General features: G+C 35.6%; 1 protein-coding gene across 2 annotated transcripts; it reads right to left on the bottom strand.

The window, feature by feature from the left end:
- Window positions 1–1,536: 1,536 nt before the first annotated feature.
- DNTT (DNA nucleotidylexotransferase) lies at window positions 1,537–116,183 on the bottom strand. 2 transcript variants are annotated; one of them, XM_083844008.1, is made up of 13 exons: window positions 114,481–116,183; window positions 110,819–110,993; window positions 104,732–104,860; window positions 94,094–94,264; window positions 92,763–92,834; window positions 89,603–89,726; window positions 88,201–88,333; window positions 59,960–60,062; window positions 50,648–50,911; window positions 49,096–49,179; window positions 21,937–26,591; window positions 19,303–19,401; window positions 1,542–6,951 (listed from the first exon to the last, which is right to left on the bottom strand). In XM_083844008.1, exons 1-11 carry the CDS (start codon window positions 114,675–114,677, stop codon window positions 26,505–26,507), a joined length of 1,539 nt encoding a protein of 512 aa, XP_083700134.1. In that variant the 5' UTR covers window positions 114,678–116,183; the 3' UTR covers window positions 1,542–6,951; window positions 19,303–19,401; window positions 21,937–26,504. The 2 variants fall into 2 exon arrangements, with proteins under 2 accessions (XP_083700133.1, XP_083700134.1); XM_083844007.1 differs by having other exon boundaries at window positions 1,537–6,951; window positions 19,303–26,591.
- Between the last annotated feature and the right edge of the window lie 6,983 nt (window positions 116,184–123,166).

Here is a 123,166-nt window from a genome sequence, read left to right as displayed (position 1 = left end):
TACAATACACTTCTGAATGTAAGGGTAGGTACAAGCATGCAAAGTAAATTATTCTATTAGTCATTTCACTGGGGGAGGAGACACCAGAAATATTGTTGTTCTACTTTCTTCAATGAGAACTCTTAAATCTTAATTCCCTTTTTAACAGATCAGTTCACACAGTTTTTATGGATTCCTTCTGCCTGAAAGTAAATGCCCATTAGAATTACTTATCAGCATGTATGACTCCAAATGCAGGACCAAGGCATGGAGAACAAAGTCACTTGGAAGATCAGACAGCCAGAAAGGGAGCTCTCACTGTGCTTATTAAATCACCTCAAGCACACACCAGTAGATTTCCCAATATTGGTTGCCATTGAAAGTTAGATAGCTATTAACTGTTGTTCAATACTTCTGTTTGGTACCTATGGTAACTGTGAGTCTCAACAGTCGAATAGATGGAATCCCTTTCGAAGCCTGCATGAATACTTATTTAAATTTAACTAGCAATCCTATGTATAATATACACTTATATATGACATCTGGGGACATAAATGTGTAAGTTGCTGACTACTTAGCAGCAACTGGGAAATCCAACCCCAGTGGCTCAACACCTTACTGGGCTCCATCCAGGCCATGACATCCCAAAAAGAAGGACTTTTTTTAGAGGGTGACCTGTCACAAGAAACCTTTGAACCTCTTTTAGCATAATGTGGAGCCATTTGGCACTCACAGATGGGCACAGTTTCTCTGGAAGGGCTAAGAGATGAGCTGCTTCCCCAGAAAGTATCAGACAGGGCTGCGCCCAGTCTGGCATTCAGTCACAGCCATGGCAGGTCCACACACAGGTCTGAGCTGCTGAACATTGTAAAGGCACCTACTCTGCCCCAGGACTGCAGTGCAGGGCATTCATTTCTCAAATCCTCATTTCTGAGGGTATAAAAAAAAAAAAAAAAAAAAAAAAAAAAAAAAAGAAGAAAAGTGCCATCTGTGTAGGCTGCTCCACTCCCAGTGCGTAGGGGTGGCAGCAGACCGTGGGGGCCTAAGTGGCATAGAAAGGCATTTCTCCACAGTGGCAAACGCAGGAGGCCCAGACAGGCCTGCGTGGACACCAGCTGCCTGGGCCGACCAGCTAGGCCTGGAAGCAGCCCCCAGGTGGCCAAGAGAGCCTTGCTAGCAGGACACCAAGGAGCCTTTGCTGCAGGCAGACATTTGAGAGCAGGGCTCTCCCCAAGCCCCTGAGAGAAGAATGAGTTCAGGGGCTGATGCTGGCTGATATAAAGCTTAAGGAAAATGTCTGAAGGCTAAAAGGCCTTAGAGTGAGAGTAGTGTGGAAACACTAGGTCAATAATAATAAAAGTTAAAACTCATCACCACAGGTTGTATAAAATACACTTATATTTGCCATCTGGGGACATAACTGTGTAAGTTGCTGACTACTTAGCAGCAACTGGGAAATCCAACCCCAGAGGCTCAACACCTTACTGGGCTCCATCCAGGCCATGACATCCCCAAGAGAGGGACTTTTTTTAGTGGGTGACTTGTCACAAGAGACCTTTGAACCTCTTTTAGCATAATGTGGAGCCACTTGGCTCTCACAGATGGGCACAGATTCTCTGGAAGGGCTGAGGGAGGAGCTGCTTCCCCAGGAAGTGTTAGACTGGGCTGTGCCCATTCAGGCATTCAGTCACAGCCATGGCAGGTCCACGCACAGGTCTGAGCTGCTAAACATTGTAAAGGCACCTACTCTGCCCCAGGACTGCAGTGCGGAGCGGTCATTTTTCAAATCCTCATTTCTGAGGGTATATTAAAAAAAAAAAAAAAAGTACCATCTGTGTAGGCTGCTCCACTCCCAGTGTGTAGGGGTGGCAGCAGACTGTGGGAGGGAGGCATTTCTCCACAGTGGCAAACGCAGGAGGCCCAGACAGGCCTGCGTGGACACCAGCTGCCTGGGCCGACCAGCTAGGCCTGGAAGCAGCCGCCAGGTGGCCAAGAGAGCCTTGCCAGCGGGACACCAAGGAGGCTTTGCTGCAGGCAGACATTTGAGAGCAGGGGTCTCCCCAGGCCCCTGAAAGGAAAATGAGTTCAGGGGCCGATGCTGGCTGATACAAAGCTTAAGATAAGGAAAATGTCTGAAGGCTAACTTAGCCCTTACAGTGAGAGTAGTGTGGAAACACTGGGTCAATAGTAATAAGGGTTACAACTCATCACCATAGTTTGTACAACAAAAGCAGATACCTGGCTGAAAAGACTTGTTCTTGGAAGGGGGATTTATTCAGCAAAGTTCTCTGGCCCCTACTGGAAACGAGGTCAGCCTGGGCAATCCCAATATCTCCCTTTTGGCTTTATAATCCATCAGTCTACAAAGTCTAATTAAACTTAAACGTGTGATGAAGTGAATATGGGCAGCTGGCCAAAACAGCTCTGCTCTGCAGAGAGCCATATGAATTAGTTATCTAGTGAACAATTTCTCATCGCTGATCAGAGTCTCTTAGAGTCTGTGTACAACTGACTTCATATCTTAAAATCATTTATATTATAGTTTAAATAATGTCTGCTATAAACATTGTCAAGCAGAGTTAGTATCTCTGTGGTTGTTCTTTAATGGAAAGTAAAAACGTGATCTCTGGTTACAGAAAAACTCAAAAAACCTGCCATATTAAAACACCGCTTTAGAGAAAGAATTAATCTCTTTTTAAAAATACTGAACCCTTGGAGATTTCTCTTCTAGGTCTCCTAAGGTTTTTAAAGTTTGAGTATAATAAGGAATTTTTATTTCTTTGCCGAGTTTCAAACCAAAGAGGAAAACGTGTTTTTGAAAATTAAACTCTGATTCCAGTGTAAGATTTAAAGTTCACTAAAGATAAACAAACAAACAAACAAACAAACAAAAAACATTTAAACAAAAAGACAATGTAAAGGAAGGAAAATCCAATATATATTAAAAAAAAAAAAAGACGACGACTAGTAGAAGAGATGAGCACAGAGCACGTGAAGGGAGAACTGAGGCTCAGAAAAAGTAGGAGACAAGCAGATAAATTAAGTGTTGCATATGCAGGCTACCTAGCAGTGTGTTGGAGGTATTTGTCTGCGTTTGGAATGGTATAATTTCTTATTTTGCTAGAAAACTGCTCACTTGCTGTTGACCTCTAGAAGAACATGAACATTTTAGCAACAAAAGTAAATGGTTCATCAATTTGAATTAGTTTAATGAACCCCCAAAATAACAACCAGCTCTGAACTCAGGATAATTAGGTATTTTTCTGGCTTCAGATGGTAGTTTCTTTTGTGAAGCCAATTTTGATACAATGAGCCAGCATACCAATGGCAGAGACAGGCTGGTTGCAAAAATTATATTCACAAATAACATGTTGGATGTATTAAAAGATATCTGTTCAGATTTCATAATAAATGATTTGAGGACCAATTAACGGTCTGCTGAAAGTCATTATAAGTTGTCCTGTGGATTTGAGTGAGTTTGGCTCCAGTCCTAAGGCTCCACCACTTACTGTTGTGCTTGGACCTACCATGTCCTGGCTTAGCCCTGTGAAGTAAATGAGACTTTGCATATGCCAATACATTTTAAGATGAAGTATTAGCACCTAATTTATGTGTCTTATTGATTGATATATGTGCTGTTTGACACCTGCCTGGTTTGTCTGCTGTTCTAAGCAATACATCACTGCAGATAGGTTCACAACTAACAGAAATACTAGCATTATGGCTGAGTGTGTCATGTATCCACCTAGGGATTTATCAGGGTTTTTAAGCTTCCTTATGTTTAATGTTTGTTTTTTAACAATCCATTATACATTTATTTTACCTCCAAGCAAATATATGGTAAGCTTACATTTTTTTTTTACATAGTAGTACAAGAAAAAATATTATTTGTTGATGTTAAAAAGTCTCGTGAGGAAATTACCATGCATTATTTCCTGGCAAAGCCATGCTACTACTCTATCCAGACTGCATTGCTAATACATAGGAAATCCTTGCAAAGTCAATGCAAATATTTTAAAATATTTATAAAAATACTCAGACATGCTACAGATTGTGTTGTTCCACCACATTCCATCTTTCAATCCCTTCAGATCCAGTGGAATCATATGCAAGGAAAGTATGTGGCAGGCTGTCTAAATTACCTGTCAGAAAGAGGAAAGACGACATTACAGAAAGAGCAAAAGAGATGACAGGACATGACTGGGGTGTGTACTGTAGTTCTCAGAAGAAGATTGAGGCCAACTGCAGAAGTAATGATCTGAATTAAATGTACATTAATGTCATGAAGAACTCTGTCTCCTTATCTGCTTAAATCACGCAACAAAGTTAACAATACAGAAGATTTGTTTGGGAGGAAGTAAGCTAAAAATTGAGAACCACAGAAACTAGAGTGTAATTCTAATAGGTTGAGTAATGCTAAAAAGATAAACATGAAATTTTCTTCTGCTTACTTTTAAGCATCTTTCAAAACAGATTTGATCACAAATACTTTCTATCATCCATTCAGACAAATACATTCTTGTACATTGTGTTTTATGGACACAGTTAGGACACACTAAGTGGGGCAAAATGTACATACTTTAAGCATATTATTACAGAAAAGATTCTGCAGAAACAGTGGAAAAGAAAGTGCAGTTAGTATTAGGTACATATTCAGACATGTGAACCCTGAGGGAACCTACAAATTTACTAGATCTTTGTAGAAGCCCCTTCAAATTTCTATTTCATCCTGCCTGAGCAAGCTCTCATCAAGACAGACTTTGGGTTGGAGTATCATTTTCCACCAGTTGTAGTGAATTCCCTAGAACCTGTTAGCTTTAAGGAAATTAAGTATTTTAAAAGCTACACTGTGCTTCATGTTTTACTATTAATTGAAATCTGTGAACTCATTTCACATTTCCTATTTATGGCAACACAAGTTTTTTTTTTCCCCACTTATTATGTAACTTCACTGTTTCCTAACTGCCTTACCATACAGTGGTTTTTTTCTATTTTACCAGCGCCCAAGTCAAGTTGAACTTAATCTTAGCATGTAATAGAAATGAAATTCATTTTAGTATCTTTGAAAGTAATAAAAGCACCTGGATCACATACCAAAACAAAGCACCAAGATTTCAATTCATAACAATGTGCAGATAACGTAATGCCATGCAAAAGGTTATATGCAGAATGTGAGATGCTATTTAAGCGAGCAAATACTTCCTTGCTCTTTATTTATTGTAAGAGTTCCCAAGTAGGTCCTTATGTTCTGAAGTACTGCAAGAGAGCAGGTTGGTCCAACTTGTTCAAAGAATTGGAGCATGCACACTTGATGTTTGACAGTATTTGTAACTCTCTGGTATTCTCCCTCCATCCATCATTATCATCAGTCCATTGCCTCCCCCCAATGTGAAAGAATACATCTCTTGTCTGTTTGCCAAGAAAAAGTCACTGTATGATGTGTTTGGAGTGATTTATGAGTTAAAAAGGAAAATAGAGGAACTGAATAATCAAACACACATACACATAGCAATATCATTTAATCAATTGCATTATCCACTTTTATGATACACTTGTGAATTATGTTCTTTCTGCATTTATAATTGGAAGGTAGAACAGATGGTGAAAGCTTAGTTTACAGAGCTTAGATAAAGTTTTAAAATAACCAAAGCTGCCAAGTGATCATTCACTGTAACAGGATATATTTTTTATTAATCTCTGTTTTTGCCATGGTCTAATACACTAGATGGTAATGAAACTGTAAAAACATTACTCTCCAGGGTCTTGCTCTACCAGAGTTCTTTGTAATGGAATGTGAACATGGAATGGAAGATTGGGGGTGGCTCCACGGTACATTGTCATCTCTCATTTAAGAGTACTCTAAGGAATCATCACTCTGAATAATCAAGAGGATCATCTCTGAGAAAAAGCCAGCACTGCTTTTAGAGAAAAGAAAAAGATATTCCAATATATAAGTATATAATCAGTAATAATGGTGTAGGCATGTTCAATGCTCAAATAGAGACATTTGGCAGAATAGGGCAAAAGAAGAGCGGTGTAAAATGAACTGTAAACATCCAGTTCTTTAGTGGCTGGAATGACTAAGGGCAGAGTGTACTGCTAGCTCATCTTTCTGTAACCCTGATCATATTTACTTCTCTTGAACAGAATATCCCATATGTTGTGAAACACAAATATCAAGATTGAAAATACATTCTTAAAGCAAAACAACATTCTGGCAATTGTTTATGTGGAGTTTTTTTGTTTTGTTTTTCTTATTTATGCATTTTTGCTAAAACAGCAGTATCAAATTGAATCATTTTAACTTATTTTCTCTTTTTGGCTGCTCTTCACTAGCTTCGATTGGAAAGCTTTAGTTTGGGGGCTTGTTTATATCAGAAAGCATTTGTAAAACAAGTTTGACGTGAAATCAAAGTATATCACCTCTTTTTTATTGGTTTCATTTAAAAACAAACCTGTGCTTCTGTACATTTGTCTTTTTGTGTTTGAGTGTTATACACTTCCAAAATGGGTTAAAGCAGAATACTTTCTTTGTTAGGAATAAGTGGGTCCAATGAGGAATCCATGTGAAATAGCTGCATGGGATGTTTCTTCACATACAGAATGCCTTGGACAACTCCTGGCTGCTTGGAAAAGCATCTCATAGGAAGCAGAATCTCTGCAAACTCGTCCATTCCCATACAGAGCAGTGAAACATTGATGGACACACGTCTTGCTGGAGGAGTAAACAGCAGTTCGTTTACTGGCTTGCTTTTAGGTCAGGATGGAGATGTGTGACCTTGACAAAGATGCAGCCACACTCTTGGAAAGTTCATCTATCAGTGCTGATGCTGACTACCTGATCAATGTGCTGGTCCAAGCTGGTGGGGGATGGTGGGAGGGAGGATATGTACTGATTTTCAAGAATTATTAGCTTCCAAGCCAAAAAGTTTACCAAAACAAAACCATGCTTATTTAACTCCAATGGCATGTCTGGGAAAAAAAAAAAAAAAAAAATCCCTTACAAACACTTTAGAAAGCACCCAATCGATGTCTTAAAAAACCATGAAAACTAACACAATACACTTGGGTGAATCCTCTTTTAAAATAAAGTTCATTATATCTTTCCATTGACTATAGAACTGAGAAAGCAGCACATTTGGAACAGTAATACTTGCTAGCTTGTACTACTTATTGTACAAAACTAGAAAGGTTATTTCAATGTTTGTTTAAATATTTACAAAGATGTCTCATTTATGCAGCTGGCAATGATTTTCTTTTTGCTGTTTTGTGACAAGAAAAAAAAAAAAGCCAAAAAACAGCAGATGCTGATTCTGTCAGTTTTGTTATTTTTAGGTTTATACTAATGATGCATTCATTTTAATGCTCCTTGGTGCAGTCTAAGTGCAGTCTGTAAGAAGGCTAAGAAGTAACCAATCCTATTATTTTTTTTGTTAATTTTACTGAAACTACGATGTGGTGGTTGTTCACTAAGAGCCCAGTAGTTTCATAGCTGAGAATAATCCAACGTCTTTCCAGGCTCTGACATTTCTTATACCTTTTAAACCACATGCCTTGTCAACAATCTAACATATATCTTGATGCCATGTCCTCAACATGTTTCTCACACTTGTATTTCTCATGTGATAGGAATGGTGAAATGACAGATGGTCCAGGTATTCTTAAAAAGCAATCTTCTTTTATAAAGGTTTTAAATGCTAACAAGCATTAACTGAAACATTCTTATTGCCATTCTTGTTATGAGTGCTGTATATTGAAGACGCAGCTGGTAGCTATCCTATACTCTATTATCTAAATATCAATCAAAGAAAGCTGCCCACTGATGGATGAAAAATAATTCCTTAACCCATTACTAGAAATCTAGATTGTTAATTTCACAGACCAAACACAATTAAAACCCTTTGAAATTGCCGAACTAAATTATCTCTGTCAATAAGAAAATTTCTTCAGGAAGACCAGACAGCAACTGTGGGAGGAAATAAAGTTGTGTCTGGGGCAAGGATGCAGAGGATGAACAAATGCTGCAGGAAATCACTGACTTATTCAAGAACTCTTTAAACTTGATAGGATCGTTCCAGTTCCTTCTACCCTAACTGTGTACATCAATTTATTTGTATCCTTTGTATTCCTGATCCAAGAATGAATTAAAAAGCAGTAGAAATAGTTAAGTGGTTATGATTAGTTGTCAGAAAGAACTCCAAAATAGCTAGAATAGATCATGTACCTGCCAAAATATGAACTAAAAGTACCATTTTTCAGTATTCTGTGGAAAACTCCAAATTTGTGTAACTTCAAATTCATGGAATTTGTGATAGAAATGGCAAGTATAATAATACATTGACAAAGAGACTCTGGAAAAAAAAATTCTAGAACTGTGAAATGAGAAAGTCATAAATCTAGTATAGTCAAACATATCTTGGGCAATTATTTTGAGTAAACTCTCCTAAGAGCTGTTGTACAGATTTTTGAAAACTTTTCTTTAACTATTGTTCAAAAGATCATTCTTTTTTTTTTTTTCGACACCTTCACCTGCAAAAGCAATGTTCTGTTTGTTCTGTAAGTCTGAACATTCTTAAATAAAAATGCTAAATAGAGTTAAAGATTACAAAATCTTTTCTCTATCTGGGACCATTTTCATGTTTTATTAAAAACCTTGCTGTGGATCAGAAAGAGAAACAAAAGCTGTTTACCACTGGTAATGGGACTTCCAAGAATCTTGCAGTCATCCATTTCTAATCCTGATAGTCCACAAGCTTTTAGTCTTCAAGGTTGTCTCAGACCTTAAAACCACTTCAAGTTTAAATATTCACTGTTCAATCAGTTCTCATCCCAGAGGATATGGATCATGAGCATACAGCATGGATGAAGTTCGTTTCATTGCTTGGATATCTTTCTCATGGATGACCTGATTTTTTGAGAGTGAGATGTAGATATTTGTCTCTCAGAAAATTTTGGTGTAGGATTTAATTCATGGCAATTCAGTTGTCTGAGACATGATTCACTGAGACCGCTCATATTTTTAGAATAATTTATTAATTAGTATTCTCCACATGTGATGGTCACACAAAATCCCGGTTAAGAGTTCCATCCTGCCTTCCATAAGTTGCAGCTAGTTACCTCTCAGGAGGCCTTACTACAGGAACAAAACAGATACTTCAGGATTAAAGAAAAAAAGAAAAAAAAAAAGCTAAAAAGGTTATTGCTTGCTCTTTGATCGTTTAACCCAATGAAAATCTTAGGGAACAAATCTCTCAATCTTGCAGTAAAAGGAAGGGAGAATTTGGAACTTTTCACAAGGGCAACCATTGGCTTTTAGGTCCTACCATAGTTGTTATGGAGCACAGATAGAAAAGTCCTTTGAAACAGCAAATATGACAGATTTTAAGTACTCAAAAGCTGTGTAACAGAGGTGCCTCTTGGAACTAAAATCTCTACTACTGACCTTAGTAGAATTTACCTAACAGAGAAATCAGTTCTGCATTTTTTAAGTTCTAATTTGTAGTTATAATGTCAGTGAACAAAAATGTCATCATCAACATCATTTCAAACATTTTCAAAATAATAGCTTCCTAGACAAAGTCTCAGTTAAATGTTACAGATAATATTTAGCCCAGCCAGGATTAATATTTTCTTGGTGTTGCCTAATGTGTCAATGACAGGACTAACTTTCAAGACTTTTTCTCTGCTTTGCTGCCAGGTACCTTGAGCAACAGGTTATATTACTTTGGCTCAATTTCTTAATCTATGCAATGAAAATAATCATACCAGTCTACACTGTAATGAGGTATATAATGAAGTATCAGTCAGCTTTGAGATGTCACGTTATCTTATAATGCCCTGGAGAATAGTCCACTTGTTTAATGAGTTGAATTTTGATAAGTGTCATTTTAAAGTTTCACATATTGCTACAAATGAAATGTTTAAAAGTACACAGCACCTAACCTCAAGACACATATCAACAAGAAGCTTAGTTTGATCACATCATTATGAAATACATATAACTGATGGAACAACAGAGGAGATTGAAGGACAAGAGTATTGAGGGATGAAGGATGAGGGCTACTGACACAGGAGAAACAGAAAGCTCCTAGTAATGGGCCAAGGGACAAAAAAAATGTAGAAGAGAAGATAAAGAAAAAAAAGAAAGAAAGAAATCTGGAACATAGAAGGAGAGAGCAGCGGAACCATTAGGAACACAAAACTATCGCGATAGTAAAGCCTTCAAATAGGTGAAACAGAGACCAACAACACAGAACAAGGAGCTGGTTAGTGTAAACCATTAAAAAAGATCTAATGGCTGATAAGACCACAAAGGTTTTTAGGGAGTCATTAAGGAGCAGGCAAAAGCAACAGTATTAGTATGAGAATACAGGAGACAGGCCTGGGGGAGAGTGGCTCAAAAGCTGTGCAGAGGAAAAGGATCCGGCGGTGCTAATCGATGCTCACCTGAACATGAGCCAGCAGTATACCGAGGTGGCCAAGAAGGCCAACGGCATCCTGGAATATCAGGAATATCAGGAATAACTATCAGGAATAGTGTAGCCAGCAGGACTAGGGAGGTGATCATCCCCCTGTACTCTGCTCTGGTGAGGCCTCAAGTACTGTGTTCAGCTTTGGGCCCCCTACAAGAAGGACTTCGAGGCCCTGGATCATGTCCAGAGAAAGGCTATGAAGCTGGCGAAGGGCCTGGAACACAAGTCCTGTGAGGAGCAGCTGAGGGAACTGGGGTTGTTTAGTCTGGAGAAGAGGAGGCTCAGGGGAAACCTTATTGCTCTCTACAACTACCTGAAAGGAAGTTGTGGGGAGCTGGGGGTCGGCCTCTTCTCACAGGTAGCTAGTGATAGGACTAGAGGGAATGGCCTCAGGTTGCGTCAGGGGAGGTTTAGGTTGGAAATGAGACATTTCTTCTCAGAAAAAGCAGTCAGGCATTGGAACAGGTTGCCCGGGGAAGTGGTGGTGTCACCATCCCTGGGGGTGTTCAAGGAAAAGTTGGACCTGGCACTTTGGGACATGGTTTAGTGGGAGACATTGGTAGTAGGGTGATGGTTGGATCAGATGATCTTGAAGGTCTCTTCCAACTTAATGATTCTATGGTTCTAAGTGAAGAAACAGTACATTTTCCAATGTCACCCCTCTTTCTCTCAGCTTCCTTTTTTAAAAATTTTAAAATCTTTAATTCTTCTTCCCAGACCCCTGCTTCAGCCATTTTCAGGCAGACTTTTTGATCTCATTGGGAACTGCCTTCTGTCATCATCACAGCTTGCAATTCTCCTCCTTGCATTAGACCCCACTCCAGGATCATCAGAGCATATGGCACTGAAGAATATTCTGCAGGTTTTTGAGATACTACTGGGGACTATAAACAGCATCTAATCCACGAGCTGGCTGTCAATGAGTTCTAGCAATAAGGAAATGAAACAGATGCTTTGTATTACATACTACGTATTCATATTGCATTTGTATTTTATTGCTTCTTTGAAAATGCCAGTGTATAAGAAAATAAAATGAGAATGACCTGACCATGTGTATAATTGATAAATGAGTAGTAAGAAGAAGAAAATAAGCACAGTGAAAACAAGAGCAGGTATCTAAGTTATAGTAGGGCCAAAAACACATCTAGTGGACAACAGCTGAAAATGGCAGTTTACCATACTGCAAGATCTGTCTTTATTAGAAACACAGTCTACTTGATAGTTAAAGCCGTAAACCATAGTATTTCCCAATGACAAATTAAAATGCCAAATAGCTCATAGTATTGTAAATTTAACCACTGCTTATATGAAATGCAGTTAGAATTTGTATTTAATATTCTTAGCACAGTAGCACAGTTTCTCCAGAATGCTGTGGTGGTAAATAGGAACTGCTGTTCTGCTGTAACTGCTACTATTCAGTCTCTTAAACAGTTGAAAATAACATACTGTATTATTTATGTTATATTCTTAGCTTTAAAAGTTTTACAAACAAAAACTAATCATCCTGTTGTCTTTCACATTTTAAATATCCAACAGTCTATTAAAACCATGATCCTTAAAAAAAAAAAAAAAACACTTTAAATTTTAAATGATACAAATCAAGATAGGTAGCAACCCTCATGACTTCAGTGTTTGCTGTTGGTGTGGTATCAAGAAACAGAACATGCTGCCACATCTGCTTAATAAAAAAAGCTCTTCACAGGCTTTAGAGAATCGGGTTTTATGCATACTATAAATAATGCAGCATTTCAACTGCAGAATATAACTACCGTGAAAGCTACAGAAAATGTTGCTCCATAACTAGAGGTAAATTGTGTAATGCTCATTAATTTCTCCGATCCCATTTTAACCACTATACCTCATATTTGCAATGGAAGCTTTCTATGAGCCTTAGATCTATTTTCATTTTGCTATATTACATTTTTATCTAAAAGAGATTCAGAAAAGAGGATTTTTGTGATCACACAGGGGGAGCTCAGCTATGAGACATAGCAATCTGCACCATATTTAAATCTCTCCTGCAATGGAAGAGAATTCCCTCCCTGTCCTGTCTATTGCAACCCTGCCAAAAATACAGTCTGTTTACTTGGTGAACTGAAATCTGGAGAATCACAGCCACTGCTTTGATTCCTTTTGAGTCTTTAATTTACTTAGCATTTTTATTTCTATTTAACTTCATAGCAACTTGCTTTCTTCAGGCCTTATTTGCTAAAGATTTATTTTTAAAACTTACATTCCTCCAGCTTTTCTATTCCATTTTCTGCTGTTGTCAGGCATATAAAATAACCATACATCTTGGCCTGTCAATGCCGGCACCTCTGCTCCCTCCCAGGGGAGGGCATCTTCCTGTGAATCCTATTACTGACTCGCTCCCCAAATCCCCTTTGCTTCTTGGATTTCACTCCCTTGACTTCCCCTCCTACCCTCCCCCCACTTTCATCCTTCATTTTAAAGCCTGTCAAACAAGATTTCTGACAAATTCACAGCAATCGAATTCTGTTTTGCATTTCCACAGCCATCAACACATACTGTTCTACACACTCTTCCCTGTTTTCCTGCCAAATGTAAACACTTGTTTAAGAAGGTCCACAGATTCAGAGGGCAGCTTAATAGACGTAGTATAAAACCCACTGATCTTTATACCTGTTTTGTTTCCCCAAGCTAAAATACTGCAGTAATCATTTACAAAATATTGGAGCCGATCTTTTTTTTTTTTTTTTTTCAATATGTATATATATGCCTTTTTGTTTTTTAGTCTATTTGGATTTTGTTTACTGCCATTTTGCTTTGGTTTGTTGTTATCACAATTGCTGAACTAAGAAATCTCGTGTATTGTGTAAGCTTTCAACTAATTGTCTTTGCCTCCAATGGCCGTATCTCCTTTAAATCTGCTATGAATTATTTCAGAATTATGTAACAGCAGATACAAAAATTTTTAAATTCTTCCAATTCTTTACACACTTCTTTGTCTTCTTTCAGTCATTACTGCACTGCAGGACTCTAATGAGCATATTTAAAGTACTGTAGTACTGTGGTTTTGTGGTTTTTTTTTGTTTGTTTGTTTGTTTTTTTTCCCTACAGTGCCTATATTAGTCTTGTCTAGCTGCAATTTGGAGACTAGTGGTCAGTTTCTGACCTTGGCCAGTTTTGAGATTTTTTAATATCCTACAAAGCATAAGCTCAGCTCTGATGTCCCTCAGAGCACTCCAGTCTTGGCCCAGCACTGCTCCTAATCTACGTGCTGGCACTTAGAGGCCAAATTCTTTGGCAATGTCTGCGTGATCCTGCATGGATGCTGATACTCAATTACATCTTTCTTCAACACCTTCTGTCCGTCAGGCATTTTTATTGCCCTTACGTCATTTGTCTGATCTCCACTACTGGATGGGTTGTAACATTTTCCATCTAAATTCAACAACAACAAAAAGAGAGGGAAAAAATAGTAAAAAGAAAATAATAATAAACAAAAGCAGGCTGTTCTTACTGGCAAAGGTTGTTTGGCTGCTATATTTCTCTTTAGTACACAGCCATTCCTATGTCTAACATTCAGTCCAAATATGAGAGAGAGATGAGAGCTGCTAGTCTGGTGATTGATATTTAAGACTTATATCCATTCTATCAGCTTATCTTTATTTCATCTAAGAAAGATAGACCACTCATATTACCTCAATATTGATATCTTGGTCTGTGCTTTTATTTCTTCTAGCAAGATAGCCGTGAACCGGACCATATTTCCAAATCTATTTGTTGACAAATTGGAATTTATCAAAAATGCTGTTGTCTGTGTCTGCTCTGGAATTTTCTAAACCATTTGTGTTCAACAGTAAAGTTTCTCACTGTTTGTACAGAAGAGGCCTGAAAAACTTCTCGGCCCCATTTTTTATTATTATTTTTTTTTAATATCACAGAGTAAACCACACATCCCAGAAAAGATTCACAGAAAGCAAAACTTTAAGCTGCAACAACAAAGAGAAGACGTGTGGCTCAATTATGTCACAGATAATGGACTAAAAGTAGGTCTTTTTGTTGGAGCACTGGTAGCACAGCTGGGCAAACCAGATGTAGCAAAGAGTTTAGCCCATAGACAGATCCCTTTTAGTACTGTGAATATCAATCCATTAATTATATTTCTTACAGAATCACAGAATTGTAGAGATTGGAAGGGACCTCAAGAGATCATCAGGTGCAACCCCCCAAAGTAGCAAAGTTTGGAAGCAATCTAACATACAGTTTTTAAGAACTATTCACTGCATTTTCAGAATCTACTCTTTTATAAAGTACTTACAGTCAGAAAGGTTTTTCATCTTGTACTTGGGCAGTCAATTCCATTGCAGGTGACTAAACCTGCTGCCTGACTAGCACTCACAACTCATGATTGCGCAAGGATTTGTGAGACACTTCAATTGACATCCTTAAGGATAAAAATATCCCTCACATAATGAATGCATGGAATCAGGAGTACCAAAGTACAGCACTACAAAGATAGACAGCAAATGAGTTTGCTGTAAACAAATAGTTTAAAAATAAAGGAAAGGTTTCACAGACATTTCTGAAGTACTGCCGGTGCCACCCTTTTCTACAAGATATGAATGCAGAACAGTGATGTTCCCCAAGACTTTCACTTCTGCCTCAGCTCTCCCAATAAGTTGTAAAAAAAAATAAATAAATAAAATTATTTGTCTAAGCACTTAAAATCAATTGAAAAAATGAACCTGAAAACAGGATACTCTGAATCAAGAGAAAAAAAATGACTGAAAGCATTAAATTTTACAGACTAGCATGGCCCATATAATTCTAAAACTACTGCCATTTTCCAAAAGCATTGCCTATGTTTTTATATTAGTACAGTACATTGGCGATATACGATATTATATTAATTTATTGATGCTATTTATCATTATTAAAGATACAATAGCTTTATCATTGATACAGATGAAAATAGGTGTGTCATAATCATGATTTTCATCCTATAAACCAGAAAATTCAGCCAGATCCAACAATATCAGAAATTGCAGCGTCATCACCACAATGAAAATTCATGCACAGGAACTTCTGCTGTAGAGGAGCATATTCATCTATGTCCATGCTATATTAAAGCAACTTATAACTGCAGATGATGATTACAGCAGTCTGTCAGTAACTGGCTTTAGCAAAAGCCATCTGGATGGGACATGGTGCAGTAATTTCCTCCACCATCTCAAAAATACTTGCAGCTGAGTTTTTCCTGTTTTCAACATAAGAATGTAGTTGAATGCCTCTAACACAATAGACTGTCAATGTCCAATTTATTTATTCCATACAGTATCTGAACATATTGCATACCACGTAAGCTCTGCAGTTTATATTTACCAACAGATGTTTTTCTTTCTGGAGCAGATGGTATATTGACTATACCGTGACATAACTCACATTTGCATTATCAGTCATGAATGTTAATACTTTCCATAAACTGAGTTTTGTGTTTTGCTAAGATATTTCTAATAGCCATAACATCTTTGTAAAAATTAGTTTGATAACAAAATTGATGAACTTTTTTTTTTTTCTGTTGCAGAAGCACACCCAAGGGTAAGATTTATCAAAACAAAACAAAATAACAACAAAACTACAGCACAAGAATAAATAAGGGGCAGGAGTTAACATTTTGTTATTTCCTTTGTTTGTCTGCTCATACTTGTTCTGTTTGTGGTTGTTAAAAATTCAATTTCAAAGTTGAAATTACGTAAAAAATTCTAATTTCTTAATTTATGAGCTAAGTAATATCTTTTCAGGAAGAAAACTTGATCAATTTACTTCATGAAGTCCTTACAGTCATAAATAAAGTGAAATAATTGTAAGTTGAACAAGATGATTGCCACATAAAGGTAGCAGCTTCACTATTCTTGGGCATGGTGATAGTCCTGCGAAATAATATATATGTATATAAATATATATGTGGGGAAGTATTCTCAATTTACATTTTTTTTGCAATTATTTTGGGAATAATGCCACTAAGACGTATCTGGAATGTCCTGATAAGTAACTTTCTAAAAGGGTCATGTCAAATAACATGCAGGTCCCAGAAGTATTCTGTTTTTATGGCATCTTAATGTGCCCTTGTGTACAAATTATTGAACAAATTTCTCTGTTGATACAGATCCAATGTCTTCTAAAGTAAATTTACCATTTTCTTGCTCTGTTATTTCAAAGTCATCCCAGACCTAATAGTTTTCAACAACTCCTAACTCTTGCTGATACTGTAGTTTAGGTGTTAGTATCAATACTTGGGGAGATTCTGGTGGAGAGTAGGGAGTCTTGTAACAGAGTTACATATAACAGTGATCCTTTTCAGATTGTAAATAGATTTCTGGCTATAGAAAATTGTTTTCTCTGCTTTTTTTCTTAGCAAATTCATGTGCATTTTAAATATATTTTAGTTCACAATATAAACAGTCAAGTTCACCTGTTGCAATATTAAACAAGCAAATAGCATTGACAGTTATTCATATGAAATTACAGAAATTACAAAATCTGGAAGGTGGATAACTTTGAAGAAAGCATTCCCCTTTCCTACCATAAAATAATTACCCATAATAGCGATTTGTCACAACTAGCCCGTGGAGATAGCTGTTTATCATATTATGAGATTTAATGTAATTTTTCTTTAACTCTGTTAATATAATGTAATTTACTTCAGCTCTCAGGTGGGCCTCAATTATTGTTTTACAAATATTACAACCTTATTTTAAAATTTGTATGTCATAATAGCTCATCTTCACTCATTTTCTCTATTTTTGCCTATTTGTCTGTGGCTGATTTGTCCCACTTTATACATCAAAGTTTGGTTTTGCAGGGTTTAGTCTGCCCCTACATTATTGGGCATGAGAAGTGCTTGCTTCCAGTGGGATTTGTCGCATCTCACTGTGGTTGCTTTGATTTCTCAGGGGCTGGAATCACTGCAATATTAAAGTCATCTTTGACAGCTTTGATTATTCTTCATACCTGTCCATCCCTCCCCTGTGTTAGAAGACTTTATTCTATGTTTAGTCTTCCTTCTTTTTAGTAGTTTGTAATTCTTGATTTGCTGATAATTTTGTATGATCATTAAACTTCAGTTCAAATGTTTCTTGGAGGCACTTTTTTATGTTTATTTGTGGTTTGTAGGCATTAAAGTATAGTCATTTATCACCTAGTCAGGATTGTCATAGCAGCCATCTGTCACTAACACAGCAGAGCAGCCCACTCATCTATGCTTTCATTCTCACTTGGGTGCTTTTGAAACTCTTTCCCTATATACACACATATACCAGAGTAGCTTGCAGCAGCATTTTTAAAATATCTATTTAATTAGGCCCCAGTTATTTGCATTGGACAGAAATTTCCTCAGTGATGCTCCTTATCCCTCTTTCTGGTTATATGCAGTCAAAGGGAACCTCTGGGTCCTTTGGGTGAGTAGGTGAAGAAGGGCATTATGAGTCCCCTTCAGCAAGGGGCAGGAGAAGGACAGGACCTGTTTTGTAGTTGCCAGTGGAGTTCATTATATATATGTCCTGCTCCCCTAATGAAGTCAGGTCTAACTGAGGTCAAGTGGCAAGACAGAATGGGAAAGAAATGTCTGTATTCCCTCTGTAGTCCTGACATTTTGTCCAGTACAGTTAAATACTGATATTTGTGGTATAAGGATTCTTTTTTAGTATTGTTATCATGAAAGATTCAAACTACATCATCCATCATTTGTAAAGTGCCCTGCAGCAGCTACAGCCATGCAACTAGACCAGGTTTCCAGAGAAACTACTTCCCACTCACATACCACCAACAAATAATTTCTAGCAGCCTTTAACCCACTTAAAATTATAGTGTAAAGGTCAAAAGGCACAGGACAGTTTAAACCAACAACACAAGGATTTCAGGATCACTAGGAGCAGAAGATTCTAGCTACCCTGCTCAGCATTAATTTTGCTTTTATGTGCCTTGGAGGAATGCAAAAGCAGTGTTTCCTAGCCACTGCATAGTGAAGTGTGGGGTTCATAGAGTACAATTATGGAAGCCACAGGACCATATGGTCTTTCAAAGAATCCTTAGGCTACCAAAAAAAAGATCAATTTTGGACTTGTATCATCAGTTTCTAACTGCAGAAACACTCCTACCTAGTCACACAATTGCATAACCTTGTTAAACTTCATTTTTGAAGTTATATAAACTCCTCAGATGCTCTACCCAGCTGTGAAGACAATTTCAAACCATCCCTCTATTGTAGCTAGAAATATACAAAGATTACAATTTTATCTTCAAAGTGCTAGGATGAGGTTTTTATTATTTGCTCTTCTTTTTTTTTAGGATGTTACAACCATCAATTTCTGGAAATTATCTACACTTCCCCTAGCAGAGACATCACCCACTCTTTAAAAATTGAGACCTTCCTTGTTATTTTCTTTTATGTGGTAATGCATAGTTTCCTGAAGAGAAAAAGACATCGAAGCTGACAGGAAACATAGAACAATTTGTGTATGATGTGTGTACATATAGCAACAAATAAATGAAATAATGTTACTCCTGCTAAAAAGGCTTTTCTTATTTAGTAGAAATACTTCTGAGTTAGTTTTATATAAATATTTTTCCCTTATAACTTCAAAAGTAACAACAAATGAATTGGGAAGCTTAGTCATTTCCAAAATTAATTTTGAACTAACATGTTGATTTTGGAGAGGACAGAAGAAAAAGGTAGTATGTGGCACTAAATTTTTATTATTTTTATTTTGCACAGGCACAAAGGGACTAGAATCTAATGTCCACAACAGCAAAAAAAAAAAGGTAGTTCATTTTTCAAGTGTATTCACTTATTAAAATACAACAAACTAGGAGCCTTAATACTTACCCAGTACGTGACCTCCCTCCTCATGGTCAATCACCAGGTGCAGTCCTCAGCCATGCTGATCAGCCAAGTGATAAAATGTTTACCCCAGCACCTGGAATTCTGAGATATGTAGTTCAGTTGCCCCCACAATGCAAATCATATACCTTGTCTGTACTACCAGTAGTATTTGAGAATATTAGTTATTTGTAGGTATTAGGTGGAAAAATATGGTTAGATTTTATGGGTTACCTATAATATGCAATTATTGAGGATGTTACAAAATATATTTTAGAATTAAGGATCCTGAAGAGGTTTGAACAGCATTGATGGAGAGGAGCCTTCCCTGGTTAGAATTTGACATTGTACAAGGTGATACTAGAACAGAGAACATTTGAATTTAGCAGAATACTTTAGGCCAGGATAGTGCACAGTACATTTTCACTGTATTCCATACAACCTTTAGATAATGAAATGACCATGTGAACTGAAAGAAGCTGACCTGTGAGAAGAAGAGGGACAAATACAAGTTGAGATTTGTGTTTTTAATATTCAGCACTTAGTATGGCATTTGTTTTGGCCATCACAGAATTACATTCTAGCTACAAATCATTGTAATGTCAAAAAGCATACCTGAAATGGCAGAGTGAAGTGGGACTGTGGAATAAGCAACCCATGTAGACAGATTTGGGAAGCTAAGCATCAGGATCAGGAGCTCCTAGAGCAAACTATTTTGTAGATAACTGAGCAAGATATGAGGCCACACATGCATACACGTGGCAGAAATATGGGACATTTAAAGGCATTTCATTTCTACATTCAAAGATTCAAATTTTCAGGTAAAAATAAATAGATTCAATCCAGAGTTAGAATTTGACAGACCTAATGCAGAATACAACAAAATAAGTAAAAGAAGCTGTAAAAAAAATAATAAAATAAAATAAAATAAAATAAAATAAAATAAAACAATTCAGCTTAAGTAAATTAGACCCTAAAAGGGGAATACTAGCCATGACTATGAACTGATCTATTTTTCTTTGTAGCACCATCAGCTAAAACCTGTCCATCATGATTAAAATAAAAGGCACCTAATATAGATACACAGCAGGGGTAAAGATTTCTTGTTCCTTTTTGTAATGTGAAACACAGGGGGTGGGGAAGCTTGAAGTGTATACAAAGACAGATGAGCTAACTAGCTGAAGCTAGAATTGGAAAGCTCTGAAGCTGTGATTCATCTACAGCTATATACATGACACTTTTTTGGATATGGCCCCTATTGGGTTCCTAAAGGAACACCAGCAGCATGATCAGCTATAGATTGACAGCCATTCTGGCAGAAGTTTAGCCTCTGTGGAAGGTTTTCATTTTTTCTTGTGGTTTCATCTAAAATTTCAGACCTGGGACTTGATTATTTTAACTGCAATTGCTGATAGAGACTGTATCCTAAAAGAAACAGTTGTTCAACAAGTGAAAGAACACATTTTACACTAAGGAATATAATGGCCTTACATGAGAAGCCTAAACAATTCTGGCCATAAACTGCAGAAAACACATTTCATTTGGAGATTATATTGTTGTAACATTTGACACTGGAAAATGTTATTTGGGATATCTGATGATCACAAATTACCACAAATCATCAAAGAAATAAATACATATGATTTTGTTAGTTTATTAGTTTGTTTTAACTTTTGCCTTTTTTTTCAGAGAGGCGGAGTCACTGATCACCTTTTAGCAATTTAGTATGTAGATACTTACAAACACTATGAACCTTATCCTCTTACTTCTTGCCAAATTGCCATGTTATAGAAGCAGGGGAGGAGGGACAAGCATTTTAAAAATCAGCCTCCAGGGACTTTAGAAATTCAATAAGTTTGATATAATTTGTTTCTGATGAACACATCACTAATTTCTTTTTGTTTGTTTTTAAGCATCTAAAGTAAAATAAAATCTATTAATCCTTCTAGCAATTTAAGAGCTATTAAGTTCACTGATCTGAAATTCTCTCTTACCTTCTATTCTCCTTCCTCCTATCTTAAACATAAGTCTGTTCCTTTTACAAGAGTTTGACCTTTTCCAGGCCCCCAGGCCTTACCCGTCCTTCATGAGTTCAACAGCATTATTATCCCACTGATTCCAACAGTTCTACCGCTCTGTAGGGAGATTTCACTATTCTCATGGATTCAGATACGCTCAGCTGGTAAGGTTTTATTTCCTTTAAGCTGTTCCATCCCAGTTTTTGAATATGTCTTCTGTCTTTTTTAATATAGCCCCAGGTGACCAGCACCATCAAGAACCATTGAAATCATTACAGGCCTGAGCCTGGTCAGAATTTATTTAATTGTTGCAAGAAACATCATGTTATCATTTAGAATCTATTTACTAAAAAGAAAGAAGTTTATGTTTTCCAAATTTTGTTGTCAGTTTATTTTACCTCTCTAGTGAATAAGGTACATGTATGTACATTCGTCTCTTTTCTCAAGTGACAAGTGATAAGATGTGAAGAAACAGTCTCAAGTTGCACCAAGGGAGGTTTAGATTGAATATTAGGAAGAATTTCTTCACAAAGAGGGTGGAACATTGGAACAGGCCCAGGGAAGTAAGGAGGCCACAGGGCCGTAAGGAGGACCTGGGGAACTACAGGCCTGTCAGACTGACCTCAGTTCCAGGGAAGGTTATGGAGCAAATTGTCTTGGGTGAGATCACACGGCACTTGCGATGCATCCAGGGGATCAGGCCCAGCTAGCACGGGTTCACGAAAGGCAGGTCACGCTTGTTCAACCTCATCTCCTTCTATGATCGTGTGACCAGACTGGTAGATGAGGGAAGGGCTGTTGATGCAGTCTACATAGACTTCAGCAAAGCCTTTGACACGGTGTCCCACAGTATTCTTCTCGGGAAACTGGCTGCCCATGGCCTGAACAAGTATACTCTTCTCTGGGTGAAGAACTGGCTGGAGGGCCGTGCCCAGCGGGTAGTGGTTAATGAAGTCCAGCTGGCATCCCATTACAAGTGGTGTCCCCCAGGGGTCAGTAGTGGGGCCTGTTTTGTATAATATCTTTATTGATGACCTAGATGAGGGGATTGAGCGTGTACCCTCAGTAAGTTTGCAGACGACACCAAATTGGGAGGTAGTGTCAATCAGTGGGATCTGGATAGGCCGGACTGCTGGGCTGAGGCAAATGGGATGAGGTTTAACAAGGCCAAGTGCCAGGTCCTGCACTTTGGCCACAATAACCCCACGCAACACGATAAGCTTGGGGCAGAGTGGCTAGAAGAGGAAAGGGACCTGGGAGTGTTGATCGATGCTCGGCTGAACATGAGCCAGCAGTGTGCTCAGGTGGGCAAGAAGGCCAACGGCATCCTGGCCTGTATTAGAAATAGTGTAGCCAGCAGGAGCAGGGAGGTGATCGTCCCCCCTCAGCTTTGGTGAGGCCGCACCTTGAGTGCTGTGTTTGGTTTTGGGCTCCTCACTACAAGAAAGACATCGAGGCCCTGGAGCATGTCCAGAGAAGGGCAACAAAACTGGTGAGGGGTCTGGAACACAAGTCCTATAAGGAGCAGCTGAGAGAGCTGGGATTGCTTAGTCTGGAGAAGAGGAGGCGCAGGGGAGACCTCATTGCACTCTACAACTTCCTGAAGGGAGGTTATGATGAGGAGGGGGTCAGTCTCTTTTCTCAGATAGCTAATGATAGGACTTGAGGAAATGGCCACAAGTTGCACCTGGGGAGTTTTAGATTTTATATTAGGAAAAACTTTTCCTCTCAAAGAGTGGTCAGGCACTGGAACGGCCTGCCCAGGGAGGTGGTGGAGTCACCGTCCCTCACAGTGTTCAAGAGGTGCCTAGACAAGGTGCTATGAGATATGATTTAGTAGCTTAGTGGGTAGTATTGGTGATAGGAGGATAGTTGGACTAGATGATCTTGTAGGTCCTTTCCAACCTTGTGTTTCTATGATTCTATGAAGTGGTGAATCCACATCCCTGGACATATTTAACAGATGTGTGAACGTGTTACTAAGGGACGTGGTTTAGTAATGAATCCAGGTAGGTCAGGTTTATGGTTGGACATGATGATCTTGAAGGTCTTTTCCAAACTAAATGATTCTATGTTCTTCTTGACCCTTAAAATTTTACTTTTTCCTGTGTATAACTGTTGCTAATGACATCTGCTGTGCCTCTTGGCTCTGTCATTGCATGCACAATGAATTTGGTGAGCGCTATCAGAGATGATCATGCATACAGTATCTATGATAGTAACAGGGGTAGCAGCTTCTTCAGTGGAGGAATTCATAACAGATGCTATATTCTTCATAGCCAGACCATCCTGGTCATCTAACATGACATTCTGTTTAATCCCATCACTCAGTAAACAATACTGTAATTTTTGGTAATTTATGATCCAGGTAGCAATCACGTTTTTCATTCTCTGTCAAATGTATTCTAAAGAAAGCTCATGGAAATTGAGGGGAAAAAAAAAAATAAAGTAGTGTGCTGTTTGTTTTTTTCCAGTCTTCAAGGAGCTGACAGAACTTGTGTTTGGTATCTTCTCCCCCACAGGTGGCATAATTATAAGTGATGCATAGGCAGTCAGGATGGGAGTTATGAATTTCAAACATTTCTTTATGTGAAAAATTGAATGTTTCATATTTCCTCTCTGGCATGAAGTATGCAGAAACAGCACAACTGGAATGTATAATTTCTGATAAATATCGGTCAAGTAAAAAGTATATTTAGATAAGGTACTGTAGCTTTTGTTCTCTTCCACTAGGACTGAAAAATTTCATTGCTACTTAAGTGTCAGAATCCTGATGCAAAACACAGAACGTGTTTCATATGTCAGTACGATAAAGCAGGAAGTGAAGCCAGTGCTTTCTAGTTAGAGCAATTCAGAAAGTGGCATTGTATTTTCAGCTCAGTTAGCGAAACTACACTTTAAAGGGATGGTTTTATTGGTACAGTCAAGAATAAAATTCCATGCTGTTATCACATTTTTCTACTTCCCCATTTTAGGTTTTAGAATGGTTTACAATGCAGTCCTTTTAAAAACCATTCCTCAGTTGAATGGAACCAGTAAACAAGGTCAGCATACTTTTTCTAACTGTCACATAACTACATCTGGAAAAAAAAAAAAAGTTTTCCTACAACTCTACTAAAGACATAATACTAATGACAAATATCATGGGTTTAAATTACAGAATTTAAATTGATTGTACCATATAATTCAGATTATCTCAAATTATAGAATGGATTCACAGCATGGCATTAATTTCTTGCAGTAGACCTTTCCTGTTCATCTGTTATTTCATGTTGTTTGCTAAAGCTTGAGAAATCTCCCAATGACCTGTGAGCCATATGGTTGTGTTTATTGAATAGCATGAGATCATTATAGAAAAAAAAAACTGATCCTTTTTTAAGAAATAGTTTTCATTTTCCTACAGTCACTTCTGGGCCTGATTCTGTAACATATTACCCTGATGAATACCTGTATTAAACTGAAGGAGAGTATTGTTCATGAATACAGCAGTGGAGATGGAGAGTGTGATGAATGAACTGTAACTAAAAGAACTGGGCATCAAATAAATAGAATTGAATAAGCACTGATATATTCAAAGTGTTTTTATAGTTCTAATTCCAGCTATGAAAATGAATACATTTCACAAAAAAACAGAGCTATTACCTATTTTAACAATCAGAAATATATTGCATATAAAACTGCACATAGGAACTTTTGTTAATATTTGTACTATACTGTCTACTATACTAACAAAACATCTCTTGAGGAGTCAGCTTCTTAGAAGTTGATTTTTAATTACCAGCAATAGCTTTGGCACTTGCACTTTAAGTCATTCATCTTGTAATTAAGCACTATAATACTAAGTCTTGGTATATTTTATGCACGTGTAGAACCTTGACATCTATGCTGCCATGGGATATTGTCATTGTTTGAATATGGGACACCATTACTGTCAGTAAGAATGGTTGTGAATGGTTTTGTCATGCCAAGATATGAAATCACCCTTAGCAGGGGAAAAAAAAGTTCAGTCCTAATTAAGAAAAAATTTTGACCAGTCATGGTGCTGTAGATCACCTTTATTCTAAATATGATAAAGGAATTGTCAGTAAGTAACTTCACATATTAAACTACTAAATACCCTTGTTCATTAAAGGATAAATGCATTGCAAATCCATAACAATCACAAGAGCCACTGGGAATTTCCTGAAAACAAAATATCTCAAAGGATTACTTTCATTAGAAAGTCTCTCACATACAAAATGAATTTCTGACCAAAAGGATGGAATAACAGTCTAGAGCAACCAATAGCTCAGGTAAACTTCTCATTCGAGTGCATATATAGCTACTGATGAAAACTAAATTTCCAGATATATAAAACGAGTACCGATAAATAAAAGCTTTCACACCAGAGCAGCCACCAGTCTGACAGTTAAAGCAATTGGTGTCGTAGAGGTTACAATTCAAATTCCTGATCAAGGATCATCACATCACATCCTGGATCTTCTGAAGTCCAAATCGGTACTCCAAATTTATAGTATTTTTCCTCACTGTTGAAGATTGCTACTGAGTTATTCTGCTTTTCCTTTCCAAAATCTCTTCCTGTGTAATGTTGTCTAAGCTGAGTTCTCAACTTGATTATAGTTTTTATAGAGTGGTGCTGCAACTAGATAAATATTATAGCTGAAGCCTCATCTAGCTGAGACTGCCAGACTAATTTCTGCCTAGGTCTTTGGCCTTTATATACTGTAGAAAAACTGTATATGAATGCAGCAAAATACTTAAGAAATTTAGCTAAAGCTAAGCATGTACTTCAGTGATTTTTGGACTCATATGAAAGGTTTTGTATTATTTAGGTACTGTCATAACTGACAATATTTTAAAAAGCATTATTCACAGAAGTTTGAAGTTTCTGTTACAAACAAAAATCTCACCAGTTAGAAGTTTTCACTTGAAAAAAAAAAAAAATCCACAAGCTCTACCCCCTCTTTGTCATCGTATGAAGAAAAATCAAAGACTAAAACTGTGAAGACTGGAAAGGATTCTGACAAACTTAAACTGTTCTTTTCTAGGAACATAAGCATGTATAAGGGCTTCTAATATTTTTTAAAGTTTTGTCTTAGAGACATGTAATATATATGTATCTAAGTCAGACTGCAAGATAGGCAGAAGGACCATCGCTGTCAACTGATGAATGCACACTGGCAAATCACTTTAAGCATTCCTTTCCCATGGTTCGACGTAATCCAAGCCAAGATGTGCAAAGATTTCTTCCTCACTTCCAGCTTTGAGAAAGATCCTCTGTGAAATAATAAAATTAAAAAAAAAAAAAGACAATAAAATTGTTAGAAGCAAATTTCAGTTGATGTTCTCACTGTTTAAAAGGAGTTAATTTTTGACAGTTCTACCCATTGTATTCCTTACAGAATACATTCTCTTCATCACTTTGTTCAGGGGTGACCTTGCAGTGTGAAAGCAAGTTAGAAAATAATTCTAATGCTTCTTGATGCCTTCAATTCTAATGATTAGTTTACAACTCTTTGTTTTGATATGCTTTTTCAAATCTCTGTGTGCAAGTGTTAGAACTCAAATAAAACCTACATTTCCCTTCAGCAAGGGTCAGTAACTTGACTTTATTAATAAAATAATGTTATATTATAAATTAATATAGTAATGTTCTCTATAAGTGCATTCAAGCTGATTCACTAACTATGTATAACAAACCTTCCAGATTTCTAATATTTACAGAAGGCTTTTCTGAAAAAGAAAAAAAAAAAAAAAAACTGTCTGGAAAAACAAGCTGAAACTGAGCTGAAAATCAACAACTGCAACTGGGTTTTTACATGCACACTCAATGAATAATTTACAGTAAAAATCAATTTTTATTTATTTTTTCAGATCTGCTCTTCTGACATCACAGGAGAGTATTTTGCAGAGGAACAACCCACTAACTCTACCTTCCTTAAGAAGACCGATAGAGTAATATACATAGCTTTATGCATTCTTTTAAACACTGAAGTACAATATTAATTACAAAACTGCCAAGGTAGATGAATATTAAAGCCGGGCAAACCTCACTGTTTGGAGGAGTTTGGAAGCAAGAACAAACTCATTCCTATTGAAAAAGAATACATAATATTTCAGCAATTCCTGAATCTTTTGTTCTTAAGTCTCAATCAATGTTAAGCTCTGAACAGTCTCAAACTCCACCACCATGAAAACTTTAGGGTTAGGGTTTTATAATCTTCTAGATTTAATTTCTACTGTGAAAGAGGCAAAGCTGAGTGGAAAACTACCCATTAATGAATTCCTCTTAGGAAAATCTCTGATTATACTAAAATTTAGAAACATCTGTGCCAGCATCTTTGCTTTCTCAGCTGCCAAGCACTGCCTCCAGGAAGGCTATGCTGTCCAGCATACCCATGGCAATGGGTAAGCATGAGTCCATAACTAGATTGGAGCAGACTCACAATATGGTGGAACGACTGACACCAGAGATTCCCAAGTTTACCCTCTGTGTTCTCTCCTTCACACCCTCTTTCATTCCCTGATCTGGATGGTGCTTCGCTGTCTCTTACTCCCATAGTGATCATGAAACACAAGGGCCTCAGAAAGCATCAGGCAAGCAGGTTACTGAAATAATAAATCTTGCTTCTGGTTACTGCCTATTCTCTCTTTACCCTTTCAACTGCCCTCTCATGACAACGTTAAGCACATAGTTGACCAAGGGAAGCCCGCTGATGTAATCCTTTTGGATTTCAACAGAGCTGTTGATACTGTTCCTCACAGTATCCTTCTGGACAAAATGTCCAGCATACAACTAGACAAATACATAATATGATAGGTGAACAATTGGCTGAAGGGTCAGGCTCAAAGGGTTCTAGTAAATGGGGTTACATCACTGGCAGCGAGACACTAAATGATGAGCCAGAAAGAGTAAGCAAAACCACTGAGTCCATGCCAGCTTCATGCTGCCCCTGAAACATGCCTGTGCATCATCAGTAAAATTTATCTCACTAGTTGGAACTCAGTGACTTACTGTTATTAACCATCAGTTCACTTCTTTCCAGTGCCTGATCCATCTCTCACTCCCATCAGCAGCCACAGTTTTGCCAAGGCATAATGAAGAATTGAACACCCAAAGTAAAATGTAACTTTAATTTTCTCAAAACTCAGTTTGTAAACTCAAACTTTATCAGGGTTTCAACCAAATCAGAAAACTGTTCCCATTTCATCATAGGAGTATTTGAAATTTGAAGTTCTAAATCTAACTCTATCTACAGCAAAGGCCCATCTTTCTCTGACGTTGTTCAGCTTGGACAGCCAGAGTAGTCACGCTGCCAGCTTTCCTAACAGCTATTTTCCAATGCCACAAAGTAGAATGAAAGTCGGTTTAACTGTGCTAGAAAGGTTACAAACACTAAATTGAATAGTAGAGATCAGATGCTCCTGAGTGAATTGAGTCAGAGGCCTTTGGTGTTCCTTTGAGTTTGGGAGGACAGAAAGAACAGAATATGAGGCTCTGATTTGCTCATCCAGAGTTCCCAAACAGCAAAGTAGATATTTAAGAATAGTTCCGGCTAATATTGTCTTGAATCCATTTATCTTTCTTATCAAATAATTGCTATTCAATGAATGAATATGGAACATTTTAATTATTTTAATTTCAGAGAGTTCATCTTCAATTAGACAAAAACAATCTTAATAGGCAAATACTTAGAGTCAATGGTAATGATGGCAACAAGAAATAATAAGTATTGTGTTACTAATAAAAAATATATTATAAAAATCAGCAACTTTTAAAATTGCATCATTTTCTGTCCTGTCCCATGTAAATACATACAGTGCAGCCTTAACAAATAGTTCCTTGCAATGCTCAGAAGCTACTTGTTTATGTCAATAAATCTTTGGCATTCATATTCCACACGTTTGCACTTGCAGAACTGCCACATATCAATTGCACACAAAAACACAACCAAACCAAACCCACTGAAAAAATAAAAATAATAAAAAAAATCTTTCCCAACGAGTTAAATAGACATTCTACAAAGGCATTGATTTCAAGCAATAAAACGTTCCATATGGATTAGATCTGTTACAATAATGCACAGTAAAAGTACTTAACAAGGTATAGAAAGTTGTTTTCACTTTCCTGTAATGAATTCTATTTATATAAGATAAATTTCATATGCAAACACTCTGTATCAGTAATTTGAGGGAATAATTTTGCCCATTATTTCAAGAATTTTATTTTATTTTTTAAAACAAATCAGGACAAATGTTTTTTTCTTTTACCTCTAGTGTAAAAACAGTTTCCTATTTTCTAAAGTATTTTACCTTCCAGCATGAAATTCTCAGCATATGAATATTTAGACTCTGGGACAGTGCCCACAACTACAGAACACTGATGGAGCATGAAAAGCTGAAAAAATAATCACATATACATAACAAACTGACAGTTCAAAGTTGTGTCTGTAATAGGAAACATTGCTTATAAAGCATAGACAATGTTTTTTTCTAGGAAATTCAGATGTCAGGTTCTGGAATAAAAGTAAGATACAAAAAACACTAACTAGGAGAATGTCGGTCCTTTTTCCATCTGGAGAGGACTAGAAAAAAATGGTAGAACACGGAGTAAAAGAAAAGGAAATAAAAGATTGAAAACTACCCATCAGGTAACAATACCAGAAATATTTCTTTCCTAGAGCTTGACTTGCGAGGACAGGATGTTAGGATTTTTTGTTGTTGTTGTCATTTTTTTTCTTTGTTTTGTTTTTAATTCTTATTGTGAACAAGAGAGGGCAAGCCATACATATAAATTACTGGGGGGGGGGGGGGGGGGGGGGGGGGAAGTAAAATGAGAAAAAAAAAAGATCTTACTCCTGTAGACAGATGTTACAGATACTCTTTAATAGAAGCTCTTCATATCTCTGCGACCCCAAATTGCATCCCATTTCTTTTGTTCTGTCACTTCATGTTTTTCTGCAAGCAAAACTCATTTCATTTGCTTGACAGGGAAAATTTCTAATGCAAAGTATCTGATGCTGAATACCATTCTCAGTAGCTACAAGCCATGTTTCTAAATGAATCTCTAGTTGATATCTGCCAACTGCTTTAGCAATGTAAGTGTTACTAATGTTAATCATAACCTATTATTTTCCCTCTTTGTCAATCTATGCAGAGCTTATACAGTGATGAAAATTTGATTAGTGTATTCAGTACTGTTCTTTCTTCCTTTTTCCTTTCCTTTTTGCTCAAGAGATGTAACTAATGAACTGCTTGCCCAGTTATTGGGGTTTGTTGTTGTTGTCTGGGGATTTCTTTTCAGCTTCCTACTGGTATTCCACAGATCCAGGGCATGCCCAATCAACATCAATCAAGCTTACAAAAAAACGATGTTCTGGAGCAGCTGGTATCATTCTGCTCTTATCCCATTTAATCATTGCTGTTATTTCAATGGACGTAAATATTACGTTTGTGGTTGCAAACATGACTATTAACTACACCTAATGTAAAACAGCTGCCATCCAAATGTTTTCTTATGTGAACTGCTACCTCTTATTTTCATTTTGGCATTAGTGATCAATGCTACTTTTGATGACAGAGAAGGAGAGAGCGAAGGCGCAGAGCTAGTACTACTTGGTGATTTCATAACTAGCGCTGTCGAAGTTCAGGTAGATGTTACACTATTATTGTCACTTGGTTTCAACTCACATCCAGTGAGATCACAAAATAAAACCATTAACCAATGAAGTAGAATTCTAGTTTTAGCTATATAGCTCAGCATATGCCAACAGTACTTCTTCCTTTTGGGGGCCGAATACTGATTCTACTGATTTTGCATATATGTTACTTAAATAATCAGAAAAGCTGAAAGCACCAGAAAGCACCTCCAAACCATTTTTCTTGTCCATTTTCAGAGTACCTCCATGTGTCTAACCTACTTCTTGAGTAGCTCAGCCTAGGTAGGCTGACTCTACACACCAAGACAGGAAACTTTAAAATATGGTTAGCAATTTATCCAGTAACAACAAAGAAGAGAAGATATCCCAAGAAATCAGAGATTACTGAAATTAACATGCAGAAATTCTTGATTTTCATGAGAAGCACAAAGGACGTGAACATTTAGGCCAGTGGATATGCACAGTTACTGTTTATTGAGCAACTTGTACTTTCAGTCAGCCTGGATAATTCCTTTAGGTTGTTGAAATTAAATTCTACTGCTTAGACACCCAGTACACACCCAGCTCTACAGTACTCATCTGTCTTTTTTCCACTGTTTGGTCACGAAGGAAAAATGCTGCAATGACAGCAACCTCCTGACACTGCACTTAACGAAGCAATGCTCCGCTGAGATTGCTTCATCAGGAGACACAGAAGCTGCTTCTCTGCCAGCTTTGCATACACCTCTGAAACCAGGTCTACTCATGCTCTGCATCAATATTAACTCATTCTTCTTGGAAAGCACACATTTAATCAGATTCCAAGTAGACTGATATCCTACTATTTATTAGCAAAAATCTTGGTAGTAATAGTATATTGCAAAATACCAAATCAAATATTATAACTAATACTATAAATAACCATCAGCTTGTTACTGTGGCATTTTATTGCAATTTTCCCATCTCAAGATGAACTTAGGAAGTTAGTCTGAATGCAGATATCTCAAAATAAAAACCAGTAAGACCACGCAGGCAGTATCACTGATGAACTGATAATCAATGCTTCTGAACCAGCAGAATCCTCTGGAAAGCAAAGTACTTTAGGTTGGTATGTATACAGTATGTATGTGTGCAAACCTCAGTCATAAAGATGAGACACTTGGCAGAAATTTCATTGATTCGTTTCTCTGTTTAAATCCTTATCATCCTTGGTAGTAGCTGAGAAACTAAGGTATGAAATTTCCTAGTTCGTTACTGGCCCAACTCTACTTTCTACATTATTTGAGCATTAATTCTTGAATAAGTCATAGCATAATCATGCCCTTTCAAAGACCAATTTTTTTATATATTATGTCCCATTTTCCCTGCTCTTTTTTCATAGTGCTGGCTTTGGTTGCTGTACAACTGCAATTCAGAAAGAATGCAGTCATCCTCCAGTGGATTTCATTATCCTTTGGAAAACTATGACATTGTGTAGGATGCAAACCCCCTCCAGAGCAAAAGACCTCAAGGGACAATGATCATTATAGTCTGTCAGGACTTCTGACATACTCTTTCACCAAATAAAATGAGGGGATGGAGGAGTGAGGGGGACAGAATATTACCAACAATTGTTAACAAATTACAAAACTGTTTGATGCAACTGCTTCTAGGCAAGCATTTGGGAATTTTAATAACTTATGCATTTATTCTAACCTTTTCTTTGTATCCTGATAATGTTGCATGCTATAAAATGGCAAACTCTTCAGTAGGTTAGTTAGTGATTTCCTCATTTAAATTTGGTCTGCTTTCACTAACTTCTGTATGGTTTTTGACATGTGACTTGTGTCCATGTCAATTTAATTACTTTAATATTTACTTTCCTTTTTAAAATTATTTAAATGGAGATATAATGGCAGTATGATCATTTTTAACTTCATAATGTTTCCAGTAGGCAGAATGATAAATACCAAGCAGGCTAAACCCCCATTGTTTTACATGTCTAGAATCGTTACAGTGGCAGTAAGCATGACAATGATAAATGAACAACAGAAAAGAAGAGGATAGACTGTCATTTGAAAAGCTAGAACTTAACTCTTCATTGTGCTTGGATAGAGTCCCTTCTAAAAATATTTTTGTGGGATAACATCAATTGTAGATGAATGATAGTAACAGCATAAAAAAAACTATAGAAGAAAATATACTATGCACCTTATATTTCTCTTACAAATATATTTGTCATTTCAATGCTGGGGTTATCTTCATATGTCATCAGTTATGTCAAGTCAGTTAAATATATATATATATATATATATACAAATAATTATTTGGATCTAATGGTTATGCTAGGTTATGTTAGTTACGTTGCTTGCAGCATCTTCCAAGATGTGAAACCAATTCTCTAGATACCAAAGGCCACTGCATTCAGTGGAGCAGCACACTCTTAACACTGAAGACGTGCAACTTAAGCTCTCAGTGTGCTGAGAGCTAAAGGTGCAAAGCTATTAAATTGCTCATATTCCCCTTTTCTCTGATCCTTCTTGCTCAAATAACATTTGTAGCCTGTAAAAAATATAGATAGCTGTAAAGGAATGTATCACAATTCTTGCATGAAAGCAGTGCTGCTATTTGAATAAAAGCACAGTCTGTGTGTAGAATAAGACCTTGTTCAAGAAGAAAAAAAAATAGTTGGGCATGTCAACAATCCCATTAGGTGGGAAGAACAACTACAGCACTGTCATTCTGCTAAACAACTCTAATTACATCTGTCCGTCCAGGGTAGCCTTTATGCTGTATCAAGAGAGCTACAACAGCCATTTCACAAGTCATCTTATAAAGAGGAAATAAGGTTACAGTTTATTCCATGACTCGACAAATCAAGCCTTCCACTGATTTTAAATTTAAATAAAATTAAATAAAAAGACTTCCGCATTTCTTTAAATGACTACATTGAAATGTATTACTGGTTAAGTAAATCTATATATTTTCCACAGAATTGTGCTCTTTCCTGCTGAAGCACTCTGGGATGTAGGAACCTTCAGATGTCCCAAACCACATGTTGTCAGCTTGGTGTCTATCTCTGCCAAACACTCAACCGACAACAGGTCAGAGGAAACAAAGGCTGGACTGTGAGAAGTTAATAAAATGAACAAAATGAGTTTACAGGGAAAAAAATTGTGAAGGCAGAAACATAATTAATCCATCCAAGCAAATGTTTTCCACGTGATTAACAGGAGGAATGTTCACATATGTTTACCTGACCTCAGTTTTACCTTATCTGCTCTATGTCACCGGACCACTTTTGCTAGAAAAAGTATTTGTGGATCACCACTGTTTGCGCAAGTACTGCAGAACTGCAGAAACTTTTAGATAGATGCTAGTCTTAATAAATCAATGTATACCTCACAACGTAGGTATAAATTTCATTATTTTCTGACTTTCGTATTATACCAACCTAAAGCACAACATACCTTGCCAGAGGTATTCAGCTAATGACAGAGCCTGGTCTTTCCATCAAAAATATCTGCAAAATCATGTGTCCACAAAATGCACACACATTACATTGCTCTCCTGTAAATTCTCCATCCAAAATTACAGTCCCATGTTAGAGGCTTTTTCACGTGGCCTACAGTGAGCCACATGGGTTTCTGGTGAAGCTTTGCAGACAAGCCTTTGGAAATTATGTAAACTTACTGCTGCTTTGCACCTGGGAAGCCTTCCCTGCATTCCTAGTCTGAATATCTGCATTAGCTCACAATGAATGGAAGACATGAGACATAAATATAGAAAACATTCCACAGTTTTCTTACTTAACTCAAAACTGTCACAAATACTGTTGTATACTAGCATGTTTTTTTAGCTGTACCAGCTGAGCAGTTTGAAGAATTGAAGTTACATCAGGATGCTGAATACATCTGGAGAAAACAGAATGCACGCTACCCAAGACGCAAAAGAGTCACTGTATATCTCCGGTGAGCAGAGGTTTCCTTAACAAAGACACAAACTGCACAGAATACAGCACCCTGACAAAACGTGCCCTGCAACAACCCAGTCCCATCGCTGGGGAGCACACACACAGATGAAGGTGTGGGGGAAATCAGTTAAAAAAATTCAAAGTTCACAGAGAAGTCAATCGCTGGCAAGGAAAGTATATATTTCAAACAAAAAAATGAGTTCTAGAGCCAACCACTGAATGCACTGAATGCAGATGTCTGGGAAGTCTTGGATGTGACAAGCAGAAGACAAGCAGCACTGTCAAAGAAACCGAGTCAGGAAAGCTTGAGAGAAGACAGGACAAGGAGAATGTATGATTCAGCTATGCATTTGCATCTTCTCTTCTCTCCTCTCAGAAAGGTCATTCAGAAGAGAGGCAATTAGATTACACAGGCTGACTAATGAAAAATTATCCTAACTCACTCCATGGCACAACTAGTTGGACATTCTGTTTATTGACAATTAAGTTATTACAAGACCCAAAATAAACACTTTGTGTCATTTATATCCTTGCTCCCCATCAACTTCAATGAGGTTTATCTTGGAAACACAAATACAGAAAAGCTAGCAGCATTTTTTCAAAAAGTAACAAAAAATAAAGGAGGAGTGAAGGGCAAAAGGGAGGATATCAGACTAACAAAAGACAACAACAAAAAAATACAGGATGGAGGAGAGTTACTGAATGACTGACTTTACATGACCTCGTAATGATACCTGTGGTGCTAACATGTCTTACATTACCAGACATGCCAATGAGCTTCCACAGTTTGACACTTTCATATAGAGGACAGGTGTAACACATACAAGAAGTCGGGGAGGTAAAACTGAAAGAAAGAGTGAAAAAAATAGTTCAGTGGAATTTTGGTACACACCTTGGAATTTTAGTTCAGACACTTATTGATTTGTTTTTTTGTTTTCTGTTTTTTTTTTTTTTTCAGGTAGATGTAAACTCTAATATCTCTAACCTCACTGACTCAGAGCATTTTACTCCATACAAATTTACAGAACAGCACAACAAATTTACTCCAACCATCAGCCAGCCAAAAAGCAAGAATGAAAGGGCACCTAGAATAGAAAGTAATAGAAAGAGAAAACGGGGGAAGAGTAATAGTCTAGATAAATTTCTTTGGGTCTTACGAAAGCCCCATAACAGACTTGGTATAAAACCATTAACCTGTTTTTGTTTTGTTTTAGTGTATTTCTGAGAGAGTGGGCTTCTAAGGGGAAGGTGCGGGTGGTGCCTGCAAAGTAACTCAGCAAATATAGGAGCTGTGGGAAACACGAGGAAGTATGTTGCAGATTTACAGTATTTCCATCACTTTCCATTCAAAACTTGTTAACTCACAAAAAGTTATTCCCTATGCAATCCTGCCTTCCCCACTGCAAAAAGCAATTGCTTGCTGGAGTGATTTCTTGCGCTCGGAGCTTGTGCATTAACCAAGCCAGCTAATAGCTCTGAATGCTATAATCCACAAGGTCTAAAGAAACTTGTGAGAAGATAAATGAAAACTCTCCATAGCAGTAGAAAGGAACAGATTTCCATCTTTGGTGAAAAACATAAATCCACTCTGAGCTTCAGTGCAGCAAATAGCTTTACAGTTTTACACCAATTAGAGACCCAGAATTATGAAAAGCAACTGTAGAGAAAGCGTTACAGCAGATCCATAAATTCCTGCAGTACACCGAGCAATATGAAGTTGAGTGCCTTCAATCTACAAGGAAAGTATGGGAATACAATGCAACATCAATCTGTAAAATGGTGGCTACTTCTCTGAAATCATTAGCTGACTCATTAGGGCAGACAAAGTGGTGGCAAGAATCACTGCAATCAGTAACATTCACAGCCAGCTAAATGATTTTGCTCACAGAGAAAGAAGGGAGGGAAGAGAGGAAGGGGAAAAAAAAAATCTAAGTAAAGCAATTTCCAAAGAAAAAAAAACACATTAAATTATGTCATTTTGTAAGAGGTTTCAAGTCATTGTATTCAATGGCTATCTCGTGTAGTATGAACTCTTGTCAGAAAGTAACATGGAAAAATTAAACTTCTTCCTTGTCCTGATATTTACACTGTTATATATCTCAAGCTGGCCTGAGAGGGACAATATCTTACTTCATCGGTAGTCAGTAAGACAATATTCTCAAAATAATAATACATTTGATAAATAAAATGTGAAAGAATCAAGCCCCAAATAATACCCATTGGTATTTTTAACTCTCAATAGTATTTAACATAATTATGGTTAACACAAGTTTTTATATTTTGTTGATTAGTGTAATATTAAGTACCTATCTACCAGTACTCTCCTAAGCAATGCAACTAACAACTGTGAAGTGATTTTCCTTACATATTTTTCCCTGAGTTTTCTTTTTTTCTTTTTTTTCTTCTTCAAGAGAGGCTTCTTTTTAAGACAAGGTGTTGGTGATTTTTTGTTTTGCCCATAATTAGATATTTTTCTAAATATTTTTGCTACAAATAATGAATGAGACTCTCAACAGTAGAAACAACTTCATGATAATTATACAGCATAAAAGTTGAAGTACTAATTGTGCTGGAAATGTGAAGTGTTTCACAAAGTTCAATAATAATATTCCACAACAATGCGTAGACACTGTGCACTTTGCCTTTGATGAAATCATAATGTTTTTCAATCACAAATAACCTGTCCCTCTGACATTATATTATCTCCAAATGTAATTTTCATGTTTCACTGGTGTTTGCTGTAGTAATATTACATCACCATGCCTGCTTTAAAATAAAAACTAATCTGTTTCTAATCTAGCTACAAATAAGATGATAAGAGAGGGGAAGAAAAAAAAGACTCCTTGAAATGGCATTATAACAATCCATGATTGAAAAAAAGCAGTATTACAAGAATTACATTGATTCAATACCCTCCAGCAAAATCTTGTGTAATAGTATTGATGCAAAATAGTGCAGTGGAATTTATTCTAATAATTCTGGGCATGAATAATGTTTGAATGTAATAGAAGCCAGAATTATAAATTATCATTTTATTTTACGACTGGACATGTCCTGTGTTTTTAATCAGAAATATCATACTTGAATATTTCTCTTACAACTGTTCTAGTTGTAGATTTGCTCTAGTTGTAGATTTATTCATATTAAATTTCTGAACAATAATAAGTAGATTTACTGAGAAAAAAAAGGATTATTCAGGCTAATATTAGTACATCTTAGACATTTATACAGTTAATTATTTCATAACACAGAGTGACATGTCTTCAGGCTTTCTACATGCAAAGTGGTGACACTGAGTAGCTTTGATGAAGAAGAATCAAAAAGACTAGTGCTGAAGAACTGACACTTTAAAAAATAAGATATTTAAAAACATTATCTGTTGACTTAACTGAATGAGCACTTCTTTATTTGACAAAGCTTATGACCATGTTATTTGACAAGTCTATGGTGTGCATAAAATGGAACTATTCTCTGTTTAAAATGACAGGCACATTACTACTTAGTTGCAAGACACTACATAGTTAAGCATCCGTTCTGTCATTACAATTTTAATAATTAAAATCATTCCACAATAAATAAAGAGTACTATACATGACCATCCAGACTACAACAATACATTTTCAATTCTGGGCACACAAAGGGAATAAAAACTTGGAACCTACTGTCTTACAATCCAGTCAAAATTTTTTAACATGTTAAATAGCATGCCATTGTACCCAAAACAGGATCTTCCTTGAAAATAAGAGGAACACTGTTCCTATTGCCCCGTGTAGCTCTCTGACAACCTGCATATTATCACAAAGCGATTAAAATGATTAGTGGGGATTATTTCCTCTTCTGCCTTAGCTATACTTCTTTTTTGCTTTGAGACTATGATATTCATAGTAGCTTTACCTCGTCAAATGTTCTTGTCTTACTGTATTTGTCTTTATAAAGCTTCATATGAATAAATGAAACAAGAAAAATGCACAGGATCCTGGATTTTATGAAATGCAGTTGAGTGGAATTCATATAGGATTATTACAAACTATTTCAAAAGAATATTATTGAGATCAAAAAAGTCTTGAGATTTGAGAAATCCTGAGACCTGCAGTCTGAGAAATCCTGGAATGTGGTTGATTGCATTTTAACCGTAGTTCAGTTTTCCTCAGCGTATGCATAGAGATATTTTTTCTCCAAAGAAATACTGATTCATTCAATTCCTGTAACATATGTAGGTATCTTTCACTAGGCAGGAAATATGCTGTGCCACAGAACTAACAGATGCGGACAGCATTGAAAAAATCTTGTGTTGCAGACTAACGTGAGATCAATCTATCTTTTCTCTGCAAGTTGAGCTTCTCCAATATGTACCTGTTCCAGCTCCATCTCTTCCCTACTTCCCCATACTAAGTTATAGCCTTGGTCTCTCCCCTCAGATTTCGAATATAACTTCAGGTTCCACCCATGCCATATCCAGAATAAAAGTGAGATAGAGTTTACTCAGTTTATTTGAGCCAAGTGAATACCCATTTCTTGTTGCCAAGTTAGAGCATTAGCCTGATGATTTTTATTTTATCTTTACTCCATCAAACTTTCACACAGCTCTCTCCCTAAAGATTCTTTTTTGTGCCTCTTTTCCCCTCAGCTTTATAAACCAACCCAGGCTCTTTTCCACAACGATTGCTGATAATCAAATATACCATCTTCTTTCCCCTTTTCTGGGAACTCTCATTCCTGATCTGTTTGTCCAGACTCCTATTCTCACTCCTGCTGCATTTTCCCATGTCCCATTTTCCTCTTTGACCCCATCTCTTTCCTTTTCTAGCTTCCTGTCTTCCCAGATTCTTCTGGGAAGATTTCTGATTTCTTTTTCTTTTAAGAGTAAATTTGAGATTATGCTACCTGCTCCATAATCTATAATTTACCCAAGCATTTTGATTTAATAACTGAATTAAAACACTTGAAAATGGTTGGCTCTGTACTGTCCTTGAATTTAAAATAAGAAAGTATAGTCAAAATGTTTTGAATCTGTACCTATTTATGCATCTCTCATTTCATTAGCAATCCAGGTTTCACTGGTTCAGAAAACACATCAAGTAAAGGAAGCACAGATACGTTTACCTGTGTTGGATGTACAACTTGCTATTACAAAGAGTTTAAACTTTGCTAAACATGTACAAAAATTACATGCTCACTTTGTAAAAGTGAGCTGTCATATGCTATACATGAAACATTTCAACTGCTAAGAACACTGGGGAGAAGCACACTTTGGAGGAAAATGCATAATCATTTTTAATTTTTCCAGAGGGTAAAAGAAGTTTGTTATTTTAATTCTTAATTTTTAAAAACAGAGCAGGTGCAAAAAGAACATATCCCCCAAACCACATATGCAATTGCCACTTTTCCTCAGAGAGACAGAAGAATTGTAACATAAATGTATGTACATCTGTTTACAATGACTCAGTATTTAATTGTAGCATAATTATGTGAACAACTGATCACATTGGAAATTAATATTATAAAATTTGGATCTCTATGTTTACTTTAGCTTTAATAGTCATTATTGCAAACATCTAAAGCAAACTCTGCAGCTGCAGCATGTTTAATTCATTGAGATGTTCTCAAGGCTCTCTCACTGGTATAACTTCATAATTTTAGAGCAGCATCTGCCAAAATATGACTATAACATCCAATTTTTAAGGAATCCTAAAAATGTCTCTTTAACTGTGCATGTAAACTTCTGCAGGAACCTTCTTTAAGTGAAAGACACTGTGGAGTAAACACTCAAATGACACAAGAAAACTGATTTTGAGACTATGACTGTTGAATAAGTCTTAAACACATGTGAATATTATGTCTATGTAATTAAATTAAAGTTATAAAATCATAGCCAGCTCTTCTTCCCAGTTGTGTATAGGATAGTCACAGAAAAGAATCAATGCTCAGAAAACCAAACTGTCTTTGTATTAGGATAACTGTTTATAAAAATGTGGGAAGCACAGAGAACAGTCCAGCCGTCTGCAATCAGTCTGGCTTCCTCAAAGCTGTTTCCATCCTCTACTGTCGCAACTTCTACATGGTGATAGTTTTCCTTGTAACTATTATTATTGGGCTGCAGTCTCACCTTCATTTGGCTCTACAGATATGCGCAAAGAAAGCCAGAGCAAGCCCTGCTTGAAGATTTAATTAAGGATTTCCCTAAATAGGAACACTTTCTGCAGGCAAATGATTAAAGACTGGAATACCAATGATAACTATTGCATACACGTGATCTTCACAGTCTGGAAGTAAGAAATCCCAGGATAAATTTCCCCTTTTGTGTTTGTACCAGTTTCCTAAGGAAAATTGAACATTCTCTTTAAAAATTTTGGGAGCATAGAGTTCTACCGTTTTCATTGTAGCTGCACAGCACTTGATGTTTTGCAAAGCCGGGTCCCATTATGAATGGTGTCTTGTGAATTCACCATTCAGAGCAGTTATATAAACCTCCTGTCTAGTTATTCAAAAATTAAGTAACATTTAGCGTCATTCAAATACACGAAATGGTTTTCAAATGCTAGATTGTCATCAGTCATATCCAGTCTCCTGCATAGTGTCATACTTTCTCTAATATTTCTTTAACAATAGAAAACATTAAGGCAGGTATTTCCTGTCTTAAATTTTCATAGGACATAAAACTAATAACTGCTTTCTGCCCCAATGACTCTTCAAAATAACACTGAGCTTGTGACTCTCTTCTTACAAAAGTCAAGCAACCTACAAGTTAGTGCAATAACTTTCATATGCTAATAATTTAATCAATCTATTATACCCTAGGAACCTTAAGGAACCTCTTTCTTATTAAAAAAAAAAAAAAAAAAAAAAAAAAGGTCATGTTCCACACGACATCCCTAGAAATCTCTGACCATGAAGCAGTTATAGAGAAAAGTACCCGCAACAGCTTCTTAGCCTGCCTCTGATTCAGACCAATTTCCCCATGCTCACTCACATACTCGAAAGTTACTGCTTTGGGAAAATACATCATTGAGAACTTCTTGCATGAACCAGTTGAAACTAGTTCCCGTTTTACTCAGATTCTTCTCTTACGAAATGGGAAATGACTACAACTCAGATGCTGAGTGCAAAAGACTTCTGCCAGGCTCTTTGGCTCTTATTAACTATTGAACAGGAAATGACATCAAGAACAACTCATATACCTTGAAAGAAAGGAAAAAGCAATAAAGAATCCCACCACAGCTGAAACTGTGTAAACAGTGGAAAAGTTCTAGACATCTTTCTTTACTGTAGCAACAAGCAATAGTTCCCATTAAAATGCAAAAACAATGCAAAAACAACCCCAAAGTACCTTATTTTCTGATAATGGCTTCTTAATTATTTGGTAATAGTATTAGTTTTCAGTTAATTTAGATAAAGGAACTTAGTTAGGAAGTAATAGTAAAAGAAAGGTTGAGCAATTTTACATTTCCTAAAACTTAAGTTTATCCACAATAAAAGTGGTTGGGCTGGGCTTTGCATAGCACAGTATATCTTTCAGAAGTATATTCTGCACTTCAGAAGTTTGGGGCATCCTCACACCTATTTCTGTAGAGAAACAAGATATATGGTTTCAGCTGACTAAGAAATGGAATATGTTCCACAAAAATGGTGTAATCATCAAAACATTCCTCTGGAATAAATAAAAATAAATTAACATTAAAAAAATAATAATACAGTAGAATATAACTTCCCAGGCACTTTTAAAAAGGTAAGTCTATTTGATTACCTGCCAGTTTGCCCATCTTCTCAACAACCTACCTGACAGGGTACTGGGAGCCTGAGTTCAAAAAAGAGTCATTTTAATTACATCAAAGCCGGGGTCCAAGAACCTCGAGCAACCAGCCAAGCTGAGTGCCTCAGAGCTTGTGGCCCCAAAATCTGTCTGATCTATGGAGGTTTGGACTATTTTCAAAGCTGAGATTCTCTTTGCAGAAAGCGTCAACATTTTGATTTACCCTCTGATTAAGAGAAAAAGCAAATTCTGAATGATCAAAATCCTTCATTAAACATTTGCTCTTTCTCATAGTTAGAGGGAAAGAGCAAAATACCGATTGATCAAACTCTTTCGTTAAACTGAACCAGTTTTTACCATAGTGGTTAACTACTTATCCTTACTGTACTTCTGCATCTGAGCCAAAATACCAGCAATAGGTACAAAATTTCACACATACTTTTCAGATTGGCTTGGCTGTGCATTTATGGCATTTCCAAGTTCAGGCCTTGGACAGTGTGCAGCCCTGGAAATTCAAACTGATAAAACACCACATCATTTTCAGCCTACTCATGCAACCTTTCCTTCAAATGCTAAAGGTTATCTGTGCTGTCTTCCCTCAAAAGGGACAGAAGTTTGTGGGACAACTGTCTTCACAGTCATCAACGTAGACACATCAAATACCAATGACAGGCATAGTATCGAAACAACTGTGTGTGTCAAGTTTTTTGGAAGCTGGAGGACCTTTTCTAACCAGTGACTACACATAGAAAAGCAAAGGGAGCAGAAAGACCAGCAAATAGCTGTAGATTTATTGCAGTCTAGCTGTATATAACAAAGATTGGGCATCTGAATTTGATCTTCAAATGGATGAGCCACGAGGAATAACAGGATCAAAACATTTTACTATTTATGAACTGCAAGCTGCAACTTCAGATAACATCCAAGGGCGTAGAGACAGGGAAGAAAAGAATCCAACGTATTTATGTTGCTATGGAATTTTAAGAGTAACAATAACAAAAAGGGTTTTCAGCAACACCACAGCTATCAGCAAGTGTCAGAATAACACAAGTTAAAAAAAAAACAAACAACAACAAACAACTTTCATTGATGATGATTCATTTTTTTTTAATTTTAATTTCAGTTTACTGCTTACAGTATGGAATCTTAGCTATATGTAAAAGTGGTTGATTTTGAATTCAGCAGGAAGACAACTTACATCTTCTAGAGCTACAGCAGCTTTCTAGGTAACTCACAAAGAATGTCACGTTTTTCTAATATAGGGGCAAGGAAAACATCTCAAACAAATCTTTTACACATCTGCTAATTTGTAGACACCATTTTTACCACCATTCCCTGGATTTAGCAATGGTATTAATAGTAAATACAGGAAATTTGATGGCACTGGAATCTACAAAAGTGGATGATATGGAGTGAAATTAAGGAGAAATGGAGACTTGGATGAGATTAATCATAGAGAAGAGGTGTGCAGGTAATGACCAGATTACAAGACAGTATATATTTGGTGGAACAAACTTCAAAGTTAAAGATGATGCTAAGTTTAAAAGCAGAGTGGTAGTATTTCATACTGCAGAGAATAAAGAAGTTTTTCCTTAATGAATATTCTTTTTGAAGAAAAGCACAGACTCCAAGACAAGAGCAATTTAATGGGAGAACAGTCATTCCAATACCACATTAAGTCTTGACCACATTGAAGAGTTAAAAAATCCCATATCTTAAAGCCTAGCTTCAGACACTCTCCTCAGCGCCCCTCTGCATGACAAAAATACTGTAGCTAACATCACCTGAGGTTGGTAAAGAAGCAACCAATAAAGTTTGCCATTCCTGAATCCTATTCCAGGTTGCTGAAACTATAAAAGTGGAGAAGCATTCATACTTCAATGACAGCTACTCCTTCGAGAACAGAAAGCCTGTGACCTGCCAGCTACTTTAAAAATCACTGTAAAAATAAGTAAACATTGTATGTGACAGTAAGTCATACATTTATTACACTATCATGAAAGCAGATGATATTCAGCTTAAGTGTTTAGAAATAAAACAGATCTTCCTTAGTTTGATCCACTAGGATCTCTCTCCATTTTACCCAACTAAAATGTTGTCAGGATGCTGTCAGAACTTGCTAATGACTGCCATACTACATCACAATTTTTTTATTCATTGCAAAGAAATGTCTTTCAAATCTCAGTATGTAGCAAACTGTAAAACATATACGCATATAAAAACTACAGTTCAGACAGTGATCTGATGATCACATTACATAAATATATAAATAAGAGTTTAAGCACTGGTTTCTGTTGCTCCAGATTAGATCCAGATGCAATGCATGTTCTAACCAAAAATTCTTTGTGCTGGGTTAAGGGGTTAATGACCCTGGGCCCAAGACTTAGGGGTATAAAGACAACAAGTGATGCCATGGTTTTCAGCTTTAAAAAAAATGATTTTATTTTTTTTTTAAGGAAAAGCCTTCAGCTTCAACTTCTATTCAGCTGAATTGACTTCAATCTGACTTACGGTTTACTCAGAAAAATAAATTTCCGTTTATGATCAAAATGGCTTAGTAGCAAAAGGACATCTCCTTTACCTACAGAGCAAATGACTCATTCATAAATCAGGAAAGTTTTACATTGAGAATTTTATTGGACTTTTTCATAAATGCATCATGCCATTTATAATCAGTGCAACAGCAATAATAATATCATAAGATGCTTGGAATATACAAGTTCTCTTTCTTACTGATTGCTGATCAATGAATTCCTTCATTCCCTGAGTGTGGGAATCATCATAAGGTTTAATATCCAGCTGGTGTAAATCACAGCAACTTCATGCTTTGTTGGTATATACAAATGCTGATTTGCATAACTTTAGGATACAATTCTACAGAGGCACAGATCTGAACATCCATTCACCTTGTTATGAAAATGAGGGCTGTCAGATAACTGGTCATAAATTTTCAATTTTTTGCATCTCAGTTTTCCTACCAAAAGAAAATCCATGAAATGTCTTTTCATTTTGGAAGTGGGGAAAAATAAATAAATAAATAAATAAAAATAAAAAGCATTAGTTTGATAGTTGCACAGTATGTTCAAAAACCTACAAATATATGAAAGTTATTCACACTGCTGGGAAGACTAAATAAATAAATAAAATCAAGGCTGAGGAACAATTTCATCATGTAACTTTGTAATAAGTCCCTGGAGGAAATATCCATTCCTTTTGTTCCCCTCTTGGAAGCTATGTAATTGATTCCTAACTGCTGTGTTAATGTTCTCTATTCCTGTCAGAATCCCTCTGGAAACACATTAAAGCAAGCAGGGTTCTCTCCTGGTGCTACCCTGTGAGCACTGGAATATGGGATTCTCCAAAGTGCATCATAGTTCAGGCAGTAGGCCACAGTGCAAGCTCCAGTGCCAAAGGGCTAATAACTATTAATATAGAAGAGTAAAATATATCAATTTATTTTTCAGAATGTAGAGCAAACAAGGAAAATGTTGCCTTTTATAATGAAAGACTATCTTATTGGTACTGTTGCATTCTGTATTTTAGCGTTGTGAAAGCTTTCCTTTACGAAAGTAAGACTTATTACCACAAAGAAAAGTATACGTTCATGTACCTTATGAAATGCATATGTTCATGTACCAATCTAAATTTAAGAGAAGGTACAGATAAAACATGTTTCCAAGTGCCTAACTAAATGTTTTTTGAAACAAAAGCACTTGAATTACTGAAAGGAAGATTTTCTAGTTTTCATAACTAAATTTAAAAAATTTTATCACAATTTTATCACAATTCCCTGAAGTGGGAATCAAGTCACTAATTATTTGTCATCACTGATTCTAAGATCACCTTTGACTTGCTGACTTGATTACCCTAAAAATAAATCAACTTTGGCAGCCATACATCCCAGACATATAATTACAGCAAACTTCTCCTCTTCTATGGGTCATCACCTCAAGTTTCACAGCTATAAACACTGTTGCTGTATTATTCAGACTGCTGACTTTATAACACACTGGGTGGCAGTGTGGAAGTCGTTTTGTTCAAAATGTCCTCTATGAGCATCTCTTCATGCAAAATTGCAAAGTTAAAAATGCGGGGGGGAAAAAGTAATCTATGAATATAAAACATTTGATATTAATAGTAGAATACTTAGGCAGGGAGGGAGTTTCTCTCTTCCTGTTTATTGTTTCATATTTCATAATGTGTATCTGCCTTAGGCATGGTTTTCTTTCTTTGTGGAAAAATTAGGTTATTTCTGAGAGTGCAGCAGAGAAAAGAACAATGTTCTGCTGTGTCAAGACATTGTCAGGACTTCTTGTTGGAAAAATTGTAGTATGTCTGTTCCTCGCAGTAGGAAATAAGATTTGGATGTAAATTGTGTCTGGGATTAAATGGGAAAAGGGAGGCTTAGGTATTGTTTTGCTTGGGAAAAATAAAAAACCTCCAAAGTAAACAGAGCCCACACAGAAAGGAACATTTGATTCATTCATATCATTCAGTTGATATATGGATATCTTAGATTAAGGACTTTGTGGTCAAGACAGTTGAAATTTGCCTTGTAGGCCTGGATTTTTTTTTTTCCTTTGTCCTTGACAGATAATTCTTATAAGGAAAACATTCTAAATCTAGCATCTCAGTTCTACCACTAATTCTGCTCATTTTTGGGCAGTGCAGTGAAGAAATATAACTTGAGAGTCAGACATGCAGAAATGGTTGCGACTCAGTTACAGCTGACAGCTTTTGGAAACACGTCATGGATGTACTCAGTTCTATGTATTTTGTGAAGTTCTGAGGCGGATATCCAATAGGATGAAACTGAGGCCAGATGCTGCATGCAGGGAGCCCTTCCAATCATTGGGTTTTTAGGGCCTTAAATCTCTCTCTGCCTCAGAATTCACTTGGGAATACAAAAGCACCTTTCTTCCCAGAGGGCATTGTGAATATAAACTCATCATTTTTCTGTGAAACATCCTTATTAGCCCACTGAAATTCACATGGAACTCACATTTTCTTTCCCCGAGGGATTTGAATGGTAAGTCAGATATAAGTCAGATATAAAGCCTAAACACAATAAGGAAAAAAAAATACTGATTGATGCTGCTCATGAATGAATAGAATGACATTTTGCATCACTGAATGTATCAGTGTTCTGGGTAAAGCAGCATGTAATAATACATATTTGTATCCCATGTAAGCAATTTTTGCTACACACAAAAAAAAAAAAACCTGACGTTTCTTAACTGCTTTGTATTTCACTAGTGCAGTTATCTGTTACACAGCATGATATATTTAATACATATTAAACTGCAGATAAGAACATTTGATATATTATATTTAGTTTCTTTTATATTTAAATGCTTTCAAAATATAAAGACAAGCAGACAGTGACATCATCCCTGAGTTCACGAAGAAAGTTCTGCCTTGAACATGTAATTGTATATTTATCTATTATGTGATTTAATATTTTCTTCTGAAGCATCTAGTATTGACAATTGTTGGAGACAGGATATTTGACTAAATGGATCATTAGTCTGATCATTTCCCTAGGTTTCTATGTGAACTGAGGATTCTCTAGCATCTGTGCCTGACAAGTGCAGATGGAGACATCTGAAATGGGGTGAGGGCTTAGATCACTGCTGCATCTCACAAACAATGAGAAAATACTGTATTTAAGTAGAGATGTTAAAAGCAGCCTCCATTCTATAAGGAATACACAGGATAGATTAATGTAAAAATTGGCATGGTACTTTTGTCTTCCCCTATAATGACATCAATAAGTATCTTCAATATTGATTTTGCTTCTTATTAAAATGTTCTGTTACAAATACAGACATTAAGCCAGATAAATACAGAGGTCAGAATATTTGCAGCCAAAAGCATTTAGACTAGAATTACTACCATTTAACCAAGACTAACAAGCCTAGCGAAACAACTCCACACAAACTTCTGAATGCAGAGCTTTAAAAGCACAATGATCGCTGATCCCCATTTAGTATCATATCCACAGAAACTTCCTCAGAGCTGGTACCAGTTAATATTGCTTTTTTCCTTCAAAATGTCAGTACAATGCCCATTGAAATTGTGACTGTGACACAGAAATGACCTTCCATTCTGAAACAGGACAATAAAATACCTTTTTCAAATGCTTGCAGATGAGTTGTTCTCCATTTTGTGAATGTTGCACAATTCCTTCCAAACACCAGTGTCCAACATATGTTAATTCTTAAATTTCAGAAATTACCTCAGCCATGGCAAAGATTTCCAGACATACTTGTTGAGATTGAATCAGGTTGTAGCAGGGAAACTAAATCTTGTGAAGATGGGACTGTTTTACAGATAGGGACTCAAGCTAAAATATTTTAGATACCTTAACATCAAAAATAAACTGAAAATACATACTGAGAAATAAAAATGTGGTAACTTAATTCTGAGAACAAACAGTACCTTTCTTTTGTCATATAAGGCATGGTTATCCAACATCATCTTCCTTTCATGAGTAGCATATCTTCGCAAATCACGTCCAAATTGCTGTAAGAGACACAACAGATAAGAGCAATTCTGTCCAACCAAAATTGTTATCCTTTATACTAGAGTCCCAACAGCAAACCAAATAATAAACGAATATATGAAAATTATCTCTACCAAAAGACTATAGTCTGAACAGATGGATCATCTGAAAGAACAACATTTTGACAGTCAATGGTCCATCATTTCAGTTGGCTAGTCTGAGAAAAGTTGGGTACTATAAGAGAAACCAAGGCTATGTACAGTTTACTGTGGGCTCCCACAGGCTCTAGGTGAATTATCTCAATAGGTAGCAGGAATTGAGTGAAGTAGAGAAAGATAAGAGTCCTTTCCTACAAAGGGCCTCACAAAGTACATTTTTAGAACAGACAACCACCTGCAGAGAAGAGAAAAGAGCTTTTAAGTAGCCAAACACTTTCTGGATAAGATGAACCCCCAAATTCTACAGGAGTTGATCCAAAATCCAAGTAAATACATTTTATTATCTCAAAACTGAAAAATGGCTGAAGTAACTCATCAGCTCAGCAGGAGAATACATCAGCTGCAGCATTTTGGCTGGTCTAAAACACCCTGCTTCCAATTAACCTAGGTAGAACAGAGTGGCAATGCACCTGTACTTCTAGCACATCAAAAAGCTAATTCAGAGAAGGCTTAGGAGCTCTTCGTTATACCGCATAATCATTCCCTAACAAAATGGACATCAGAGGGCAAGCATGTAGAACAGATCACAAACTAATTCTATGTGGAGACAGATTAATCATTTGAGTTTTGAGTTTGCAATTATATTGAATTTATTTTGAAAATATTGTGCTATTTTATATTATACCCACTAAAAAAGCAATTACACACTAAAATGTCTATTATGGAAAGTAGCTATCATTTGAAGCTTTCCTTCCATATTAGAATACCACCTGAAACATTTTATTTCAGTTCAAAGCTAATGAGTAAATTTTAATGTTTTATCATTTTTAATAATTTTTAAATGCTCAAAATAGAAACAAAAGTTTCCTTAATCCAAAATGAAAAATATCAAACTGTTTTCAATTTTCTATGAAAAAAATAAGTTCCAAATAACAGCATTTCTTCCTCGAATGTTAAATGTCCTGTAAAATCTTTATAATTCTGTGACACTTTCCAAATCATCTCTTTACTCCGTAACTGCTGAAGTCACTTGTTAACACCACTGTCATATAAAAAGACAATGCAAAAGACTGAAAATATAGCTGTTCATTCCATGAATCTAAACACTAAGCTTCAAGGAAAACAAATGTTAACTGTTTTAGAGAGAAATCCATAGATGTCAGTGAAGAGTTCATCAGCTTCAATCTAAGATCTCTGGTTATGAAAAGTGATGTGTGGAGAGAAGGAATATTTTATAAAATTCCATGAATTCTGAATAGTCCTGCCAGTGTAACAATAGGTTAGCGATGCTTAGAGAAAAAAAAAAAAAAGACTGTTGTGGGTTACTTACCCTGGAGCCTGTCCAGCCTAACAAAGCATATGCATATTGCTCAAAGGGGGTTATGACCAGATCCACACGGATTGCCTTCCAGTCTTTGACTTCTGCCATATCAATTTTTTTTGACGTATTGTAACTGCTGTTGTCTACTCTTGGCTTGTATAATTTTAAAATTGCAAAACATTTTTGAAAATGATCCATGGCATCAACTTCTCTGCTTGGTATCTGTTCCTTTACAAATGTTGATTCAATGATATCACAATACAGAAGTAACCCCTAAAGAGAAGACATTGCTCACATTGAATTGCTGGATTGGCTTTACTGAAATTCCAGACTTTCTAGACAGTTATCTTAAAATATCTTGTAAAATGCAGTTTCAGTAAACACATAACTGTGAATGGCAAAATCTGGTCTAAGAAGAGACATAAAACAGCCATATGTAACTTTTGGAAAAACACCGGCCAATTCTTAGAGAGAAATCTTCAGTGGTAGCTGTCTGATAATGACAATATCCTACCCTGTACTAAGGAAACAATATTTGCAATTCTTCCTCTCTATCATTTCCCCCTAAGACTTTATGGTTGATGTCAACAGAAATTTTGGAGTAGAAACTGATGCTTTCTCACAAGGCAGACTTCTAGAAATACACATTAGTCCAGAGAACAGTCTTGCTGACAGCTTCCAAAGAGAGCATTTGCACTGTCTGTTATGTGAGATTTCCTTGTGACAAGGTCTGGAGTCACCAGAGCGTTGGAATGGCCTTGCTTTTGTTTGAAGGGACCGCACCAAAAAAAATGCTGAACCTCAGTAGCCAAATTTTATTAAAATATAAATGTGATTTTCTTTTAAAATATTTTTTCCTTGCAGTTCAGAGTGAGAATAAAAATAGAAGTAATAGAGTGTTGTAAATTAATTCATTCTAATCCAGAACTGCAAGAAGAGCTGGGTGGAAGGGGCAGTGCTTTCCTCCAGCCTTGCTCTGTAGCCAGCAAACTTTCAACAACTCCTGTGGTTCCAGTAAACTATGCATTATCTCCCCCTAAGGTCCTTAGGAAAAGCATCTTTCTGTAATTCCTCGTACCTGTCTCTGTGCTTGTTCTTTGTGTTTATAAGCACCTTCCAAGGCTACTGATTTCCTGGGCATTTCAGATTTACTTTACACTCACAAAGCTTCTTAGATCTTTGGGATCTAAGGGCACACCTTCCATTGCTCTCATGTGAATCTCCCCCCACCAGTCAGAAAACTTCTCACCCAAAACACAGTACCTGGGACAAGATAAGGACCAGCCTCCCTCTCTCTCGCCCAGCATGTCCTTTTTAAAGAATGCAAAATATCAAATACACAACAACAACAAAATAAATAAGGGAAATATTATCAATCACACTGCTTCCTTCAGTAATCCTTTCAGAGTAGAAATGGAGCTTGATACAATGCTCTGTATCACTGAAACCGTCTCTAGCAGGAAGACTTAGCTGGCAAAAAGATTTCACTTTCTGAGAGTGGTTGCACATGATGAAAACACTCAGATGGGTACCTGACTCCTGGTACTCTCAACCTTAATTTAGATTTTATAGATTCATAAAATATAGGAGATCACAGTGACTGCCTCCTCTGAGCACCAGATTACACAGACAGCAGAGATTTCTGAGATTTGCCTTTGCAAATGAAATCCAGCTTTGTTATAAAGGTTAGCAACAATAATGCATACCACTTCCTCCATAGGTTATCAAGTGTTTAATCATTATTACTAGAAGGAAAAGTACTAAGTTGAATTTATTAACCATGCTTGGGCAGATCAGCTTTTTAGTTTTCTCTTCAAGACCAGCAGGCCAATCAACAATTGTCAGGTTGTCAGCATGTCATATGTGCTTATATATTTAAACCCACACATAGATCAAACTCAATTGATCAGAGAACTTCTCTCTGATAAGATGAATAGTGTGTTTCTTAAAACTTCCATCATCAGGATTGTTTTATGTCCTTGGATCAAGGTTTGTCTCACCTCTGAAGTCCCTCAAATGTTTACACATCCTCCTTCCTCTTGTCTAGTATTTTTTATTTCAATCTCACCTTAAAAAAAAAATGGCCAAGAATACTTCCCGAGTTTTAGTTAACATATCACTTAATATAGGATAAAGAATAATGATATTAGCTTCTTTTTGTTGTTGTTTTGTTTTTCCTTTTTAAATATGCAATATTGAACTGGGATCATGTAGTAGTTTTCTTTCATGGTTATCAATAGCTAATTATAATGTTCTCCATGTCAGGCCTCTTCAAACACAGGTAACAATAAACTGATTTTTGGAAGGATATCTCCATATTAAACACCGAATTTAAAAATGTTATTTTGATTTTTTTTTTGATAATATATTGCAAGTTGTTAACTTTATGTGGTAACGTTAAATATCTTAGAAAATAGTTTACAGCAATAACATTACTATTATTACTATTATATTACTATATCAGAGGTACAATTCTGACAAAAAAATAACAAAAACAGTTAACAAGATATAATTTCCATGAGGAGACACTGATAGGTGTTGTTCTATTTTCAGCTTCCAGTTTTGTTTCTTTTTTTTTTTTTTTTTTGATGATATTTCCACATTAACAGTCCCATAATTTTGGTAGGGATCACTCACAAGCTGTTTTATTGGTCACTGTGCCAGCCCTTTTAATGATAACTATTTGTTTTTCATTGACATTTCTTCTCTTCTTTGGAATTTTTCCTCAGATGAAGACTGTTATAAACTAATCTAAGAAAATTCCTTACGTAGCTCCTTCTCGGATTACTCGTTTCCTAGTCTGCTGATTTGAAAATGCTTAATTTTAGCAGGTGTTCTCTCACATCCGTCATTAAAACAGCTAGTAATTTTTTCTTGATTTTACCCCAACGTCACAAGGCACTGATGCTTACAATTTCCAAATATAAACTCAAAACAGCTGTTGAATGTTAATGCATAACTGCTTCTAATCTCACCCACTCTTACTGACAAACTATGCCTGACTTCAGGTTAATTCTTTTTTTAATCTTTTGTTGGTTTGTTTTTAATGCTAAAAAATTAATTTGATCTCATTGATCACTGACACTTAATTGATGACTTCAAACCTTTATTGAGCACTGACATTCTTCCCATTCTCTGTAAAAGCTTTTGGCCTCTTCATCAGTATTTTCACATCTCCTACTTATTTTTCATTTCTTGTCTTTGAGATTTGGGACATTGCATAGCACATCCCAGAAGAAATCCAAATAATTTATTTCCTAACAACTAGAGTAGGCTTTGCTAAAGTGGCCTTTTTATTGTTCCAGGTACCTACATTTCCCACACCCGTATGCTGATTGTAGGTAGTGTGTTCAGATCACTAGTTTTGCACATTTACCTCAGTCTATATCAATGCTTCTTTGCTCTAATGAAATTGAATTCTCTTGGTGCAAAGAATTAGGAATTAAAGCCCATCTTCCTTAGATGAACTACAAAAGGAATGGAATTCCTACTGTAGGTGGGTGTTCTTAGCAGGATTTTTGTTCCTGACCACCTGATAAATCTAGGAAAACACAGACTGCAGTGGCTTCTCCCTTCACAGACAAGCACCTAGCTAGTGTCTTATCTCAGCGAGATCTGTGGACATGCTTACTTGGCCATCAGTAATTATTCCTTGGATTTTAAACCTGCAAGCTCTTGAGGAGATATGATTATGTATTACTACCTGTGTGTCTGCAATAGATAAAATGACATTGATATAAAATGCTCAGGCTTTTTAAGACATCTTTTGGGTGATCTCTTCTGCATCAGCTTTGCTTAGTTTTCAGAGTCATTTTTTTCAGCTTGCTACTCATTACAGAAATATACAGTTGTAAATGTAAACAGAGTCAATTTGATGTGAGTCTTTGCAGTACTACACACACTAAAAATGTTCCCTTTACCTAAAAATCATCCTGGATACCAGACCTACCAAAGGTCCTGCCTTTGAGTTCTCCCAGCTGCTTTAGAAGTACAAATTCCATCTATTAAATCACAGCATATAAAGAGAGTTTTTAAAGAGTTTTCTTTTAAAACTATTCCTATTGCCATGTTTAGGAACTTCAAGGCAATGCTCCTTGGGGCACCTGAGATTTAACATCAAGCAAATTATGAAGCATTTACAACAAATCAGTACTGGAGACTTCCTATTGCTGTTTTCCCTTGTTGACTAGGCCACATCTTCTACTTGAATACATTTTAAGTATTTGCAGATGGTCATGGTTAGCAAATGTGAAAGATATTTAGGAAAGATATTTTAGAACTATATATCTCTGGGTTATCTTGTAGTGTTTTTTTTTTCAGTGTTTATTGGCTGGGCAGCTTCTAAAGCTGATAGAAAGAGCATAAGATGAAATACCCTGCTGTAAATATGTATTTCAATCTTTAAAAAAATTGCAGTTAGGCAACAATTACACAAGTGCTGAGTCCAACAAACGGTTGAAACCAAAAACAGATTCAAAGTCAGGGTAGTTTTTAAATAGCAGCCAAAGCCTAGGTCATGTTCATTGTGATAATGTTTCCAATTAATGTGATTTGATAGAGCACTGGATATCACTGTCACCCCATAAAGTACAGTTGAAACAGCACTTCTATACATTTTGAAAAAGTATGACTTGAAGGGGCAGTCAGCTATGAAGTTTGCATGAAGTGTTGTCTACTGCTAGCTGAAAAATGCAGCCTTCACTTTAGTCTGTCAGGGAATCTGCAGCTGTTTGCAAATTTCTGTTTGATCTACACAACATAAACTGCTGTAGACCTTGTTTACGCAATCAAGTTTTAAAATGTGGGCATTTTCATGTCTCAAATTTACAACATCATCAAAATCAAATGTACTTTTTTAGTTATGTCAATACCCAAAGAATATCTTCCTTTTAAAATGATAATGCACGTTTACTTAAATAGACTGAATGCTGGCACATCAAAAGTATTGATATTGGAGTAAATGTTTGATCAAATTGAGGAAGTGTGAATTTTGAGAAGAATATGTAAACAATAGCTGAAGAATCAAATATGGTCTTTAGCATTCTTTGCTATTTTTAATTAAATGAAATGCTATCCCATTTTTAATGTTACAGTCATTATTCCTAAGTATTGGTAGCTGGGTTAATTCTGTTAAAGCAGAATAAGACTATTATATATCAACGGCAAATATAATACAATACGTTCTTCTGAAATATATATATGCTGTTGTTCTTAATTTCCTTCTAAGATGGTTTACTGAAGTGGAACAGTATTATTTTCACTGAAATACCTATAGCTAAACTGAAATAGGATGTAGGCATGTTAGTTCAAGGTTGCAACCCAGAAAAATCCCTACCTAGGTGAGACAAATGGAATTCTATAAAGTTGAACAGCTCAAGTAACTGATGCCTGGGAGCAGTCAATGCTGTTAGAGTGAGGAATCGTTAGGAAATGGCATCAAAGGCTTGATCAGCAATATAAAACTTTACAGCTGCTGCCTAATCATACAGCTGCCTTGGTCCCTTTGATGACAATTTTTTCAGCCTGAAGTTCCCCTTACAGCAGAATGATCTAATTCTGGGCATGCCCTGAACAGCCTGGTTTTGACAGGAATGTACAGTCCAGCACCAGAGTTCAGGAATGATGTTTCCCTCTTTCCATGCCATGAGCATTTGCACTGGTGAGTGACAAGAACTGATGGATAGGTTGGGACATATACATACACATGCATACATACTTACCCACATGTAGATAGACAGTACACACCAGACAAATCAGACTTCATGAGAACTGCCACTGCTGCCAGGATCCTTACTTAAAACATACGAGGCAGTGGAACCCGTCTGCCTACTTTATGCAATAACCCCAGAGCCAGGACAATCATATTCAGCCCCATTCTCTGCTTAAGAGGTTTAAGCCAAGTTCTCTCAAGTCCCACCAAAGTATTCGAGCCAGCATGCACTAGTTTATTTTAGGTAAGAATGTCCTCAGCTCCTGCTGAAACTGAGCCAAAATGCAACAAATAAAATAAAATAAAATAAAATAAAATAAAATAAAATAAAAATTAAAATTAAAATTAAAATGTAAAAGGTGAGGCAACATTTGCTTACAAAGGAATGAATACAGGCCTGCATCTTTATAAGCAGAGAGAGCATTCATCTGAAAGAAATAAGCTATTTGCTCCAGCCTCACAACTATTTCTGTATCTAGTCTTAGAAACAGGTTTTGTTGCTACTAAAATCCAGCTGTCACTCAATAATGAAAGTGCGGCTGTTCTGTGAACCCTGTTTACAAAAAGCTACTTCCAGCAATGAAAAAGCCAGACTAGTTGCTTGTTCATCACCAGTTGCTTCAAGACTTCCTTTTCCTGACACGTTCACCTCAGCAAGGGTGAATGATAGAGTCTAACCCAGACCACTAAACCAGACCACAGAACGTTAAAATAAGTAAGCATAAGAAGGCACCGATGTTCCCATTTTCCTAAAAGCTGAAAGAAAAATGAAATGGCAATGTGGGCTAATGCAACATTATACTTTCATGAATATGAAAGAAAAAAAAAATGGAGTACAGGAATGCCTGCAGTAATGGCATCTCTTCCTCTGTCGATGGTACATATCTAACAGGAACAGTGCTAAATACAGCTATATAGGTTTTTATCAAAAAATAAATCGCCCTTTATACAGCATGTGAATGAAACTGCACTGACACAGATGGCTCAGCCTGTTTGCCCATGGACTTCCAAGCACTAACCCACAGAGGAAGTAATTTCTTACTTTATGAAGTTTCTTGGAATCATTAAAACCATAACCTGTGTACTGCATTGCAGCTTTTCCATTTAGCCATTCTTCTTTGAAGTTCAGGGGAGACTTTGTGTTCTCTATTCCTCAGTCCATTTATCCCCGATGCTGCTGCATCAAAGAGCACAATGGTGTTGATTTAACCACTTAATTTTTCAACAGCTTTCAATGGAAGGATCTTGTTACATTAAATTTTTTGGCTAAGAAAAAGACCCTTTTAAACTATTTAAATAAGGATGGGGTTCATAGTTTAGAAGTTAAACATTGCAGAATCCTTCACTAAGAGTTGTTGAAAGGAAGTCAACATCACGACCTCAGTGACATTCTTTGATGAATCTGGACTTTGAAGCAGTAGCACAAAAGTGGAAAGCTGTGAAACAACCACCAGGTGTACCGTCAAAAATATAAAAGTGCTTTAGGTTCTTTTTTCTTTTTTTTTCCTTTGCCCTTAGAAATCAAAGATAAAAAAGCAAGAGGAGTATAATTCCTCTCTTTCTTTTTGTATTTTCATTTTGCTGGCAGCTAATTTTTTTAGTAGTGACAGTAAAAGCCTGCATATTACAATGACCACAGCAGAGAGGCTGTATAAGAAGTGTTATAAGCCCCCAAAATTCTGGAGAAATAACAAAACACAGAAAATCTGTGTTCGTAGCTTTAAACAATTCCCAGTTTGTTTGGATTTGGTTCCACTACTTCCACTGTGCATCTCCCCTTCTGACATTTTCTTCATGCTGGGAGATCTCTAGAGGAATCTTAATCTTTTCATCAGACCCTTGGCCACCCTTGACCTGCACTCTTCCCTGCACTCAGTTCTGCCAAATTTTATTCCTTGGAAAAAAAAAAAAATCAACAAGAATGATTTATTTTCTCTTTCTTTCCTTTCAGTTCCATTTAATGAAAACAACTCAGGGTGACCTGAAAAGCTTCTGCAGTTGCCAGACTTCTCAGATCACAGCCATTGTTCTCATTAATGTAAGTGAAGTGTGATGGAATGGGAGAAGGAATGAAAGGCTGCACCCAGGGACAGGCTCTAGACTCACCCTGTTGTCACTTTTACTTTCTGCTGTGTGGTAATAAACAGTTTTGGAGGATGTGCACATGCCTTCCCAGAGGTTCAAATCTGCTTAAGAAAGCAAAAGGACAGCTTCCAAGAAGAAATGCAGCTTTGCTCAGAATAAAGGGAGTGGGATGACTGAGAAAGAAGCTTTACATAAATAATAAAAAGATAAAAATAGAATTGCTCCTCATTAATTGCCACAGCTTCATTGCTTTTCAGTGGAGTATGATAAAGTATACCTTCTAGCAGTCTGCTTCAATATGTACACTTTCCATGCACAATTATGACAGAAATCAGAGAAATCTTTAAAATTAATAATAATCTGTTAACATTTTGGATAACAAGTCAGCCAAAAGAAGAGAAATTCCTCTAGGGTTGTATTTTACCAGGAAAGAACAAGTTTGAGCCAGTAGAAAGATTAAGCCAGTAGAAAGATTTTGACCACCTCTAAAATAGATCAGTTCTTCATAAAATCAGATGAGTTTTCGCTTGTTTGGAGAATATTTTTAGTATCTCTCACATGTTAACACATTATATGTTAATTAAAGTACATCAGTCAAGAATAAATTTGAAAGCATTCTCTCCAGGCTATCTGCACTGAAAGCTGACTTTGCTTAGCAGTGGGGCATGATGATCCATCTCAGACAGAGTGCTGGTCTTTTTTACATGTTGAAATGTACTCAAATCCTTTGAACACTACAGGAAGTAAACATTGAAAAATATCTTAGCTGGCCTGACAGGTAGGAAAAAAAAAAAAAAAGGCTTACCTTTCCCAACACACCATATTTCTGAGCCAGGAATATTTTGAGGTACCTGCACCTATTATAATTCAAGATCTTCTAACTTTAATGTTGCTTGGAACTGAAGAATGTTGAATGCAACAACAAACCTTAAATGAACAATTCTTCTGTGAAATGTGTGCATACATAAAAACCCAAACATCAAAGAGGACTACATCTATTTTTACCGTATTCCAATGAAAACCAGGAAAAGTGTTAATCTATGGGCTGAAAGGAAGACATAATTCCAGATGTTTTGTACCCAAGCTTTCAAACTTGCTAACATCGCATCATGGGGTTACAGAAGTTCACTATACCTAAAGCTGGAGCTCCCCAAAATAAAAGCAGTAACTTGGGGGAAACTACTCCCATCTCAAGGAGAAATTAAACAAATACTGTTTTGTTTCAAAGTATAACAGCTTTTCTGTGTCACCCAAAACTCCATTTAGCCTAACTTCTTACCTCTGATCAGTTGCAAATTCTTAGGGGAGGATATAATAGCGTGTGCAGAGCACCCCTGACATTCCCTTCAGCGCTGGAGGATACACTTAGTTCATCATGACTAATAATGAAATACAACAGCATGCAATTTCAAAATAGTGAAATCTTCTGTGAAAAGGAGTCAACATTCTTTAAGCACTACATAGGCTTAATTCCATGCTGTTAGAATGTTTTTTTTTTTTTAAGCCAAATATTATTAAGTTCATACCTGCTTTTTCCACGAGTCAACAACTTTATGCAGAAGTTCATCATCTTCTCTTGGTCCTGGATTGGTGATCAAAAAATCAATATCATGTCCAATCTTCTTACCCCTAGAAGTAATAAATAACAAGAAGAAAAAGAGCTAAGTTCTTGCTGAATTTCATGCTATTTTCAAAGATAATATTTTTTTCCTGCATTATAAAAAGAGTTTGCAGCATAAAGTGATAGCAATATTTCTTGAAATACAATCAAAATAGAATCTTCTATTTCTTTTATCGGGTCTGTCAGTGTTCTTTGTTAAGTAATAAAGTTTTGATGTATTTCCTCTGTTGTTCAGCTAGATACCGCAGATCAATTCAGTGATGTTAAATCTCTTTCTTCTCCTTAAGTCTCAGAAAATAAGGTTTCAGACATTGGATAAAAAAAAATTTAATCTAAATACTATAGAACATATTAGAAATGCAGTGCGGTAATAGCAGATAAACTTGCCAGTCTAACTACTACAGTCTTAAATATTTTTCTTTAGCTTTTGATTGACACTTTAATGAACAAAAGTGTGATGATGTGAAGTTTCATTATTTCTTTTTATGACAGAAATAAAATCTCCAAATATCTTACATTTCTTCTTTATTTTTAAAACGTAACAGTGATTTTTGCTATTGTTTTTTGGTTGGTTGGTTGTTTTTCTAGAATTTTTTGTTTGCTTCATTTTTTGAGAACAGTTCAGCCTTAATGTGACTAAAGCTTGTTTATTACATTTACTAAGGATTTCAGAATTAAATCTATATGCACAGAGTTTAATCGTAAATATTCCTAGGGAAAAATCATGTCATAACCTCTTGCTTTCCTTCATTTAGAGCACTCAGCTTGCCTTCATCCAGTTACCAAATATGTTATGCATAAATCAGATTAAGATGCAGCTATCATTAGAAAACAGGTGAAAGCAAGCTATCTGGAATGTTTCCCTTCAGAATCATAAAATGTTTGAGAAAGTCTGAAAATGTGTTCTGGAGTGCAATTCACCTGAGGACTGCAGAACCAATACAAGGCATTCATTTTGGTCTAAATGTTGCGTCAGGGACTGCATACGCATCTATTTATTGGCTTTAATCAGGCCAGGCTGAGAAGAAAGGGAAGATATTTATGCAAAGAAGATATTTCTGCAACTAGGTGCAGTATATAAAAGGTGGAGTAATCACCCAGAATCTGAAGCAGTGGCACCTGAGTGTAGCATATTTCCAAAATCTTCTCCATTAGAGGGAAAGTTTGCTCTTGCAGATGTTCACAAGGGTATGCAATGTTACAGTTCAGGTGTGTTTCAGTTCAATGCTATGTCCAGTATTCAGAGAAATTGTGAATTGTTACAAGAGTAGTGAAAATTGGAACTGTCTAAAACAAAAGATTTCCTTTTTTTTTTTTGTTTAATGAAATTGTACTTTCTCTTAAAATAATGCATAAAACTGAATCTGATTTGTTAGACTTGGAAATTTGTAGGGATAGAACTCATTGGCAAACATCTACTACCATTTGTATAACAGGAAATCATCTAGATGGACAGTAGAACTGCATTAGCAGCAAGATATAAAGAAACGAAAACCTAGGTTTTACATTTGACAAGCTGTCTAACTTGCTATAATGCAACTATTGTGCCATGTCTGCAGCGAAGTCAAAATTGCTTAAACAGGTGGAAATGATTTCAAAGACATTTCAAACAAAGCATCAGTCTAGGCTTAGAATCTGAAAAGCAATTCAAATTCAAGAAGTTAGTATTTCATGTAAGACTTTTTTTTTTTGAGGATGACATTTATTATCTCATAAATTACCATAATAATTTGAAGTTCTTACAAAGCAGTTTTTACTTACATGTTTCAAAATGTTTAATGTTTTTTTTTCAAAGGGAAGGAATTTGCTATTCCTATCTTGGAGATGCAGAATGTGGCATAAGAAAACTTGCCTAAAATTATTAAAATGAAAATAATCAAAAGAACTTAGAAGCTGATAGAATCAGGAGCTGATTCCTGCTTTTTCCTCTGGTACTCAACACATACTCAATATATGCATATTTTAGGTTAACCATGTCTACAACCTCCTGCCTCAGGCTAGCCATAAAACCTCAAGAAATCTAAGGTGTTTCACTGGTCGTCTATTTCCCAAGACAGAGAGCATTTATTGAAATACTTCTGTCTGAAGTGATAGCATTTAGAACTGACATAAAAGCACACAATATAAAATCATTGTTATTATCAAATACATTTCGTATTCTCTTTGAACTAATTCTCATCGGGTTAATTTCTGACTGAAGTTGTCAGGCCATTACTGGAACGTTTAGTCACATTTCCACTAGTGCCACTTGCCAAATAATTTTTTTCATTCTAGATAAATGTACTACCTTCCTTAAAATATAAAAACAATCTAGTAAGCTCAAAAGCTGCATAATTTTACTTCTCATGGCTGTAAACCATGCAAAAAATGCAGTAAATTGTATGTTGGTTCAGATCATCATTCTATTGAAGTTGACAGGAGCATGGTCATTGATTACAGCAGGGTAGGGATTTTCTTCACATAGATATATACATAATATATATGTTTATATATAATGTTTATATATTTTTTGTGTATATGCATACAAGCATACAACCATTGGTATTCATAAACTCATGTAAAGGTCATATGGGATCAAAGAGTGCCAAGATGCTCTGTTCCAATCTCAGGAAGTAAGATCAACAATTATCTCTATATACATACCAACAGTTTCTCTGAAGATGAAGCTAACTGTATAACTTGATATGATTAAGTACCTGAGTATATACAAGTTAAACACCATGGTAACTGATATCTGATCCTCAAAACAGATTTGGAAACCCAGAATTCATCACCTGATTAAGTGCATCAGAGATGAAACCTCAATCTCTTGTTCATTCCCAAAGCTCGAGGGGAATGCTGCAGGCTTCAGTCTTTTCCGAACCTCACCACATTCAGGAAAGTGGGTTCCTTCAACAGGGTTAGAGATTGGCTCCACCATGATCTAGACGCTGAAGGGTGTTAACTAGGCATCATTTACTTAGAAATGAAAACAAACACTTTGAAAAATGAACTCCAAATTGCTGGGAGTGCCTGTCCTAGTTTATCTTAGCCCAATGACTCGTACACTGATCGCTCATCTTTTTATTGCCATATTTATCTCAGGAATACTGGCAATGTTCCTGCTTCACAAGAGGCAGCTCCTCAATCTTCTCTCCTGCCTTCCACAGCGGTGCAGTTCCAGGACCAGAGTTCAGAATTAGCCCTTGAGTGTCCACAGGTCATTTACTTACCTGTTAGCTCTTGGATTAAAAGCACTCAACCAAGAAGGAGAACACTTAGTCTGATGCTTTCACATCCAGGTTTTTTGTTAGTTTTCTTTCTTTTTTTTTTTTTTTTCCTGTTAAATAGGAAATGCAGAGCCAGTGCTTGGTGCAGGGAGGAGGGTCCTAAGAGTTCTCCTCTCTAAATGGTTATCCTCATGAGTACAGTGTATGACACTATTTCTGTCTCTACAAGTCTATTTTATACTGCAAAATAACATAAATCCACACAGGCTAGTGTGTTTAGTACACTAATAGATGGTCAGAGATGTAGGGATATGATTCTGGCATGCCACTGCCTCAGAACTCTAATTGCAAGGCTTTTATATAAAAGTTGAGTACTATTTTAAAAATAAAACTAATCAAATCCCTTTACATCATCTTTTTCATTCCTTTAAATCTAAACCTAAATCCTTTTTGGGCTGGGCTAATAAGAAAAACAGCACCTTGCAGAACTGAGATTGCAGCGTAGCTTTTGTCCTAATAATCTATTCAAGCTTGAGGACTACAAAAGACAGAACACTGTTAATTAACTGTGTTCAATTCTTGGCTGACTAAACTTGTATAAAGCTGATAATTAATTTACTGTTAAGGAACAGGTTGTTGGAATTTGCTTTTTGCTATTATTGTTTTAATACAAAATCTAAATTCCAAGTCATTAAGTATTGTTACTAAACTTAAATAAATGGATGAAATGATAATATAGTAAAGGATAATTACATTGTCCTATTCTATAAAGGAAATTTACAGAAGATTAGATATTGTTGAGTATTATGTATGCAGAGTATTTTGAAGCCTCAGGATGTTCTACAGCAGCTAAGCCATATCAGTGGCAATTCTCATGAAATGATTTTAGTTGAGAAAAGATGTACTGATATTTCTCTACCACTCACAAAGCTTCACTAATGGAGGAGCTAAGCCACCTTTTTGCAGTAGTGAGTTACGTGTCAAAGCCCTGAAAACCATTCAGCAAGCTTTGTGCTTATACAGAGTTCAAGTGGATACAGCAGAAAATGCTGTATTTCCATGTATGTGCTTGCATTAGATATCACTGCAAGTCTTTCTTAACGTTGCAAGACCTTGAAGTGGGTGAAACACAAAATGATCAAAAGCCTATGTTCATAAGAGTAAGTGTATTTAATGCTTAGCATTTTCTAGAAAATATAAGCAACAAAGTAGCTCACAGGCAGCACAATGCCTTTGGATGGACCTGCCATAACACTGATATATTATTACCTTTACTATTGACACCATGTGGTTCATAGAAATATTACTTCTCAGTGTTGCCACAATATGCTGGGCTTTGTCTGCAAACTAAGTAAAGGAGTTTCTTCTTTGACATGCTGCTGTTTAAGTCCTAGATTTGTTCATCAGCATATTCTCTATCAGCTCCCTTCAGCCGTGAAGACGTTCTCCAAGAGCAGTGCATTACTACAGTCAGATGGTATCAATATCTGCTCTGTGTATGTAATCACTCACAGTACATACAAACAACCCTGCATTTTCCACCTAAGCTTTCTATACTATGGTTGTTCTTCACTGGTTTACTCTATCCCTGATTTTCTGTCAGGTCTTCATCATTTTGGTCCACGGTATGATTTCTTTTTTTTTTTTTTTCCCCCACACTACAGATCACGTTTTTAAAATATTTTATGTTCTACTGCTGTGATGTTCTCACTCTTGTCTGTTTGTTTGGCATTCAGAGACTATGGGAATGCTAAGGAGGAATACTCAGATCTAGGTATTTTCTGTTACCTTGGAATTCTCTCCTAACTTGATTTTATAGTCTCTGTGTTCTTGGATTTTTCTTCTTGGGTGCACCTCACTCATTATTTCTCCATGACAGCTCTTTAAAATGTACCTGTTTTCTAGAAGTTCCAAGAAGCATATTCTGATAGACATAAAGTTTTCTCTCATTTGACAATCCAACAGTTACCCTGCTGTGGAATAAACCAGAATGAATGGGATAAATCCTTGAATAAAATTCTTCCCCCCCCCCAAGGAAAACTGATTTTAATTCTATATGAAATCAGTTCTGAGATGAAAGATTTACCTCAAATCTGTCCTTACTTGCTAAATAACAAATTATTTGTCTGACTTCTGATTAGAAGTCTGGCTACAAGTTTTTGACCAGGAATCCACTTTAGTATCAGGCTTTCCAAGGTAGTCTAAAATACACTTTTTTCTCTACCTTTGACCCTTCGCTACCTAATTTAATCAACTCTTAAAATCGTCTTAGAAAGAGGACACTTGAAAATCCTTTTGGGGGGAAGAAGACACTTAAGATTCAGAAGACAATAAAGGTTTTCAAAATCTGCTCAGAAAAATCACCAGAGATGACTTTGGCACACTGGCAGGGCGCTCTCAGAGCTTGGACTGGAGACAAGCTGGCCAACTTGTATTTCTGTGCTAAATCCTTCAGTGTTTGCACATAGCACACCACCATTGATATCAGAGGCAGTAACCACATGCATGAAGCCAAACATTTGTGTAAGAGCCTGGAGGACTGAAAACTAGCACGTGCTCATTTTCAATATCTGATCAACTATATTAACTAAGGAAGAAATATAAATTGAAGTGGGCAGGATTCATGGAATTAATCAAATTATTTATGTATAATTAATTACATAACAAATCTTCAAATCATACACTCAAGTGACTACCACAAACTATAACAATGAAGTTGTTATATTTTGCAAATAATGGAGAACAGAAAGGGATTTGGAATAGACATTTCAGGTGTCCTTCTATTTGACTAAAACTTTTATTCCTGCTAAAACTGTAGGGAAAAAAATGGCTTGTGTAGGAAAGAAGATAAATTCTTAAACATTTGGGTATTAGATAATATTCTGAGTTAGTCTGTTTGATGAAACTGTATTGTGTTTACTAAGACAATACACTTAAAGCAATATTAATATTCAGATTCAGCAGATTGAAGAGGTATTAAAAATGCTAATGGATATATTACCTGTATCATTTGCAAAATTTACACTGAATTAGAAAAAAAGCTACAGCTATGAAATAGCTGTCTGAGAATAATTGCTATTAGGAAATACAGGAAGAAAAAAAAAAAAACAGGCCATCAGGAATTTCTGTGCAACCAATATTCATAATAAATGTGTTAAGATTTTTAAACTCTTATTTCTCTGACCATTTTAATGGTTAATCACGTTTTGATTCAGAAAGATAGGAAAATCTGTTAAGGAAACCTCAGACCAGAACTACATAGAGCAGATAGCATATGGAGAATGTGAACAAAATACCACAGAATACAAATCTCCCTTCCCTCCAAAGAGCTCAGATTAAAAGGAATGCAGCTGAAAGTCATCTGCAAAGCAAGCTGGACACTAGCTAAGATGCTGAAAGCCAATTTAAAAAGTGACAAGTCCTTGTCATTTTCCTTTCCACCATTTCTGGAAAGAAACATTAGAACTCGTTACATGTTAAGTGCCATCTTCTCTGCATTCTTCTTTTGGGAAATGGAAAGAGGACAGCTTCTAGACAGACATCCCCAAGTGATTTGAACATATGCGAGGCCATTTGAATATTTCCTTGAATACAGATGAGCAACATGCAAAAATATCTAGGAAGATCAAATGTAATTGCTAAAGTGATGATTGTGTGTCAATGGAAAAGGGATTAAATGTTGCAGAACATTACACAAAGCTGAAGAAATGGACAAATTGTGATACAGCACAATGAACTTTTGTTTAGGCAGCAATGACAGAGCTTGGATAAGTAGTAGCACAATCACCCCTTTTAGATATAGCAAACAAATTGTTTATAAGTGCCATAACATACATGTTCCTGAGGGAAAACTCTAGTAGCTTCAGCATGCAGACATAGTCAAACATTACAATTACAGCTACATTCAAACATGCACACACATGTATACAGAGTTCAAAGATTTTTCTGTCTATTCTGATATTGATGCCATAATTTTACTCTAGGGGGGTATCCTTTTGCTCTTGCTTATCCTCTTGCTCTGCTACCCACTGTACTGGCAACGTACAGCTATTATTTGACATCACCCGAGTTCAACCAAATAGAAGTACCATAGTAATTCTGTCTCTAGTAACTGCAGACCTGATTAAGGTACATCTACTACTTGTCTTCCACCAGTATGTGCCTTCTCAGAAAAAGAGGGACAGAAATTTTTATTCCAAATCCCAGGTACTTTGAACACTTGTGGGTTTGCTTACTAAGCAGTCTTTGATGAAACCCTGAAGTAGAGATGCATGATTTCTAACAGCCAGATATGAAAATAATTCTGAGTTACTGTCATTCAAATGATGAAGACCTACATTTCTTTAGTAAACCCTACTACAAAGAAAAAAAAATATCTTTAAGCTGAAAGTACTGAAGGGTGACATTGCTACCGCTCTTACACAGAAGGTAAAATCCTGGACTGCTTAATATCCAGAAGGGAAAAATTTCATTGATTACAAAGTAATCAGAGATGTCATTCTTGATTTCTCCTCAACTGTAACACTACAGATTTTAAAGCCTTCTTGAATAGCTATACTAAGGTTTCCATATTCAGGTGAAAGTTACTAGCAGTTTAATAAAATACAAATGCACAGTAGACCAATAAGTAAAATTCTCAGAACATTTTGCCTAAGTGGCTTTACTGAATACAGTATTTAATTAGAAAATGATTATTTCAGCATAGTGTCTTTTGTGATTTTTTTCAGGTCTGAAATTTAGACCTATAGTAGGTGGCTTTATTGACTCGAAAGGGCATTGACTTTTGCTAGGTATATAATTAATACAGTGACAGGTAAGAACAAGTCACTTTCTAAGGAAAGGAACAGAACCTGATCTGTAAAAGGACTTCTGCAATGCTGATTTCAGGATGAAGGATTTTGTTGAATGGAAGAAATTAGAATGTTTCTAAGCATCTGCAACAATAGCTAGGAAAAAAAATTGTTTAAAAAAATATTGTTTGTGACAGAAATGTTCTTCCAAATTACAATAGTATGCTGTGTAACATTTATTTGAGGTTGTTTCCTCAGAAACTCTCTGTTATGTATTTGATCAATACCACACAAAGTATTAACAGCCTGAGTAGTAACATAAATATCATACCAGCCCATTGCTATCATAAATGACCAGCTAAACCCCATATACCACACACAAGCTGTTCTTCAAATCACTGTCAGCTTTTGCTGAGCAGCTGTCCTTAATATTCAAGTCAGCTCCACATTTTCAAAAGAACATTTAGATTCAACAGTGCCAATGTAATGTTGATTCACATACATTTCGAATAGATAGTGTGAAAATAAATGCTCACTGAAGTGCAAAAGCAGCTCAACTAAAGTTAACAGTCCAAAAACACTGACACAGAGAAAACAGAGAGAGCAGAATGCAGAGAGCAACTGTTCACGAGTCTGACTTGTGCCATGTTCTGATTACTTTGTCAGCAGAGGGAGAGTGGAAGAGGAGCATTCAGTCAGAATAAACTAGGGGCACTTGACCATGCAAAACTCTACTACCAACTTCACTTGCTCTTTAGGTGCATGGACTTCATACTTCCATCTTAAACATGACAGAGACGCAAGACCAATGAGGACACCAGTGGCAAGATTTCATTTTATAGTTCATCAAATTGGATAGTCAGGAGGCTCATCTGTACCATTTATCACAGTGGAGAGAGAATAAACTTACCAAAGATTGTAGTACATATATTTTGTAGCTGGACTCTGATTTTAGTGCCTGGTGTTTCAGTCACCCTCCTGGACTTGATTTGCACAAGCATGGGACAGGTGATGAAAAATTGGAGTTAAATTTTTTTAGAAATCTAAACCCAAACTGATCCAAGTTGTGTATTCCATATCAAAAGAAATTCTGGAATCCCTGTCCTCAATGATAATTCTTCCCTGACTGTAAAGCACAGGGCTCTTTGGGGGCATAATTAATAGCTGTGAGATGGTTTAATAGGATGCTGATTAATGGCTGAAATGGCAATAATCAAATCAAATTAACTGAAATAAATTCTGCTACCAGCAAAGACAATTAAATGTAAAATTGACTTCATGATACATCTAACTGAAAAGATAACGTACAGTTATGAGATATACTCTGACTCCTTTTGAGGCATTTTGTGGGTAAAAAAGAATGCTGTTGTAGCTTTGTCTGCAGAACTACTTTTTGTATTGATCTAAAAATAAAATAATTATAGATTAGAATGTCTCCAAAATAGTGAAAACTGAGCCAGTGTTCTCCTGGGCAGCTATAAATCAGGTTTCTGTTCAAAGGTTTAAATTGCCAAAGACAGCATTTAGCAGTTTCTTCACACAGCTAAGTTATTCGACATAAACTCAGCTGAGCTACATAAGTATTTGGCAAAGGTTCACAGGTGTCTTCTTAGGAGACATGCTTGAGGGTGGACACTTCATTAAAATGCTACTTTTCTTGCCCAGTGTAACACTAATTCTAATTCACCAGAGGCAGAATTCATTCTCCATAGCTGTGGAAGCCATTTATTTTATTTTTGAAGTTAATCCAGCTCTGCGCTGAAGAAGCAATGGAAAAATCCCTTCCCCTTTAGGAGCAGAAAGTTTACTTACAAAACATTAGGGAATATAACTTTAATACTCCATACACAAAACAAGCTCTTTTGTTTTTATTTATTCAGCAGGATATCAATTATCAACACTGTGGAGCATGAGTAGTTGTTGTTCAAAGAGGAACTTCAAGAATATACCTAACAATGTAGAGAATGCATTAATTAAGAGATTCTCTTGTATTAACTTGGGATAAAGAAGTGTCACCTACTGTAGCAAAAGGGATCACATCTACAGATATTTATGTGAGTTGTGCTGTGTGGGTGAAAACCACTGAAGTTAGGAGAACCAGTGTGAAACTTGTGAAATACCAGTTAAATCTTACTTAAAACCTAATTTCACCTTCAGTGACTGTATTGCCTCAAAGAGTGTAGCAATGAGTGCCATTGCCTTGGTTCTCGTTAAATGAATTTTCAAAGACCAAGTGTATGCTATGCTTTACTGTCTTTCTTTTCTGATCCAAATGAAACTATTTCTCAGCGTACAAGATACCTGCCTACTTCTCTTCATGTCATGCTGATGTCTTTTTTCAAGCTTTGCTTTAGCAGTTATTTGACATTACTTTCACACAGCAAGAAAAAAAAAAAGGGATAAAACGGAATGATTATTCACTGAAAGACTTAAATGGCTGGTTGTATTGGTAATTTAAATTATCTGCTGAACTTGTACAACTGTATCAGATTATCTGCACTAAAAATTATTTAATGGGTTAAAAATATTATAATGCAAAAACTCTGAAAAGATTTATTTCCCTGTCTTGTGAAATGAACTATTGATGAATGGTGGGTTTATGTACTGACTTCTGTAGACTCAGCCAAATGGTCATTTCATAGCATACTCTGTTTAAAATAAACCTGTTTAAGTTTTCTCTTATACATGGATGTACAAGAAAAATATTATGTTATGGTGCATCATGAAAAATGTAATAGTAGTATAATAGTCAAAATCTGAAGACCTGACCAAAAAAAAAAAGACCTGAAAGCATTCCACAAATAAAATTACATACAATCCAGTTGACCTATTTTTGTATGCATTACTCACACTATAAAATTAATTCCTTTCTACTTTAGCTCAACTTCAGAGCTGTTAGAAAACAGAAAATTAAATTGCATGAAAAATAGTCATCAAAAATAAATTCCAATTAATTTTATTATGTAATTTAAAAATCGATTATAAAACTTGTCCTCTACCAGACTACTTTCTACTGAGAGACTCAAAAATAGGTTAACGGCCATGTAAGAATTTAACCACCTACTTCTTAATTAGAAAGTAGAGCTATCTCTAGATATTATAACAGTTGCACTGCCTGGATGGCATTATTGTCTTCCAGCTTCCAGCAAAACTGCTTGAATGTGGCTGTCATCAGTTATACCCTGATGTTGTATATTTATCTCTGGCTTGTGCACAAGACTTTTTCCTACTAACAGCTCTAGACTGCCTGAATTCTTTATCTGAAGTAAATTCACTATTCCACCAACCAAAACAAAACTATGCTTAAGCTTTGAATCACCATGAGTGCTGTCTCAATTTCATGTAAATAATGCAACTGTACCTGGAAGCTGTCCATATAATTTCAAGCTTTTAAAGCTTATGAAATGTACCATACCAATCTGTCACAGTTTTATTTAAAGTCATAAAATACATTACTGAAGTTTTACTTCTGCTGTCTTGGCAAATCCTTTAAATTATACCCCATTCCAATCAAGCATTTCAAATGACATCATAGAAACTTCCTGCATACATAAATTCTCCTGAGTGCCAATCAATGCTGAAGCAAAGCCTCTTCAACACTGTTTGAAAAAAAAAAAAATATCCACTCCAATGAGTTCTGATGTGGATTTGAGATCTCATGTATTCTGCTGAAATGGAAGAGTATGCAGATGATAATTTAATCTTAAATTGTCTATCCAGTTTTGCATGTGCAAACTCTACTGTCAGCATATTGTATGACAATATGCAGCAAAATCTCACTCTTAAGAAAAACTCTATGACACTGGTACAATATCTGCAGTTACCAAAAACTGTAAAATTTTAATTCTGAAATCTGCAGGGAGGAGGAAAAAAAAAAAAAAGAACGCATTCCAATACATATGAAGTATTGAAGAATTGGGGTAGACTAGAAATAAGATGCATTGTTATTTGTAAGAGACATCTCAGATAACTCAGATAACTAATCTCAGATAAGAGACAGCTCAGATAACTTGAAATGCCTAGCCTCTTCTGGCTTAATTCAAAGGCTTAAAAACCTTAGACCGAGAACCAAGGAAATTCAACTACCTCTACTTATAAAGAATGAAACAAAGACATCAGTGTATTCAAAAATGCCAGGTGTTTTGGGTACCTCTGAGATGATGAACTTATTTAAAAAGAAAAAATATATATATATATATATAAGATAAAGGAAATGGCCTCTCACTCTCTCCAAGAAGAAATCAATCTGAAATAATTAAAGGAGAGGGCTAAGAATTTTAGGACTTTAGGATTTTAGGTAGCTGGTGACCAGCACTACTCAACACACACTGTTCTGCCACAGAATGAAATTTACCATTATGAGGTATTTAGATGTGGGTAATCGAGAGCTGGCTGTAAATACTACATGTACTCCAGCTCCCTAAAGGTAGAACTAAACAAGTGACATTCTGGATTTGTAAATCATAGAAACAAAGTGAAAAAAAGAGAACTGGGGGAGGAGCTCTATCTGAACTGGCACATAATCTACTGAAGTGTCACATTTTAAACAACATTAGCTGTAAACCCAAACCTCAGCTAAGCAAAATACATATTGCTAAAACAATAACCCAGTGATCTCTTCAGCATTATTAATAATGCAGCAGAGAAAACAAAAAGGTCAGCTGCATTCAAATTATTTACTGAAATAAGTAGACAACAGCCTGCATTATTAATTATGAAAGCTGCATATTTTTAAAAATGCTTTTATGAAGCTATTAGTCACACTTTTTTTTTTAAGTGGAAAAAATGATTTTGCAACTAAGGCAGTTTCCATTTACTAGTTTAGATTTTTGTCCAAAATATGTACATATATACTTTTCCAGAATTATATTTATATTCTACTTATACACATTAATGAAATTATGAATAAGATAATATTTAAGATATATTTTATTTTGAAAGAAGAAAAAAATGTATACTGACACTGTAGCTAAATTAACAAATCACTTCATAGCAACAGTTTTTTCTGTTTTGAAGCTTTCTGGTGGTGGAGTTAAAATGTGCTTTCAATCCCAGCTCATTTTAATTCTCTCTAGCTAACTCCCTTGAGAGTTTCAAATGGATTATTTACCTTTGCCGTATCCCTTTGTTACGGAACTTCCATCAAAACGTTCTTTTCCATGCGTGTCTAATTTGGCATTTCCAAAAATCAAAACATGCACTTTAAATGATTTAAAAGACAATATTAATGCTCACGCAAGGAAGGAAAAAAGTGCATTTTCAGAATGTCTGAATGATATTAGATGCTCAGCCTGGGTTTCACTTGGCAGTGACGGGACAATCTGTAGAATCAACCTACCATAAAAAGAAAAGTTCCTATGTGCTTCCTGCTGAGCTGTACTGGTATTTATACAAACATGACAGATTTTCTATTAAAATTCCTTGAACTGAGAAATAGATTACGTGCATCACGGGGGGGGGGGGGGGGGGGGGGTGGGAGACAACACCCTCCCCCCAACCTCACTTTCCCCAACTTCTAACATAAAATAGAATTGAGACTTCTGTTTGAGCTGGTGGTGCGATGTCTGAGGGGCACAAGGCACAAGGAATTGTTTGTGCATGTGGGTCAGTCACAAAGACATTAAAAAACTGATTTATAAAGTTGAACTTTCTGGCATCTTCTGGCAATATGTCTAACTCTATTTGCGGTTATTTTAAGGTATTTTATTCATCTATTCTGTATAATGGAATATAATATCTACTCATTTCAAATGTAAACTACTGTGTGGTTGCTAGCATACAGTTGCAGGCTAGTGATTCTGAGTCTAGGTTTCCTGTCTGTCAAGAAACTAAAGGTTTGCTAAAGTACTTCTGAAAAAATATTATGCGTAGTTTAAACTTGAAGCATATATACAATCCCTTACCTATGCATACAATATATATCCAATTCCATGACTATACTCATATAGCCCTATTGCAAGTAAGGTAGCTGGGAATTTTACGGAAGCCATAATCTGGAGATCAGATAGCTTTTGTCTGAGATGTATTTTGGACTGTGTAATCTACTAATTCTGTCTGATGGAAGAGGAGTTTACTCTTATGGGACATATTTAGAAAACTAAGCATTTATAGAAAAAATAATATTTACTATTAAAGTGGACATATTTTACACCAGAATTATGGGATAAAATTACACCCATTTTGCAATCAGTTTTCAAACTTAAATTGAAATTCAGAAGTTGTCAACTTGGCCAGCATCAGTGTTTTGCAAAGATAGCCATGCTGTGTGAAATCCCACTATTAGCCAGCAGTTCCCTGGAGCAGAAACAGTTATACCTTTTGGGCCAATGTAGGTTATTCCATTTGAGAAAATCATTTAAAGTGTATTGGCAAAGGAACACCGCATCTCCACAGAGAAACATTACTAATGTACTCTACAAGTATAAGCATAACAGAAAACCCTTCTAAAGTGTAAACAACCCTGTCATTAAATCCACCTTCTTCCTTAAGTTAAATCTCACCACAGTGAAATCTTTTACCCTCCTTTAAAAAATTCCCTTGCTTTGCTTCAAGACATGATCCTCCATTAATCTAAGGAGGTTATGAAGTTGCCTTAGTTGATTTAATCTTAAATTGAAATTTTCTGTGATTGTTCTTAGCCAACTTCTTTAATTCCTAAACCATGGCATGGAGATATTCTGTCTGAGAACAAAATTTTGAGTGTTCTCTCCATGGCATTTTTCCTGATCCAGACATTATAGAGTTCTTCCCGTGTACTTTTAAAGACACACTCAGTGAGTCAGTCATAATTCTCTAAACTCTTGATCCGACTTCTTCCTGAATATAATCTTAACTTTTTCAACCTGCACTGGGTTGAAATATGCCCCCAAATAATAGGGCATCTTAAAGGTGTCTTCATACTCTCATTACCTATAGCTATCATAGCTGATGATTATAACTGAGTGCATCTTATCAGATCTGCTGCTCTCTATTTAATGCTGATTTTTCCATTCTTCAAAAAGATTGCCTGAAACATTTCCATCCAACTTTCCCACAGCATAGCAACGATCTATAATAGATTCCACCGTCCTGAAATTAAAAGCAACAAAAAGGACTATTTCTGGCAACCTCTTATAGCAGGCATTGCCTACACAATTTATTTTTAACTATTTTAATTTTTCCTTGTTATCTGACATGTAGAAAATGTCCTTTCTGACTTACATCTTAATAATAAAAAAAAAAGTCAGCAGTTACCTCCTCATTATCATGTCCACACACCACTAGCATGATCATGTCACACTCAATTAAAATGTTATGGCTACTCTTGCTCACAGGGATCTGCAAAACATAACTTCTGGTTGCTTGAAGCATAATACAAGGTCACTGATACTTGCACCTTTCCTCATATTATCTGCCAGGAAAATGTCATCCTTTGTACTGTCAACCACCTTTACAGGAATTAACCAGCCTACAATAAACTTTGACTTCAGAGTAAATTAGCAGTGAGTAAGCTCTGCTACAAATATCCTGTTTTCACGACAGCATTCTAGGAATAAAACCGTAGTAAAACCAATACATATTATAATTAGAACTGTGTTTTAATCTCTTTAAACAACAGGCATTTTATCCTGTGAACCCTGAGCTGCCTGGTATCTGGGTCTGTCAAATCTCTTTTACAAACAGTGAATCATAGCATAGTATTGTTCAGCTTGGTAACTGCTCACTAACAGATAGCAAAATATTCATAATAACTTCATCTCTGGTATAATTGCCCTGAAACGTTAATAAGTAAAATGTACTCACAAAACATACTTGAAAACATCTGATGCATAAGAAAGATCTCCAAACAAGCAAGACACATCCAAGGAGGACTACAAAGACAAAATGTAATGAGTTGTTTTCAATCCTCTCCTGGATTGCTGCTTGGGGACAGACACCAGAGTTTATGAAGAGATTTAAAAATGTTTAAAAGAGATGCTAAATTACAATTGTCTTGTCTGAAACAAAATAAGAAAAAGACATTTGTTTTCTGGTACACCTATACACGTCTGACTGCAAGCTGACTAAACATCATTAGCACCATTTTTTCTTTTTCATATTAATTAAATCTCTTAATCAGAATTATGCATCATTAATGCTATGTTAAAGCTGATTTTACTGCTGGAAACTTAGTCTGGGACTGCAGGCAGAGTTTTTATTTGATTTCTGTTGGACAAGAGTACCAGTTTCTTCTGCAGGTCTCTCATTTCTATGAAGATCCATGCCCCAAGAACAGAGAGGAGACAAAATTCAGTGGGATACTTACAGCTGCTGACATATTTGCACAGGATCACGTGCTCTAAGTGCACATTCACTGAAGTCAAAGAAAGGGGGAAAAAAAGTGTTCAGTATTTGAACATGATGTGCCAGCCTTCCTCAAAGACTGTATGTTTGACTTGGTTAGTGAGCTATTTAAACTGCTGTGGCAGCTTTTCCTTTCCCACCTAAACCTATATCCTTGTAGGTACATATGGAAAAGAGTCTAGGGACAGTCATGACGGGGGAAAATGGTCACAGAAGAACCTGCTGAACAGAGCTCAGAGTCAAACCAAAGCTGAATCAAAGCCACATAAACAGCAGCTATCAAAGAAAGCTTACTGTTTCTTCAGATAAATCTTCACATGCCAAAACAGAACTTTCAGCTTTTGCTTGCACTCGGACCCTTCCTGAGCTAAGTGAGAAGACAAAGCTCAGAAACAATAATGAGGTCACATAAAGCCTTTTCCCTCACCTCCATTCGGTACAAGGATAGCTCATTAAGGATTTTAACTGTGGACAATATTTTCTCCAAGCTCTACATGTGGCCCTCTGAAAGAGAAGGGAAATTTTTCAATTGTTCTAAACAACTTTTTGATTACTAGCTGTCTCCTTTCATTCCATTCACACCTTGAGCTACTTGGATTTTGTAAGACATCCTCTGTTATCAAATGACCCCAATGAAACTATTTTACAGAGGAAAATCTGAGAAACAGAACTATACAACTGTCCTGGTTTCGGCTGGGATAGACTAGACACCCTGTCTCATCAAGGTCATGTACATGTCTGCTTTGACCTCTAGTATTTGTTTTTCTTTTATCTTGCCACCTTATCTGAAATCTTTTTTATCTTTCTTTTTAGTTTACTATTTCATCTTTCCCTAAATATATTCCACTAACTTAATAGTCCTCCTTGTACCTAATGCTCTATAACTTTTAGAATATTTTCACTTACCAATTTTATGTACCATTATGAACGCATTTTACCCTATCATTATTTATTTGTGAAACAGCCTGTGAAACCCCCAGTGCTCATCCGTTTACAGCAAATGTTTTACACATACTGCAATCTAAATGTTCTACTTCAACATACTTCCTGGCCAGAGAGTTAAAATCCATCTGTTTAAATTCACTAGCTGAGCATTTCAAAAATCAATGATACTACCTGTCTTCATGCCAAACATTTCCAAGAGACACCCTGATTATTGTGACTTTTCAGAGCACTACTTGAAAAGCTGATGCCTCCCAGGAATATTGATGTAGAATGCAAAAAAAAAAATCATCATCAAAAATCAATAATGACTGGACAATATTTGCTGGTACTTGGTTTTGCTACAAATGCTGAGTGATAATTATAGTTGGTGGTTTATTCTCTAATCTCTGAATCTATGATTTACAACAAAGATTTAGCAGGGCTGGTAACAAAAAATGTGAGAAAGCAAAAGGATTTACATGGACAGTTAAATATAAATGGGAAAAAAATATAATGACACAACCTAATTCAAGTTGTTATTTCAATTTCTTGGCCAAACCCTAAATCAAAATGTTCTTGAAATACTATCACAGTGCTTCACAGAATTTCTGTGCCTCTTGACTATATTTTCTATGATGCACAATACCACTGGTCTTCAGGTGAAATGACACAATATAGTAGAACACTATAGCTGAGGCTACTCATGAAAAAGAGAAATTCTGTCTGAAGAACTCATTCCACGTACAAATCACTTGAATTATAGCCTTTACAGGACTCAACAGGATGACGTTTCAGTCCAGTTCTTCAAATAAAATGTGTTTTTTTTTTCAATTTGACATTTTTTTTTCAATTTTGACAACTGTTCTAAACATTTTAGCAGATATTTTCCAGCTAACCAACATTACCTAAACTGTAATATCCAAATTTTATTGTTCCTCAAGATTAAAAAAAAAAAAGTGAAAAGCCATTAAAATTCCAAAAACAAATCTTCTGTGATTTTAGAACTTCTTACAGATAGAGAAGCATGTGATAAAGTCAAACACTTACTGAAAATTAGGTGTTCATATTCTCTCTTTAGCACATTCCTATGACAGGATAGTGTATAATATCACTAATATCACTAGCATGAAAAATAACGTCTGCAGACTGCGTCTGAGCACTTTTTTATGCACTTTGAATTAAATGCAACACATATAACACAACTCTGCTACAGAATAGTTCTAAGCTTATCATCATTGATTTTGCCTGAGATTTTCTTGTGAAGAATTACTTGTCATTCTCTCCACAGATTTTGAAAATGAAGCTTATTCAGTCTGTGAATATATCTCTGTTCATGTTAATGTCAGGTAACAATTACTTGTTCTTCTAATTAGAACAGCTTTTATTCCCCCATGACATAATCATACTTACGTACTCCCAAATTACCAAAACATTTGAAGAGCAACAGTTCAAGGTTAGCATAGGAAACAGATTTTCCAGCACATAAAATTACACCGATAAATCAATTTTAGCAAATCAGAATGCTCTGTATCTGGTTACCTGCCTCTCTGCCCCACCACCACCAAGTGTTGAATGAATAATTTTAACCTAGCATAATAAAAATCACAATAATTTTTATTGCTAACTGTATTAAAATGGGAATGGTCAGCAGAATATAGGTTACTAAGTATATTTATTTCATCAGTATATTGGAAGAATAAATAGTTGGATTATAACCTCCCTTTCATAACTTCAGAACATTCACTTTGGCAAGCTTATCTAGAAAATTGTATAAATAATACAAAACCTGTTTTAACATTTTGGAATCCTAACAGTATATTATCTTAAAGAGTGCCACTGGACAAGTGGATGGTGTTTGGAGTGCTGTTATCTGTACTGACAGCTGTCACTGCTTCTTTCCATTTAGGTGATTCAAATGAGCCAGCCATCAGGATAGATTGGCGTGTTTTAGAGCCAGGACTTTACATCAGGAGGGAACAAGGTACTTTTGTGCATGTTTATAATCTGATACTCCTACAAGCAACTAAAAGGACAAAACTGGTCGGGACTGAAATTTTTCCTAGCTGATGATAATATCATTCTTTTGCAGTTTGATAATGAAAACAAATGAAAATGATACATCTACAGTCCAAATCCTCCTCATCCTAGCTCATCAAACAACCCAGACAATATAACAGACACCCGAGGTCACTTTTGTTATTTCCCATGCTGAGCATTCAACCCAGAGACCTCCTTCCTCACGCCTGCCCCCATACGCAGTGAAGGTTTTATCACAGTAGTCAGTCTCTACTGCATAGCAAAGGTTTTGAGAAACTGTCATCCAAAAATAAGAATAAGTGTCAAACAGAATTATGGAAGTGTAAAAAAATGCTTTTGAATGAGTAAATTTCTAACAATTTCCATCACTTTTTGTACAATTAATAGACAGATAACTTTGTAAACACTAAAATAATCCATGAAAAGATTAAAACATATTTCACTAGTATAGAACTAACAGGTTTTAAAACGCATAGAACATCAGAGATTAGATTATTTGCTAGGTGTCAGAATAAATTCATGAGGGATGTCTGCACTGTTAGCTCACTATTTTTCTCACCATTTATTAAAAAAAAAAACACAAAAAAACAAAAAAAACAAACTTTTATTGTATATAATTTCTTGGCTAACAACTCTACCTCATTTCTCAACTATGTATCTTTCTTAAAATCTTACTTAGATCTTTTTGAGTTCCTCTTTCTTAAATTCCGTTCAATTACAAAGCAAAGATGCTGTGATTTTTTCTCTCTAATCTCTACAAATACTTCACCAACATTACACAAAGAAATTGTTGTTCTTTTGACATTGCATCTCAATAGATGGACTAAATGAGCTGTGAATATCAGCATTTAACCAATAAAGAGAGGTCTTTATTTATTTAAAATGTATCAGATCTGCTTCATCTAAAAGGCTAATTGAAAAGGCTATTCAGGTCAGCTGTGATATTAGAAGACAACTGAATCACATTTAATGCTTTTTAAAGGATGTGAATGGGCTAAAAGAAAAATTAAACCATGGTCATTAAAATTTAATTTGACTTAGTGAAGCCATTAACATTTTGGTTTTATGAAGTGGCAAGCATTCTAAAAATATTTCGGTATAATTCAGAAACCCAGAATTGTCAAATGACTGACCCTCATGTATCAAAAATGATTGAAAGTGACCTTTAAGGGCAAATCAGAAAAAAAGCAAATGGAGAAAAAAATCTTTGAATAACATGATTATCTGTTATTCTGCTTTCTTCATATATAAGCAGTCATATATACGTGTAATATTACCGTACACATACATGCAGAAATTATCTGCTTACAGCAAGCCTCTCTCTTATTCTGACTCTGTTCTTTTACTGTTCCTGCTTTTAAACTTCTGCAGTTTACCACATCTATCAGCAGAATTCTCTGTAACAGGACATCTCTGCCTGTGATAATGGCCACATTGATCTAAGTAGCTAACTTAACCTAAACGCAACTGGAGTTTTTCTCTCATACACGTTAGAATAGCTTCTTATAGGATAAAGCAACCTACTTGCCATTTGTGATGAAAAACAATTCGAGTCCTATGAATTTTAGTCTTGTATTAATTGCACACATTGATTTTCATTTTAACATCGAATGTGAGATTTGAATATCAAATGGACGAAAAATAACTTTCGTGCGAACTTTAAAGAAATAATCTATTTTTAAGACAATACCCTATTTAACTCCTTGTTGTTTACTTGTGATAAGTTCTCTTTCTACAGGTTTGCCTCTGTAATTTGAAAATACTACTGCCAATATTCCTTATATTCCAGATAACAACAAATACTCTAAATAGCACAAAACAGTTATCAAACAAGTAATTTTAAAGATTTTAGCCATAGGTAAGTTTTGTATTAAAAGTTTGTCTGGAATTAAAATGGTAACAAATCTGATCATGTATCAGTAAATAACTAACATTTCAGATTGACTGCCTGAAAAGAAAGCACCTTTCCCTTTGGTTTTGTCTTTCTTTCTCATTTTTTCAATTAAATTTTAAAAAATTTACAATATCAATACAGACGGCTTTGTTGCAATAATCCTGACCTAATATAATCTGTGCTTTCATATACCATTGTGTGTGCAATTGCTTGCATTACTTTGGCTGACTTAATAAGTACTATACTAATAATCAGTACTTCATCAGTGGTGATATGAAACAAAAAACACTGAATATTGTTAAGTTTATTGCAAATCCACTCCAGGAGGTGGAGGTGTAGACTATCATGGAAACTTCAAGGCAAACCTCAAAGTTCTAATGACAAAAGGAAGCATCTAAATTACCCCAAAAGATTACCTTCTAACTTGACTTGGTTAGCCATTAATTTGGATAAAAATTATTTTCTCCTTCCTCAGCTTATTTTTCAAGGAGTTATGGGAAAGCTGAAGCAGAAACTAGTGACAACTTCTGTTCTTTCCCTGTTGGAGTGTCTCTAACTCCTGACATAGACTATTTTTATTCAGAGCAAACCTCAAGGTCAAACACTTCTAAACTCATGGAGTTGGGTGAGGTGAACCGGACTTGCTAAACTTAAGGACAGACCAAATCAGATTAGAAGATCTCTGGGTTAAAAGCCCCATCCAGAATGGACAATAGTTTATCACAGGCAAAGCGGTGCCCAGGCAAAGTGCCCAGGCAAAAGCCCCATCCAGAATGGACAATAGTTTATCACAGGCAAAGCGGTGGGTACAGCTTATATCTTCCCCTATTATACTTGGGTTTTGGAGCAAAAAGCATAGAAATACTTCTAAGAAAATTGCAAATGCATTCACTATGCATATGCATGTAAAGATACAACATAATGCAGGGAGTGAGTAGAATAAGGAGCCTCTGCTTATGAGTTAATCTAAAACATTAATGAAAGCAAGTTTTGCAAAATTAATTAAATTAGCTTGAAGTCTGGTATTATTTTAATCCTAGATCTGAACATAAAGAAAATAATTTGTGTAACAAGATTTCAAATGCATTTATTTCTCAGAACCTTACAAAGATTTGGAGTTACATCAAGGGTTCTAGCTTCTACCCCTGCATCCTGCTGTGGCTGAGTATTTTATTGGAAGTATCCCAATATGACAAGGTCAAATGGAGCTTTTCATCAGGGCTTATCAAGGAATTCACTCACAGGCCACATGCCTATCTCAGTTAGATAAACCACAAAGTCTTGAATGTATACCAAGATCTTGGGAAATGTAATATATTTCATGAATTACATCTGACATTCTCTCATTTATGAGCATGTATCAATACAGTTAGATAATTGTGATTCCAGATTACTCGTGAAAGTCCCATTTCTGAAATGAAGGTATCACAATAACATTAGATACTCATCAATGTGAGCATCTGTAACATAAGTCCTGTAAGTGTTTCTTTTTCTCAGCTATTTCATTTTACTTTATTTCTGAGATGGAAAGGTAGGATACCTTTGATCAATTTTCTTGATACACATCTAGAAAGACCAGAGTCCGATCCTATGTCATTTCTTTATGTTTTTCTTTTCCTTGTAGGAAATGTCTTTGCACACAAGAAAGAAACATTTGCATTGCAATATACAAAAGGAGTGCTGTTGACTGAGGCACACTGTGCCTCTCCTTTGCTGTCTTCACTACCTTACCATGGGCAATCCTTACTCTAAAATGCTATAGAGCCTCAAATTCTGATTGATGAGATAATAGAAAATTCAAGGTAGGAGACGGTGATCCACAATTAGACTGTTAGAAAAGAATTCAAAAAATAAGAGATTCTGAGATAAAACTTCCCAAAGACTGATGCAGTCTGAAGGAATTATCCTCCTGCCCAGGCAAATACTACATGACTAGTACTAGTTATTCTAATTTGATGCATTGCCCAAGACACTTGGACACCTCTTTAAGAACTGCAATATGAAAAATTACCTAAAACAAAGTACAGAAGCAAAATCTCAGTGATTTTTACACAATGACACAATCACTTAGCATCACAATGAACCAAAATAACATAGAATACCCTTGGCTAGTTGTGGGCACTTTTTACAGGTTGGCCAAGGTTAATGGGGACTTCTGCTGGCTAAATAAGTAAATCTTTCTAATGGTTCAGTTAATGCAGGAAATCTGTAAATCAGTTCTTCTTGCCTTCCTGTTGTGGACCGTCTTTCCTGTATACTAGGGAGCTTTTGCATAAGTGGAGTATTATTCACCTCAAAGGCATGAGAAATTAGACATAGAGTTCCTTCTAGAGCAGGTACTCAGCGGATTCCACAAAGTTCTTACAGTACCATGGATATTCTTAACAGTTCCTGAATATAAAGATTATGACTACAGAATGAAGAACAATAATGCTCAGAAGTCATCCAATAAGAATGACACAACAGCAGAATTATTCAGTACAAAAAAAATGTTTTCCTACATACTCAGCTGACAGGTTATTAAAAGTACAGATGGGAAAAAAAAATCTTAGATTTTTGGTTTTGAACATGACTCTAGAGAAGGCTGAGAAGTCCTAAGGTGGTGGGTTAACTTCTGCTGGTTTTGGCAGAAAAACCATCCTCATTTTCTATAGCTGCTGTAGCCTCTGACTGTGGAGCCTGTAGCCTGTGCTCAGACGATGCTGCTGGTAAAAGTTGTATAAACAAAGCACAGTCGACATGTATTTTGTTTTCTTCTGAACAGTTCTCAGAACTGAACATATTACAAAATTCATACAACCATCCTGCCACTGCAGATCTATGTACAAGCATCTGAGGGTGCTACATGAAACACAAGAAAACTGGAACCGAATTTGTAAATCACTTGTGAATCGTATGGACAAAGCAAGCAGAAAGGCTGTCAGAAAGCCATACCAGAGGTATAGTAAAAGAGCATGATAATTTTTATCGTATTATTTAATTCTTATTCCAAATCATTTTCTGAACTTCTCTATTTAAAATGGTTTTCTGTGTTTGTGCAAGTTGGGATATAAACAGCCAGCACAGTGACTGAAGCCATAAGCTACACAAGTGTTTCCAAGCATTTTTGCTCTTGAAAAGCCTTCAGTCTAGATCATCTCTTGTGGTAAAACCAAATATTAACAGCTAAATAAAGTTAACAAAAATCCAGGATGTTGCAGAATGGGATGATAATGATTTAGCCCATGACAAGCTTTTCTCGAAATCATTGTGAAACCACGTCCCAACATAGAGCTACAGGGGAAAAAAGGGGGAAAACCGGATTATTCACTGCCATGAAACCTAGCGTGAAGTTCTGTCTGCTTGTCATTACTAACAATCTGTCAATAATGGTAATATTATTAATAACAACATTAACACATTGATTAACACATTGTTAATAATATTTTTCTTTTTTAACAACATGCAGTAAAATATGCAGAATGAGATAATGCTACTGCTACTGAAAAATTATTAATTCTCACCAGATATTTTGTGTGTGTGTGTGTGTTTAAGTTATTAAGGGAGAGACCAGGTCCTCAGTTTACCTCTCATTTAAAAGTTATACGTTTGAACACGCATTACACTAAACTACACTCCTGCCTCAGAGGTACTTGGGACATATGATGCTATTCTCCACCTCTCAAGATTTGTCTCATTAACTTTGGAAGAAAATAGTCTTAAATCTTAGAAATTCACAACAAGAGAGGCTGAGCACTGAAAACCATGTCATGCCAATTCCTGATTCAAATGGACTGCACAGTAAATTCAAGTCTTTCTCATAACATTGTCCCTGGTATATTTTATATTGGGATATCATCAAACTCAATACTTCCTTCTCCACAATCAAGCTGTTAGACCTTGCTAGATGGATAACAAAATGCATTCTTCACAGCATAGTTGTGATTTATTTCACAAAAGTTGTTCTGTTTCTGTATTTCCATGCATTTCAGTGTTTTGTTTCAAAATGACCCAGAGAAAAGCCAGAAGAGGATTTAAAAAAAATTAACATCTACCAACTTCTCATACCTGACTATACCAAATGAAACTCCAGAAATACGTTTTATAGGTGCTTAGCTAAATGTTTCTGTTGGAGACTAACAAAGGATAAACTCATCCAGACTTCATAAGTTTATTCATTTCTGCTCATGAATGATTTCAAATTAGGGAGTTATTGCAGGGTTAATTAAGGATCATTGAAACTGGGAGCTGTGAAGGGTTGCTATCATGACCTTTTATTTCAGTTAATTGAAAGTATTTATATCTCTTTATGGATTCAGATAGCTGAAAAGAGAATTACCTTCAACTAGACATAGCATTCCTGCTGCTTCCAACCAAAGACACAAGGAAAATACTTCTGATTAAAGACATTCTGAGCTATAGTTTTGTGAAAACAGGCAGAAAGATTAAAGATTCAGAAACAAAAGGCATCAAGGAAGTAGCAGACGCTGAATTCTGCTTCAATAATATGACCCTTGAGAAGAGGTAAAAGAAAATTTTGGGGCTAGGCTGTGACAAGAGAATAAGGAAGAGGAAATAAATTGTACTCAAAACCAGAGAAACTGTTCTTGACATGTTCTCAATCAGATTACAGCACAGATTGCAATAGCTTTTCCAGTTGTCGTGTCTTACTTGAACAACTTGTAAGTCTGGCTTTTTGAATAAACAACATAGATCCAAAGGAGATCCCTACCGAATCTCCATGACTGCAGATCAAGCAATGGAAATTCTGCTTTTGGTAATTCATCCAGTTCTCCTGCAGAGTAACTAAGGACTTATGGATTCCTGACTTTCAACTCTCCAGTCAAGTCCAGAGAATACAAGGAACTACTACTTCAACAGTTATGAAAGAATTACATAAAACAAGAAAAATCTGGGTCCTGGGGAGTAAATACATTATTCAGAGCAATCACAAACTATTTTTTCCATTGTGTTAGTAGTGTACAAGGTGTGGTATGAGAGAATCCATGCAAGTTTTTTGATGAATAAAATTTGCCTACTTATTTTATTAAAGAAATTTTATTTATTATCTATTTAAATAATAGATCATGAAAGAAACAAGTAATAATTTGCTAATTGAAAATTGGAAGCTGGTGGCTTACACAGGCTGCCTGCTACAGCTCAGTCCAACATTGCTACCACATGAGACAGACATAAAAAAAATCTAGTCATACAGATTCCATTGCAGTTCAGTATTTAAAGTATAGCTGCCTAATAAAGTTACCTCAATCCCTTTAATCAAGTTTCTAGAAATCCTACACTGAATCATTTGCTGTCCATGGACTGATAAAATATCACTTAGGATTGACATTTGAAACATTTTGAGTATATTCTCTATTTTAAATGTAATTAATACACACACTTACTAAAGACATCATTAGATATTTAAAATTATTATTTTCTGAGTTGACATAAAATTTATTATTTTCTGAGTTGACATACCCACTTAGAAATACAAGGCTTGTTCTTAATAAAAAGAGAAGGCTAACTACCATAGACCCCTGAAATAAATAATCAGCATAATGGGTTTAAATTTGAATGTGTGAGATTCAACCTTGAAAACAACTATGCTGCCAAAAAAAGCTCATAAATACATCATATCAAAAGAAACTGGGAGTTTTCAGTGTGATAACAGATCTGTCTCTGCAACTCTCTGACCTATCCAGGCATGTGTTAATCTGTTATATCTGTTACTAACAACACAAGACCCCTGACTGATTGACATTGGTGTGAACAGATTGTCATCTTATGCCCCTTAAACAGGGAGTTTCAGAATGATGACACTTGAGGTTTTTGAATATAAAACTCAATCTTGCACTTATACTTCTGGTCAGGGTTCATATTTGAGCCTAATGCTTCTTGTTGATGATGCTGTTTTATAGAAAATAGGTATCTGGTGTCCACAAATATCCTTACAATAAATATAGGACATGCAAGGAATAACTATAAATATCATTAGGTTGCACAAAGGTGATGAAATACATTTATCACAATCACTGTGCAATTCCAAATATTACAGACCTTATATTTGTCTTATATTTACTTTTGCACAGGAGTGAGTCTATGAGTCTATCTAGGCCCACAATATTATTTCACACAGGTGAGACATGAATTACTAACATTATTCTGTCTTTTCCTTTCATACCCTTTTTAGTTGTGTAAGAGTGATGGAACTGCATATTTTGAGCCTTAAAGGGATATTTTAACTATTTTTGAAAGATATTTTTACCTTTAAAAACATAACCAATTAAAAAATTAACAAAGTAACAAATTAAGCAGCAAACTTAAGATGTTGAGTAAGGCTTTTTGGTTTATGAGCATGATGTGCTATAAGCAGACATACTGAGGGACTGAGTACAGAGCAAGAAAGATGATACTCCTGAAGACTATTCCTTTTCTCATTACTTTGCTGTTCTGGGTTTTGTTTTACAGAGCAAGACCAACATCTTTAGGAAAAATAATCAGATAGGAAAGAACCTCTGAGATCAGAGATTAGTGTATATACAATTTTGTCAGTACTTATTGCAAAGTATACTTCTAATGCTACCAGCTCTATCTCACTACATTTCAATCTCATGTGACTACATGCTCAAATATTTGCCTTAAAGCTATTGTGTCTTTGTTTCAAGCAAGGCTTTACAATAGTCTCAGGCTTGGGAATTCAGATCCACTAAAAGAGGAAAAAAATATACTCCATTATATTATATGATCTGAACATCCTTTTTCCAGCAAGCTGCTCTTAGATTAATTTTGTTCTGACAAAACAGCATCAATAGTAATAAAACAAAGGTATTGAGGAATGCCATAGGATTGCTCTCCCATTTAAAAAAAATAAATTAAAACAATCTCTGTTGCTTTCCCACTGAGTTTCTTTGATTTTTTCCAAGAAATCAACATCATTTTGTCTATACCTGAATGAAACAGTTAAGTGAGCTCATTTGTTTTCACTCACCTTCTGAAACCACCAGTTATGGTAACTAAAGCATCTGGTAGAAACGTGCACACAGTATTCTTGACAATCAAGCTTACTGCATCTGCTTCTGCTTTAGATACAAAGCTAACAAGGTCCTCATAGTAGAGAAACCCTGGAAATCAAAGGTAAAAAAGTGCTGATCACTCTGTGGAATATTAAAATCTACGTAGCATTATGTAAGCCCAGTGCGAAATATAAAGCCACGCCTCACCAGGAAGTCAAGCCACTTAGTTTGTACTAAGGACAAGAGAATCCTAACTAGCAGCAAGAAGAAATGCCTGACCTTGAACCTGAATCTATAGGTATGTTTCAGGGCACATTATGCAAAGAAATATATTTTGATTCATCTTATTCAGAAGTCTTTTCCTTCCTCCCCACCATTCCTAGAGTCAGCCTCCTGCTCTGACTATGGAGGAATAACAGGCAGGAGACAGCTTCTTACCTGGCCCATCTTCGTCATTATAATTTATAAGAAGAGCTGTTAAAATTTAAAAACATAGTAGTCAGGGTAGTAGTAATACGGTGTTTCCACTCGCTGAGAACTTGACTCAGGAACCTGAATTACTCTCACTTCCCTATCAGTCTGCAACAATTGGGATTCTGGATGTTCTGCTTTAAAGGGAAGTCTTGGAGTCTTCCTGAAATGGTGGTTTACCCAAGCAAGGGGCTCAGAGTATATGAAATATCCCAGCTTTCTTTACGCCTGATCACAAACCTTCTGATTTAGAATCTAAGGATTCTAAAATGATATAAAATACAGGGATTTAGTACAAAAATAAAGTTACATGATTTTAATGTCATGTTATATAATCTCATTTTCTTAACGTATAGTATAGCTTTCTTAAAATGGGTTCCTTTACTTCGGGAAATTGCACACAAAAAAATCTGTGGGTAAGCAACATTGTTCATTTTATCACATTTAAAACTTTGAAGTTAAGATGTGCCAGGATTATGGAGGTAATTTTGCAAGCAATTTATTATATATTTTATGAAAAGTCTTGATTTATTACTGGAGTAGGGCTGCCTTGAACAAGATGGGTCTCCTCTGAAAAGTAGTTCTGGGTTTTCCTAATGTTGGAAGTTATTTTCACAGACTGTGCATTAATGACTCATTAATAATTTTGTGTATAAAAGTGGATTTCATTGGATATCTGAGTAGGTATTTTCAAAAGTGCATATTCATAGCTGTTGAATGACACCATTTTAGGATGCCCTGTTACCTCAAATATTATTTTAACCTAATAATATAATATTCCAAAGGTGCTGCAGCAAGAAAATGAATTTATAAGTGAACTGTGCTGCCACTGCCTCCTCCTCTGATTCTGTTTTCAAGTTCTCAGATGGCAGAGATACTGAGTTTTTAATGGGACTTGCACCTTACCTGCTCTCTGCATTTTTGACAGCTTCAGGGTCTTATCAGCTTTTACCTCTTCTAGAGTTCGTAAACCCATTCTGAACCATTTTTCAGATGTCTTCACTCCCACTCCAAAGACTGAAGTAAATTGCTAAGGTCAATAGAAGAACACATATTTCAATACTGTTTTCTAAAGGAGTGGTAAATTAATAATAAGTCAGTAACAAGGTGGTTTCACAGTGGAAATAGTGGACAGAATGTATCCTATATTGAAGATAAAGAATAGCATATTGCATATATGCAGATACATCATCCTTTCTTTGCATAGTTATATTCAGCAGACAATTGTTTTGATATGTGAGCTGTTCTCATCAAAGTGAAATCTAAAAAATAATAAGGTAGTATGCCCAGCATCTTTGCGTGATTTAGTTAAATGCAAACTTTCAACAAAGGGTTGAAATAAGGACAGTAGCCTTTGTTTTTACTGCAAAAATAAGAAATGCAAATATTTTGCAATATTTTAGGTAGCTGGATTCCCTCACGCAAATTTCATAGAACAAGAGATGTCTCAACACTGCCTAATTTGACTGAAATTATAATTTTGTATTTTATTCATTAGAAGCTCTAAGTTGTATACATGATGCTGGTGACACTGCAGGCTGGAGAGATGGGGTAACTGGGCACCCTGCAGCTCTTTAATTCTGCATTGAGGGCAATGTCTCAATAGTACACAGAAACAGATGGTAAGCGTATAAAGGCTATAAGCATATAAAGTACATAAAAATATTTTTTATACTACATTCTGTAAAACACATATGTTTGGAGGTTGTGTCAAACATTCTTTTCCAAAATGGAATTCAATTGCAAGTATAAATGGAGAGATCATTTCTCTTTGCTTGCATATTATAAACAGTCTTACAGTACTTCAGTACTGAGCCAAACTAAAATCCTATCAGTCTTATTTGGAGTACAGATTTCACTATTCTGCCCATAGAGGGAAAAATAATAATAATAATAATAATAATAATAATATAATAATAATAATAAAAAATCTACCACCCCAAAGTTTTAGTATGGTCATATCCCATTAATTCCAAAGTCATTTTTTGAACTTATTCCCCCAAAAAAAGTTTTAAAGCAAAAATGTCACAGCATTATTCAGTGGATCAATATCACAGATGAACAGCAATATGAAAGCAAGAGGAAAAACCTTCATGCATGCCCAAAAGCATGTTCTTTATCTTCACTTTGTCAATACAGAAGCTCTCAATAGTTTCATTGTGCTTTTATGGAATTCACTGAGTAGCTATTTGTGATGCTAATAATTGACATTTTCCACCGAATCTACAACCTCTGAATTCCAACCATGCTATTTTATTTTGTGTTTTTTCTAATGAAATTAAATCCTTGGAAATAATCAAGATTAAACAAACAAACAAAAAAAAAGATGAAAATCTTGGATAATATTAAATAGGAATTATCCTATATTTGCATATAATGGATGAAATTACCTATTCTTTGTCTGAAACATGGGCATTTATGAAAGAATGATTTTAAATACTTTGATTACTATCTTATAATGTTTCTGCTACTGCTGCATTTTCAAAAGGATCTATTACTGAATATAGAACAATTCCAAGAAATTTAATTAATGTGGGTATAGAGAACTAAAGAAAATTGATTTTATGTCGTCGTCTAAATTCGTGGGGGGTGGTGGGGGGTAATCTTCCATAATAAGATCCATAATTATTCAGTAGATTCATAGATGTCAATTTGAAGACACTGCAAGAGTGTAGTGTGTAACGGGCCCATTTCTTCAATTCTGGACACAATCATTGCTCTTTTTTCATCTGATAAAAGTGAATTATATCAACTTGTCCACTGCAGCACTTCCATAAGGAAGAGACCTAACCATGTCATTCGTGTACCCTACATGTAAAACGTAGACCATATAATTAATTTCAGTGGTTTGATAATTGTGACACTGTGACCTCTGGCGATCTTTAAAGTCATGATGAGTGATTTGCAACAGTTACCAGAACCAAGTTAAACACTAAAATTTAGGAATGTGCTAATATCATGAGATTCTTCTTTACTTACCTGCATACACATAAAAAAAATGTTGTGAAGGACAGGCTACAGCCAGTTTAGTCAAAATGTTGAAAAGCTCAACTAAAAAAAAGATCCACATTGCTTTGTTGTAATTTGGAATGTGAAACAATGCATAAAGCATACTGGCCATAATTTGTCCCCTGATAGGTTTTATTCTAATCTTTAAAAAATATTCTTAAACTCTGAAACATAGTATTCAATTGTTGATCCTCAATTTTTACTACCATTAATAAGTAAGTCTGGTTCCTGAATCCTGCTACATATGTGAATCTACACCTCTTTTCTGAACATTGTTACAGACAACATCAACAAACATCTTTGAACATCCTTTCATACCAGTATTATGACTCTGAGAGAATGGAAATGCCTTTGAATGGCTCAAGTAAAAGTGAATAAAATGGTGGAAATTAAACAGTCCCATTCCTTTTACTCTGATTTATTTTTTTCAGAAAACACAGAGATTATTTTTAGAGGTTAAAACTGCAGATAAAATTGAAAATATATATTTCCAATATTTATTTTTCCAGTGGAGAATTCACTGAATATTTAGGAAACTGAAATTGCAGTACTTATGTTCTGGATTCCCTGTAACTATGCAGAAATGTGACCATGTATCTCAACCTACAATATAAAGAAACATCTCCAGTCCTCTTTCTTTTGCCTCACACAAAAGAGAATTAAAATAGAACTGAGTCAACTTCTTCACCCAGTATTTTCTTAATGCCAGAAAAAATGGCATAGGGTTAAAATAACAGGCTAACATAGGGAGAAAAAAAAAAAAGGCAAGAACAAACATTGGGTTAAACTTACAGCAAAGAGTATGCATAACAATAGTTTTAAGGAAAAAGAGATTTTTAGTTTAAGCTTAAGAGCAGCTGCGTATACATCATGCTAATTATAAAGGTAGCTGATTTCACCATTATACTCTCTTTCCCATTGTATTTAGTCAAGATCTTTTCTTTCTTTATACTTGGTGTTCCTTTACTGTAAAATAGATCGTCATGTCTAAGCCCTATTAAACAGAGAAACATATACTCAATTTTAAATAAACAGCAACAAATCTCAAAAGATTTACCTTAAATGATTTGTATCGTTCATCATTTAACACATCTTTAGCTCTAGAACTCTCTCCATCTTCAATAATCTCCTAAACAAATAAAAATGTTATTTTTAAAATCAAGATTACAGTAAGATGTAGTAAAATCATCTAATGGAAAATCTTATCAACTTGTAAAAACATGGAGAGCATCCTTATTGAGTGCATCATTATATTCCAACAGGATTAAATTCTGCAATCCTTTTTGACACAGAAATTACTGAAGGATAAAGGAGAAACTAAGACCACACAATGAATTTCACAGTACTTATTTACTCATATATTTTCTCAAGGATGAAGTAGAAACTGGGACCACTGAATATATTTCACAGTACTTATTTACTCATAAATTCACAGCCAGAAAAGTTATTTATCATAAGATATCAATGATCTGTCCTGAAAATTAAATTTTGTTGCTAGAGTTTACTTCTCTTAAAAGTAAGAACATTTTTAAGACCAGATATATTTTTCTTGAGTGTACAGTTCCTCCAATCTCTCAGATAAAAAGAAAAAAAAAAAGAAAAAAAAGAGCAAAGCAAAACAAACAAGAAAAAAATAAATTTCTTCTACTTTCCGTAGAACCATAATTGAATTCCCAGCCCTCAGGTAGTAGGTACAAAGAGCTCTTCAGTGGCTACTCTCTTAACTGGTGGAGTGAGGCAGAAGTGAAACAAAACACCCAGCAATGACCTCTGCAGACAGTGGAGACACTCAAATCAGCTGCCTGCTGGAATAAGAGTACCTGAGATGTGTAGTCCTGAAAAGGCCAAGAATTAAAGAAAAATGTAGCGAATACTCAAAGTCCCAATAAGAATGCAAAGTTCATGCTTCATCTAGGTAAAAGGCTCTGCTATTCACAGCAAGGTGGGATTTAACATTAAAGTGCTAAAATATTTACCAGTTTGTTAAAAATAGTATTTCCAATAAAGCATTCAAGTGAGAAAAGTGATGTTGCCAAGGTAGAAGATGTCACATGAGCAAAACTATTACCAGTTAAACTACCACATCCAAATCAGAGTGGGCCTTTAAAATGGCACACAATAATCACAATCTATTATTTATTTAACAGTACTTATTCAGGAAATAACTTCATTCATAAGGGAAACTCATAAGTTCAGTTTCAGAGCTTTATATTACTATGAAAGGTTTCCAGAAATCATTGCGTTCTTAGTAACAAGGATGATATATTTTTATTAAAGGAAATACATAATGGTGTGTAAATACACACCAAATATCTATACTGCAGTCTGTGATCTCTAAAAGTAGATCTGTAAAAGAATTAACTGGATAAGAATTAAAAGGTATGTTACCTCAATAACATCTCTGACTTGATCTCCCATGCAGGGCAACCCTTGTATTTCTCTCATTCTGGTTACTGGAAATGGAAGAGATTTTAGCACAGAAGCTGCTCTCAGAAATTCCAGACAAAATATTTCATTTTCTTTGAATTCATAATTTTCAGCCATTATCTCAAAGGCATCCTGGGAGAAGGGAAAAAGGGGGTACAAAATGTTAGTAAAAGCTTAAAGTATTCAGTATATTACTTAAGGATTACTTTGTATACTAATTCAAGATTTCTTTGTGATAGAGTGAAAAGACAGAGTTCCTCACATAAATTCAGCATAATTATCTAACCACTTAAAATTTCTCAGGTATCATAAAAATTATATTTTAGAGTCAAATATAAGAAAAGATTTTGATTTAGGAGAAGTTCAAAATTTAAAATCTTTTGTGAGATAAACTTTCCATATTCCATGCAGATCTCATAAAACAATGTGAAATAACAACCTAACTTTTACAATTGGGCACAAATGTAAGTAATCCAACAGGTTAGTACACAACATCTTCATTTTCAAGTGCAACCAAATAGGAGTCTGTGGTGATACTAGTAAACCACTGTTTTGAACTTGTAGCTGTTCTTCTATTTAGTAATGTAAGGAACAAACCCACATTTTCCTTACACTTTTCAGTGGTGTGATCTATACAAAGAGGAAAAACTTTTCTTCAACTATCCATGGACTGGTTTATTGTAGATATTGCACTCAAATGTACTTGAAGATTGCCAGTATAATTTTTTTTTTTAAACTATCCAGAAGTCATTTATGAAGTTTTGGAGCCTCTCTACCTACCCCACCACCACCACACCACCATCCCTCCAACTATATATATATCAGCCACTTTTAGAAATGAAATGAACAGATCACGTGGTGGAGAAGAGAGAGCTTTTTGGTTCCCTTATGAGGAATACTGTGTTTCAAGAGAAAATAAATGTACTGTGTGTGTGAGAGAGAATAACCTGTAACATAAGAACTTCTGAAGGCTTCCAGCTGATTAGAAGCTGGAAATCTGAGTTCTTAATGAAGCCTTGCACAAAACCTCAAAAATTTTTCAAGGCTGCAAAATTAAGTGATTTCTTCTGAGATTTTCAGAGTACACCATCTCCAGAAGACACTTCGAGTGTTCAAAGTATTTATCTAAAATGCATCCTGCACCTGGCTGTTAAGGATGCCCCTATGCACCACTCAAATGGTACAGGACAGGCTAGGTACGACCATAAAAAAATATGATTAGTAAGCCTTGCAAAGCTCCTGCACTGCATAGGGTCTTGCATCCCTGCAGGAGATCCCATTTCTTCCTCATCAGTCTCCCAAGAGCAGCTACCTGATCCCAGCCTCGAAAAGGCCATACGTCCTGCTATACTTATGAGTTGTTGCATATCCTCCCTATCTTCCAGCTTACTCCTACTTCTTCTTTGACCCATGAGACATTACAAAATAATAAAGAGCTGGCTCTCAGTGTGCATCTGCCCGCAATTACACTTCACTGAGCTATAGTCCAAGTGTCTCTTCAGAAATGTTTTAAGAATAAGGATGAATAATCACTCTGTAATACAGATACCAAAAGACAGCAAATGACTTACTAAAACAGTGACTGCAATGGATAGTAGGAGGGAAAAAATTAAACATTTTTTTCCTACCCTCAGTGTTTATGGGAGCAATGTTCATATTGAGGCTTATATTTTGTTTCATTTTTGATTAAGTCCATCGTTATATAATTTAAACAAAACCAACAACAAAAATATTTTGCCTTTTTTTTTCTTTGCATTAATGTGCTTTATATTGAAAGATAAAGCCATGTAACAACCTATAATACTTGCACTACTACATGCATAATACTTGCAGGTGAGCTGGAGTAAGTTCCTCTCTCACTGACTGAGGTGACGGCAAACCCAGTGAAACGGTTCCTTCATTACCCTCCACAGAACTGAGAACAGCATCTGTCATCCCGCACTGAAGGAATACAGCCTGATTTATGCAACAAAAACACACGAGCTACAATCATTTAGATCATTAAACACGAAGAACTTTTACAGAGTGAGCGTAGATTGCTTACATATTACATTTAATTCAGTTTAGTCAGTTCTAGAAAAATAAATCATCTGATACATTGTTCAGATTATAAACATTCTGGTCTCATTGAATCAAAATGATTTAATCAAAATCTTGAAGAAAATATCTCTACTAACCATAGGATTTTCAAAGCTTTTCTCTCAAATAAAAACCTGAGATCTCAATTGGATTGGTATCCCTTTAAAAGAAACACATACCTTAGATGAACAAAAATACTTCAATTTCTCCTTTTTTTTTGGTGCTACCGTATTAAAGCATTCTGCATCTTCACATCTGTACAAAACATTATCAGAATACTGAAGCAGACATTTCACTCAAGGTTTACTTTCCCTTTTAGGGTGATTTGTTTTCACTGTTCTCTGGATCTTTCTTTACTCACAATTAATATGTACTCAACTAGCAGTACCTTCTGCATCTAATTTATCAGCTCCTTTGTGTGATATCCATTAATATTGCTATAAGCCATTAATGCAAAAGTTGATCTGTTCTGGAGCCCATCTGTTGAAATAGCTCTATTTTCTTTCCTCCTCTAGGAGAAGAAATCCCAGACAAACCAGTTTATCTTCAAGGAATAGCTCATACATAAGTTCTATTTAGCTGGATTGGTTTTCAAAGACTTCCCTGAAGCAAATAGGGTCCTGGTTTCTGAGTGAACACTCACTTAGTAAGACCCTTAAAAAAATAATCAAGTCTTTGAGAGTAAGGGATTAAGTAATTAATCTCTGAGGATCTCTGTCCATCTCACTAAAGGAATCCGCCCCTTAACTGAATACTTATTTATCAGCTATTTATCAGCCTAGTAAGTGCTGTGCAATTCCATTTTCATAACAAATCATGAAAGACCTCTTTGAGGTAGAGAGTTGTTTAGCAAGATGCTTGATCCGGAAGTTTCTGCCACTATCTAAGTTCAACTAGCCCTCTGGAATAAGGAATTGAAAGGGTCAGGTGTTTCCTCTTTTTTTTTTTTTTTTTTTTTTTGTGGGGGTGGGGGGTCGTGGGGGAGGAGGCAGTTGTTCTTCCAAGTTCTTCTTTCTGTTCTTTATCAGCTTCAAAGATCCTTTCCTATCATTTAGGAAAATTAAGATACTATTTTTTGCTTTAAGTGAGGTTTACATTTCCAGTCACAAAATTGTGATTACCTTTCCCTTCTTTTTCTCTCTTTACAACGAATGCACATGAATGCTCAAAAAAGAAGTGTTTGGTAATAAATGTCTTAGTGCAGCTTAACCCTAGCAGAATTAATCAGGAAACAGAACCAAAAAGTTATAGGTGTTGTCTTCTAAAATAATCTATACAAACACATAGAAAACAATTATTGTAAGTGCCTGCTCAGCAGGAAGTTGTAATGACAGACTAGCAAACTCATCTTGATTAGAAAGCTCAAAAAGTCTAGGAAAGTTTCGTGTCAATCCAAATAGGAGGCCGCTCCTGTGGGCACTTAAATAGACTTATTCTACACTGAAGAATAAACCATCAGGATAAATGTGTCTGTGTATACCAGTACCACTGCTGATTTAGAGAGGTACTAGCCCGCTTCTGCTGGTGGGTGGGAAATTTTCAGAAAAGATATGTCACCACCATTACTGGAAAACGCAATCACATGTAGCATTTTACTCAGAGACTGTTGACAGTCAATGAGAAAATATAATCAAGGTGTTTTTGTCATTCTAGTTTGCATTATTCAGTGTTTTCCTACCTTTGCAGAGTTAAGCTATTTTAAATAAACAATTAAATAGTATTGAATATGTATTGTTCCCCATACAAAACACTGCCTGCAAATACAGCAATTAATTACAAATCTATCTTTTTACATGAAACTGCTTTTGACATTCTTTTTGATAAAATCTTTCTGCTTTAAGAAAAAGAAAGCAACTGATTTCCAAGTGGAGTTGCAGTCTATTCAGTCTTATAGTCTATATTGGATAATATTATAATATTCCAGAGGAGAAAAGCACATGAAACTCATATTAGCTAAGAAAAAGCTTGCAATCTATAAATCACTGGTGAAATCTATTTACAGTGATATAAAAAGGAAAGTTACTGACCCCTACGTTATTCTAAACCTTGGTACTTTATACATTAAGCACCTTGCCAACTTCTTTATCAGTTAAATGAATACACAGATTGCCTGTTTCAAAGATACTAGTGCAACAGGAAACTAAATTTCTAAGACTTCCAACATGTGGGATTTTCATTCTCTCCTGAGTATTCTTCAGAGGCTACTTTAATTAAATGTGAAAGATAGCTGGGCTACACTTCAGCTCTTTATTTTATTTTTTAAACCTTTTTACTGAAAATTTTCCATCTCTGCCTGAAACTGTGGAATGTGCACTGGTGAGACAAGGGCTGTGGAAATATTCAAGGATGGAATAGCTTCCAGATCCAAGCTGGTCAGATGCAAAACCACACAGAGATTTTGATGAATTATGTAAAAATTATGAAGATGGATGGGCTGACAGAAATAGAGGGACTTATTCAACATTTGGTATTTAAGACTTAATATAGATAAAATATCAAGAACAAAAAATTACAAGTAAGCATCTTGCACAGGTAAAAATGTACACTAAAATATTAGATTGCAAATGCTAAAAATCACACTCAGATCAGTTCCCCTACTACTTGCAAAAGTCTTTAATAACCTGTCTAAAATTTTGCAAGAACAGAAATTTCCAATATTAAAATGGAAAATATAATAATAAGAAAGGTATTTTGAGAAAATATTTTAAATCTAATCTATTTTGCAAGGAAAGCATTACAGCTTCTTGCACAGGACACTTGTCTTTTGACATTTCCATGCCTCTATCCACTGTTCCTCTGCCATGTGACATTGAAAAGCTGCTTCATACCTCCCTGCCATTGTTTCCCTTGCTATCTTTCATTTGCTGTCTACTAGGGCTGTGAACTCTCCAGGGTATGAATTGTCTTTTACAATGTGCAGCATCTCATAAAAAAAAGCCTCTGTCTTACTTGAGCCTGTAAATGCTACTGCAACACAAATGAAAAAATAACAATACCACACTTCTGTAGAGGTGAACTTAACCTGCCAAAGAGCTAAATTTTAAAGTGTACTTAAAAAATAAAAAAAATAAAAAAATAAAATAAAAAATAAAAAAGGAGAAATCCCACATGATACTTCATTCAAGGACTATTATATTGAGAAGAACAATTTGAGATAAATTGCTTTTCTTCTCAATCACTGTTTTACACTCCAAGTTTATTTAGTAAATTGTAAATCTGAGGGATGTTTTCTAGTTCTCATAACATTGTTGTTGCTAGTATTTGGTGTCTATTAAAAACTGACTAAAGTGATTTTAAAAAGATTTTGAATAAAGAATCCTTTCAAATAACATTGTTCTCACTTTCTCCAGTGTAAATCTTAATTTCAAGAGTCAATGGAAAGAGACACAGAGTGTGCGTGCATACCTTTTATATGCACAGAGACAAAATACTTTCAAGTTTTTATTTCAAGGAGGATTAAGGAATTTGAGTCAACCTGTAGAATTGACTAAAGGGATTTCCAGCTAAATAAAATAATCTATTTTTGTTCAATCTGAATTTTTTTTTTTCCTGACTTTTTTGGTATTTGAACTGAACAGAAAAACCCAACACTCACCCAGTGCCAATGATTTTATCATGTCATGCTATATCAATTGGAGAAACAAAGTCACTGAGAGATGGAGAATAACAGCAATAGCATAATGTGCATCTTAATGTGCATGATCTTAGAGTCCTTGTACACACGTGTACTAGAAATAAATGTTAACTCCAGCTGCTCGTCATATTAACCAACAGCAACAGGTTCAGTTCTTACAACAGAGTGGTACTCTTGAGAAGTTTTTTTTCCACATAATATGAAAGAAAACAAGACATTTGTGAGAAAAAATTTGCTGATAGAGCACAACAATGCAGATAGACTGTCAATCAGCTAACACACTGCCCTTGAGCAGAAAAAATTGTACAGGGTAATGAGAAACAAGATGTTAAAGTATATTACCCTTTTTAACATGGTCAAACAAAGCAGCATAGGATTGATGAAAACATGCAAATTTTTGTTGCCAAAAAGTGCAGGTGTGTACACTCTGTCTGTATTTTAGGGAGAAGCCTCCCACTTACCTTAAAAATGAGAAGAAAGAGTTCCTCCTTAGACCAAGCCACTAGTTCATTTTGGATAGCTATACTCTTTACATACATCTAAAAAATTTGCAAATTTCATGTATTGTTTGGAGATTTTTTAAACTATGTCAGTAAGACAGTACCTGTTATTTAGAGTATGTATTCAGTTCATGGCTTTCTCCCTACAGAGCTCACAAGTTCATCATAAAATTAAAGTTGAGGTTCTCCTGAGGTCTGATTTAAAACAGAATAACAATAAAGGCTTGAGTCACTGACAGAACGCATACATATTTCTTTAGGTACAAAAAGAGAAAATAAAACAAGGATTTTTTTTTTCTCTAACAGAGTGGAAAGGAAACCAGGCATCTTTCCCATGCTAAGCATTCGCATTCTCATTACCATGAGTAACAGCCAAAGTGGAGTAACACTCAGTAGCATTAGCGATAAGCCTCAGAATCACAGAACCATTTGCCTCTGACTTAATTTGTTTCTTCTGTAAGAATTAAATTGTATTTTCCTCACAGAAGAATGTATTTCTGAATTTTATTGCAGTCTGGTATTAATATTCAAATCTAACAATCCCTCTTGGGTAAAACAGAATGACTCCATTTATTTTACCGCATGAAAACAAAATGGAGCCCCCAAGTGTATATTTTTAGTGGGAGAGGGGGAGGATGGCTAGCTATTTATAAATGAGGCAAAGAATAACATTGTAATAGCATTACAAAAAATAACATTAATGTTTAAGACAAACGTAAAATAAACATATTAATGTACAGGCTCTTGTAAAATGATTTACCCCTTTGTTTTGCATCTTTACTCATCTGAACAGCTACATTTCAACTGTTAGAGTCCAGGCTACACATTCAGGTGCACTCCTGAATCATCCAAATCACTAATACCATGGCAGTAGTTCTCAACCTGTGAATCATGACGCCATGGTGTGTGATGCACGGTGATCCAAAGACTACATGAGGCCCCCACAAGTCTGAACTGCTTACATTTCTCCTTCGTAAGCTGCCACATAATGCCACTGTTTCATCCTTGGCATGTAATTTGACATACTCAATCTATTAATACAAAAAACAGGACCTCCTGAGCTACTCAAGCCTCAGAAAAATAAATGGGGGGGGGTGGGTGGAATTATTTGCCTCACAGTGAACGTATTCATGAAAACTTCACATTTGCACCATTTTTGCCAACCCTACTGTAGTTTCTTCTATAATGTAAAATTGATTTGTTGCAACTTTCTGTACGTTATTTCCTGGATCTTACACAATAAAGGAAACACGGGACAGCTGAACATAGAGGTTGTGTTTAGCGTGCACTAAACCACCACACTGTCCTCATGATATCTCATTGAATATCTCTGCCATTTGATTTTCATCAATGGCATTTCTTTGTAATATATATATAGAACAGAATCCAAGATTAAAACTGATCACTAATTACAGTTATTATCTCAAAAAATCAAGTCTCCAGCGGTGTCTCTCACTAGAAGCTAGCACATTCACAGCCTCATTGTCTGCACATCACTACTACATTAGCGACTGTTTTCTTGCTCTTATGAAGAGAGAAAAAGATGTCAAAAGTAACTACTATGCTATTTTAAACATAACTACTACACATTCAGAAGAGGAATTTGATACAGGGTATCTGGGCAAAGCCCAGTAAAAGGAAGAGCCAATGAGTTCACCCAAGAATGCATAAGCACATAATAGCTCTGTGCCCCTCTAATAGGCGAGATCAAAACCCCAGTATTTTCAAGCTAAGCAAAGAAAACAGTAAATCTGTAAGAAGAAGGAACAACTCTGTCTCACAAAATAAAGTTGTTATAACAAAATACTATCATCAAAACATAATTCAGGATGGATTGGACCTCATTTTCAGGACGTACGGCATCGAGCCAGGGAAAATCTGTCATTTAATGGTTGGCTGCCCGCAGCATGCACAAGTGAATTATACCAATGCTTCAGTGCATTTGCTAAGTGCTTTCACTGAAAAATCTGCTGGAACACTTTTAATTCAAGAGCATGAATTACAGATTTAATACAAGACCCACAGAACAACAGCAAAAAATGAAAGACTCCTGTAACATTATGCAGACAAACTGGCAGGTCTCTAGGGAATGGGCTGACTCTTGCACTCCATAAACACCAAAGCCTTCAGATGTCACTGCTAGCTTTGGTTGTGAGGAAAAAGACCAACAGCCCTAAGGAGTTACATTATGACTTTCAAGATGCAGATGCTAGACAGCTAGACAGACTCATATGCATTATCAGCTTGTCCGGTGCCACCTCCAGAAATAAAATACAGCATAAACTAAGACCAATTTCTCCCAAAGTAGGAGGATGAAAAACTGCCACCTTTGTCACTACAAAACCTAATTTCTACCCAGACTCAGAAATGTTTGATGTATAGGATAACAGAAGGGAGTCTCAAACTGCACTGCTTCTAATGTGTTCAGCTCAATTCACTTATCAAATACAAGTTGCAGTCTGACATTAAGGCTGCTGCAATGATAAACCTGGAAGTAATTTAGGGACTGCCTCTCTGTTGAAACATAGGTATAACAGGAACCACTCAATAAATATTTTGCTGTTATCGTAGTTTTCCACTGAAGTTTAAACTGAATCTTGGAGTATATTCAGTAATTCAACAGTTTAAAGAAAAACTATATATTTTAAAAAGTTATAGTACTCATTGTCTGAAAATAGAAAAATACTGTTAGAATTTGCAAGAGATTAGATATTAAAAAAAATTAATTTTAAAACATATCATTAAAAAAGACAATAAATTTTTCTGGATCTTTTTGTAAGATATACTACAACTTCATGCCTTCTAGGAGTAGCCATTGTACATTGCCATTATCCATCACAATTACTTTAATTGTTTGCCTTCTGAATGTACTGACAATTAATTTCCTAATACAGAAAATTCAACAAAGAGCCGTACACTTTCAGAACAACCACTGCATTCCACTATTGTAAGCAAGTGTAGAATTAAGGCACTTACTTCTTACCTCTCTGTGAATGCCACATTTTATGGTATCTTTGGGCCATACTACATCTTTCCCTATGGCAACACGAATTTGATTTTTGTTAAAAATGAAAAAGAATTGCCATTTTCAGGAGGCTAAATGATAACGGCAATACACAGCCTTGCTTTTCTAGCAGAAGGAGAGACACAGTAGTCATTTCAAAAGCAGCAGTTTTTGTAATGCTGGAGGCATTGGGGCTGGAAGAGACCTCAGGAAGTCTCTAGTCCAATCTCATGCTCAAAGCAGGGTCAAAACTGAATTCTGATCAGGTTGCTCAAAAAGGGATTTTTTTTTAGGTAAAGAAAAAGTTTAATCTACTTAAGTACCATAAATGTTGTTATATAATTGGTATAATTGAGGATTTCATAGAATTGCTACAAGGCAAAATTCAGGTTAATTTGGTGTATTCCCAGACCAAGACATTTGGTCTAGGCTTAGCTTTAACTCTGAATTCTCATATTTACATGGTAAACATTTTTTATTCTCAAATTACTGTTTTCTGTTGTTTGTCTTTTTATATGAATCTTACAAACATTTACTAGTAAGGTTTGCATGTATTTATAGGCACACATACACAAAGTAAAAGTATAAAAATTATAAATAATAACAAAATAAATCATAAAATTTTAGGTAGATGAGGAGGTGTTTCATGTTATAGTCAAAATATAAGCCAGATTTGTTCAGACTAAATTACATTAGAGTCTCTATGTCAAATGTTTCCTATTGAACAGTCTAGCACCAGCCAAAAGGAGCTATTAGGCACAATAAGTTAAGAGGAGCCTGAGACATCTCAGGATCTTCATGCCTACTGAACTGTGTAATGGTAAGAGCATTAAATAGGATATATGACAGTTTGTTAGGTACCTATTTAGATGAAAAATGTAAGGATTTTTTCATGTTAAAGTAATTGCACTGTTCACTCAATCTGTTTTTGCAATTAAGCAACTGTAGAAATCTGAAGCTTATAACCACACTCAGAAGAACTAAACACCTGGGCAAATGAGAAGGGAGCAGAGCAGTTGTGAAGTATCTTGGACTGACCTAAACTAAAATTTGTTAATCATTATTTCCATCTTGTTAAATAATAAAGGCCAAAAGACATTTTCAGAATGTTATTCTATCATTTGTTTTTAAAATTAATGTGTTTACAAGCTATTTGTGTATTTAAAGATCCACAATGTTAAGCTTTCAGTATTGCTGAAATGATGTAATTAAGTTTGCACTCAATTTTAATTAAAAAAATTGCAAATTTATAACTTCTTTAATTGCTATCATTGTGCTGTTTAACTCATGAATTTGCTTAAGGTGCCACAGATAGTATGGACACAAGTACTGTATTATTTTACTTATCCTAGTTTTTATTTCATGGATGGAATATGTCTTACCGTGAATTTCTTGTTGCAGTTATTTAAAGTTGTTTTCCTTTGACACGAATACTGGGATACTTTGCTTGCAGTGAATGATGGCACTTCTGATTCAGGGGTATTCAAAGTAGGATACCGATCTGCTTGTTCCTAATAAGAATAAACAAAGGAGGATCACAGGGGAAAATGGGTAGCACATCTGCCAAATAGCTTAAAATAGCAAAAATATATTCCTTGAGCCCAAAATTGGTATCTTTTAATGTGGTTAGAGAATAATAATGCTCTTAGCACCTTTCTAAGAAAAAAAACATTTAACTTCACATTAGCTTCACTGACGTTAAAAGTTTACCTGGTGACTACCTGAATTTTTCATTTTGGGTGGTAAATTCTTGCAGAGAGTTTTCAATGGCACTGTCATTTAAACATCTCTCTACATAGTGAATACTACTATTATTGAAGTAAAATTTTAAAACTACAAAAAGCAATAAGGTTGGAAGAACAGAACTTTTCTTTCCAGAAATCACTAGATGATTCAATATAAAATCAGGGATGTTACATCAGAAAAAAAGATGCTCAAATAATTGACTTCTTTTGGTCTGTGTCTAGATTCAGTGGTTGACATTTATATGACTTTAAAAACCACACTCTTTTCTTGTAGCCAAAACAAAACTTTTTGGTTTGGATTGTATTTATTCAGCTAAATGTTCTATTTTGGGATCATTATTAAAAAAAGGAAATATTTACAAGCAGCCACAGAATAATCATCTCCATACTTTCATCCAACAGCCAGTGTTTGCCTTATGATGACTAAATATATAAATATAAATATATATGAGTATCCTGATCAGTGAGCAACTGGAAAAGACAACCTGGCAGCATCTTTGCTGCTGCTTTATATTCCCAGCCCTTTAATTCCTTTGCTTTCAGTGGAAGTGCCCAAATCTGAAATATTCTGGAAACACTCAAAGTGTTCTCAGTGTTTCTGTGAATTTTTTGCTATTTGTCATTTTGTCTAAAAAACATTGACAGATCTGTCAAAAACGTATTGCATTCCACCATCCAAAAACCACAGGGAAATGTTTCAACAAGAAAAAAATATATATATATCACACAGATACATTGAGAAAATGTTCACCCCAACAATGGAGTGATAACCCCTTTCTCCCCTTTATCAAAAAGAAATGTAGGCATAAAGATAACATCTGTGCTAGGCAAACCTATAAATACGCGTATGTGCTCCCTACACACACAACATATAATTTCACGCTAAATTGCCTTTGTATCTGATTCAGAGCAGTTAAATAATAGTATTCACACACACAAGGCATTTGCTTGCATAGCTGAAGGAACGGTGAATTATATGGCAGTTTTCATAGTATATGGCGAAAGGAAGGAAGTTATTTTATGTGTAAGATCACTCTTGGGAATAACCAAAATGGCTTTCAGTCAGGATCAACAGCACTACTCATCCACTCTTGCACACTCTCATGAATTATACTTTGCAATTGATTTTAAATCATATAAACTATGATTGATTACAGCTAATATACTGCTTGAAATGATAGTGCCAGCTGAAAAGACTGTGAACAAAAAGCATATTACTGAATAGAATATATAATAAGCTGCTATCTTCATTAGGACATAGACATGTTATCTAAGAACAAGAGCCCTTATGTAACATTACCTGGCATTGCAGACTGAAAAATAAATGCAGAAACTATGTATTTGTATATGTATATTTGTATATGGCACATAAACATCCTGTTCCTGACTTAGCCAAGTTATTTGAGCATTTTTCTTAATCAGCGATGGTTATACTTTTAATTAGCAGGAGTTGATTATATACAAAACAAAAGAAACTTGGGCTGGAAATCAACAGCAAAGATGTCTAGCAAACTGCAATTAGTATAGTGTGATTTTTTGGGAATATTATGGTGTCTGCTTGAGAACTACGGAGATAACCTCCTATCAGCAAGACAAGATTTATATTGCTTTTTGTTGGGAAGAACAGATGGGAGAACACCATTTGTACAGATTATGGAACAATCCTAAAATGTAGTCAAGTGGAAACTACAGTGTAGTACAAGGAATCCTGGAAACTCAAACTACCTCAAAATAATTTGTAGTACTGGGAGGGAACAACTACCAATATGGAGAAAAAAAAAGTAAACATTAAAAATCCTTTTTTGCAAATGGATTTTTACACTAAAGTGAAATTATGGTTAACTATACAGGGCCAGCCACTGAAAAATATCCAAACACGGGCAATTTACTTGCTAGAGCTAGTCAGCATTTGCACCTCACATCCAGCCTGCATTAACAATGGATGTCACTGATATTCCTTCACTGTGACATTTTCCATATGGCAGAAGCAGAAGAACGAGTCTGTACCACTAGCATTAGTTTTCACAGGCTCAGGTACAAAATTAAACTTGTAGGGGATTCCTTTGTTCTTTGTCCAATCTTTTTTTCTTTTTTTTTTTTTTTTAATACACAAAGTATAATGGCATAAAGAAATAACAAAGAAGGAGTGAAAATGTAGCAGCAGTGAATGAGGTGTGCAGATACTACAGGCTGTGTCAGGCCACATAATTCAACAGCCAGCAGCTTTGATCCAGACAGCATTGATCAAATAATAGTCTGCTGATATCCAGCATTTTATGAAGAGAAGGCAGCTAGTTTATAAGTTTCATTTTATTTTCTGAGAAACTCTGACTTGTCAGTATGAAAGATTTCTTCCATTAGTTAGAGCCTCCTCTCTTTCACAAGGCAACAGAGTGAGACACTCAGGAAAATGTTAAATGTGAGTTGCCTGTCATAGGATATGGTAGGGAATCAAAAAATGTGGTACTTCCCTTTCCCAATGTGGAGGGAGATCCTTTGTTTAAGGAAATAAATCTGCTTGCCTTTCAAGAGGAAGAAAGGGAAGGGAATAAAATAACTAACAACTTTTAGGTCCTGACTGAGGAAGAGGCAGAAGAGACAGTCACAGTACAGTTCATGAAGATACTGAGGATGCCAATGCACTGGTTCTTTTCCTTTTTCCCCTCTACCTCTGTCTTTTCCATAATCCAGGGAACAGAACTACTTTCTAGCCTGGGGTTGTCTTCACATACTTTTTGTTGTTCCTGTGATGCTACTGTCCAGAAAACCAATCTGCTTGTGGAAGGGAAGCTATCTCTTTGCTTAAAGATATCAGTGGGACAAAGGCGTTCCTCAAGCTGAGAAATATTTTGATTTCCATTTAAAGCAGGTATTCTGCTACAACACTTCCATAGCCTATAGAATAAAATGATGGCTTATGATTATAAAAGTCAACTGTTACTTGAATGAATTACCAAGACTTCAGACGAGCCTAGATGTGGTCACCCAGCCTTTATACTGTATAAATCATTTTAGCATCAGAGCATCTCTCCAATCATTCACAATCAGAGAAAGATGTCCTTTAATGACAATTATAATTAATGTTAGCTAATGGTCTGTAACTCTGGCTTTATTCCTCGTTTTGCATGGAGAAGGACATTTCTTTTCTGCAATGCATTAAAACAAATGTCCTGAAGGAAGAACACCTACCAAATAGGCTACTACAAGACCCAAAAGATGAAATTATGTTGCTATTGATATTAATGGGAATTTTACCATGAACTTACATTCAATGAGATTTCACCCAAAACATTCAACCACTGTAATCCATTTCTTTTTCCACAAAATGAGCTAAACGTTTGTTAATTCATTTTCATTTCACATTGCACAAGACTGACATAATGGAGCAAATTTGTCTTAGGTGAAACTCCAATTGAATTACATATGTACAAGTTTAGTCTAGTACTTAAAAAGAATATTAACCTTATCTTCAATCCTTCTTATTTGTTCAGTAAGAAAAAAAAAAAAGAAAAAAAATCAGTGACACTGCAATACTAAAATTATTTTTATTATCTAAAATTCTAGAATTCTTTTCTCTTCCTTGCTTGATTGCTCTACAAAAATGTTTATAATTTGAGAGCCACTATATAATTAAGACTGGTCTCAACTATAAGCTTTAAAGTGAATGCTACAGCTGTCACTGGCTTGCTAATTGCACTCTACATTTATAAGCACAAAATCTTTGTTTCTATAAAGATAGGAACAGCCAGTCTCAAAGTATAATCATGATCTCCTGACAGTGCTGCTACTTTTTTTCAGAAGTTCCTGCTCTAATAGTATTCCAAAAGGAATTTTATATATAAAAGAATATTGAGGCCTTCTCATTGAGTGATAATAACGATAATAATAATAATAAGCTTCAACACAGTTGGAGACATTCTGGAGAAAGACGAAGGCATTTCTTGCACTGAAAAGGGAACAAGATATTTCCTATGATACCTGAATCCATAGGTTTTCAAAGACTGCTAAAATTAAGAATGTGCATAAAAAGTATTTTGGATTAATTTTTAATCCTGATGTAAAACTCTCAGCAAAGTTCACAAGATGTTGTTCATATTTAGAGATTTTTTTTGCATTCCCAATATTTATATCTTCATAAATATAGTTTTTTCTGTGAGATTACACAGTGCCGTATTTACAAGGTTAGGTTGTTTTTTTTCCTGCTTTGCATTAATTTCTTTAGTATATTCTTCCTTCAGCAGATTCACTGGAAATATTACAAATATACTGCAAAAGTACTTCATTGGAAGGACTGCAAATATAAACATATTCTGTTATGGAATTATGCCACATCTGATGGTGACAGCTCCATCTGGTGTATTAATTTTTTTATTTTTATTTTTTGGAAGTGTTATTAAACAGTAATTCTTATAAGTAAAGTCCTGCGGAACAGCCTCTGGCAATGAAATATGACTGAAAAATGAATCAGAAGCTACATGCTTTATTGGTAAAGGGTGATATTTTTAAATCATTCTTCTTATTTTAAAAATCAGAAGAAGAAAACAGTGAGATACTGTTGCTTAATATTCAGGCATCTTACACCTAACAAGAGATTACATACTGCACCCTTTGTGGTGCCAGTATTCACAGTTATCATTTTGAAGCAGGGTCATTGTTCACACAGAGCCTAATCCAGGCCCTCTGAAATCAGCAGGAAACCTTCACTTCAGAGAAGCATTAGATCAGACTTCTAACTCTCCTGATGCATGAATTAATTTCTTCACCAGTCCATGTCCAATCCATCGGCAGCACGAGGCTCACATGATTGCAAGACAAGGGAAGGTGTTAATCCTGGCACAGTGCAGGATCTATTTCATGGCCCAGTGGCGTGTGCTATTGTCGCACTGTGCACAGCACTTGTGGGCATCACTGGGTACAGTTGTTATTTACAGTCTGTACTGGGGGTATTGCATATCACTGTTTCACACTATGCCCCAATTTGAGAAATAAGAACATAATTGTGTCAGATATAGTTCTCAGGAAAGTGTCGTCATCCTTTGCTTCAAGGTCAAACACTGTTCGCCGAATAATCAGCCTGTGATTTGCAATAACCTCCAACTTGCTGCTCCCATTGAGAGATAATGAAATATAACGATACCTTTATTTCTTATCACAATTTTACTCTGTGGTGCCAACTTTGTAAATGTATGTCCACAAACTGCAGCAGCCTTGATTTCACAGTTCGCTCAAGGGCTAGCAGTTACCTGATCACTTCTGAACAGCAAAGGTTTTAACGTTTTTGTATTATTTTGAAGATACAAAGTATTCTATCAGGAGCCCATTAAAATACATTCAACTCAGTGGGACATTTACCATGATGTTGAAATATTTGTGGAAACACCAAAGTACCACAACAAAAGGATGCGATTTGTTGATGGATATTTCCACTTTAATAGCACCCTTGTTAAAATAATTATGGTTATTATTTCAGTTTGTAACATGTGAGAGCACAGTAACTCAGCATTACCAGAAACTGATATTTGGCTGTTAGAAAAGGTATGGAAGATCTTCCTCTTAATTTATTAAAACTGTGAATTACTTATATAACTGTAGAAAAAATGTATTTAAATACTGAAATTGAACCACAATATGATTATGTATGTATATAGATTAAAAAAAATAATAATTAAATCGCAGTCATTCATTTTGAATGGCACTACATTCGCACTGAACGATCTGTCCTACCATGAGGCGATACTTCATTTCTGAATCAACTGGTCTTCCCGCTTCCATGCAGGCTGTGAGCCATGAAATATCCAGTAATTCAAACCTGGAGCTGTCACCTACAGCCTGTCCTCTCAGCCAGTCCAGCACTTCTGGGTAAGAGTTGTTCTCAGCCACAATGTGAGTGACAGAATCACTATCAAGAAATACAGAAAAAGAAGTTTTCTTTTCTTTCTGAACCCAACCATACACAGCTATGGAACTGCTATTTTTGTATTTACCTCCCACACACTACCTGAAAATTGCTGTATATATTATATGTTAGGATGTGGGAAGAGGATGCTTTTTCATATCACAGTATGTCTATACCAGTCGCTGAATCTGCTTTGAGGAAAAACTTTAGCCTGACAACTCCTGTAAGTGCAGCATTTTCTTTCTTTTGGCATCATTTGACTGCTGTAAGACACTATCTTATTACAAATCTTTTTGCAACTGAAAATATTTGGCTTGCACAAGCAATATTATAATGAAAAGGCTGCTTTACAATACCTGACAACCTGCCTCCCAAGATTCCCAATCAATGAAGAAAAGCTTTACAGTATTCAAAATTCGGTTAACAATCATTCTTTAAAGCTTTGCAGCTAGTAATATTTTTTGGAAATTTAATTTTTCACTACATACATTAAGTTCTTTACATTTGACTGTCAAAGTTTCATGAGCTAAGCCTTACAAATTATGCACTGCATCTAAAGAGCACTTTTTTGCTACTAAGATGCCAGTCTCTTACAAGACTGATATCCTAGTTTAGTTAGTATAAAAATTTTCAGTGAGTTATTGCTCAATAAATTATATAGTGGTTATGTGTACATTGCTTATAAATATGGTAGCAAGAAGTTTTCATACTAAATGTAGTTTGCTTTATTAGAATAACTTTGGAAAGAATCCCATGACAGTTCATGATGAAAAAGACGCAGTTCAGCACCTTCTACTAAGAAAGAATGGACAGGGGCAAAGTTTACATTTCAAGAAAAAAACTACATAGTTGGAGTGATCTGTAAATTTCTACCTGGTCTGATGATGTTCCTCAGTAAGTTTAAAAGACTACTAACTTGGTAGGAAAATTTAAGAGTGCACTTCCAAGTGTTCCCCTCCACAAACACCCCAGGAGGGTGAAGTCACCCAAAAAAGCAACAGATAAAGGAGGAAGCTTCATTTTCGTGAAACTTGTAGGACTTCAGTATCTCTGAAATCTATGTGAAAATTAACTGAAATCAGTCAACAGATTCCTAAACTTCTTGGTGGAACACACAGGCAGTGTCATTATTTGACCTTGTTTACATAGAAATAAGCCGAAACTTTCACCGTGAATTGTTCTGACAGCAACAGCCTCCATTTATAAGCCTCCGTATCCTCCTGCTAGCCCATGCCGGTGACAACACTGTGCATGTACAGTAAATTTCAAAGCGACCTTAAGCCTGGTCCTGATGGACTTCACAGAGTGCTTTGCAGCCTTTCCATAAAACCTGGAGAAGTTAAGCCATCAACCATTCCAAGACAAGGCACCACTGAAGAGATGGCTGGTTTCTATGGACTTTAAAATAATCTGTGCTAACTGTTAAAGACAGACTGGCTGCACAACCTTTCAAAGCAAAATACTTCCTAGGAAACCAACAAAACCTCTTGGCCCGTTGACCCCAATTCACACTAATAATCACTGACTTTATGAAATCTCCCAGCCACAAAGACAAATACTGAGGAGTCTTACCATAGAAAACTTATCATCTAATTCTCCAATGCATTAATTGTACTATATTTTGGACAGATACATAATGCATAGAATACGCTGTGCTTTAAAAATACAAATATACAAATGATGACACAGCATAGTGCAATCTTTTTCTCTTCATACTGTGCAACTTGAGGAACAGAGTCCATCAAAAAAAATGCCTAATGTATTTTAATTTTCAAGATAGCAAATCTAGGTTAGGTGACACCATGAAATATTATTGTTTTTATTACTATTTAATCTTACTAAGTTCTACTTTAATTAAACTGTCACATCCTCACTTGAGTAACACAAAATCAGTTGGAGACATAGAACTTCTGCTTCCTGTGGTTTATTTCACTTTATATAAAATATTCATATGTAATGTATTGGCACCAAGCTGTAGATCTGGGAACTTTGCCATCACTACACTTGCAGCAGCTGTTTAGTTGCTGTGCACCAGTTTCCTCTGGTACCTGTACAGCTGTGCTGTCTTCTTGGCACAGAATGCAACAAATTTAGCATTTTCTCTGGCATTTAAAAAAAAAATAATCAAGAGTTATATAGTTCTTTTTTATCCAGCAGAAGCTAAGCTGAAATTAAACAGCACCTCAGTTGTATACAACTTGCAGAAAGTCTGAAACATTGGCAATAAATACGTCTGTGCCAAAAGCAGCCCAGATAAAACCCTTTAATCGGTCCTCAATGGATTGTTAATGTAGGATTTAGAAGAGCCCAGTTCATTATTTTTTTTTCCTGAAAATTCTATTAGTTTTGTATCAGACACTAATTGCCTACTTCTGTTCAATAGTTGCTTAAATCTTGCTTTACAAATTAATTCTTCCTTCTTTCTTCCTCGGTCTTTCAAAGTTGATGAGATAGAAAATCTGTGGAAATAAGCTTTTAAAGGAAAGATCCAGTTGCATGCTACATGCAAACAGATACAGAGAAATGATCAATACTTGGTTTTCTTCCAACTTCTCAGAAAACCTACATAATGATGTAGGTTTCAGAAAACTGCATAATAACTAATGCTCATGAAAAGTAATATTTGGAGGAAGGCTTCTTTCAGAATGAATAGACTTATCAAAAGACCATCATACTATAAGTCTGCAACTGGAGTATATCTTCACCCTGAAATGCAACATCTGTGATATTTCATTCCTAGGCCTTTCCTCCAGTGCTCTGCCAGATTGTACCAAAGTGTGAGCCAGTAATTCTTAACCTCACAGCAGTGTATTACTCAGAAAAAGATTAGATATTATTATTATTATTAGATATTATTATAGATATTAATATATATATATTAAATATATATTCTATACCAGGGATGATGTAGAGAAATGCCCCCTCAACACACCACACTTTTCATGCTGATATATTTTTATTTTTTATTTTTCATTTCAGGTAGCAGCCATTAAATTTAAAATAAACATAACTTGACATCAAGACAGAAATAAACAATGACCAGTTTAGATCAGCTAGAGACTTGACTCATTTTCTCCTGCAAAATTATACAAATGCAAAGAAACAGACCCCACGAAAGACATTCACAAGCTCAGAGCTTACATTTCTTATTTTCCATGTGAGCAGCAGCACACTGAGAAGTGCAAACATATTAAAATTGACAGACCTGAGATAAATTGGAACCACAGATTTTAGATGTAAAAAGTAAGAGTTTTTGCTAGTCTTTGTGTTCTGCCTGCTCTCTGCCCAGAAGGTAACAGAAATGAACTGTGCTTTAGCAATACAGAGTGAAATCCTGAAGCATTGCTATACTGGGAAGAGCAAAGTATATCCACAAAATACATAGGCAAAAACTTCAACTGCAGTCGCTTGTATAACTGCATTTATTAAATTAGAATGTTTGCAGCACCATTCCTGCATGTTATTTCTACATATATAAACATTTTCCTACCTTAGTTCACTTTCTACTCTGAAACCTTTGCTTCTTGCCAGCTCCATCAAAAACGTCCTTCTGGTCATCCCCATCTTCCTCTGCATAATAAAAATTACAAAGTTATTGAACTTTACTTCATAACTGCAGGAAAATTTGGGGGAATGCATCCCTTTCTGCCTCTTCCTCTGGGAAGCTGGAGTTCTGATCCTATCCATGATGCAAGGTAGAAGTGTTTTCACTTGAAAGAAAGGGAGCTAACACACTTTCTGCCAGCAGCTGTACTTAATGTCACCACCCATTGAAGTCATTTTCCTCTGTTTCCCCTCTGAAATCAAAACCAGATGCTACCTGAGCAGAAAACATTACTTCTTTTCTACCACCTAGGACTCCTTGCACAGAACTGTTCCAAAGAGGTGCAAATATGGTTTGATTTCTTAAAACAGCCATTATCTGTAAAGACTTTATCCAAACAATATTGATTATAGGAAAATCAGCTCAAAATAACAAGCAAAATCTTCAGCTGGTTTAATTGCACAGTTCCATCTGTTTCTGCTTACTTTTTTTTTCCAAACCTCACTTTTCCAAATTGTAGGGCACATTGATTTTCGGTAGCTTGATAAACGAATAAATAAATTCTTCCTATCATTACCTAGGAGCAAAGAATACATCTTAATAACAGTATACAAATGTTTTAGAATCGTCTGTATGCTTGTTATGTCTGTGTGATTAATTATTTGATTAAAAAGGGGATAGATTTTTAGGACAGCTAACAAAAAATAAGCTTTTGAAATTGAATTTACAATTAAATAAATCCATTGTTGTTTTGAGAATAAGGCAATGAAAGACAGAGAAATTGTTAGCGATGTCTTTAATTATAACATTGGCATATGTTGCCATCATTGCTTTTACTACCTGTCCTTGAATACATTCCTGTCTGTGGCATGTACATTAGAGAATATTTCTGCTTTTAAACATCCAGTGACCTCCAAAATAGAGAGGAGATTATGGAAGCTATATCCCACCCTGTCCTAGCGCATGGCATAATAGTCATCAGAGGACTTCACTAAAATTTATTGCAGATATATTTCATCATGTTGGGCCTATTTAGATATGGCCCTGAAATTCCATCAGTGCAAAGTGAATGCAAACAACCAAGTTTACTGTATGTGCATCTATTTCAGCACAAAAACTATTTCAGTGGTAAATAGCCCCATTTCTATGTCAAGTTGGATTTTTATTTTTCTTGTAGCAGAGAATTTGGATTTTGCCAGTCCTTCAGAATGTGTCAGAAATGTTATAACTTGCAATTCTCATTGCACAAGTTCAGGAGAGAAAGCAAGGTGGAAAATCCTGCCTAAGTCAGATCTATCAATTTTATTTTCAGTCATTTTATCATGGATGGATATAAATTCTGAGTTATGGAAAAATGACTCAAAACCTGTTTCCTGCAATTATGGCCATAAGTTTAAGATTAAATTATAAAAAGTATTATTGACATTTTCCCAGCCCTATAGCTCATGCTGCTTCAACTGTATTATCACAGATATAAAGAAACAGTTTTCATCAGAATAGAAACTAACCATCAAAAATTAATATAGAGCTCTCAGCTCTGGGGTCTTCCTGAGGCCATGAAAAAAAATATATACATAGTTTTGTACATAGACTAGACTCCATTCATTTCTTCCATTGCCTAAAGATAATCCAGAAGCCAAAATATCTATTCCTCTTTCTGATTCATAACATTAAAATTGTCAAAATAGATCACTTCAAGGTTATTTTTAAATTATGTGAGATATTTTCATAGGAACTGGAAAATGGACAGGCAGACCTTAAGAAGCTTAAGCGAAAGAATAGCAGCAAAGAAAAAAAAACGAGTAGTGATGGGTCTGGCATTAAGGCTGAGCAATCTGTTGTGGTTGCTCCGCGTCTATTTTCTATAATACTAATCAACCATTGAACACTGGATATATCACCTTTTACAGCCTTCCTAGGCTTGGTAAAATGCTTTACTTTATCTCAAGCCCTACAAGGAATAATGTATTTGAGAACACATTCTTTACATATGTTAAACAAAGGCTTATTTTATGTTATAATTAATTCGGTGCTCTCAAATATGCAAATATAATTTCCCTCAGTGTAGTATGAAGATGCTCAGTGCCAGTAAAACCCTTCTGGCATGAAAAACGTAAGATATTTTTCCTTTGTGTTGCTCTAATAACTCCTGAGCTAGATTTTTGAGGGTATTTAGGAGCCAAAAAGATGCAGAGGCCTAGTGGGATTTTCAAAATCAAAGTCACTTAGGCATCCAACTCCTTTGGAAATCAATTTCTGGCTTTCAACCCAATGCAAAAAGATTTTCTTTGTCAGATAAATACAGCATAGCGTCATGGAAATATCTCTGCCAATGATGAAATTTTATTAAAAATACATTCTAAAATTAACAAGATTTCAAAATACCAGATGAACGAATAATCTGCTCTCCTACAACATCACACTATAATATTTTTGACAGTAACATAGAAAGTAGAATATGCTTTAGGAAAAAAAACAAATACAGTGGAGGAAAAGTGTGTCTGTCATATATGATGAAGGAAAGCAACCCATTACTTGAATCATGGCACCACCTCGCCTTCACTATGCATGACCAGCAGCCTAAAACCATGGAAACTTTTTCCAATTCAGTGCAGTTCCTCCAGTGTACAGACTCCTGGAGGAGTCAGGGTGGTTCACTTCCCTGGAGGGAAATCTTTTCTCTGTTCTCATGTTGTTGTTGTGGATCGATGTTGTGGACCATCAAAGGCATGGATTAAGAATGGGATGTTTGTAAGTGATCACCACTTGTGGTGCCCGTGCCAATGACAGCCAGCCAAGCAGTCCGCAGGCAGTGCTTGGCAGAGACCTGGGTCTGACCCTGCAGCACTGATCCAGCTCCAAAGGGGTTCCTCAGGGGGAAACACAGTGGGAACACGTGGTTTCTGGAAAGCACAGTTCAGCTCCCCTGAATGTCAGTACCCACACATGCTTTCACAGCACCTTCTGGATTATTGTCAGATAGCCTTAGTGCCCTGCTTTTATATGAATGGTGTTGTAAATATTTTATAAAATGTTACTTTCCCATTTTTTATAGCTTTCCTGTGAAGAGTCAAAAGTGGTGACAGGTGCTTTTAATCAGGTACTGCAGTACACTAACCTTTGAGAAAGCATCTCTTAAGCACCATCAATAAAAACTAGAGAAGTAATTGCATACCTTTTTGGGTTTTGATTTAACCTTGGCTTAACAGTGTTTCACACAGTATTGTTTCACAAAAAATATTTTTTCTTAGCTTTTTTTGTTTTAAAATATTTGACACTTCAATTTCATTTCTCAATGAACAATTTTATGGAAAATTAAAAATTCCATTTTTCTTGTTGTTGTTGGTTGTTGTTTTTTTTCCTCTCTTTCTCTAGATATTGCTGTCTGCTTTTGCTTGATCTCTGGCCTTTTCAGCTGCTAAGCAGGCCACTCACTGTTGATACCTGTTCTTCCAGTCTCTCAGTGCTTACAAATAACATGGCTGGTGTTTCTCCTCTTTTTTGGTAAAAACTTGCCAGAATCCAATAATATTTTAAAATGAACTTTCTACATAGAACTTTTGCACCACTTACATTTACCCAATGGACAGATGCAAGGATATACTTATAGCAAAATATGAAATGTTTAAGAACCTTTTTTTTTTTTAAGGAAGGGGTGTGGGGGAGGAAGATTAGCTTCTAGAAACAAGTACAGACTTTGTTTTAATTCAGTCTTTTGCTTCACTTGTTACCAGGGTACTATATGGACTCATGAACGCTTCAAGCTTCTACCCTTAATCCCACATTATGTGGAAAGTTTATGTTACTGGTTAGTAGGTAATCAACAAGTTGAAACAATATCTTAAAATTCCATCAAAAAAAAAAAGGGTCAGTATCTGGGAATCTATTTCTTTAGTCATCCCCCCTCCCTTTTTTTTTTCCCTCCTTCATTTGCTAATATATAAATTCTTTCACAAGGTGCATGGGAAACAAACCTGGCTAGCTTACAACATAAAGAAAGAATATCATGCTGTCACATTTGATTCCAGCATTTTGAATAAATGTACAATTACTAAAGATAAGGAAATATTGAAAAGTATATTCTGGAAATGTTCAGATACACTTAAAAAATCAATTCTCTTTTATTCCCTTTGGTGTTTATGTTCTTTGAATTACTCACTAGAATATTTTCAGGGAGGAACTTTGAAATATATGTGCTTGAGCTATTCACATCAGAAATGATAAACTCCATAAAACACCCAGGTGATCAAGAATTTTGATAAACTGATGAATTGATAGTATACTTTGAACGTACTTACTTGGCTGTATCATTGTATTTGACATGTAAGATAGAGAGGACATGAAATCTTGTAGTTGCTGTTATCAGATGTACGTTTTTGATGTATGTGATCAGAATAGCTGCTTATTATCTCTTTTTTTCCAAAATGGAGATGAAAACCTGAATAAGAAAAATGAATTTAGTGACATATCTCAGAAACTGACCATGTAGAAATCATACAATGAGCTGACAGCTTCTTTAACTGACTCTATGCGCAGCTGTTATAGAAAGGGTTTGTTCTTCTAAGCCCTTTCTGAGGAAACAAGGGAAGAGTGATGTCACATTGCTGAACAATAAAACAGGGCAATAGGGTTCCCCCTTACAGCATGAGGAAAAGTAATTGGTGACAAATCCTGGCAGGAGTTACTTCCTTCCCATGCCAGTATGTCTATATTCCCTGGAAACTATTATTTCCACTCTGCCTTCAGTCTCTCTGTTCAATAACAAGGCTTATAATTGCACTCCTTGGCTACTCTGCTAATGGTAGCTGCTGCTCCTTGTTGTGATTGTTATTGGGCTATCCTTTGATTTTTGTGCTGGTGCATCAGTGATTTTCTTTATGCTGTAGTCTCATGAGAGCCTTGTGAACTTTCAGCACCAAACAGACACATCTTCATAATCCTGTAAATGTACATGGCCAGGCAGATCCTTTGACAATTACACACCTCTTCCAAACACAGTTTACAAAGGTAAATGTCTTTGGATAATAAGTACTGTTTTTCCAGACTCTCTCAGTCATCCTCTTGCCAGTATTAAGGACATTTCTGTTAATTAACAAATATCCAACAACCTTTCAGAGTTGAGGTGTCATACAAATTGTGTTGCATGGCTTATGTTTAGGCAGCTGAAAAGATTATATCTCTGTCTTACAGATGACCAAATAATGCTCCTGTGGACATTTCAGAAACTTCTTATATAAAAATGTAATAGTAGAAATGAATGCTCTGTACAAATTCTTATCCTGTAAGCTTATTTCCTCCCTCACACCACTAGTACGATACTGTTAAGACAGTAGTTAATTTGGCCAGGTATCTTCCTTTAATTACAGTAGTTACCAGTTCATACAAAAGATGCATCTTGCAGTAACTGCAAATAATGCAGTTCTAGGCCTACTTACACCACAAAATATGCAAACAGCTGTACGGGTGACATTTATGTCTTTTACATTTACAGATAGTAAAGCATGATGCATCTAATAAAGAGAAATGCACTTAAGCCAAAATAATGAAATACTGGAAAAGGCTGTTTCAATGTTTCCTATAAAACTTTCAATTATATACTCAATTTTCAGTACTACAGGAAAGCTTATTTGGCATGCAGCTCCCACATCATTAAACTGAGCAGATAAACGGACCAGCTAATATAAAAAAGAGGAGTAAATAACAGTAAGTACTGTAGATAATGTTGTTGCAGAGAGAAGAAAAACTTATGAATAACATTACATGATATATCTCCTTGTTCCTTTCACAAGTTTATGCACATCACACTGAGATAAGAAAGTTTATCTCACCTACTAGTCTACTGAGCAAAAGCAACAAGTAATAGTTAACATTATGGTGAGTTCTGACAGTGGTCTTTCTGTACACTCCATCAAAAAAGCTGTAGATAAAAATGTTAGAGCTAGCATCAGAAAAGCAAAAAAGACTCCTGATGAGGATTTCACATATTGTTGTGTTACGTCCAGAGATAAAACAGGTGTTTATCTGAATGTGTTATGAATTTTGCAAGTGAATGGAAAAATCGATCAATGCCTTTGTTCTAGAAATATCAGATGAAAGGAGACAGAACTCACAGCGGAACAGGGCAGTATTCTCACCTCTTAGACATATTGGAGTTCTGAGTTCCACTAATGCAGAGTTAATTGCAGCAGAAGTAACATAGCTGGGTAATTAATACATTGCAGGAAAAAGTTTGCTTCATCCGGCTGGATTTTTTTAAAATCCAAAAACATTATAGACTCAGTTTCCACAAAAGCATTCTGTCATTTTCTTTCTAACTTCACCTACAACTTGGCAGCTGCTTAGAGTATCACAAAATACTTAAACATTCCTTATTTTGCAGTGTGGATCTGATAGCTCTACCTTTCAGAACACTGAAAGCTGCTTTTTCTCAACTGCATAAAAATTCATTTCTCAAAGCAACCAGAAATTCTTTTCCCATACAAATTCAAAATTGGCTCCATCATTCCGTTCTATAGAAAATGTAATACTACTAAGTCAATTCAAAGTTTCAGATAGCCCCTGTAAGCCCTAGCCCAGTTTGGGCTTGCATACTTATTTAACTGTGAACATGTTGATCAATCTTTACTAGAAAACTACAGTCTCCCTAGCTGTTTTTGGGATCATAAACTTTAAAGTCATCTTTCTGACTTCCTAAATCACAGATACAAATATTGTGCTATTATTTTATGATGTATATCTGCTTATTAGGAAATGCCATTATGAATTTTGACACATATTTATTATCCAAATAAACAGTATAATTCCATCTAATTGAAGTAATTTATTGATATTACTTTGTATTATGAGCTTTACTCCTCTTTCCTGAGCTTATTGTTGTAGAGATTTAGTTTTGAGAAACAAAAGCTAATTTTCTGCTGCATGAAAAAAACTGAACCCAATGTTGACTCACACATCTATGAATGAAGCTGCTAATTCAATAGTTAAGTAACAAATCAGAAGACCACACTGTACTGCAGAATATTCTATCAGCAAGCTTCAACTTTTCTTACACTAAGAAAGAAGCATAATAATTCTCTATTCCTATGCTAAACTAATTATTATTACATATCATAAAGCACAAAAGCAGGAAGGATATAAAGCTAATAAATCTATTTGCAAAAGCTGTTCTGCTACAACAACTTACTCAAGAATTTACTAAAAATACATGCTGTTTATAATTTAAAGGCACTTTGATTTAGTCACTTTGCACTTTGTGATGTTATTAAGGAAACAATTCAATATCTTTTTTTTCCCTGCTGGCATTCCATTATGTGGATTACAATGCACTGAAACTCAAAGTGTAAGGAATACAAGAACGATACACAGACAAATTTAGCCCTTGCTTTGTTTAACTGTGTTGAAATATGTGGAGTTACAAAGTTGTAAAACCAAGCCAAGTTAGAGGAGAGAAAGTCTGTGCTAATGGTTATGGAAAGCAGGTGACTGTAAACCCCAAAGATAAAATTTTCCCAAGAACAATTATTTTGGCAATATTACTACATAGGTATTTTCTAACCCAGCTGGATCATTGCCAGGAGTTTTAGGCTGCTCTTCTACAAGCTTGATTCAAGCACCACACAAGTGATACTAATCTGTCAGCCGACTTTCATTGTCTAAAGCAAATGAGTCAAACAGGAGAATTTAGAGAAAAACTCCTGTAGAATTTGGTAGTTAGGCCAGACTATTGATTTTACATGAGGCACTGAGGAAAACAGTGCTTCCTCACTCTTATAGTCTTAACCACCAGTTTGTGCCATGCAGACTCAAGTGAGAGGTGGAGGATGGTGATTGATGAAGTCAGCTTAGAAAAGAAGAAAATGTAAAGACTGACTACGCAGTAGCCTTTACTGTGCTGATTGCATCCTGAAAAGAAATGGAATGTAAATATTTCTTGATGAAAGATGATAGAGAAAACATAAAGGAATTACTTAAATCAGACCATAAATGTAGGTGTTTCTGACAGGGACTAAGTTTCACATTTGAGGGAAGAAATATTAGAGGAAATAAGAGCACTCTTCACTGTGCTACAGTGAGTGGAAATAAAAAATAAAAAATGGCTCTGTCCAGGAATTGAGGTTTCTGAGTAGGAAGTAGGTGGCATTTAATAGTGGCAAGGAAGTAGGTGTATTGAAAAGGCATATGCTACAGGCCATTAATAAACATCCTAAATGTCTATTCTCTAGTAGACATTGCTGAACAAAGTTGAAAGGTATCAGAAATGTCTTTAGAAATTGTGTTAAACTCTGCATTATGTGTACATGTATATATATTAATATCTCTGAGTTCCATATAAAATTATTTTGCAGTACTAAAGTTAATGTTCACAGATAGTAATGGCTGGGAGAAACGCTAGCAACCATTTATACGTATTCTCTTTACTAAAAGAGAACGTGGTGAAAAACAAAAGACAACAAAACACAAAACCCACCAGTCTTTGTGGTGAGATACAAAGCTGCGGGGCATGCTCCCTGCTGCTCCAGAGCAAACCACCACAGGTTTACCTCACGTTGCCTCCACAGATGTGCTACCCACAGGCATGCTACAGCATAAACAAAAGGTGGTACCATGTATGCAGAAGGCTGAACACAGGAGC

This window comes from Anser anser, assembly GCF_964211835.1.
Source record: "Anser anser genome assembly, chromosome: 7".
Lineage (NCBI taxonomy): Eukaryota > Metazoa > Chordata > Aves > Anseriformes > Anatidae > Anser > Anser anser.
This window is presented reverse-complemented; position numbering and strand designations above follow the sequence as displayed.

Excerpts from the sequence above, each read along its gene's own strand:
- DNTT (XM_083844007.1), bottom strand. The coding sequence starts at position 114,677 with ATGGATAGGATCAGAACTCCAGCTTCCCAGAGGAAGAGGCAGAAAGGG. Across the intron at positions 92,835-94,093 it reads AAGTCAGAGATGTTATTGAG|GAGATTATTGAAGATGGAGA; the intron begins GTAACATACCTT and ends TTATTTGTTTAG. Across the intron at positions 26,592-49,095 it reads CCTTATATGACAAAAGAAAG|AGGATCTTTCTCAAAGCTGG; the intron begins GTACTGTTTGTT and ends ATTATTTCACAG.